At 40.5% G+C, this 144,179-nt stretch overlaps 2 protein-coding genes across 2 annotated transcripts in view; one reads left to right on the plus strand and one right to left on the minus strand.

Moving 5' to 3' along the window:
- Positions 1 to 6,471, plus strand: part of LOC124154733 (dynactin subunit 6) — a 10,990-nt gene extending 4,519 nt beyond the window's left edge. The window contains exon 5 of the mRNA XM_046528628.1: positions 5,787 to 6,471. Coding sequence (XP_046384584.1) covers positions 5,787 to 5,867 — 81 coding nt within the window. The 3' untranslated portion in view covers positions 5,868 to 6,471. The remainder of the gene's footprint in view (positions 1 to 5,786) is intronic.
- Positions 6,472 to 65,650: 59,179 nt separating this feature from the next.
- On the minus strand, positions 65,651 to 109,427 carry LOC124154734 (probable G-protein coupled receptor No9). The gene is made up of 3 exons (XM_046528629.1): positions 107,953 to 109,427; positions 78,800 to 79,044; positions 65,651 to 69,063 (listed from the first exon to the last, which is right to left on the minus strand). The coding sequence occupies exons 1-3, from the start codon at positions 109,327 to 109,329 to the stop codon at positions 68,781 to 68,783; spliced, it is 1,905 nt and encodes a 634-aa protein (XP_046384585.1). The 5' UTR covers positions 109,330 to 109,427; the 3' UTR covers positions 65,651 to 68,780.
- Between the last annotated feature and the right edge of the window lie 34,752 nt (positions 109,428 to 144,179).

Genomic DNA, 144,179 nt, shown 5'->3' on the forward strand with positions numbered 1-144,179 from the left:
TTTTGATGAATGCTTTCTTCAACTCTTCAGTTTGACACGGTGCATCGGCATATGATGCCGAAAACATTTCGTCTTCTCACAGCTCAGGCTCAATGCCTTCTTCTCTCTCGTTGGTTGCATCATTTAACACTGTCTCAAGAATATCTCTCATATCAACTCTTGCTACACGGTCAATAAATAAGAATCAATGCTCATAATCCAATATTTTTACCTCAATGTTTTATTGATTCATTCACGTAATTTTTTATTTTATTTTAATTCACCAAAGTTGTCTATTGTGTTAGAGTACGTAAAAAAAAGACGCTCTTACTCCTCTGGTTTTTGACTTGTCCCCCACTAATGGAACTGCGAACAAAGAAAAATCCTTCCCCTGGGCTCAACCCATTTGTAATTAAGTTTATGAAGTCATACAGAGGAAGCATATGCTGCGCCTCAGCCTTCTGCATCGGCTTTGCATGGTCTCTTTTTGTTCACAATCTTGTGAGTAATTCCTGTCTGTGGTGAAAAGTTTTCACATGAATGAGTTAATGAACCAGAAGTCTAATGAACTCAAAAATTCATGAATTGACAAATTTCACGTTTTGCTATTTTAAAGTTATGAAGTATTTTATATACTTTTTTGTTTATCAGTGAGCATTTTCACTACGGTAGTTTTCTTACTGCACCCTTGATTTTCTGTGCTGTGAATCCCCATAGCCAGTGCCATTCAGCTAGACTAGCGCTAAATTGTCAGTGATTACTTGAAGAAAAACAAATCCTTCATTGATGTGTTTGCATCAAATCATTCAAGATAAATAAGTGAATGTGAAGTAAGCAGGGTAAAATATGAGGTCTTCTGATAATTCTCTGCATGCTCCAATATCCGCCTCATGAGGCAGGTGATCAATTTGGTGTTCATCACAGAAAATCTTAACAACCTACAGCAATCAAAAGCAATTGATAAATTTTCAATAATCAGGTACATTCATGACCCTTAGTTACCAGTCTTAAACAATTATGCTAACACCGACGCTGGGTTTCTATGCATTCTTCACTGCCGTGTTACGGTTACCCTCTTTTGCAAATCTCTAGCCTTGAAAATCTACTAAGCATTCATAGATGCTATGCATCTAATCCTACCCAATTCCTAACTTTTATATGACTTATTATCGTTGAAAAAGTATATAATGCTGTTGCAGGGAGTTGACAGTGATTTGAAATCTATAGAGAAATAAAAGGCGAGTGAACGACTTGAAAAAAAATATGACCAATGTTTTCCGCATCAGGGGTTCGATCTCACAGCCTCTATGACCTAAGTCACACGTTTATTCCACTAGTCCTCCACAACTTCTGGCAGCGGAAGTAATTATAATATGCAAAATACGAATCTACATTGAAAACCAGGGCAAGTACGCAGTAAATGCATAATAAATAATCATTACATCCGACATAAATCCAAACAGAATGATCAATTTGCATGTAACTACTCCCTCTGAGTGCATTCATCTTCGTAGGCAAACGAAATATTTTCGGTGAGTGACCAAGGAAAACAAAAAGAGTAAGGGAAACTACAAGTCCTTGAGAAGCAGAAGTGGCACCACAAACTTTGTTCTAAAAGTTTTGAAAGTGACTGTACGTATTAACATGGCACCTTCATTGCTCAAGGCACCAGACACTAATTGTTATGCAAAGCGAATATAAGCAAACTTTGCAGTAGCCAGCAGTAAATGCCTGCAAGGTTTACTTATGAAACAAAATGAGGAATATATTGACCTTTAATTTCAGAGCCAGATCTTAAATATGTCTTCTATATTGCTATTGTTGAATGAGCTATTTAGAGAAAAATCTTCGGATCATTCTCCTCTTAGAATGGTGTACCATTTCTCTAGGAATTTGGTTCCCTTAGTGGTAATCACTGTCGCCTTAATGGCAGCGTCAGCAGGTCTTGGAATAAAAGTTTCAGCGTGAGGAGCCTGGCCCCAGGTGTGTGTTCCTGCTGGCCTTCTAAGAAGTCTGTTGCTTTTGCTGAATGAGTACCAAATATGTTGAGGCAAAAATTGTAGCATGGAAGGTTTATGTCCCAAAGTGTTTTTGCTGGGCTTTGCAAGCACTTCATTCATTTATATTGTAATTCTCATGTCGTCGACGTCTGCCAGCAAGGGATTAGAAAAGTCTCAAAGAATAAAGAGCAAATGTCGGGCAAACTCATGCTTTATTGTCTCACTTCATTAACGTATCCACGCCAACTGACTTGAGTGCCTTTGTCTCCCTCTCATCAGCTGTTTATCTCTTTCTTTCTGGCTTGGATGTGCAGCAAGATCATGTTCACAGCATGTCTTACCTTAGGTGGTCACTTCCTGCGGCCGAAGAAAGGGTGTAGGGTGGTGAGGAAATGGAAGGAGAGGAGAAAATGCTGAGCTTAGGTGGGAAAGGAAATGAGTGAAGGAATACATTGGCTGCCTCTTACAATATTTATGAGTTGATAATCACTTAAGAATATTAACCCTCGTATGGATTTACGAATTTAGTTACGTCATTGGATTTATGGCACTGCAGCGGTGCTAAGTTTTATTTTGTTAACATCTTTCAAACTTGTCCTGTATTGGTAGGTTTTGTTGGATTTCAGCTATTATTGCAGAAACTTTTGTGAAAAGTCTTGAACGCTGCATTCTTTACCATTTATTGCTGTAATACTCTCTATTTCTGTTCCCTTGGTCAGCTATTTTTCAAAGTCTAAAAATTAAGTCAGGTGGGTGTTGAAATATAAAGAATAGGCAATGATGAGTGGCGTGTTTTTGGAGGCTGGGGAAGGAGAGCAGGCATGGCATTGGCCTGCTGTGGAGCCCATTCCCTCACAGAGCACGCTTCCTTAGAGGTCGTAAATGTGATGCAGGGGAGTGCGGCAGATGAGGTTTTGCTTCTTGATGTACAATCCTAGTTTATTATTTCTGAGAAGTTTGGGTTATCGGTGGTAAGTAAGAAGGAGCAGGCATCTATTTTCTTCGTTCCGGCTGTGCATGACAGAATGGTGGAAAAAGAGCTGTTCTGGGGTGACAGAAATACCCTCATGCTGGGAGAACTTTGCTCACCTATTCTTTCTGTAGCTTCACACCGACCCAAACATTGAGACCATCCATACTTTCCCACCAAGCTTCCTTATTTGTCATTCTCTGCCTACTTCCTTCCCCCTGCAAAAAATGATTGAAGTTCTCCCCACCATTGACGACCCACCTGAGATAGACCTTGAAAATAAGGAGCGGAGAGCCACCCCAGGGCGTTTTGACAAGGCAAGTGTTCCCTGCCCCACCTGATGCAGCGAAAGGAAGGGCAGGCGGAACAGAGGAGGTACCCAAGCAAAACTATGTGGGTAGCCATGGAAGAAACATCCTCTGCTAGTCATGAGTTTCTAATAATAATTCATGCAAAGTAATGAAGTTATGACAATGAACATTATAATGAGGCAAACATTATGATTCTTAGCTAAAATACAAAAAAAATTGGTATGGTAATATTTTTCTTTTATTAAGAATTTCATTTTGTTTGTAAAGTTTGAAAAAATATTATTATAAATAGATTATAGCAATTCATACGAAACATAATAACTTTGAAATTAGTTATGAAAGTGCAGTCCTCGACATAGTGACAAGGAAATTCTGGGCGTCGTAAATCCAATGACGTAACTTTTTTCATTTGAGGCCAAAAAAGTGAAAACCATCCACACTATCCCAACAAACATATATTTGTGGACTAAGAAAGAAGGAAAAATGGAGTACTGAAAATTTCAAAATTATCCTTTGGAATGTGAAATTTATGGAGCATTTTGAAAACCACGACCGCCGCTCGCGTGCAGTTTATCCGTATGAGGGTTAAAGTAGCCTCAAATGTGATTGGCAACCTTGTCCATCATTTCTGGGGCCTAAATGTGAGTCCCACTGGAGTCTTAATCCATTCCATAGCTTAGGAATTACATACATATTTGTAACACGTGTTGGACGGACATTTGTAACACGTGTGTGACCCTGATAGTGTTGGGGCTTCGTGCTTGTTTTGGAGAGCAAAGGACAAATACTCATGCACTAACCTCATGAAACATGTAGTGAAATGTTCAACTGCATTTAAATAAGTGTAGCAATTTTGTGTTTCAATCATTAGTGGTATGAAGTTCATCAATGAAAAATTTAATCTATTTTAACTTACTAGCCATGTTGAGAGACAGAATTCACCACTGCCACGAAATCACTGGTGAAATGGCAGTGCTTTTAAGCAGAAAAGTTACAATTAAAGGATATATCTTGGTTTGTGTACCATTGTGCCGTTTACCATTGACATTAAAGTACTGAACTACTGTAAAGGAAATATTTGTACGTTGGCATGATTCTGCCTTAAAGTGCCCATCATTTTTAAGATGATTTTATTGTGGTTTCAATGTACATAAATTTTTGCACACATGATGCATTGAAAGTTCTAGATGAGACAACAAATTTATGGATCCTCCTAAAGTTGTCCGTTTTCACAACTTTGGGAGAATTTGGATGCTCTCATGCCATTTTTAGCAGGGAGTCAAAAATCTTGGGCATCACCAGAAGCTGAAAAAATTATGGAATTTATCTTAGTAAAATCAGAGCAATATTTTAGGTGATTTGTTGTAAATATACACGAATCATTGTACTGTATCTGGTGTATACATTGTTACTGACTAAAGCATTGGAGGTATGAGCATGTGTTTCTTCTTTCTTAGTTCTATGATTCATTTTATAAATATATACGTATTATTATTATTTTAGGATTTTATTGGAATAACTTAGTGAAGACTCTCTCTCACTTTTTTTTAATATATGCTGTTAAATTATTTATATGAAGTAAAAATGGTACATTTTCAGATTATTGGAAACGTGCAAATTTCAGCCATGTACACCAATTTCTATTTTCATGATTTTACCATTACTTTCATCTTTATGGATTATCCATTCAGCTTTTGGTGACGTTAATGCTCCTTGTTTCGGGTATGTTGCTAAAATGAGTTGTCAATTTTTGTTTAAATTTCTTAATAAATGGTGCGCATCAAATATATTAGAATCATTCCCAAATCATCTGTAAAATGATTTGCATATGCTGATAGAATTAAGCTGACTCACGAAAGTGAATGTTTCAATTAGAGGGACATCATTTGGATGGGGACAGTAGGCTCAGTCCGTGATGTCCCTTGGGTTGGGATTTTGGCAAATTGAAAATGATTTTTAAACCTTCAATAAATAAAGAACAAGTGAAGAATGAGCTGAAAAATGTCATGAATAAAGTTTTTGACGATGGGGACTAGATCTATCAGCATTTAATGTCACAGCAGTCACCCACCAGGCCATCGCAACTATTTACAATGCTAGTCTTATAATACTTAAAATGTAAACCAAAAGTGAAAACCAGGGCAAGTATGCAGCAAATGCAAGCTAAATAATCATTAAATCTAACATAAATTGAAACAATGACAAATTTGCGAGTAATTTTGCCCTTTTGAGTACATATATCTTCACATGCAAATGAAATATTTGCAGTGTATAGCCAATGAAAAAAAGTAAGGGAAACAAAATCTAAATTTCCTCGAGGAGCAGAAGTGGCACCGCAAAATTTGTCCTTAAACTTATCTTTAAATGGAGTGAGGACTTACTCCATTCATACTTATCTCAATTGTTTAAGTCGTAACTCTCTGGTCAGAAAATAAAATAATGTGGGTTTCTTACATGTGCTTTGTTTGTTAGGTCTAGCTTAATTTTTTCTTGGTGTACTAACTTGACTATTTTGTCTTTTTGCAGTCTCTAACGTCTCAGTTGGACTTCTTGATAAGGATCATTCCTAACTACCATCACCTGATAAAATCTGTCAAAAAAACATGAGCAATGCATAATGTCTTCCCTGGGTATACTATGTACTTCGAAATTCTTTAAATGGCAGTGTTTACATTCATTGAAAGTACTGTTGATAAGATCTTATTTAACTTTATATTAACATCAGAATTACTATGCCTCCCTTTCATGGTTCAAGTGAAGTTGCGGATAATCCTTGTTCGTTTGAATTTCTTAAATTTTAATCTTCATTATGTGTCAACTGCAGATTTATTTATGTATGACAGATTTTTTATTACTCTTTGTGATTCATAGTCTATGACCTTTAATGTTGGGAAACAGTGAAAGTGTCACCAGTGCCTTCAAGGAGATTAAGATTATATATTATTTTTCGTCCGAAAAACAAATCAAAAGTAAATCCCATGATGTCCTTATGATTTTAATGTACGCATTTTTTAGGAATGCATGGTACATGAGGCATCAGCATTAGGGAGAGTCTAATTTTTTCTCTGAATATGGTCATTTGCAGAGCACTCTTTAAATAATTTGTAATATATTATTTATTTAAAATCATCTTCCTTGTATGCTCTCTTATGTTATCATTTACAATGAGATCTGTGATGGCGAGAGAAATACATATATAATTTCTATCATTCTTTGTCATTTTTTATTCAAATGGAATTGTTGCCCTCTCATCTGTTGTAATTAGCTGAAACCATTTATTATTTAAACCAAAGCCTTCTATTTCCATATTTCCTCATCACCTTTGGTGTAAGACTAATTAAAGTACAATAAATGGCAAAGACCTCTAAGTAGCTATGAAGGTCAAAATTTTGGAAGGGTTTATGAAGCAAGACTTTTTTTTCTTTTCTTGACCTTATTTAATATATATTATATGGTATTTCCTGGAGTATAGGTCATTTATACAAAAGTTAGCAGCCAACATTTCGATTTTTTTTAGAATGCTGCAGTTGGAGGGGAGGAGACATTTCTTGGGTTCAGCTTTAGCTAAGTAAAATGAGTTGTTTGCTAGCTATTTAGAAAAACTACAGCCCCTCAGTTTGATGGGAACCATTTTTATGAGTTATTTGTACTTTTTGTAATACAAACCTCTGCCGGAGGAAATGCTTGTGCACTCGTATGACTGCTAGAGCAGCACTGGCGGAATTAATTCTACATTACTTCTGGTAGGTGCAACCCCATAGGTCAAAGGGTGGGAGCCAGACAAAAGGCAGTCCATGTGATGGTGTCACGTGAAAAACACAGTTGAAATGGAAGTGGGATACCCTACCAACTATCTCCTCCTTGAAAATATGGAGTACAATAAAATGAGTCGTGGTAACTCATCCACAAAGGGCGAGTGTCATTCACAGCAGCAAGGTCCTCAAAGGGGTGCACAATTCTAGCAGAGACTCATCATCATCTGCAGCGCTACAGTCATGAAAAAAGAAAAAATACCCAGAAGGTGGAGAAGAAAAAGGCAGCAATAAATGTAGGCACAAATGAGGGCAGGGAAGAGGGCAGGGAAGAGGGAAGGGAAGAGGGCAGGGAAGAGGGCAGGGAAGAGGGAAGGGAAGAGGGCAGTGAAGAGGGCAGGGAAGAGGGCAGTGAAGAGGGAAGGGAAGAGGGCAGTGAAGAGGGAAGGGAAGAGGGCAGGGAAGAGGGCAGGGAAGCCATCAAATACCAAAAGGGAAATGAAATATCTTAGGATTATGCAAAGTGATATGGAAGGGTACTGGGTACTAGTGGAGTGATGGGTGTAGATCTATATAGAGTGGTAGTGAGGAAAGTCAACCAGAGGTAGCTTTAATGTTAAATGGGAAGATGGTTAAGTGTGTGGTAAGTATGGACCACCTATAGAATTCTGGTGGTGGAAATTGAGGTGCGACCCTCCAGCTTTGTGCTGGTTCAAGTTTGCTTGTCCACTAGCAATTGTAGGGAGGAAAAAATAGGTGTTAGAGCAGCTGGATGAAATAATTAGAGAAACCTCAGGTAAGAAAAATCTAGTAGTGATGGGGGACTGGAACGCCTCAATCGGGGAAGGGAGGGACATGAAATAGGAGAATTTGGATTAGAAATGTGGAACAACAGTGGAGAGAATGCGGCAGAATTTTGCAGGAGATGCAAGTTATTCATAACAAGCACGTACAGTTCAATCTTCATTAAGGGCAAATGTGCACATGGAAATGCCAAGGGAGTATGGAGAGATATCAGATAGACTACATTATGCGTAGATAGAGTTTCAGGAATAGTGTGAAAAACTCACACAGCTTCCCTGCAGTGGATTCAGAGCCCAATCGGAATATTCAAAGTGGCTGAAAAGTCAATTGGCTAAGTTTACAGTAGGAGGATAAAGAAGACATGGATTACAGAGGCAATGGTAAAATGAATGGAAGAGAGGAGGAATTGGAAGGGCGTTGTACACAAAACTGGGCAAAAGAATGTACAGGGAAATAATTAAGCACGGCTTGAAACTAAGAGGGCAAGGGAGGAGGAGGAGGTGGAAAAGACAGTGTGAGTAAATGGAAAAGTTTTGGAGGAAGGAGAGGTAGGCACTAGGGTTATGACTTTTTTGTAACCCCATGTTCCTGAGCTATAAATTGATGAACTTTTGTTCAAAAGTAAAGAAATTGACATTATTTCTATTTTGTTTTTGAAAAAGGTCACCCTGAACCCAAAAAAACTACTTTTACTATTATAGCGTGTGAGGAGAAAAAGTAATTTTGTAGCAGCTTTTTATTTAGATTACAAATTAAATTATAATGATGCAATTTTATAACACTTATGTAGTAACACACATCTGTGAAGTGGCGTAGCGAGAGGGGGAATTTCGGGGGGTCAGGCCCAACCCCCACCTCCGAAATATAAAACACAATTACTTATCTGCGTAAAAGAAAACAAAATATTGAAAAATCAAGAATTTACAAAAGATTAATTTGACAAATGAAGGTATTTCGATTATAAAAAGTGTTAAAAGTAGTTTAAAACCCTCTGCTTTGTACCCTGTTTTTCAAAACTCCCCCTCCAAGCATTATTCATGGCTACCCTACTGTATCTGCCCAACTGTTGGAGATTAATCTACAAGTTTTGAGTAGCGAGGTCTTTTTTCTGGTAAAAGAATGAATGACAAAAGAGCTAGTATTGCTCCACCTGTCATAAACTTTACTTTAGCAAATCTGATAGTTTAAAAAAAAAAACGGAAAACTGTAGTTAAATGAAATAGAAATTTAATATCATCACGTCATCCTGCTGATTCAGTAATTTCTTCTTTATCGTTGTTGAAATTCATTTTTAGCTGTTCATAATTATTTATGAGTTCCGGAATAAATGGATACTCAATGTAGGAAGATGTCTCTTTTTCTCCTATTTCATTATCCACTAATAAGCGAAGAACTCGATCAAGAACATGATGCTGAAAGGCAATGAATTGTGATTTTTACAGTTTCTTTTCAGCAAACTCTGAATAACTAATAACAACTACATTCTTTCTTGCAGTATTCACATTTTTAGTGTTAGCAACAACCATCTTTACACTTTTCCATACATTTTTCTATTTGTTTCTTTTCAAATTTCCATAATTATTTTCAATTAAAAATTTTTCTAAATGTAGACTTTTCTTCATTTCTTCTTTTATTGTAACGGCTTCTTTAATAGTGGCTCAGTAAATACCCTATTGTGAAGTCATATCCACATTAATCCTATCTTGAAATAGCTGTTTACAAGCTGCTGATGCTTTGCTGGATGATAATTTTGTTACAGTTTTGGTTTTGCTGTACCTACTTCTTACCTGTGCTTGCGGGTTCTTCTTCTTTGGACTCTTGATATTCTCTCTCAGTATCGGATACACAAGTTGACATTAATGCTGCAGTTGCTGTTGATGAAGTAGATGCCAACGGCATTTTTCTTCTTTTGGATGGATGGATAGATTCATTACATGCTGGCTTTTCAGTAGTATACTCTACTTCTCCTTTACTCTCACTCTGTAGATGATATAACTTTCTGTCCTCACTTCACAGCCATTCACCATTTTCTTTTGCTATATCAAATGCTTCTCTCAATGAGTAGTATTTTCTTCGCTTATCAAATTCATCATAGGTTTTAGCACATGTTGTAGTTTTGATTTTACTACTTGATTTGATAAAGTTAGGAAATTTAATTTCTACTGCCATAAACTTGCAACTTCTTTCTTAAGCTCTTTCACTAGTTCCTTCCTTTCTTAGTTAGATGCTCCAAGGGTTAGATGGCAGCCAACAACTTGGATTTTCAGTGGTACCCTACTGTTCTTTTCCAGTGACAATTGTGGAACAGTTCTTCTTTTCCTATGTGAATCTTGAAATTGAATAAGATTCTTTTCTCAGATCTTCTTGTTCCTTTCAATTGTAGTTGCACTTATCTTATGAGACATTGTGATTTTAAATTGCAGTTGGAGACTTGAAACAAATTACTTTAAAAAATTAAGAATAAGAATTAATAAGAAGAGCACAAGCATATACAGTTATATGCTTAAAATAGGAGTATGTTCTAGAACTTTCTGGACACTTATACTAAGTAATATAAAATTCAATACTGTCATAGAAGACTTCAGAGAGTCTTATAAACATCCATCTATACTCTATAGAGACTACTCTGTAGAGTTCCATCATACAGATTGAGATCTTTGAAGAACGTTTGACAAGACTCTAGGAAAAACAGGGATGTACCTTGTGTATGACTCAAATTCTAATTAGCAATTTCTTGTTGAGGGTGAGCTTTTTTTTAAATTAGAACAAAACTAAGACATCATTTTTTGGGTGAAAGTTCATCCTTTTGTGGTACAGGAAAACTTTTTTTTTTTTTTTTTTTTTGAGTCAAAAAGTCATAACCCTAGTAGGCACGTTGTAATCCCAGGTTAAGTCACTATCGGGTGGCAAAAGAGGGCAAGCCATGCCAAAAGTTAAAGCTCAACACGTTGCGTATGGATGGCGAGAATTCTCGTCATTTAGGCGCCTCAACCTAAACAGTTTTAAAGTGTACATTATGTATTCGTTAGTACATTTTCAGTTGTTGTTCGTTATTCATAACAAATTGATGCATCATAGCGTTTGATTGGGTAAAGTTGTATTCTAAACATTAGCTTTTTAACCATGTTTAAATGAAAGGCATTACGCCCTAATTGGCACATATTTCCAATTGAAACACCTCCACCCAGAACCGGTGTTCCTCGGAATTTATATACCCCAGTACGCAACGTGTTAAAGATGGAAGGATACTGATCAAGTGAGACAAGGTTCAGAATGGATGGAAGGAATAGAATACTATGTGGAGGATCTTTATGACAGCACAAATGGACCGGAGAGACGGAATTTAGAGGAGGGAAGTGCTGTGGAAAGCAAGAGATACCTCCATGATATGAAGGCTTGGAAAGTTGTGGGCATGGACAATATCCCATGTTAGCTGTTGAAGAATTTAGAAAGGTATGCTAACAGAAGGTTTTTCAAACTAGTATGTAGGATCTATGAGGAGGAATGTTGGCCGGGGGATTTCATGAAGATGATTCTAATTCTCCTGTAGAAAAAAAGAAAGCTGTGGAATGCCTAAATTTTAGGATTATTGGCCTAATATCGCATGCGGCACAATTGGTACCAAAGATGTTAAACAGACAAATGGAGGGAAGGGCAAACAAGTATTTGGGCGAAGGTCAGTTTGGATTCAGGAAAGGAAAGGCAACTCATTACCCTTTGGCAATACTGAGGTCCCTAGGGGACAGGAACCTAGAATATGACCAGGACATGTATGCCTGCTTCATAGGTTTTGAAAAAGCATTTGATAAAGCAAACTAGGTTAAGTTAATGGATAAATATAATCAAGAAATACGTGTACATTGGTGGTACAGGCGACTCATTGGTATACAGTACAGACTGCTCAAGCGAGTGTAGTGGACAGAGAATCTGGTTGGGCAAGCATTGGCCTAGGAGTGAGGCAAGGCTGTCCTCCATTGCTCCTGGTTTTTAACGTGTATGCAGAGGAGATGGTAAGAAAATCATGGGATCAATTTGAAGCTGGAGTAAAAGTGGGAGGAGTGATGTTCATATCAGTGAAGTTTGCAGATGATCAGGTGTTGATTAGACAGTCTGCAAGAGGTCTGCAGGCTCTAGTGGATGAGTTGGAAAAGTGCTTTGAGGAGTATGGGATGAGGATTAATCACAAGAAGACCAAGACTATGCAGTTTTGTAAAGCATCATGAGCAAGGAATGTGAGGCTCAATAGGTGTGGAGAACTTACTCAGGTAAATTCAACTATTATATATTAGAGATAAAGTAGCAAGGATATCAGGAAGAGAATTGCCTTATCAAATTAAATTAAAAAAGAAGAACTTTGCCTTATCAAAGGTGTTCATGAGCAGGAAGAAGCTTATGAGAGAATCACAATATAAGAGTTTAAGGAAAAGGTTAGTGAAGAATCTGATCTGGAGTGTAGTGCTTTACGGTGCAGAAACATGGACACTAAGGAAGGAGGATGAGAGAAGATTGGAGGCAATTGAGATGTGGGTGTGGTGAAGAATGGAGAGGGTGAAATGGACGGAGAGGAGGGGGATGATGAAGTGCTGGACATGGTGGGTGAGGAGAGGCACCTTTTAGGTGAGATAGGGAGGAGACGGAAGATATGGATGAGGAGAGCACTGAATGGGAAGGGGATGTTGAAAACAGTGTTAGAGGGAAGAATGTTGGGTGAACGAGGGAGATGGAGGAGGAGGGTGGGATTTTGAGGCACTTATTAGACGAGGTAGCCAGGCGACGTCGCCAGTGATGAAACTGGCTGCTCAACATGTCATTAGGCATGGGTAGCCAGCAACGTAGCCACACTTTGGTGACTAACTGGCTACCGAGCCCCGTCGCCACTGGCATCCCATACTGGCAACGCTGCATTGTAGCATATGGAGCTTATTACACCAGATTGCCAGTGTCGCTTTGCCACTCAGTCAGTACACATCGCTGGGCACTGAGAAAAAAATGGGAAAAAATTCTGGCTACATATCTGGCTACTAGGTTTGGTAGCCAGGGCATTGCCAGCTACTGTCATTGGCGACATTGCCTGGCTAACTGGTCTAATAAGGGCCATAGATAGAAGGAAAGGGAGTGGACCTTATAGTGGTTTGAAGAGGGAAGTGCTTGAAGGAAGGGGAGGCTGCCAGAATGTTTCTTGAGTACTCCATGAAAACCTGCCTTAATTGATAGAGTACTTAAATAATAATTCACAATTATACAAATTGATATTTTTTAAAGATACTCTTAGCTTGGTTTTAAATCATAAATATGTAATTGATTAGCAATGATTTTTCTTTCAAGTAAACAGTCTAATTGGTCAATGCCTTTTTATAAGCTGCAGTAAAATCTTATTTATGTTGATGTTCATATGTAAAAGGATTCCTGTTCTTAAGGTATATAATTATTCAATTTGATGGTACGCTAATGTGTGTTGCATACAAAATTTATGTAGTTTTAAAAATTAAGGTAGTTCACTCATTATCTTTGATGCATTTGTGAGTGTTTATCAAGAGGGGTAGATATTCACTCCGCTTTATCATGTATGCATTGGTCATTTTGGCTATGATCATAGATTAATCTTTAGGCTTCATACACTTTTATTTCATTGTGGGCATAAAATCATGTGTTTGTTTTTTTAGTCTGCATCATTCTCTCCAATACTTCTTTCAAACATCACTGGGTTTTTGTTGGTTGAGTCTACACTTATCTTTCTCAATCCATAAGGTGTAGCCGGAATTGAAATTAATTGTACGACAAAATTCTATTTTCTGTGATATCTTTGTCCATTACTCAAGTGATGATAGCAATAATATTGAGTTTACTGCAAAAAACACCTAAATTAGCTGAGTGATCCTCTATTTCCAGTAGACATTCTGGTTTACTATGTGCTACCTCACTAATATTTCTTGTTCTAAATAAGGTAGATTGTCTTAATTGAATGGTTTGCGGCGTAACTTCGTGAAATTGCCCCATATTAGAAAGAAAAAACTTTGTAAATTTCACATTAATTTTAATAACACGACCAGTTTCATCGCTGCGCGACATCATCAGGTGCATATACAGGAAAGCATGGTCTTAAATACCCTGGGATACATGGGAACGGGTGCTGGACAAGACCCCCTCTTGTCCAGCACCCGTTCCCATGTATCACAGGGTATTTAAGACCGTGCTTTCCTGTATATGCACCTGATGATGTCGCGCAGCGATGAAACTGGTCGTGTTATTAAAATTAATGTGAAATTTACAAAGTTTTTTCTTTCTAATAGTAGATTGTCTTTCCAAATTTTAATTTTGAGGTTGTATACAAAAATTTTACCTTCAATATTGGAATTGAATATCATATCGCTTTATGTCTTATAACATCATGGATCACAATCATCACACAATATGTAGTGATTAAACCTTGAACCTTTGACTTTCTGGGACAATGCTTGGACCATCATCATCATAAGTCAGCAATCGTGAGATTGGTCTGATGCATCTCCCTATTCATTTATTATATCTGTTTGAATTTTCATGATGACATACATGTTTATTTACTTTTACCCCCTTTATAACCTGTCCTATGTAACTTATTCACGATCATCCTCTGCCCTTCTTCCTGTCCAGCCATCTTTCATCGATTGTCTTGTCAATCAGGCCTTCATGATGTGGCCATCCAAGTTTTCCCATCTTCTTCTTAGAAGACTTCTCTAAACTCCCTCTATCTTCTTTGAACATCCGTGTCACTTGCTCAGTCAATCCATTATATCCATGTTATCCTCGCTGCTACCACATTCTTAATGCTTCCACTCTCAATATTTTTGCCGCTGTTAACATCCAATCCTTGCTCCCATGTAGAAACATGCTCCACATGTTGCATTTGATGAATTATTTCCTTCCTTCTATGCTTGTATTCTCTTCTGTTAGTAGATTCTTCTACTTGTGGAATGCTCTCTTTGCCTGTGGTATTCCGTGGAGGATTTCTTTCTTGCTTTGCTCATCACTGGTTTTTCAACTTCGTGGATAGCAAAGTTCTTTCACCTCTTCAAACTGTCGTTTTCCTAGTTTAATGCTACTACCAGTCTCCTCTCTTTTTCTGCATGGTAATATACTATTAGTTTTCTTTTCATTGATTTTTGATTGATACCTAGCCAATGCCCTTTCCATATTTGTCAAGGACTTCTTGAAATCATTTTTTGTCTCCATTATGATTGCTACGTCATCAGAAAATCACTGCATACTATTTCTTTATCAGTGGTTATTGACTCCTGAAGTTCATATTGAAGACATCTCTTTGATTCCATTGATGGTAAAATGCTGGCTCCCTCGTCATCATTTTCTACCTCATTTTCATCTCTCATCATTTTTGCAATGAGTTCGATTCTGTATAATAACTTTTCCAGCTATTCTTTCCATCTCTTCACTTCGTTTTCTTTTTCAATCGAAATTTGTCTCTTATTGGATCTCTCTCTATTCCTCTCTTCTATCTTCTTGCGTTTACATTATGACATACATATTTCTTTACACATATTTTCTTCTTCATATTTCTTCTTTCACACCCTTAAAAATCTGTCCTATGTGAGTTACTCGGGACTATCTGTATTTGCTTTTTGCCATTAGTGTATGTGATTATGTTTCCCATGTTTACAATGCAAATTCTTATGAGTGCTCACATTTCATTCAAGAAAGTGGAAGAAGAAACCATCCGAAGAAATGTGCATGTGTAGAGAATAAAAGCAGCAGTGGTCTAGCATTTATCGAAGAATAAAAAAAACTTTAAAAAATCTGCATTCATTAGAATGCGAACTCGAATCGCGCTATTTCTTATCTATCGTCGTTGATTTTCACCCTGGCCAGTCACCTAGTCCACGGCGACAACTAGCCATCTTCGACGAAAGGAAGCCCCAAAATGGTATCTAGATAAAGAGAAAGCACGAGAGATGAAACTGCGCCACGCCCCATCTGTGGGGGCGCCTTAAATGGAGCAGTGCTGTTCAGCTCCCGTTATTCCAGCTCCACCGCCAACCGTCCTTATCGCGGACGCAAGGCAATTCCAAGATCATCTTTGTGTCAGGATCATACAACATATAAAAATATGATTGATCTTGATAATCCTCCATTATCATTTTCTTAGCCTTGGCTTCAAATTTCTTTTTATACGGATGGGGGATGAGCTTCTATGCTACAGCTCCAAAAGCTCTCAACGTTTTTAGTCTACATATCATGTAGGCTTATGCTGGCTTTGTTGACAGATGCACGGTTTCACCGCTGTTTACTTCCTCAGCCTGAAAAACAGAGGTAGATTTCTGTCAATCAACATCGATCTCTTCTATCTTTCGATTGACGCGATCGGTACATCCGTTTGGCTGTGGAGTGTAAGGCATAATAAGGTTCAATGTGGTAAAATGTATGTGGGGGAGACAGGCCGAACGATTGAGACGAGGCTAAAAGAACACCGAAGATTTTTCAGATTAGCGCAACCAGAAAAGTCACCCTGATAAAAATAAACTCCTCCATTAAGGAGAGGTTTACCCTCCATTGAGGGTACAGGAAGGATAGGTGTACCCTTCCTGTACCCTTCAGCAAGGGTACACGAAGGGTATTTTAGAACATTGGTGGGTACGCCCTCTCCTTCCTGGAGGGTACGGGAAGGGTTTGGCCAGCCTCAATGAAGGGTACAGGAAGGGTAGGATACAATAAAAACTAAAAATCCATAAATTAACATAAAAATTTAAAAAATCGCTAATAAACTAAATTAAACGAATGGGGATGAGTTGCAACAGTGATTTCTAAAGTTATAGGGCATAAAAAAAATTAGCCTTCATGTGGTCTTGAACCTAGGATGTACATTAGGGCGGATCGGAAATATCGATTTTTTTCAAATCCATCTGGCCCATTGAAAAAAAGTTGTGGGACCGATCAAAAATAAGGCCTGAAAAATTTGAGACCTGTAGGTGAACCCCTGACCCTCGCTCAAATGCAATTTAGGGGGGGAAGGTCGAAATTCGAAAAATATAGTATTTTATGGTCATTTCCTATAGATTTTGCCGAGTTACTGCCCTTCTAGGGCAAAAATTTCGTGCATTTTGACGTATCTGCCACCGTTTAGCCACAAAATGCCTAATTTGAGTCCGCGCCCGCGGAGATAATATTCCAACGCCCACGCAGCGTCGCGGATACAAGAGCCGCAGGCCGATCCCCTCCCCTCCCCGCTCACTTCTACCCCTCCCACGCCTCCAATACAGCAAAATGCATCCCGCGTATACTGCTAGGAGGTCATTTATATTTGATAATATAAATCGGAAGATGGTAGAAGGTAATAAAGGAAGCTTAGTGAGACGACTTGTCCCTTATTAGGCGCCTCGTCGGGGTTAAACAAATCGATGTTACCAACTTTTAGAGAAGTGACGAAATATTTTTAGATCCGAGAACGCAGGAAAGGAGCCTACGGTCCATGAAAAGGCCTCTCGAGAGGCTATAAAGGTGTGCTACCTTCGGATATGCGCTCCAATTTCGGTTTTGTCCGACAGATATGATTAAATGGATTTTGGGCGAAAGCCGCTCGCGTCCCCTCCCCGCAAGTTTCTCCCACGCGCCAAATGCACCAAAATTCACACCAAGTGCGTCTTACTTCGTTAGTCTAAATATTTAATGTTTCAGTATCGTCTGTGGATGAACAATCACGAAAGAATTTTTCAATTACCTGCTTTCCAATCTGTATTTCTTATATCAGTGTCATTCCTCGTCTTTTGCTGTTGTCAACAAAGTTTTTTCGAATATCTTCACGAATCTCTCGTCCGTATCTATAAAAAAAAGAAATATTTAACTTCAAATCTGAAATTTCATCAACAGATTTTTGAAAATCCACAGCCCTAAGGTCAGAATTAGCCGGAGGTACTGTGGTCTCTCTCCAATAAGTCATCAGCGAGTAGTCCTTAAAGTTGATATTAAAATCCAGCACTTTAAAAAATCTCGTATCGACCGCCAAATGCATACTTGCAACAACGCAAATTCGGTCCTTAGATTGCCCTCCCAATATTTATGCCGCAAATCTAAGTCAAATTAGTGCAATTAGCAAATAGACCTCTGTAAGGGATGAAATATGATTTGATACTTTCCCGGCGAATGATGTGGGTAAACTCTTCTCGGGATTCAACGAAATTTATCCCTGATGATGAGTCCCGAGTCGGAGCTTAAAACGTTTGCCATTATGGAAAAATTAACCCGGTGGGAATCCCGAGAAGAGTTTACTCACATAGAAAGGGATGTTGGAATTATGCTTGTAGCATAGGGATGATGCCTCCTTTTTGGGCGGTATTCACCATCGCATTCAAATCCTTTTTATTTTCGTGTATCTAATTTTCACTCGGAAAGGAATCGAGAATCGCAGATTTTATAACTTTTGCTAATCCTACGACTGGGGAGGCGAACCCAAAAGTGGGACCCTGTTTCTTCAACTAACATCACGCATTCCCCTCTAAACTTGGATTGATAAGTGCTCTTGCCTTTTTTCATCAGACAAAAGTATAGTCTTTCACTCCATAAAAAAGTAGCCCTTTGATGACACCCTTTGATACCTCTCTTTTCGTATTCACAATAATTAGCATCTTTTTCTGTCTACGTAAGTAATTCTTGCAAACTATCTTGGATGTTTCTTACGAAGTTATGATTTTTGCGTCAACTAAAGTTGCGGGGACGATCATTGCTGTTTCTTGGTTCTTATATATACCTCTATCACATTTGGCAGACGCATTTTCCTCGCAGAAGTTCCAGTTTGAGTTTAGTCCTGAATTTTTATTTGATGAGGAAAGTAGAGATAAAAATCGGATGATATCTCTTCAGTTTAATTTTCTTCGGATGAATTGATGAAGAAAATTTTTGATACTATTTTCCCATACAAGAATTGACGATGTTGACTCAACACTCTCCGGCGATTCTCTTTTTTTCCTCAGTTGTCGAGTTTCTTTAGGACTCAATTCTGCAGCCATAATCTTTAGTTTCGTCCGCTGGTCTCTCAACATACTTATTCATTGGGGGGAACATTATGCTCCTTCTTGCACTTACACGCAAAAATATCGCATAATTTCACATGTTCTTTCCAAAGTGCTTCAGGTTTGTACTTAAGCAAAAACCCTACGTTTGGCCTATTCGAATTTTCCGTAAGTTTTAGTACTTCCTTTTGTACCGCTAAATCATTTAGTCACACACATAATGGAAGGGAAGGGTCACCATAGTTCGCACACCTTTATAGCCACTCGAGAGGCCTTTTCACGGACCGTAGGCTCCTTTCCTGCGTTCTCGGATCTAAAAATATTTCGTCACTTCTCTAAAAGTTGGTAACATCGATTTGTTTAACCCCGACGAGGCGCCTAATAAGGGACAAGTCGTCTCACTAAGCTTCCTTTATTACCTTCTACCATCTTCCGATTTATATTATCAAATATAAATGACCTCCTAGCAGTATACGCGGGATGCATTTTGCTGTATTGGAGGCGTGGGAGGGGTAGAAGTGAGCGGGGAGGGGAGGGGATCGGCCTGCGGCTCTTGTATCCGCGACGCTGCGTGGGCGTTGGAATATTATCTCCGCGGGCGCGGACTCAAATTAGGCATTTTGTGGCTAAACGGTGGCAGATACGTCAAAATGCACGAAATTTTTGCCCTAGAAGGGCAGTAACTCGGCAAAATCTATAGGAAATGACCATAAAATACTATATTTTTCGAATTTCGACCTTCCCCCCCTAAATTGCATTTGAGCGAGGGTCAGGGGTTCACCTACAGGTCTCAAATTTTTCAGGCCTTATTTTTGATCGGTCCCACAACTTTTTTTCAATGGGCCAGATGGATTTGAAAAAAATCGATTTTTCCGATCCGCCCTAATGTACATATAACAGGATTACGAACTAGAGATTTAACAACCTCGGCTATCGAGGTACTTGACAAGAGAAATTTCTCAACGGAACTTATACTACAAAATCTTAAGATGAGAATCGCACCCGGGGCTATGTGGAAGAAAGCTGTGACTTTTTTCTACCACACCTATTTCGTTTCAGAAAATAAGATCGGCATCCTAATACTGAACATCACTCTAGCGATGTCTCATTGTCAGCCACACAAACAGGTTACATCCTAAAACGTGAATGGAAGAACTTCTAAATGAGCTTTTTTCACACAATTACAGAAACTATTGTGTACAGTGGCGTAAATTCAACTTATTCAAACACTTTTCATAATCGAAAAAACTTCAATAGTCAAAGAAATATTTTTTAAATTCATTATTTTTCAATATTTTGATTTCTATTATGAAGGAAAATGATTGTGTTTTTATACTTCGGGGGGGGGGGGCGGAGGGTCCGAACCCTCCGGACCCCACCCCTGGATACGCCACTGAATATGTATATTATTGTTTTCCTTAAGGAAATTTTAAATATTAGTTGTGTAGCCCGTCTATCTTTGCTTTCAAAGACTGCTTACGTTCTTGTACGGAACTCAATACTCTTTAGCAGGTGAAAGTAGCTAAGGAGAGTCTTACAGGATATGACGTTTTCTTCAGTTATAAATGCTAAGTCCCAAGGAAGGGTAAACGAAGGATTTTTCTCTCCTTCCCTTACCCTTAATGGTGGGTAGAGGAAGGGTTGACGGATGGTAAGGGAAGGAGTTCCAAGGAAGGGTAGGTACACGAAGGATTTTTCTCTCCTTCCCATACCCTTAATGGTGGGTAGAGGAAGGGTACACGGATGGTAAGGGAAGGAGTTCCAAGGAAGGGTACACGAAGGATTTTTCTCTCCTTCCCTTACCCTTAATGGTGGGTAGGGCGTGGGTTGTGCAAGGGTAACTACCCACCATGAAGGATGCCACCCTTCCTGTACCCACCATGGTGGAGTTTATTTTTGTCAGGGCAGCAGCGGTGGAACACAGCATTAATGAGGACCATGCTATTAGATGGGAAGATACAAAAATCCTTTGCCACGCACAACGTTACTGGGACCACATAATTAAGGAAGCAATAGACATCCGCCTCAATCCCAAAAATTTCAATCGGGACACCGGCTTTCATCTTATGTTAGCAATACACGGAGACCTGTAATCTGCTGTACAAAAACATAAGGGAAGAACATGAAGAATTCAAAAGACCTACTGCCAATTGGACGACACCTGAGCCGTATTGTTGTCATCAGTTAACGGTCGTATCGGTTCATTGTAGTGATGGGCAAAGTCGATCATTTTAGTGATTTAATCATTTTGACTCGAGTCACATAAGTGATTCAATTAATATGATCGAAAAGACTCAAATGAATCAAGATCGAAAAGACTCAAAGGAATCAAGATCGAAAAGACTCAAAGGAGTCATGATTGAAAAGACTCAAAAGGAATCATTATCGAAAAGACTCAAAAGGAATCATGATCGAAAAGACTCAATCAATGGATGTAATAAATCACTTTGAATAATCGAATAAATACTGCCTCATCTGCGAAGAGCATTGGTAACGCTGATTGCTATCCATATTATCATTTCATATATCTACTATTTTGATTGTGAATTCCTAGATGAGTAAATTAGATTGCAAAAATGAAGGAAGTAGTGTCATGAAAATATTTGGGAAGGCAAAACTGCCACAGTTTTTTAACACTAATAAAATAATTTCTAACTACATATCTCAAAATATAACACAAAATACACCACACACTATGCATGAATCTGATCTGCAGGATAATTTTATGAACGGCACAATAAAATGTAACCAGCTTTAACTTCTACTTCATTACGTTCTCCTACAGGAGTCATCTTAATATTTCCCTTTACGTGTATTGGTGTTATTTATACTGATAACTGCTGGAATAAAAGAAAAAGACTACACAAGTATTCAGTTCTTCATAACATAGTATTTAATTTTCTCACAACTATTTCTACCCTGACGAAAATAGATCAAGCATCAATCGTTCCAAATTTTGAAACAAACCGGAAACCGGGATGATTGATATGAAACCGGAAGTCGGAGTGATTGATGATCGACTTGTTTAACGAAATGAATCATGAGTCATTTTATTCACCTAGTGATTCAATCTTTTTGATCGAATCGTTCATGATCGACCCATCACTAGTTCATTGTGAAATTGGACTTCCATAAAGTAACAGGGCCTTGAGGATGGGAGACAAGTCGTCTCTCGAAACGTCGGCTTATATTAAAGCATTTACCTGGCTGAGAACCCGAGAAATATTCATCAATAGTATTCACCAGGAGAAATTTAAATCGTTTAAAATCAGTGGCGGCGCGTGCGTATACGCATGTTAGCAAGTGCACACCCAAAGATGAATAAATTACAAAAGAAAACTATTCCTTTGCAACGCGAAGGATAAAAGTACTGTCTGCATGTGCAAGAAACATGAGCCTCCGAACGCTACAGCTATCTCCTTTTCGAATTCACCGCTCTACAAGTGTGCGATCCCGTGGCATCATGCCGGGCGCATTTTCGGTCTGTGTGATCGCTTGAGGGAGCTCTGGCGGGACGAGTAAGGGGGGGTATGTGCTGTTCAAAGGGGCGATGGGAGCAGACTCAAAACCATGCATGTTTTTGGTGACTGACTAGCAGGTAGTGTAGTGGTGTAGCCGCCACCTACACTACCTGCGCCCAGGATCCTAGTCCGTCTACAGAGCCATCTGTATAGCCGTTTTCTAGACTACTTCCTCATAGGGTGTAAGGAAAAGGGAATGAATTTCAACTACCGTCACTTGTAGGTGTGTTGAGAATAATTATTTTCATACATGCTAATATTATTTCTGTTCATGCAATTTTAAGGGTAGAGTGTACCAGTGATATGTTTTGCTTGCTATGTATTCTATTACGACGAAATATGACGCTGATGGATTAGGATTAACATAATATAATTAAATCATCCTATATCTGCTCTAATGCACACCCTAGATAAATTACCACCAGCCGCCACTGTTTAAAATTCGTAATGCTTCTTCCTCGTACACCATCTACGTCCGTAGCAATGAATGCACTGACAGATTCGTTCCATTTTACCTACGCTTTTTCTACCTTTTGTTGCTGCAATTTATTACAAGATGTCGAGGTTTTCCACACTCATAACACGTGAAAATACCTGGATTTTGATTCTCTTTCTTCTGCTTGGGAACTCTCTCCTTCGTCTCCGCGACCAAAGCACTCGCACCTTCTTCCATTTCAGTGACTCTTCTTTCCGCAGCAAGGAGCCTTTATTGTAAGCTTTGAACCGTCCCACAGTGGGCTAGAATCGAAAAAAGCTGGCCAAAACCTCAAAATCGATTTAATTGAGCTAGGAAATTGAAACTTCGCATACACATTCTCAAATAAATTGTACGTGACTACCCAGGTTATTTTGGTCCTGTGTTTTCACTTTAACAATATATGTGAGGTCAAAGTTGAGCAAATTTAGCGAAAAACGACCACCCTCGATTTTTTCTGAAAATTGCCGACTTTATCCTCGTGCAGTGGTTTTATAAATAGTTTTATCGACAAAACTGTTATACCATCTTAATTGAAACTTCATATTCTTTCATTTGAAGGGTTTTTAAAGATTTTGTCTCATCAATATCCATAGATACATAACAAAATGGCGGAGCCTGTTTTCAACCAATTTTTTCACATAAACGTAGAAAAAAAGTAGACATTATCACCGGCTTACACGAAGTAACTTATATCATGTCGTTTTTTGAAGCTTCTATATTGTGAATCTAAAGTCAAACCTTGCACCAATTTGCAACCCCGAATTTTAAATAGTTTTTTCGAACGCACGGACGACACCGGTTCTGGCCGGCGGCGGCGGAGAGTACGGCGACGTGGCAAGCGGGTGGATGCAATATGGTCTCATTCACTTTTATGTGTGGATAACAGATATATTAGTGACAGAAAATAATCACCAGAAAGTAAAATTTATAAATATTGCTACGAATGACTCTCATTATGCAATCGCTGGGCACTGCAAGAGGTGCACTGTAAGGTTTCCTTCTTTGAGTGCATTCCATAGGGAATGGACTTAAATCGCGTGTTTAAAGTGTGGAAACGGACTCTTTTACTAACTAATAAACTTTTTAACAATAACAGATAATATGTTCCTTAAACGTGATGGAAAATGGCTCAATAAAGTACTTTATTTTGCCGAAATCTTCCAAATCAAGTACTGTCTTGGTGCTTGAAGAGTTCATTATTCTTATCCAGTAAGGTTATTTAATTTATATTCTTGATTTAAAGCAATTAATAACTATTCCTTATGCAGGGCAATTTTCATGTTGCTCTATTTTAGCCAGTGCAGATGGACGTCAATTCATGTTTTCAGGGTTGTATCGAGAGAACGACTAGGAGGAAAACGAATGCAAAAGGAAGATACAGTGACCATCCTCGGAGGCAAGAACTCTTGCCAAGTGGATAAAATGCAACCCCGAGTATTATGTTATGTCAGATTAAGAGGCCCTCTCACTAACTAAGTAATTGTGTCCATGCAGCTCACAAAATTTCGGTGCAAGGGTCTTCGAAAATCTGAAATGCCAGGGAAATAATATTAACCCCAGTTATGAGAGAGTGAGGTGAGCATAGGATTCCATTTACGCGAGTGAAATTATTGTAGCAGAGACTAAATAAGAAGTTTCCAAAAATGGTTCTGCATCTTACTGCGACTCGAATCTTAACGTACATTTCCACAGATCCAAGTTTCGCGTCGCATATAAAGTGCACTTAAATTTGCAAACACGGCTTTGACAGCAGTTAGGACATGCGCAATATAATCACACGTGGGAACGAGGGCCGATGTCTCATGAATTATTGCTCGTGAGCACCTTTGTGCCTTCTTGTTTAGGTAAAAAATGCTGTTCCTTAGGCCAAGCATGAAACAGGCACGAGTATTCAAAAGTCATCACAATCATTCTAGATTTCCTCTCCAAATAATTTAATTTTCTCTCTCTCACACTGACGCTTTTAATACAATTATGGTATGCCACCAACCGTGCATAAGGTCTTCATTCAAGGAGATGACATTGCAAAAGAGTCCATTCTTAATTGCGATAACTGACAGGGGAAGCGATATAGGCACGGTATAAGGACGTGAGAAAGTTCCGTGAACGGTTGACTAGAAAAATGGCACGAGTGGCCACAAATAGGGATTTATTCCGAAGACAACTCCTAATGTCATAACTGATAATTACGCCAATGACAAAAATTACGCCAATTAAACTGGAGGAAACACACAGCTTGCCGAAAAATGTAATGGATCTGTTTTTGAAAAAGGAAAACAATGCTGTAGCTCAGACAGCGAAAGTGATAAAAACTCGTCAGATAGGGAATGAAAAACAGTAACCTTTTATTGCTGACAGTGATAATTGCAGTATGTTAGTTGGGAAAAGTGTAAATTGTGTTGCTTTTGTTTATGTTATGTTTGTATGGTAAAATATGTCTGAAAAATAACCATTTTGTCAGCAGCGCAGTTTAATAAGAATAATGACGTTGATATATAGATAAGAGATTTAAATCAATACTTTAAATTGAGCATAAGGCATACATTAAAATAAACTGTATTTCTTAGGAAGAATACATTATTTGATGTGAGTAATATGCCTTCCGAAACTTTTAAAGCTAGCAGGAGTTCAAACCAAAAACAAGTTCGAAGGGCTCGGCACTACAACAATACTGTAAAACGACCGTGGTCAGAAGGCCTTTAAATATGTATGGCAGGTTAGGAATGGGAGGCCATGGATAATCGAGGGCTCTTGCCTAGAAATAGAGCTTGTTTGTTAATAAAAGAGTCCGTTTCCCCACTTTAAGCACGCGATTTAAGTCCATTTTCCATGGAATGCACTCAAAGAAAGAAACCTTTCAGTGCACCTCTTGCAGTGCCCAGCGATTGCATAATGAGAGTCATTCGTAGCAATATTTATAAATTTTACTTTCTGGTGATTATTTTCTGTCACTAATATATCTATTATCCACACATAAAAGTGAATGAGACCATATTGCATCCACACGCTTGCCGCGTCGCCGTACTCTCCGCCGCCACCAGCCAGAACCGGAGTCGTCCGTGCGTTCGAAAAAACTATTTAAAATTCGGGGTTGCACATTGGTGCAAGGTTTGACCTTAGATTCACAATATAAAAGCTTCAAAGAAAGACATGATATAAGTTACTTAGTGTAAGCCGGTGATAATGTCTACTTTTTTTCTACGTTTATTTGAAAAAATTGGTTGAAAACAGGCTCCGCCATTTTGTTATGTATCTATGGATATTGATGAGACAAAATCTTTAAAAACCCTTCAAATGAAAGAATATGAAGTTTCAATTAAGATGGTATAACAGTTTTGTCGATAAAACTATTTATAAAACCACTGCACGAGGATAAAGTCGGCAATTTTCAGAAAAAATCGAGGGTGGTCGTTTTTCGCTAAATTTGCTCAACTTTGACCTCACATATATTGTTAAAGTGAAAACACAGGACCAAAATAACCTGGGTAGTCACGTACAATTTATTTGAAAATGTGTATGCGAAGTTTCAATTTCCTAGCTCAATTAAATCGACTTTGAGGTTTTGGCCAGCTTTTTTCGATTCTAGCCCACTGTGTGTCCGCTCCTTTGTGGAAACCTTGTCCCACGCTGTCACAAAAAAATTGAATTTGGAGGGTAGACTTCCCCGGAATTTCGCCACCAATCGCCGCCATCTCGGAAAGCTGCTCCTCGACGTCCTTGAGTTGACTCGCGATGATCTGCAATCTCTTCGTTTATCATATATATTCATAAAACTGTTTCACGAGAAAAAACTGATTAACCTCTGACTTCTGCTCGTGCACTTAGCAAAACTTTTCCCACACATGATGCGCGGTGGTGTACGTGACTGAGCACTCCAGTTGTGATAATTCTCCCCGATAGAAAGAAATCCCCTCCGGCTTTACTGCTGCTCCGGTCACCACGGCTACCAAGCCGCACGCGTTAAACAAAGCTCCGATTTGGAATTTTCATATTAGAAACTTCTTTACATCGAATTTAACTATGTTCTTCGTCAGGCTTCCGTCAACAATGGCGAGAAACGAGCACGTGTTCGCTATCTTCAATACTTAACTAACTCGCGAATTTCGCAAAAACCGCATCTGGGTCCATAACCTCTTGGGAAAGGTATGGCTCGGGAGTAATAAAAGAAACAGTTCAGGTAACGATCGCCTTTAATTTACGAAAGAAAATTGCCTTGTACAACCGTCAAGATCACCGCGATCTTTCAACAAGCTCACTCAACACTGGCTAGTGAGTGTCTGACTTACCTCACAACAACAAAGAGCATGCGTACAGAACACACCAGATAGCGCTGATATCCCGCATTATTATTACAATATTATTCATACCTATCTCATTTACAAATTCTTAAAGAAAGAACAGAGGAATCAGGGAAGCAATCCTCTGCTTGAGAGTAATGATAGAGAAAAAATACACGTGAAGAAGCCACTGCACGTGGCATTCGTGGACGAAAAGAAAGCCTTCGGCGCTGTAGAATGAAACAAGATGTTCGTACCACTAGAAAATTGGATTGTAGCGATGATCCACCAGGTATTTGAGAAGCAATCAGTTACAATGCCAATGAAGGATGGGAACCAAAATCAACGAAGGAGTCAGCCAAGGATGATACCTCTCAGCAGGATATACCTTCGTGGAAGAATCATTCAGAGGAGTGCAAGAAATCGGAATTGATGGAATTCAAATCGATAGGGAGGAAATGAAAATATTCCGCTTCGCAGACGATATCGTTGCCTTAGTAGGAAACTGAGATGACCTTCAAAGGTCGCTAAATGCCACGGATCATGCTATCCAGGAGTACAAAATGAACGTAAAGAAGGCAGAGAGGAAAACATTAGATGGAAGCTGAATGTAGTCGTCACATGAGAGGCAAGAAATTAGAGCAAGTGGATCATTCACCTATCTAGGAAGTACCATCACGTGGAATTGAAGCACTATGGACATAAAGCGAAGAATTGACCTAGCTAAGAAAACATTCACCATGAAAAGATAACTCCGGTGCGATAGAACCACGGATGAGAAAGCGATGCAAAAAACATGTGCGTGGAACATGACACTCTATGGTTCAGAAAGATGGACCATGGCAGATGCCGACAAAAAAAGGCTTGAATCTTTCTAAACGTAGACTTGGAGGAGGTTGCGGAAGATCAAATGTACGGTTACAATAAGAAACGAGCCAGTGTGCACGAGAATAGAAGATGAAAGGAACGCTTTTGAGAAAAGAAATACCAGATGGATTGCTCACATTCTAAGACGCAATGGATTCGTGAGGAATGCAATTGAAGGAAATCTGGAGGGTAAAGGCGAAGGCACACGGGCGAAGTGTATACCACATGTTAACAGTAGGTATACGCTACAGCCTGGAGAAGCTGGAATAGAGGACTGCAGTGAACCGTCCTCGGGATTAAGCGACCATTGAATGGTTTTGAGGACATGCTTATCTTCTCCGTGGTAGCTGACGTTTCGGGCCACGAGTCGTGCTCCATCTTGAGGGCTGCAGCTGTGGAGGAGATTACCCGGTGGAGCGGCACACACCGGGAAAGCGGCAGATATTATTTCAAAGACCGATGAATGAATATACACAATTTAATTATTTTTCTGCAGAACTATTGCAGCAAACAAGTGCAGTGGCGCAGCGAGGGGGGGGGGTTTTGGGGGATAAACCCCCCCCCCCCCCAGAGCTCACAGAAATTTTTAAGTTAAATCTATTTTACCTATTTGTATTAATATTGCTTATAAAATAGTGTGAGGTTTAATAAAATATCCCCCAGAAGGCCGTAAAAAATCACCATTTTGAACCATTTATCTTAATTTTTTTGCGGCGGAAGGCTTCCGCACCTCCCGCAAACCCTGGCGGGTATGCAACACCCCAAGCACCCCAGTATAAGTTGCGCCTGAAACCCCCCCTATCCTTAATTCCAAGCTGCGTCCCTGAACAAGTGTGTCTTTGAATTATCTTCTATGCACCTGTTAGGCTTCTTGAAAGGCGTCGATGCGAAATATTTTCATTCGATACGAACATACGAGGGCCGTTTTTTTTCAACCTCCGATAGGCTATAAATAAAAGACAATTTAATCTAAAACAATAATTTTATTACCAAAAGATTGGTACACTTATGGTTATTTTTAGACATAATCGCCGAAGAGATTGAGACATTTGTCATATTTGTGGACAAGCTTTTCAATACCCTCTTCAAAGAAAGTTGCCGCCAATGAATTCATGTAGTCCTTGACGTTGGTTTTAAGGTCCTCATTGGTTTGAAAGCGCTTCCCACCAAGCCACGTCTTCAGTTCAGGAAAAAGATGAAAGTCACTGGGTGCTAAGTCAGGACTGTATGGCGGATGATCGAAAATGTCCCATCCAAATTGATCGAGAACCCGTTGAGTTTCTCCGGCAGTGTGTGGACGGGCATTGTCATGGATCAGAACAACTCCAGCGGTCAGCTTTCCTCTCGTTTGTTCTGAATGGCTCTACGTAAACATCGTAAAGTTTCACAATAAACAGCTGCAGTGATTGTGGTTCCGGGCTCCATAAACTCTACAAGCAACACACCTTGTTGGTCCACACGGACGGAAAGCGAACGACTCATTTAACTCCCGCACGCAAGTCCCTCACCTCGTTCCCCTTAAATGTCCCGTGCGCATCCCTAGCTGTGTGACTTCCCCACTCTCACCCTAAAAGTATTATCCCTCTCTTCTCTCCTCATTCATTGAACTGACGATGCCTCGGCTGTCAGGAAGCAAAGCCACCCGGACAAAACATCGTTCACACGATTTTCCCCTTTGCGTTCCCTCTGACTTCATAAGTACACATTACTTTTGTATTTAGATTTTAATGCTGTATTTCTGTTGTGTGTGCGTTTTATGAATATTTTTGTTAATTCTTTACTCTTTTGCTGTAAAATGGCAGAACTGCTGAATTCGGGCAATTAAAGAAATGAATGTTTCTTCTGTCTCACATTCTTCATCGCCAGATCCGTAATTTTAATCCACCCTGGCATTCCTCTGCCATACTTCCTTTCCACTTGTCCTTCGACGATGGTATTCAACATTGCATCGTGTCTCGTAATGTCGCCGATTAAGTTGTCTCATCTTCTTCCCAAGATTTTCAAAATACTCTTTCTTCGTCCGTGCTTCACTACCGCAAAGAGGATTGCTCCAAATATGTATTGCTCCCATTGACAGCGTCCTTCCGCCGGCGCTATTCTTCCCACCTGTTGAGAGAGCGCTTCGCATGAGTACTATCGCTCTCTCTCTCTCTCTCTGTCCCTTCGATTTCTGTCCCTCGACGTATCTTGCCTCGTCCATCGCTGCTCACCACTCCTTCTCTTCCTCAATTCTATCGTTTTTGTATTATAGCCTTGGTCTAAGCCTTGCTATTCTGCTTCAAACCAATATCTTAGTTTTCTTCCTATTGATTTTCATCCTGCCTATTTATTTTGATGCTTATAGCCATTTTTGTAAAAAAAAATTCTCCATATTCGTGGCTTCGTGAGCTTCACACCATACCCTCCTTCCATCTCTCGCAATGTGTGCATTTACTTCGGAGGGAAAGTGTATTCCATAATTCCGGTATGTGCCTCCACTGTCGCTCTCCTTGGAAATTGGTTTCTTCTCTCACGTACTGTCACCCTTAGAGATGAGACGACGCGCATTCAAATACGGTCTAAGCAACCAACGTTGTCGAGGAATATCGCCAGAAACTCGCATTTTCCATCACTCAGGTGATGCCTTCTCCATATCACCCTCCATAGAATACACATCGCTCTCCAAATCCTGGAATGCGCCCAACACCTCTCCTTTGCTCTCTCGTGTTTGACAATTTGAGGACAGCGGTCTCCGTACAGAAGGCAGCGATAGCGCCTTTGAGAATTAGAGATTAGGAAGACCTCTGGAAGCATAGCCATATTCCTATCATCAATTTAGTTTGTGAATCGCGTATGAAAATGTGTTCTCAACACTCAATTAAATCATTGCGACAAAGAACGCTAAAATATTTTCTGTAAATTTTAGTAAATCATTCTTTTAATATCGTAATGCTCGTTCATGGTATTTTGGAAGGTATTTTTTACATCATTATCGGAAAAACATTAAACTGATAAATCATTTACTAATGAGCAATCGTGTCTCAGTTGTAAATTCATAGTTGCAGCCATCTTCCTTAAAGAGTAAGAGTTAGTCATTCGGTGGTTGCTGGGGTTTGTCCACAGGGCAAACACTCAATCACCTCGGTCACATTAGGTATCAATCGCTATTATTTTACGCAAGCACTCATATCCCTATTATAAATTACCCTGTAAACCATAATGGTTGCCACAACGTTGCAGCAACGTCTCACGGCAACCAACTGGGAGTTCCATGCAACGTTGTGACAACGTCTTATTTACTGCCAAACGTCCTCCGTACTACGTTTTCACAACGTCTTCACAACATCTTTGCAACGTGACACGTAACATGATTGCAACCTGCCTGCAACCTTCTGTAAACCATATAGGTTGCCACAACGTTGCAGCTACGTCTCACGTCAACCAATTTACTGCCAAAATTTAATCCTTACTACATTTTCACAAATCTTCACCACCAGAAGCGTAACGTGATGCAACCTTTAATAAATAATACTTTAAATTGTGTCGTTTCAAAGGAAATTTTTTTATTATTCCTTATTTACAATTTGTTTTCCTTTCCTCCACCCTCTGATGCCTTGACTCAGCGTGCCTGAACCAGTCAATTGCCTTCTCCTTTATGTGCTTATGGCCATATTCCTTTAATGTGGGCTTGCAACGGAAAGCATCTGAAATTAAATTTTAGTAAGGATTTTAGACACAAGTAGTTTTATTGAACAGTTCCCATTTTGAAATAATTTTATAAGCACAACATACCAATAATACAGGCACACGTTCTGGTGGCACAGAACTGGATTTTTTTAGTGTTCATTTTGGAATGGCCGAAAAATGAAAATCTCCGACCAAGGTTATTGGTAAATAGGTGGTATAACATGCCGAAAACACCCTCAGTAATGTTATTCCGACCTCGTCTGCATAACTCTACAGTCTGAAAAATCAGAGGAATTTTTACAACACAAAAAAACTCACAAATAGCTACTTATAAAAGCCCATCAAACAAATGACACTCAAAAGTTTTATTTTACCAGAGCTGCGTGGAATGGCTTTTTGAGGAGTTCCACCTCCAGGGCATCAAATTCTTCCATTGTATCCATGGGGAATTTCCAGGTCAATAATAAGTCGTTGTCACTTTCATCTGGCATCTGGCAGTTCGACTTAGCTCTTTTCAAAGCCCGAATTTCCTTTAAAATTTCCAGCTGCGTCTTCTCAATTCTCTTTAAATACTGAAGAAGGTCTTCAGAAATAACTATGGGACCAGAAAAAGTTTACATTACTAAAAAATATGTATAATGTACTTTTCATCTTATTATAAAGGTGAGAAGTAAATTGACTATAATATAATTAAGACAGTAGTTTTTATAGGGCCATTTTTAAATAGATGCACATAACCAATAAGATGTGATGGTCAGCTGATGAAATCAGCAGGATTAGTATTGCACTTGCCACCTAGGTCAGAGCCCACAAATTTGGACTTTCTATGAGGCAAGAGTTGGCAAATTACTTCATATGAAATGACAAACAAGGGTTTGAGACACGAGCTTGGCTGCATATACTTAGTCATTTTCTTGAGCGATTCTATTATCATTACTGTCATTACATGAGATCTTGAAATGACCTCGATAATTAAGGCGTAAGCAGTTAATTTTCCCACAAAATCCACCTGATAAATTTAAGGCTGGAGAGTGGTTTCTTTACTTTAGAGAAATAAAAGTTTAGTCCAAATGTTAATGAAATAAGCACGCACAACAATAATTGAATGTCATTCAAAGAAAACAGAAATTATCTCATGATATTTTTTAGAACAGCCAATCTTGAAAATCATAGGAATGGTAATAAAAATAATCGAATGCTAGGGTTGTATTGAAAGGGAGAGTACTAACTTTGAATACAACCCAAGAGACTAGAGAGCATAATTCAATTCTGGGCGCTGGACAGCACAAAATAACAAAAGTAATGTCCTTGCAAGAATTTCAACAAAATGCAAGGATGGATTGCTGATAGCTCTCAAGGAAAATACCTAAGCTACTGACATATGTTGGTCTCATTGAAGTATTTAATTAATAGAAATTTGAAAACTTTACTTACAGCTTAGAGCCAAATGAATGTGTGTCTGTCCAAACTTTATGTTCCCTTTAAGGCCTTCCAATAAATAATATTTTGCAATATCATCTAAGAATGATGCTCTCAACCCACGCCTTGTTGCATCTGGTGGAGTAGAACCCCCAACTCTTTTCAAAAAATGAATCTGAAATAAAAATTATTATATTAGGGATAATTCATTGAACCAAAGGCTGTACACATCCACTATGACAATTTTACATGAAGAATACTGGATGTCCCATTTATCTTGATCACCCGAAATAACTTTTTGTCCAGATGGAAATTCAAAAATGTGTCAAGCAAATGTTCATTAGCCGTCAGGGGGACATTAATTAGCATGATTGACTTCCTTGTAGCTTTATTATTTACAAAGATATGAACAGCGGTATGTCTTTTTAAAATGGCACCCTATATTTTTTATTTGGCAGTTCATTTCCTCTCCTAAAGACTTATTCAAAAATGTAGCACAGTGGACCATTAACATAAACACAGTGTTATGAAAAATGTCTGACTCAATAGCACTTAGTGCAGGAAGGCGGGTATTGGAACTACTCCACCAGTCATTCATAAAAAATATAGGGTGTCATTTAAAAAAGACATACCACTCTTCAAATCTTTGTAGAAACAAAGATACAAGGAAGGCAGTCATGCTGATTAATGTCCCCCTGAGGGCTTATGAACATTTGCTTGACACATTTTTGAACTTCCATCTGAACAAAAAGTTATTTCGGGTGGTCAAGATAAATGGGATACCCTGCATAATTGGAATCAAGATCAAACAGTCTGCTTGCTTAGAAGAAAACAATATTAGGGAGCCAACGCATCTCAAAGTCTTTGATCACTCTATTGAAAAGTGCTTCAAGCAAACATAAAGGAAGATGAATCTAAACCATTTCCTATACTGGGCTGGGTATTAATAATATTACCACAGATAAACTGATATTCACTTTATCATTATGGCCCAATGGTTTTATCCCTGAGTAATGTGCACAAATAGACTTGCCTCCAACAAATCAAATCCCATTACTTATCCCCTCTTTAACAAAATCACAGTGACATCTTTAACTACAAAAAATTATCAAAAATGAGACACAAAATTGATTGAAATGTTTTCTTTTAATAACAATTACCTGATTGGAACTTTGATCCAAAACTTTTTACATCATCATGAAGATGTTTTTGACATGAAGCTACACTTAAACCCACTACACCTAAATGAAAAATAAACACTATAAAAAATGTAAATAACTTTAAATGACTCAATAAATAGTAAAGCCGAGAAGTTTTTCTTCATAATCCTCCCACACTACGGTGATGCAATGCGTCAAGCATTAAAATAAATTTAAGTTTATGCATATGTAATGTTTTTCAATCCACAGAAGATGGATTGACTGAGCTGTCTCAGGAAGTGTGAGAAGGTTGAAAATATTAAGAATATGCTTCATTTAAAATAAAAAATGTTGCAATAAGCAACACTTCTACTTACCCAGATTCTGATGAAGGAAGCAAAAGTAGAACTTCAGCGGTTGATAAACTTTTGTTGGAGAAGTTTCGCAAACATAACACTACAAAATTACGTAGTAACAGTAGATGATTGCCTAGGTGCTGGTGAAACAAGTAAAAGAAGAACTTAGGAGGCTGATATGCTTCGGCAGGATCAATTCCGCTCACGAAGAACACAACACAGTTCACGTAACATTATTAATGTGCACATGAATACGACAACGGCCATGGCCGTTGGCATGTTGTTTTTCTCTCGATGGAAATCGACTATTGGTGGAATCGACCATCGATGGTATCCACAATCGATAGCTCGACATCGCGGGCGGGAGTCTAAATCTTGGTAGGCAAAAAATTAAGTTTCGCCTTATGACTTGAGGAATAAATCCCACTGGGAAATATATCTTTTTTGTATCATCGCCTTAGTAGATTAAAAAGCACGAGTGAAATCACATTTCGAAGAACATTCTTCTTTATGAAACGAGGAAAACTTATCATGGCAGGATTTTTTTTTACATCTTAAGGGAATTGATTGATTTTTAATTAATCTGCATTTCGTAGCACCCCAGGTGGACGGCGTTCTTGGGTGTTCCGAAAAGAAATGATGAAACACACTGTAACAACTGTGACTCAGTTATTACATACACAAAAGCCTACTGTCAAAATATATACCGCGAATATCCCACAATGGTTCGCAATGTCTCTGGGACGAAATAGGAATATAACGGATCAAAATAGGATATTCCAGGAATATCCTCTGCTGTGTGGGTACCTATTCTTTTAGCTCAATATTTTCATATTTTAATGAATGAGGGAAAATTGTTGTAAGGACGTTGCAAAGCAACCTGTCTGCAACGTTTCAAGAGACCTAAGTAGCTCTGCAACCTCGTGCAACCTGTCTGCAACGTTGCCAGGACGTTGCAAAGAGACCTCAACAGCCCTGCAACCTCTGCAACCTCGTGCAACCTGACTGCAACGTTGCTGCAACTCATTGTGTTTACAGGGTAGTAGCATATGGATTACATAGACGCCAATGGCGAAACTCTGCGACGCCTACGTTCTGTTTCCCCCTCATTTTACAAAATTGTTAATCGCTCTTTTTCATATAAGACAGATATTTGAAGCTTGAATTAAAATACCTGTATCAAAAATGTGTATTAGCTAACACTAAGGCTTGGTTACAGTAAGAAATCAATCAATAAGACTTTTTCCAGAATTAGGGGTTACCAAAGTTGGTGCTTCGCTTGACGCTCTGAAAACGGATACTTTTTTCGTTGCAACCGTGATTCTCTTCCAATGTAGTCATGAAGTGGACACCCAAAAACCACGCAGGATGAAAACCGGAAAGGAGAGCAAGCAAGTGTTTCTGTGCCACTATTTTGTTATTTAGCTAGTCACATCGAAACTCGGTGATGCATAATTCCCGCTCTAAAGGTAGTTATTCTCTTCTGCTTCAATTTTTAAACCGGCTCCTACCATTAGCGCACGCCACTTCTATTTAAATTAATTCCCCGGGTATTTCAGCTGCTGCGATCCTGCCCGCCTCTACCTCTGCCTATTCTCCCTCTTTTGCTTGGAGTCAACTGCATCTCAAAGGAGGGACTAGCTTCCTCCTCATCGTCAGCGCTAATAAATAAGTGTTCTCGCTAGAGCTCGTCAGTCCGCCAAGTAAATCAAATGTGCCCTAAAATCAAATGCGACACCCATAGAATCTTCTGGAAGACTCTCAGAAGAAATCTCACCGCGGTCTTTCGCACGTTGATTTGGGAGTGAAATCGCTGTCGTTAATTGAAGACACGAGAGGAGGAATTCAAGGGAATGCTTCCGATCTGCATCTGTTGCGCATACCGCGATCCATTCTCGCGGTTACCCGTCGCCCATTTGGACGACGAAAACAATCCAGATGGTTTGCCTAGCTGCCGTTTTCCTCGCAACGGAAGCGTATTTATCCGCTGGTTGGCGGCACAGATTTCGCAGGTCCCCAAGTCCGTCTTAGGCGATCGTTGCAACATTGGTCGGGGGGGAGAATGTCGGGTGTCTGTGGGGATTGGCTGCAGCGCTGCAGCGAAAGTGAGTGACGCAACAGGTGGATCGATAGCGCCACCGGTGGTTCCCCGCGCAGAACATAGGTGGGGTTGCGGGCGGCGGGAGGGTGCTTGAGCGAGTGGGCTGGCTTACTTTGTTTGCACGAATCGAGACGCTTCTCCCTTTCTTTTGTTTCTCCCTCATTTCATCTGCTTCGTGCTTAGACGTGGAAACGGCTGCATGCCTGTTCTAGTGTACGCCTTTCATCCGATTGCCATTAAAGCAGGGATGCCGACTTACAAAAAATATTTGAGGGGGGGCCCAAACCGGGGATCTTGCCCCGGGAAAGTAGTGAGTTTTAAGTTTTTTTAAGCATTTTAGAAGAGTCATATGATCACATTAGAACCCTGATAACTATAATCTTGATATCTGGACACCCCGGGGACAATCGACAAGCCTGACACATTTTTTCCTCACACCCATAACGGATTTTTGAGGGGGCTCGGGCCCCCTCAGGCCCCATGGAGTCGGCGCCACTGCATTAAAGTCGACATTTCCATGTGGCTTTTCAAGGCAAAGGGTCATTTATGTGCCATATGATCCGTTGTAATTGGCCGCGTGGTTCATAAGCATTGATTTCAGCACGGCGGTATCAGCATTTGCTTTTCGAAAGTACTTTCGTTCAAGGTGGGCATGTTTTTTTTTGACTGCTGAATATATGAAATTTATAACTCCTTCAATATGTAGACGATTTATTTTTCATAAAAATCTTGTTTTTCGCTGAAAATCTCCCGTTTTCCTTTGAAATTAACAATAATATTTTCCCTTAACTACCCATTGTAATTTTATTTATCTTACATAGCAATTGTGACCGCAACGCCAAATCATTTGAAACGCAAAACCATTTGCAGTCGCACTGCAGCTGGAGTTAGAGGGAACGTTTACATAGAGCTTTTATATTTCAATATGGGCTGATAAGTAATTGCTTTGAATTAAGGATATAAAGTCGATAGAAAGTGCACATTTTACAAGCATTATTAATTTAAAGATTTTTGAATTGAAAACGACTAATGCAAGTTTATCAAAATCCGCGTTCTCTGAGCATTGCCTTAGTTTGGATGCTGAATTATATGTTAAACATCGAAACAGTTTCTCGAGGGTAACGCCGAAATCACGGTTTAAAGCCAATTCTACTCGGGAAAAAGTTTCATTCGGTTTTGGATTCGAGTACTAAGCGGAGGAATTTTGGCGAGCCTCGAAGGAAGAGGAAATAATAATGGCATACTCCGAATATAATCAATCTTCCACTCGCATTTCAATTAAAGTTGTGACAATGTTGTTCAACATAAGTAGGGAAGTGCACTAGTGTTTCAAATGCACCAAACACATTTTTTAAATTAGAGTTCAGAATAACATAATGTCGTAAAACCACAGTTTAAATCCTAATAGTGAATACTTTATTCGAGATGACCGTCTGAAATATGGAAAAATTCAAAGGCCGCGAAAACGGGTGTCCATGTTGAATATTGGCCGTGACGTCACAAGGCAGTAGCAGAAGGCAGCTTCTACACCGTTTAGTTCTACCACTATTATTGCATAGAAAAATTACAGAATTTGAGGGTATCCGTTTTTTGCTGTCATAAAATATCTTCAGAATATATATGTGGCTGCTTCTCTTTTGAGTAAACGACTTCATCATTGCGTAATATATTAATATTCATTTACGTGTCAACTTCAAGTTTGGAAAGAGTAGTACGAATAGCACATTGAATCTTTAATAAGTGCATGATGGCATTTATTTTTCGCTGGGTATATTTTGACACAATGCCGTTTATCATGCCAAAACTTTTTTTGTAAGAACCGAGTCAAACTAATAAACCTATTTCAGACGTTTGCTGCAAGACTTATTCGTTGCGTATGTATTCACGCCGGCCGGAACGTTCGCCCTTCGCAACTAGAATCATGGGATGTTAGCCTTATTTCCGAGCTGGCTGGTTGTTGCAATGGTTCGCTGTCCAGGATGGGTTCAAGAAAAGATAATCTTGGTTGGGAGAAGGAAAATTCCAACGATTTATAAATGGTATACCAAACTTTGATGTATTTATGGTTACTGAATTTTTGAATAAGGAGGACAGGTTCAACGCTCCATAGAAATGCGAGACGTTAAGGCTAACAAGGGTAGACCGCGTACCTTGCTGCATCTTTTTCAATTAGGGCGTTAGTTAGGCTGTAATTAATTAATTTTCATGCGTTACTTTTTACAAGTTATATATATAAATCCAAAATGTCCACTTTTACTCAATGGTTAGGTTGGGGTAGTGGTAGCGTACACGACTCTAAGGATAGATTTCACCCGAGGGACCGTGGTTCAAGACTGCGTGATGGCATTATTTTTTGTTGTCTTCATTGTGATTATACGGCATCAAGTTTATCATTAATTATAATTGCAGCAATCATTGACGTGAGACAATTTTTTTATCATCATTATGGCGTTTAGGTATTTTAGCAGTGTCATTACAAACGCAGAGATACGATGACTACAAGGGTTGGTGTGCGCTAAAATGTTTATATTTTCTTTGCTTATACTGACCAACTTCCACATTAAAAATGAAAACCACTCTTGCAAGAGCACATACCATTAAAGGCTCGCGGCAAGCAACAATATGCGTACAGGCATAATTAATAAGAACACAAAGCGAATATAAAATGCCATATATCTCGAACACTTGTAATTCACATTACTCCAAAGGGAGTTTACTTACTCAGTACATACCTCAGTACCTTGTACTCAGTACCAACCAGTTTACCTCAGTAGCAGTGCTAAAAGAACCATTCTGAAATATAATTTCAACTAACAAATAGGATGAAATAAAAGTTGATAACCCTGGACCGAGCGCGCTGGCGTATAAAATACGTCAATCTTTGAAAACCAAGGATTTCGACATTGTACGTACATTCTGGGCTATAATGGTCTCGTGTATTCTTACAATGTACTTTGACTGCCTATATTGCGAGTTTTCAAAGTTCGAGGTATTGTAGCTAATTTTTTGGATCAGCAAGATGAACCCGTCACCAGTGGAGTACAAATTACGCCGCGCGACCTGCCGTGTACCTTTATATCTGTATCACCTATAAATGTACTAATTTCAACAAATAAAGATTAACTTTAACAAAAATCGTTTGTTATCATATATGCACGTATCATGGGCAAAGTACGCATTTTGCCCGGTCGTGTAAAAAAACAGTCGCGCCATAATTCTTTAACCAAACTACTTTCAGTTTATAAATTACGTAGGTCTACGCGGAAGATGCTATATTTTGACTCAACACACTTTCTGATGTGACTGAGGTACCTATTAAGTAAATTATTATAATATAAATATCAATTTGATCTTACAATACCCTCAAATGATCTTCAAAACAGAATATCATCGATAGGTAAGAGTCAGGAGCAGCCTTGAACCATTTATTCCGTATAGCTTGTGCTTAAGGCACGGGAATGAATATCTTCTCCAGGCTTTTGTTTCGACGTCGAGATGAAATTTGAAACAAAAAATCATTTATAATTCTATTTTGAATTCATGTTTTCGGTACTAGACGACATTTTTAGGAAGCAAACGCCACCGATTCCCGGAAACTCTCGCCGCGCTAAAGAAGGCGACGGAATTCAGTGATACTCCACTGGTGACTACTGCCTTGTGACGTCACATCTCAATCAAGATGGAGGCACTGTGTTTCAGCGCAACATGAAATTTTCCGACTTTCAAAACGTTTTAAAGTGCGTACCCCAGATGCAGAAAATAAAAGTGACTATACTAATGTTTCTTTTTTAGGCTAAACTTTCAAATTCAGCAATAAAAAAAAATTAGTGCACTTCCCTGTTGTGACGAATAAAATACCTCCTCCCCATTCAATCGTTATCTCGTGAGTTAAAAAGAAGAAATTACGTGTTCGCCGCATCCAATTCATAAGTTGGTGACGTCTCACAGAGGGCGCATGTAATACTAGAGGTTTTACAGTTGGAGTAGTACCTCTAGTATTACATGCCTACCACGGTGCATGAGTCCTCCTTCGTGGAAGTGAGATTTCAAAGAAGGCGATACTCCAGTTGGTTGGGCTTTCGGAAGAGGCACTGGAGGGCAGACATAAAAACAGTAGAAAATTCCACGATCGATTTCCCAGAATGCATTGCAGAGTGTCCGCACCGACGAGGACCATTTCAAGTGACTTATGCAAACATCCGACTCACTACTTTCATCCTTTGAAAATTTATCTGTGAAGAAAGAATGAGATTGCCGCAAGAAATGTAAGCATTATTAATAGTGGATGATGTGCACAATGAAATATTCCATTCAAAAAACAGTAGTGATTCATCGGAAGACTACGAAAAAATTATTCTTTATTTTTCGCAAAGAAACGTTCTAGGAAATTTGTGCCATCAACTTCTTAAGCCATAAATGTTTCGTATCGTTTTATGTTATCTTTTACCTCCTTAAAACAACTCCCTGTAAGCATCATAATGTTTACTTCATTTAAAGTTTATTATCTAAATGGCATTATTGTAATCTCTTTTTTACATTCCACCATTGGATAATATATTCATTTTTATCTAATCCTACGATGATGTGTTTCATTGTTACAGTCAAATTGTGTATCTAATATTAATTTTTTTCTAAAGCCATTACTTTGTTTCACTAAGTACTTTAACGTCCTAGTTTTTCATCCTAGTAGTAACATGAATTGTGTAAAAAAATTTAGCTTCTACTCCGTCAGCCGAAGTGTAGGCAATTGTATCGTGGAACCTTAAGGTGGACGGAAATATCCGGCTAAAAACCGTCAAAGGGTATGCTCCGCAGTGTCAAAGAACGGCTTTTTTCGCATTAGAATCGTGGGAGTTTGGGATCGCGGAGTAAATGGGGCATACAGATCTCAGCTGATACATCTGTAAGAGGTCTTTGTTAATGAGTCTCATGAAAATGAATCACTTTCTCGAGGTTTTAACACTTAAAATAAAGCATGGTCCCCGATCGTATCCAAAGAAAACTAGATTAACTCCAATGGAACGTGCTCTTACCTCCGCTGAAATTCTTCACCATACACCCTTTGAGGATCGATGTGCTGAAGTACAGCTTTAAAACGATGAATGCTGAGCGTTAAAACCCTTCCAGTTCCAATAACCTTACCGCGCCGCGGCTAATCCAGCTCCCGACGCGCGAAGACCAACCCTGCCGCACGATCGAAAAATCAATTTAATATCCGGCGTCGCAAACTTATTTCGAAGTTAACTGCATATACACCTCGATAAATCTTTTAATAATGCTCTTTTTCTATGTTGCTTCGCGTTACTTGGCCGAAAACCCATTTGAAACTCTTACTAAATGTAATTTTTTTTCGTAAACAGTGTCCGCCATTTTGCAACTTATTGGTAAGAATTTTTTAAAGTTATTCGTTAAGATTACGGAAATGAAAACAAAAATACAATTCTAATAGATTTTATAGTTTTTTGTTCCGTAAGAATACAACTTCACCATCTACTTCATTTGCAAGATTTTCAGATAAAATTGAAGACGGGCATTTTTATGGAAATTTGCTCATGTTTGAGCCTCTGCGTCTCGATAACGAGTAAGAATCATGTCAAATCGGGTACTTTTCCATAAAGTTAAATTAAATTTGAGTAAACATGCGAAAGTTCAAATTTCCAAACTCAAAAAATCATTTTGTAAATAATTGTGTCCAGCTTTTTCCGATTTCCGCCCACTTTCCGATTTTACGTTTTTGGTCCAATTACTCGTTCTCGGAGAACAATTAACTGTGAATCGCTCTCATGAGTGTGGATAACAGCATACCTTGGTTAACAGATACGCGGCTCGGTGACTGGATAGGCTGCGGTCTTGACGTCATCAACTTATCTGCGAAAAGGTTTAGGCCGCCGATTTTACGCGTCGAATAATCTCGAGATGTCGGCGACCGACGGAGAAAAGAAAATGTTGGGGTCTCTTTATTTTTAAATCTCAACCAACTCTAAAGTGAAATATGTGAAAATGGATGAGTGAATATAGCAATTGAAGAAGTGAAGTGGGAGCAATGATTCGCTCGCTCACCGGTCGTCGTCGGTGGAATTCCTTTGGGTAATAGTGAAGTGTTTGCATGTTCCTTCGGTCGGGTTCAAGAGCCTACCGCTGTTCGATAGGCGCCCAATCATCTCGTGAAGGGGCAAGTATCGGAAAACTGCGGCTTTCAGTGTTGGTGGCGCACACATATTCCAAAGGAGCGATGAGTTATTTTCGTGTCCGTCCGACGAATCGATGCGCGGCGTCCGATGAAAGAGGATGCCGTGCTTCGCCGAGAGCGGCGCTGCCGTCGCTCCCCCCCCCTGGCGCAGCGCCACTCGGCAGAATGTGGAACCAAAGTTTCGTAAACGCATGCCGAGTCCTTCAGCCGTGCACTCCGAATTGCGGAGCATGATTGTGCGAGTGACGTAGTGATGACGTTTGCAGCGAACAGCCTTGAAGGATTATCGGACTTAAAACACATTCATCCGTCTTCGTTTTAGCAGCAAATGCTGTTATTGATAAACTATGCGTATTTTCGGTTGCCTGAAGAAGTTTTAAAGCTCTTTCCACTATTTCATTTGTAAGGAGTTTTTGGGTGACGTAGCACAAGGAGTAGAGTTAGGGCCCCCGCGCACTGGCAACTTTTACAAAGCAACTATTTAGTTGCTCTGAGGAAGTCCCTATGGAACACACGGCAGTTGCGGCAACTAAAAAGTTGCCCGTGCGCGGGGCCACAGTCAATTTCGTGTGTTTCATTTGAACATCCACAAAGCAACTAAATAGTTGCTTTGTAAAAGTTGCCAGTGCGCGGGGGCCCTTACTCGCATCGATTTTTTTATTCATTTAGAATGCCCGCGCCAAAATTTCTTGTGAATCCAATTTTGTCTTGCAGAGCTGTGAAGTCTACACGTGAACAGAGCTCAGACATTCGAGGGACATTCTGATAGGACCGTTGGATGCGATCGGGTGAATTTGACCCATTTGATCCCTTACACGTAACTTTTGTTGTGCGGGTTTTCTATGGTGACGTCATGGGGTCAATCACTCGAAGGAGAAACTGCAATTTATCAAAAGGATTCGGAAGAAATCGAACGGAAAGATATTTTGCGGAAATAATCAATCAATGGATCATCATTCAACCAATCTCTCGTAATTTTGAAAAAAAAGCACAAAAGCTTTGGCCCTTTTTTCTTGATTTGTTGACGTCAATACAGTCTTAGGTCATTTTATTAAGCTTAGAGATTCGGTCGTTGAGGGAGGTAATTCCTCAATAAGAGCAAAACCAACCACGCGAACCTCTTTGAGTTGGTAGGAAGAGATGATCCTTCTACTCGGCATGGTTTCGTGACTTCATCCATTTCTCGGAGGGCTGTCGATGTTTCGCCGCGAGTAAATCGAGGAGCAGGCGAAGCATCGAAAATCGAAAAATTTATTTTTATAATTGTATCACGATGTAAGTGAATCTTAATTGTTAAACTCCTCCATTTCTAGCCACTTCATTCCCTCCATAACCAATCGAATCTCTCGAATTGACCTTTAATTTTCTGCGCACGGTGGAAGATGTCATTCTGAGTATTTGCATTTATTGCTCATTAATCGGGAAACGTCCAAAGTGCTCACGGGTTTCCTACCGGGTGAGAGAGCCCATTATGCCCCACGTTCCGAGGTTCCTACGTCATCAGGGAGTGAAGTTGATGTTCAAATGTTTCCCTGTTGGCCCCAGTCTCCCGCACGCTTGGTTGCGCCTCGCCCTCGCTTTTGTTTCCGCGAGCCTTCCGCTCCGCGTTCCGCTTTTGTCTTCCCCGCTCTCGCGTCTGTCAAACGCACTCACGTGGGCGGGGAGTGCGTCGCGGGCGTCATCAACGAACGAGCTCAAATGAACGGGTCCAAACAGTTTTTCTCCGAGGTGCGGAGCGGCGCCACGTGCAATGGTGGACGTCGGGCTCACGTCTTAACTCATTGACACATTTTTTTACTTTTCATTCGGAGAGCATACTTACGGAGAACACGCCTGTATATTTACTGCGCTTGATCGCACTATGAACAGGAAATTTTGTAGCAATGGACGTTCTTCGTTGATATGTAGGCAAGGGCGTACCCGTGGGAATCAAAACTAGAGCGGGGGGTGGGGGGGAAGCCGTGGTTGTTGAAGTTGTAACAAAGGAAAGGTTATGGAAACCAAAATTTCTAAAAATTATAACAGCACTTTATTAGTTTTTAAAACTATTCCTTGGAAAAAATATTTTTATTTTAATTTCATGTTATGTATCTACATATACATTGCTAATACATGTTTAAAGAAAATTTGTGGAAAACTTTCGTTTTTAGCTTAATTTACTTTAGCTTTAGGCAACTGCGGTACGTAGGCATTCAATTAGGGTGATTAAATATGCCTCGAAGTGCGAGCAGCTGAATAAGAGGTAGAAAGTGGCATTTGGTGAAAGCGCTTTCGGGTAGAGCTCCTCCATTACCTGTGGGAGATATCAGCATCACAGAGAACAGGACCCATTCCCGAGAGCCGCTTTCAACCTGGGCGTTTCAAACTTTTCAAGTTATGCGCGCTCTTGAAATATCCTTGTGTTTGAATCGAAAAATCTACATATAATCTCACTGAGAGGACTTACGGCATAAATCAAATGGGCACCATTGCTCAATGGACATAAGGATGGTCGAGTTAATACCTGTAAGTTATATTTAGGCAATCAGAGCGCGTCGTGAGAAACACTGCAACTCAGTGCATTGTCTTTACTAACCGGAAGTGGGAGATAAGTTTATTCAATAAACCACAGCCGCATGTCTGAAATAATGATAGTCACGGGAAAAGGATGGCACATGTTACGTTGGTAAACAGACATTTAAGCGAAAATTATTTTGGTTTCCCTTTTTTATTGTTACATTTCAAATTGGTGACTTAAGTAGCTTAATGTTAATAAGTAATAGGTATAAAGAAAAAAACTATGAGAAACCGACAGAACTTATCTCATTTCCCTCGAATCCTCAGAAAGCATTGAAACATAGGAATAAAACGCGACCAAAGCTCTATTGTGGATGCATTGCAACACATCCGCAACTTCACTCGGCATGCATTCTCTAAATTCATTCGACCCCAATGCAGGCCCTTATTTTTCAAAAGTCAGAAAAAATATGTTTTCCTTGCCTCAAAATGATCCAAATGAGGTTCATGTGTTCAAATTTGGTTACTTTAAAATAACGGCAACCCGTGCCCCAAGGGCCGTAAGTACTGAGGACCCTCAATTGAGTATTTTTGGGGCCAAAAAAGTGTTGTTTCTATGTAAAACTCAAAAGTAAAGTTCTTCAGGGTCGATTTTCTGTTTGTTTTTGACCTTTGTTTGTTTGTAAGCATTTACGAGATATCGTCCGTCGTAATGCAATCCACCCGCCTCCCCAGGGCGCCGCCCCACACCGCGGCGCCGATGACGTACGGCCCGCACCACTTACTAGAGACTTCCCCTCCCTCAGCAATGTCTTTGCTCCTACTGGCAAGATTTACATGCTAGTGATACAGAATTAAACAGTTTGTTACTCTTGTGCAATGATTAATGTTGTTAAAGCCTACAATGTCAATTTTAACCCTTCAACGCCGTCCTATGTACCGGGTACCGACTCCTTAAATCTTAATTTGTTGCCGCCATACGGCCGCGCACCTCTCTTACAATATGTTATTCCAAAGTGCTCTTTATGAACTAAATACTATAAGCATGCGATATAATTGTATTTGTGAATTATAGAAGAGTGAAGGAAATGAGAGGGCTTCCAGGGCTCCAACAGCAGATAGAAATAGCATTCAAGGAAGAAGAAATGAGGCAGTCAGTTCACGGATGTGGTTCAATGCGAAGATATAGTTAGTTCTTGTGTATAGTGTGCAAAGGATAGGAAGGGATAAGTGTTTTATGATATAAGGAGAAAAGTGGTGAAATAACTAGTTTATCATGAATACCTACACGTGGCGTTCGTTTTAAAAAATAGGCCAATAAGTAAAAGCATGAAATCAAGACTAATTTCAGACATTGAACGGGTTGGAAAAGAAAGTGAAGAAATACTTTGGCTCTAAGCTACTTACAGTGAGAAAAGTGCTGTGTGTTTTTTCTATCACCTGATGGGTTCGAAATATTTTACTTGATGCGAGAAAAACCGGAAGAAATGCGTTTCATCCATGGAACAAAACGAGAATTCCTGTTATTACGGAAAATGAGGCAATTGAAAAGTTATAGAAAGTACACAAGGAATGGATGAACAAGCGAGGACATAAGAAGAAAGCGCGAACTACCGTGGAGATGAAGGGATACTAATCTTTCGTTAAAAAATTTGATGATTTGTTTAACATTGCAAGGAGCAATTGAATTTTTGACGCACGAGGGGGAAAGTGCAGTTAATCTTTCGGATAAATGTGCTTGGGCTGAAGAAGTAAAATTCTTACGCAATCAAAGAGGAGCACGAAATGCAGTCATTGATGGAATACATTTCGAAATGTTCAAGAAGAAAGAAAAAGATGAGGTTCTCCGCTCCTTGTGCTGCATCTGCTCCCAACAGTTACCTGCAGTTCCTAAAAAGACTTGTCACGTAGAAGGTAGAGAGCTTTCAAAATGTATTACTAAGAGTGAATTGAAAATGTATTTTATTTTGGTTAATGTACCGAAATTCATGGACAGAGTGAAAATGAATTGATCAATTGGATTGGAAATATTGTCATGACAATTAATTTCTTTCTAAACGTAAGCACATTACTTCAGAGGGTAGATTTTTCCAGTTGGAGGGTATAATGTGCAAAGGCGAGATTCTTATCACTTCCATGAGTAAGTGCACGTGTGTTTTGACTCTCTCGAGGAAAAACATGAATTTGGCTCTTTGAAATCACTTCCACGGACGACATTGGGTAAACTTCAGCAACGGAAATGGAAAATGAAAAAAAATCAAATTCATCTTTCATTAATGCAAACATACAGTTCCTTCGACAAGTGTTTATGCGATGAGAGAACGAGTTTCATTCGTTCAGCACGCTTTTATCGATTATAAACGGTATTCGCGTCAGCAGTGTTCGAAAAAAATTCGGATTCACCTACTAATTTGAATGTTGTGAGATAATCATCCTAAGACATTCTTAAAAGGGTTACTTGTCAATATTCACGACTTTTTTACTTATAATAAAAGAGCAAATGGATCAAATTTGTTTGTAATATCAGTATGCATAGTTCTCAGCTGTGTCGTTCCTCAATTAATCCATCAAGACTAATTACTGATTTGGCAAAATGTTCGGAGGTAAGGGTGATTATCAAAGGGAGGAAAATGCCATCAACAAATATACGGTAGTGGAGCTTGAACTCCCAGAGGCGATCCACGTTAGGAAAATCCCTTTTGATTCGATTTCATCAAACTTAGATGATCCAAATAGGTGTGTAGAAGAGGCCTTTGACTCATTTAAGAATATGAACTGACGTCAATTTTATCGCTCAAGCTTTATCAATTAAAAATTTATTTCAAGTCACACCGCTTTTAGCTATGTTCAAGGTAAAATATGGTGCGAGAAAACCGTTCTACATAGAATCACAATGCAGACTAGATTGGAAAGGTTCTGAAATGATCAAAATAGCCCCAGGGTCTTATGGTTGGAGTGGGAGAGAAGCAATTGGATCGTATTTATGCAAATCTGAATGGCGTCGCACCATATATCAAAATATAAACCGAATATTAATAAAGGCCAGTTTAAGGGTTGATGGTTGAGATCCTCAATGAGTACCCTAAGGGCCAGTTTGTGAATTCTATAGAGTAGTTCCATGATGCAGCTACGAACCATTTATCCAAGCATACGTTTGAAGATCAGAAGAAGCTGTTCATTTCTGTGTTAATAGGAGAAAGGCCCATTCAAATTGAATTTTTCAGTGTTGCGACATATATTTATGACTCTGCTGTTGCTTTAACTTCCAATACACAGCCACGGTTTACAGGAGCGAACTGATTGGATCCTAATTTTGGCATTCACTTTTCAACCACTGCTTACCTCTCCACATTTTCCTTTGCTGGACTCAATATCGCCGGGATGATATCCGCGCCAGCCAAATGGAGCGAAAGCTTGTGGCTTATAATGATATATATAAACGCAATGCTCCAGTGTGCGTAATACAAGAGGGAAACTTCATGAAATGTTATTTCAAAGTTTTCTTTGTTCGAGTTTAAAGTTTTTAATTTGCGTTGAAAACAACTGACGATAATTTTTTATCTTTCATAATTGTAAGCTTTCCATTTTTTTCTCGCATTTTTTCCCCTTCTTCAAAATATTGAACCATAAAAGGACGAAGCAAACCCTTGCTGCGTCCATTTGCTCGGTAGGAATGGACATCTTTGATGACACAGTGATTTGCCTGAGAAACATCGTTTTTATGTTCTGATCCTCTTTCTTTCTTTTCATGAGATAGTAAGTTTGTAATGTTTACTTCACAATTGAGCAAGGACTGAGGTTTGTGATTATATTTAGCTTACCAGTCGCCACGATCCACAAGCCCCCATTGGCTTTTAGGCATAAGTCTCCTCTCTGCTAAACATTTGAGCCATGGAAACAGAGTAATCCTTTGCTGTTGCCATGTTATCATTCCGCAGGCCAGGTTAAGTTGTGAAATCATTGGTTAAAAAATTGATTCACAGCGAAAGAAGTAGTAATTGTCCGTTTTTGTCCCCCGACTTTTAAAATCCGACTCGGACATAGAGCAAGGCTGAGATTCCAGAATGACTGAGGGCGGGACAAAGACGTTTCCGCTCTTCTCCGAGACGAGCGATGAGTGAGTCGCCTCAAGTCGTGTCGAATTCTCACATTGGTCTCGCACGAGGAAAGGATAACACGTTATCTGTCAAAGTGAGTTAAATTTGTGTTTAACTCTTGGAAACTAAGTGTAAGCTAATAATATTTGGACAGGGATAAACAAATATATGAACACTAGCGAAATTTTTCCTTTTTTGAGAACTAAACTTGTGTGAACAGAAATATTACGAATTTTCATTGTACGTTAAAAATAAATGGCGACGGGGCACGTTTACACGAGCCCCTGAATCTTGTTTCTTCCGCACTTGCTAAAAGTTTTAATATTTTCAGAATATTTAGTTTTGTAAATCGTCTTTGAATGTTGAATGGAGGTACCAAGAAAAAGAAGAAACTATGGCTCAAACGAGTGCAAGTTTACTAGTTACCATGGAAGCAGAGCAAGAAGAATGCAAAGGAAAAGTATGAAACCAAAAACTGGAAAAGAAAAAAAAGGTGGTTGAAAAAAAGAAAATTGTGAATGACTTCGATGACGAAGATGAAAACTGGCCGTGGATTCATTGTTTTAAAGCACTCAACCAATCCAAGAAAAGGGCAAGACTGGGTTCAATGCGTCAGAAGCAAAAGATGGCACCATGACAAGTGTGCAGAAGGAAATGCTTTACTTTTTGTCTCTATAAAATCTGTATCAGTGATTATGAATTAGTTTTAGTGTTTAATTAATCATAAGCCCTATATTTCTATTTAGTCAATGAAATACCCTTTAATCAATTATTTTTATTTTTAAACAGTGTATAAATATAAAAATGAATCATTTCCATTTGATTAAATATTTATTTCACATACTCCGGGAACGAGACTTTACGCCTCATTTAGTCTTGGACCTAAAAAAACGTTGTAATGAAGCCTGAAAACACAAATACCTTAGCAACTGAATACACAGATATTGACTTTGTTCACTACTTCTCAAGAGCACAACCTCTCAAATTTCCTCAGCTAAAGCCTAAAAAATATATAATTCATTGAAATAAATCTCCGTAAGCTTGACCGGTCTACCCTGTGGTGCAAATCAATGAAAGAATGATAATCCGTTGAAAAGGCATGCTCAGAAATTAAAAACACGGGAAGACTTATTATTTTCTTGCTTCGATGATTATTCAATGTATCATTATTTACTTTAATCGCCTCTACTGATAATCAGCGCCTAATCCCCTCGTACAGTGCATATTAATGGAAAAAAGACCTAAAATTTGCTAAAAAATCTGGGATAAATTTACTCCGGCACCATTTCGCCGGCCAGCGTGAAATTTTTCTCATTTACGAAAAAAATGATGGTTTGCTGCGTCACTTAGTGAATTGCTTCTTCATGTGGAATAAAAAAAAACAAAACTTTTTAAATTTCACCTGTGATTTTAGTTAATACAGCTAGTTTCTCACTCGGTATACTGTATCTCCCTGTATCCTATATTTAAACCTGACGAAGCGACGAAACTAGTTGTCACTAAAATCAAATGTGAAATTCGTAAAGTTTTTTATCTAAAATTTATGAAAAATTTGAAGGTTAAATGTGCCATCTAATTTGTTATGAATGGCCCTTAGGGCCCGCACGGGTCCATTTTCTCTGGAGGGCCATAAGCGAAGCTTTGGTTTCATTGCAGATGTTCCATGTTTTGCTGCTTGAAAGTACTTTCAATCAAGTTAGAGGGCTTGCCTTTTTAGCGAATGGCTGAATGTATGAAGTATCTTTCAATTTTCGTTTACGATTTGTATTATTCTGAAATTCTCGTTTTTAGCTGACAGAACTCGCAATTTTTTTGCAATCAACAATACTAGATTTGAAGTTGGTGCGAAGGCTTCCGCGGTGCGCTGGTAATGTAGGCTGCGTTTTCCGGGTTTCACCGCGTCGTGGTTGCGTTGGTGACAACAGTTTCTCCTGCATTCCAGCAGGCGTCTTCAGGTCGAAGTGATTATGGTCGGCGGCCAAAACACGCCCAAAACACGGTAGGCCAAAACACGGCATAATCACTTCGACCTGAAGACGCCTGCTGGAATGCAGGAGAAACTGTTGTCCCCAACGCAACCACGACGCGGTGAAACCCTTCAAATGCAGCCTACAATACAAGATTTGCATGGAAATTGGTTATGCATTGTTAATAATAAAAAATAGTTATGCTGGCTTTATTAGTAAGTGTTGAGTGTGTTTAAAAGTTAGTGTCTAAAGAATTTAGCTGATGCTTTTTGACGTGATTCTCTCATGAAAAAGTGATCTCAATTCAATATTTAATTGAAAATAATTGGACATTTTTTGTCGGAAAAGCTTTTGAATTCGATCAGAGGCTTCGGTGCTCATAATAATTCGGTCGGGTCTCGGAACAGGAATCGACGTTGCTTCATATATTTTCTTCAAGTAGTGTCATGGAGTATTAAGAATATTAGGAATCAGATTTTTTATTACGGAAGGCATCCTTGAAATTTCTTAAGTGGGTCTTATGCCTATGAAAAAGACGAAAATATGCTGCATTATTGGAGATTTGTTCCGTATATAACTATTCGTAGATGACAGACTGCTCTAGCAATAAATGAGGATGAGACTCAGTGAGGAATATCCTGCAAAGTGTGACTTTTCCTTAGCATACCGTAATTACCAAGGAAGGGTGAACTATAACGGATTTATTCGAACTACTTTCAGTATACCTAATAGGCGGGGAATTTAATAATTTGCTACTATGGAACAGTGGCAATGGAAGAAACTAGCCGATAGAGGGGAAATTTCCGCTTCGAAATCAGTTGTGATTACAAAAGGCTGTTCATTGTTTTGTTTCCGTTGTGTGCCGTATCTTGCTTTTCAAGCTCCGTTGAGATGAGAGAGCGTCCTCTGCAGACATGAAGAAATCCGCCAATGAGCCAGAGGAGTGGGATTTGTGATTGGTCGCCATCGCATTCCAGCCTGCGGATTCTCCAGCATTCCTCCCTTCCGCTGTGGTGTTCAGGCGACGGCCCTGGAATTCTCGTTGGAATGTCTCCTGCATTCCTTTCGTCGTGCCCTCAAACTGACGTCTCGACGACCCAACGTACGGAAAATGTTTTCTGGCGTGGCTAACTTCCGCGGGAAAATTCGATTGCTACTGCAAACATCACAAAAACTGAATCTTCGTCTCTCGTCATCTTCGGTGCTTTCTCGTCGGTCAATTCGCTTGTCCACTGCTCTCGTGCGCCGCATCGCAAAGCCCTTCACTTCCCTTCTGCAACCTCAGTACAAACGGAACTGTTGATGCAATGCTGTCGCACGGATATTTGCTCTATCTTTTAGATGTTTGCAAACTTATTTTTACCGTGCGAGCAAATTATTTCACGATTAAAACGATCGATAAAAGTCAAGTATATTTCTGTGAAATGACCTATCGTATCAAGCTGCATTGTTTCTCCAAAAGCTATGTGAAATTTCCCTGGAGGATTAGGGAAGTATTGGGACTCCCTTCGTGAATAGCCCAAATATATTTATGCATTATTCAAATGTATTGATTTTCGAATTTCGTTCTGTCACAGTGATTTAGGAAGGATGGAATCGTATGGGGTCGCATTCATCGAACGAGGCGCTTGCTTCTCAAATTGATTGAATATTTCAAAGCGCTGTCGACTATTGTCCATGCAAAACGTGTTTGAAGGACTATGCCTAATGAATTAACGGCTTTTCAATTGATATCAAAGTTATTTACCACGAAGTGAAGCTTATTTCATTATGCTATGAGTTCTGGTGGGAAACGTGTGGTGGTAAAAAGTTTTCTTAAGACGTTTTTGTGCCCCGAGAAAGAAAACTGTTTTCCAACACTAGCTAATCACTTTTCGGGCGCTGTTCGCGCAATTATGGGTTGTTCACCCAACAGAATACCTAAGTCAATAGCCCTTCAATCTACTCTATTACAACATTTCACTACTAGGATTTCAGCTGTTAAATGTAGTTGCTACGCTAGGAATGATCAATTTTGTGGAGTTATATTTTGCGGTAGTCAGAGTTCGACATAGGCCAAGTGTTGCGTGGGTTTACTTCATTTGATACCAATTGAGATCAGTTCGGATTGCTTGGACTCTGCCGGCTGCGTCATAGCTAATCGCGCCGATGCACAGTGGGCGGAAATCGGAAAAAGCCGGACAAAATTACAAAATGGCTTTTTTTGAGTTATAAACTTGAAACTTCGCAGGTATACTCAAAAATGATTGAAATTTATTAATATGTACTTAATTTGACATAGATCCTACCCGTTACTGAGATACAGAGGCTCAAACGTGAGCAAATTTCCATAAAAACGCCCGTCTTCAATTTTCTCTGAAAATCTTCCAAAGTAAGTGAATGGTGAAGTTATGGGTGGATTCTTGCCGAATAAAAAACCACATAATCTGTTAGCATGGTGTTTTTTCTTTAATTTTCCGTAATCTTAAAGAATACAGCCCATAAATTCTTACCGTGCAGTAACAAAATGGCGGATACTGTTTTTAGACAAAGTTTTACATTTAGGTAGAGTTTCAAATAGGTTTTCGGCAAGGTCGCGCAGAGTAACTTATATGAGAGCATTGCTTGAAGATTTTTTGAGGTCTTTATGCAGTTTTCTATGAAATAAGTTTGCGTCGCCGGAAATTACATTGATTTTTCGATCGCGCGGCAGGGTTCTTCTCCGCGCGTCGGGAGTTGGATTAGCCGCGCCGCGGTAAGGTTATTGAAGCCGTATGGGTTTTAACACTCAAAATTCACCGTTTTTACGTTTTGCTTCAAGACACCGATTCTCAAATGGTCTATGGTGAAAACAGTGGAGGTTGTTCATGCGATGTACTTGCACGTTTCATCGAAGTTCATTTCGTTATCTTTGGATACGATCGAAGACCATGCTTCTATTAAAAGCGTTCAAACCTCGACAAAGTGAGTTGTTTTCCTGGGACTCATACAAAAAGACCTACCAGAAAGATACCAGCTGAGACCCTTATACCTTCTTCAATCACCGATCCCTGACCCTCAGGATTCTAATTTCGAAAACGGTCGTTTTATGACACCCTGGAGCGGAGCCCTGGACAGTAAGCACTAGAAAGTTGTTGAAGCAGATACGATGAAGACAGGGTAGTTTAGGTAGACAATTCCACGGGAACTTCTAGATTTTTTAAAACGTGTATCATACCCTCAGTTCTACTTTGACTGTGGTGAAGGAAAGTTAAGTTCTCTTGAGTGCGCAGAATTTGTTAAAGTGATTTTAATTTGCTTGTGGAGCGTAGAAATTTCAAACTTCCACTTGCCTGTAAGTACGTTTTTGAATAAATCCCCGAACATCTTTTTCGAAATAGTTATTTTAATTTATATTATCAATTTTAGCTGAAACTTTTCTTAGCATTCCTTTCCTAACTAAAATAAATCAAAATTATCAAATGCTACTGTTTAAATTCCAATCGATACGACATATCCAATGTGCATTCAGAAAATCATATGTGGCAGGGATCGGTGATTGAAGAAGGTATAAGGGTCTCAGCTGGTATCTTTCTGGTAGGTCTTTTTGTATGAGTCCCAGGAAAACAACTCACTTTGTCGAGGTTTGAACGCTTTTAATAGAAGCATGGTCTTCGATCGTATCCAAAGATAACGAAATGAACTTCGATGAAACGTGCAAGTACATCGCATGAACAACCTCCACTGTCTTCACCATAGACCATTTGAGAATCGGTGTCTTGAAGCAAAACGTAAAAACGGTGAATTTTGAGTGTTAAAACCCATACGGCTTCAATAACCTTACCGCGGCGCGGCTAATCCAACTCCCGACGCGCGGAGAAGAACCCTGCCGCGCGATCGAAAAATCAATGTAATTTCCGGCGACGCAAACTTATTTCATAGAAAACTGCATAAAGACCTCAAAAAATCTTCAAGCAATGCTCTCATATAAGTTACTCTGCGCGACCTTGCCGAAAACCTATTTGAAACTCTACCTAAATGTAAAACTTTGTCTAAAAACAGTATCCGCCATTTTGTTACTGCACGGTAAGAATTTATGGGCTGTATTCTTTAAGATTACGGAAAATTAAAGAAAAAACACCATGCTAACAGATTATGTGGTTTTTTATTCGGCAAGAATCCACCCATAACTTCACCATTCACTTACTTTGGAAGATTTTCAGAGAAAATTGAAGACGGGCGTTTTTATGGAAATTTGCTCACGTTTGAGCCTCTGTATCTCAGTAACGGGTAGGATCTATGTCAAATTAAGTACATATTAATAAATTTCAATCATTTTTGAGTATACCTGCGAAGTTTCAAGTTTATAACTCAAAAAAAGCCATTTTGTAATTTTGTCCGGCTTTTTCCGATTTCCGCCCACTGTGCGATGTCGCTTTTTTTGGCAGCATTGCTCAGCAGACGCGGAATTCGGGGAACTAATCTTCAAAGCCGTCTGAGGAATTTTCACTTATTCTTATAGTACACTTCTGCCCGTTTTTAGTGAAGATAAGCCAAGGGGCTTAGCATTGCAATTGAATTATATTTCTCATTAATAACATTTTTGTTTTTCAATTGTTTTGAAATAGTTTTGCACCGTAGGGTGGCTTTTCTTGAAACCCCTTCATTTTTGTGTTACTGACTTGTTGAGTCAATTGAGTTACGAGTTACCTGTTGTAATTGAAGACATACGGAGGATGACTGAATTTTCTGACATGCTTTCATAGTTTATCATGTGTCATTAGAGTCACCGCAATTGCGTATTACGATTACGCATTACGATAAATACTGCACTTGATTAAATTAGTTGTCAAATTATTATTCGTCAGCCCAAAATAGGAACGTACATAGTCTATCTTTTGGGTGTGTACATATGTGTTTTTTTGTGAATAATATTTGCACCCAAATGGATGCGTAGATTTCCATGAGTAAACAATCGTTTGAACCTCGGCATGAGCGATAGTGGCGCATGGAGTCTATATTTTATTTATGTGTCACGAAACGATTGAATTGAACGATCTTTGGTTCGATCTTTTTTTGTCTATTTTATGATTTATAGTCCTGCCGAAATATGACTTCCAGTTAAATTTAGAAGTGGAAAGTATCAGCTCAATCATTGCAAAAACTTCACGAGTAGGGTATAATTGAAGTGGTAATGTTTCTGGGTGTTGCAACGGCTGTCGACAACTTGTAATTCATTTCCTGAGTAATCGGAAGTGGCCTCGAGCAGGTCAAGCACTAAACTGAAATTTGTAAACAAGCTTTCATTTGACTCGCATAAATGTGCCATTTACATGGGTTGAACATAGCTGGAAACTGCAGCGAGTTGTGCTGTTGCACGAATGAGCTAGGTGGCTGCAGCGATCTCAACGAAGAACATGTGTAGGCCTATATCGTAACTATATGAGACTTGCGATGACTAAATGCCGCCAGAAACTCGCTTCCCGTTTGGACAGGAGACGATAAACATCAGATCAGACAATCCACCGATTTATGTGCACAAACCATCTCTTGACTAGTTACATACAACTCTGAGAGTGATAGTGGCTGCAGATTTAACCAGATATGGCAAGGATAATCTTAAAATCTAATTGGTTAAAAATAACCTCGGACTCATAATGTTTATGAAATTGCCTCATGATGCAAATATAATCTTTGTTTGATTTTTTATCTACTCTGACCACTTATATTTTGTTTTAATATCATTTAAACTACAAATTCTATTATAGGTTTCAATTATATTATCATTTAGGCCGTCTTACTCGGGGCACGGAATTGCGCAGGTTAGAGCTGAATTTATTTCTAAAATGGCGTGGAATTGCGCGAATGCATGAACGAAATTAGACCAGGGGCTATTTTGCCATCTCACGTCCACGCATTCTCGCATTTGTTCCAGCAATTCACCGCTTTACACGACGCAATTTTGATTGCACCTTCGCATGTACGTCAAATTGCGCGATTCCGTGTACCGTGTAAAACGGCCTTTTTAGGTTTCTAAATTGCTGAATGGATTTTTAATTATTAAGTATCGTCACGTTCATCTTACTGTCTCGGGATGCGTGATTTTCTGGAAAGTTCTTTCCATCTGCTAGTGGCAGGTTTTCATGTATGAAATGATAATTATTGACTCTGTTACTAGGTTATGATTGTGATACGCATATAAGAATGCTCAATGTTGATCTACGTGTGTATTACGCTCTCTCAACATGCCTAGCAATAAGTTTAGGTATCTTTGGCAGAAATAAATTCACAATCTAAGTCGGAAAGAGATTAAATTTCTTCATTTTCATTAGCTCTAGCTTAAAACTAAGAATGCATTTGCCTGAAGTAAACTGATGATCATTATGACCATGCAGGTAATCCCGCCGAAGTGAATTCAGGGTATTATTTAGGAATAAATCATCGCCAGACGTATACGTCATCACCCTGTAGGAAATAATAATTTAAACCTCTGTATGCGATCTTGTGATGTTTGACCCAAGCCATTTGAAGAGGATTTTTCTCTACCTTAAGTTTCGGACGTTGAATGCGGGTGTTTGCGCTAAACTTATGAAGAGAAAACGCCATGATACCTTCACATTACTCCTCGATGTATAACGGACATCATCTGCGCTCTACGCAAGACTTAATTTCAATCTACGCAGCATATCTTTAATTGAATTCGTTTTATCCTGTCATTAAAATATGATATCTTTAAAGGCAATCATGGAAGTCGTAAAAACTGCTTTTACTGCTATTTTAGGCCTTGTATTCGTAAAGAAATTCTTTGTGGAGTTCTCTTCGCTGATTCTCTGATCGGTGTTCACAGAGTTTTAATATGCGCCTGCACGATTGTTGCTATCTATTTTGAAATCAGTGACGTGCAACTTGTTACAAATTGCTCAGTGGCGTGCATTGCCGATCATTGTGATGGCTCAAAATTCTACCTCAGTCGTTCCAAAAATACTCTTGCTGACAAACTTAGCGCTTTCGAACAATGTTACTTTAAATTCTCTGTCTTCTTTTTAGGCGTGGCAATGAGCATTTCCACATAACTATTTTTCATTTCTGCTAATTTTTTGAGTCAGCCGTATTCCTACGGAGAGAGAGAGAGATTTCGTTGCTGCTCGCCAGGCGGCGCAGCGAGCAGCAACGAAATCCCTGCTGCTATTCAGCGCTTGCTCGGCGTTCAATCATGGAGATAAGAAGTGTGAAGTGCGATGGCTCAGACGGCGGCGTGATCCAAAATACTTGGTTTAAATCACAGCGAAAGAGGTTGGTTTGGCCTAGAGTCGCCGGTGTGGACCGATGCTTGCTTGTTCTGGACGGGAGATTGCTTCACCGGAGGGGCGGTGTATGAGCGGAAAGAACGGAGCAAGGGCAACTCGCCAAGTGGCGTGGAGGGCAAACCCAGCGGGGAGCAGGAGGGGGCAGCTGCCCCACCTCCACTAGGAGCGAAAATTAATTTAGTTTAAAACAAAATTTTTGTACAACTTTTCTTTTAAAGAAATATGATATTAGCATCGGACATGGTGCTAAAATTAAATTCATTATTTTTTCAAGGAAATAATTCTATTGGCTAATTAAGCATATCTGTCATAATTTTCTTAAAATTTTGGTTTCATTAACATTTTCTCCGCTAAATGTTACAGCCTGAACGACCGCGGGTTAGCATTGAAGTTTTGGTAAATTTATACTATTCTAGGTATTTAGTGTTGAAAAGTTTGAATTTTTATTTACAAAATCTCATTCCAATTGGTTTGGTTTCAGGGAAAAAGTATGTCTAAATGTATCATTCATCGTTAAAACGGCACTTTAAAATTGATAAAGGTACTAATCGAGTAGGTACGGCCTGTGCTCGATAGGGGTAATGCTCTTTGTCAATTTGATGTCTAACTGCTGCCATCATAGGATCTACCGATTCGATCGATAGATTTTTCTTCCTCATAAGAAAATCTACTAGAATTGGTAGAATATTAATAGCGTATGCTTGGTTTCGCTGATGGTAGGACCTGCCCGCCTTGTGACGGTGCAGGATTCCTCGTCCTCTCCCTTCCTTCCCCGTCCTTCCCCTGGAGGCGTCGTCGGGCTCTCATCGCGGCGGCGCCTCCTTTCCTTGCTCCTTCCCGTCCTTCCCCTTCTGGTGGTAGAGGAGAAAAGCTAACGCTTACAGTCCCTGCCCCAGGAGTGTACCCCGCGAGCTCGTCCTAAGGGTTTCGTTCCACCTGCTGCCATCATAGGCACTCTATAATTTTCGGGTGTTTCATTGTGTTTCTGATTCAACCTTAGTTGACCACTGTTCAATGAAAATGACTCACTAAAACATTATATAAACATTATAAATCAAATACCTACATTAAATCGAACTAACGTGACATATATCCTTGGTTTGCAGTGCATGGGATGGAGCGGATGTTAAAATAATCCAAATGTGATAAATACACCTTTTTCGTCGGTAATCCTTATCTGCGAGATCTAAACGATTTCAGATGCATCTTCCAGTAGCTATCAGAAGAGGTAAGTTGATTACTTACACATATATGACATACAAGGTTTTATGTCCGCATTGACGTCGAATGTTTCACAGTGTAACACTTGTCATTCTTCCTTACACCCTCATTTTCAAAGCAATATTGTTGAGTGTGTTTTACAGATGTGATTCATGAAATTCATTTTTCAGAGCAAAGGTGATATTTCAGTGAATTACTTCGACATCCTCGCGCTTAGCAACACAGAAAAACCAAAAGGTAGTTTTATTATCACTATGCGTGCAAACTGTATAAATGGAGACGTGATGAAGGCCTGATTGGCGCCCATGCGATGCCTCTCCACGTGACGTCACAGGGACCTAGTTTCTATACGAGTAGATAGGAGTTTCACATCGTCTGAGGTTACCAATGCATGCATGAGGCACAGAGCTCAGGGAAACATGTCTTAATAATCACCTATTAAAACAGGCTAAGGTCGGAAAGTTTTCTTCGTTTGATAAGGTATTAATAATCCTTATTTAAGCCAAGCGGTACCAGCTAGCATGGCACTCTGCTACCTGCTAGCATCCTGCGTCGTATCAGCGCTCAGAGCCTCACCTCAAGGTCACCTCACTTGCGGCAGCGGAAACCAGAACGACGTCACACGGGAGTTTTCCCGGCATTCATACTTACCCGTCGCGTTTTCGCGCGCTTGAAAATTTTCACTCTTCATTTTTATCGCGAAAAATAGATATCGTCATTTACAAATCTAAAAGCGTGAAACACGTACTCCAGGAGTAATAATCTTTCGATTTAGGCACTAAAAAAATAAAAGGAAACCACCCTATTATTGGCTATTACCTCATTGAGGGCGTGGGTATTCCCTCCGGACGTTTGTGATTTTTATCAGCTGCAGGTGTTTGGTTATTCCATCTCGTTGAATTGTAGTTTCTTTCGTCGTTTCGTTGTTTTTTAAGTAACACACAGTGTCGTCCGTATTTTACTAAAATACGAAATGGGTGTTTGACCTTTGTTAATATTTTCGGTGGTAATCCCTCGCTCTCCTTACACAAACCATCGATCTCTGAATTGAAGAGTGTGAGAACGTTTAATGATGAATTGACTCCGGCTCCATTTCGCCGACCAGCTTGCAATTTTCCACATTAATGAAAAATTTGAAGGTTAAATGTGCCATCTAATTTGTTGTGAATGGTTCTTAGGGCCCGCACGGGTCCATTTTCTTTGGAGGGCCATAAGCGAAGCTTTGGTTTCATTGCAGATTTTCCATGTTTTGCTGCTTGAAAGTACTTTCAATCAAGTTAGAGGGCTTGCCTTTTTAGCGAATGGCTGAATGTATGAAGTATCTTTCAATTTTCGTTTACGATTTGTATTATTCTGAAATTCTCGTTTTTAGCTGACAGAACTCGCAATTTTTTTGCAATCAACAATACTAGATTTGAAGTTGGTGCGAAGGCTTCCGCAGTGCGCTGGTAATGTAGGCTGCATTTGAAGGGTTTCACCGCGTCGTGGTTGCATTGGGGACAACAGTTTCTCCTGCATTCCAGCAGGCGTCTTCAGGTCGAAGTGATTATGGTCGGCGGCCAAAACACGCCCAAAACACGGTAGGCCAAAACACGGCATAATCACTTCGACCTGAAGACGCCTGCTGGAATGCAGGAGAAACTGTTGTCCCCAACGCAACCACGACGCGGTGAAACCCTTCAAATGCAGCCTACAATACAAGATTTGCATGGAAATTGGTTATGCATTGTTAATAATAAAAAATAGTTATGCTGGCTTTATTAGTAAGTGTTGAGTACGTTTAAAAGTTAACGTCCAAAGAATTTAGCTGACGCTTTTTGACACTCGGGTCCATTTTCTCTGGAGGGCCGTAAGCGAAGCGTTGGTTTCATTGCAGTGGTTGCTGCTTGAAAGTACTTTCACTCAAGATGCATACGACTTTCTTTTTTAGCGTATGGCTGAATATAAGAAATATCTTTCAATTTTTGTTAACGATTTGTATTATTCTGAAATTCACATTTTTTGCTGACAAATCTCTAATTTTTTTAAGCCAAGAATAACCTCTTTCCTGGGTAACAAATTGTACGATATGTCTAAACTATAATACGTCGTCGTTGACATGGCGTGGACTCTACACAATGTCAAGAGATGCACGCACTGTGGAGACTTGCGGATATGCAGCAAGACTTCCATCGGCTTCCGCTACCATTTTGATGAATAAAGTGATCGGCGATGACTTGAGAGTGTTATATAGTCGTGTATCGATTGATGTGAATGAAGGAATAAATGAATGATGAGTTCGAGGAATGAAGAGCGAAGCCCACTTAACAGCTACTAACTTCACGTGACTTAAAGAGTCGAGAAGTCGGCAAGATGACTTACAGGTTCACAGCAACATGAGGTCGGTTAACGCTTGATTTTTTGAGTAGCCAACGTGAAGTAAGATTGCAATACCTTTGTAATAAATAGTCCTAAAGCAGTTGGAAGTCTCCAATGATCGCTTCGAGGGAATAATTCTGGTATTAGTGTGAGAGCCAAGTTGAGCCGTGCTTTTAGCTGCCTTCTCCTTCTCTCTCATCGGCAGTTGAGCATTCAGCTAAAGCAATTTCATGTAGCATTCTTTGGGCCCCTCGAACTGTCCATTCTTCCAACTTATTATGCTCAATTCGGTAGCAGCGGCCCTTGCGTGCCACGCCTGCAGTCTCCACGTTCAATCGACATCGATTCTTGAGACTGTGTTTTATAAGAATCGCTCGCATGAAAGCTTTTCACTGTCCGATTCGGCATAGAATGTCTCTTTGCATAAACCTTCTTCACTTGTAAGCTTCCTGCATGATAGCTCAAATATTTTGGAACTTATCGCATTCATTTACAAAATTTTACACCTTAACTATTAAATTAAAACAGTGAGGTGTGATGTGTTTTGAAATCGAGCAGAGCTTTGCGTTTATATTTCCATTTACCAACTTATAACTAACTCGGCATATCCTGTGAGAAATTTTACAGCACTTAGATTAAAAAGCTATTATCTGTCCAAAGATCAAAACACCATTTATGAGCTCTAATTTAATGTACACAGTGTTACAACGCTGGGTGTTAGTTTAAACGGTTAATGTACGATTTTGGTCATTTTTGACTTTTTTCTATTCAATGAAATGACGGTTTTAGCAAAGAAACATTTACATCTCTGAAAATCCCCATTCTTCTCTGAAGAAATACCTTTTTGAACAACTGTTATCCAGGAAAAAATCGTTGTACTGTTCAGTCATAAATGAAGGCTTTTTGAAAACGACTGTTAATCTGCTGCTAATTGACTGCTCTTCCCTCTTTCTGCGTATTAGAATGAGACGACGACCGACCCCACTATCTCGGGGTGCGCTCCCGGGCGACGAACCCGGCCCTGATGGCCAATGACTTCTTTTTTGGGGGTGTACAACAGTGAATGACACATTCTATGAATTTATTTCGTCGCCTCGAAATTTACAGTTTTTAATATTAGTTTTTGTATTTATTCAAGTTTCCAGGTCATTCGAAAAAATAGAAAAAGACAAAAATGATAAGTTGAGGCTTAATCGTGTGAAGCATTCCATTTTGGAATTTAAAATATTTTTTTTCGTTTTAATTTCAGTAAATATTTATGTTTTGTGGCTTTTACAAATACTATTTTTATTCCGTATTTAGACTTGTTAATTTGGCATGACTGTGTGTGTGTGTAGGTGCCTGGGGATGGGCATGTGTCCATCACAATGTTGGTGGGCATATTCCATATCTCTTACCATTTTGTTGACCAGCAATCAAGGGAATGTACACGCATTCATAGGGAATGAACGCAAATGGGTGAGGATGCGATGGGCAGACGTTTTCTGCCAACAAATCATTTGCCTTGAATTAGGGATTCGAACCCGGATTTCCATGCTCGCGGTCTACCAGGTATGCCACCATTTAACATGGCCAGCCGAAGCGAACTTGCAATCGAGAAATTGAAGCATCGCGTCAACACACCGAATTGTCGGTGTGCTTGCAGCGGTTCAAGTTGGACGCGCATAGAGGAGTGAGTTCATTGCCGAGTTGGAAGGTCATTTTGGGCCGTCACTTCACTTCACGCGCGTGCATGGACTCTCGCGCTAGGAGAGCAGTCATTTGGCCCTGCGACCCTCCTTCCATGCTGAGCAACTGCTCCGTTCCATCCCGTTCTACCCGCCGTTGCGCTCTTGCTCATCGCTCTCACGCGACAACATCCTCTCCGAAATTCAACTTCTCCGTCAGGTCTCCGTTTCCCAATGGTTGCTTTTAAAAACTCCCTATCGATGCATTGGACGAGCGAAAAACCTTCGCCGTTGGCAGTCTCCTTAATTCCACGAGCAAGGGGCGTTCATGGGGCCGAGTAGTTGAGCCGCCTCTCGTCTCCACCCCTTCCTTCACATCCCGTGACGTCACTGCGCAACGCTCTCTCAAATAGTAGTAAACATTCACATTAACTCAACTTCTGATTCTTCAATCTACTCCATTATCTCCTTTCGTTTGCCGCATATTGGGCTAGGCTCATGGCTAAGGTGAATGCCCACGTTACAGAATGCTCACACTAAAATCAAAATGCACTGCCAGAGTAAATCACTCGTCAGTCATTGCTGTATCTTTCAGACCTTGTGACCCTTCTGTTTTCATTCGATGATGAAGAAAAGATTTTTCAAATGTTCGATGACAAAATCAAAACAAATGCAAAAAAGTGAAGAGAAAAATAAGGAATTGTGTGCTTAAGGGAAATTAAAATTTTAAAAAATTACTACAAAAATAATAAATAATTAACAATCAAAAGAGAGAAAATATTCAACCCTCCATGAAGTTATATCTTATATTATAGTGATCTGCTAAAAATGTTTTCGGGTAGGATTTCTTGTTTCAAGCAAGCAAAAAAATTGCAATAATAAATGAATAAACATGCCCAGAACATTTTTGCAATTCTTATTTCGAATGCGTGTTTTGGGTGAGTTTAGAACAGTGAGAATATGCACGATATGTAAGCGATTGGGGAATTGAGAAGCCATTAACGGGGAGAAGAAAACTGTGGCTCACAGTGAGTCTGGACGTATTCTCAGCGTGGAATGGAGACCCTTTATTGAAGAAGGCGACGGAGGAAAGAGAGCGGCCTTCGCCAAACATTAGAGACGCGAGAGAGGGGAAGAGAGAGAGGTGCGCGCATTGATGCGATGCAGGCGGACGAGCACGCACTTGCGAGTATGATAACTGTGAGTTGGTCGCTGGTGCATGGCGTCTTCTGATTGGTCGAGAGCATCTGCTGCAGTTGTCTCTTATGATCTAAAGACTTCCCGTTGAGCAATGGCGTGCCCGGGAGCGGTCGACATGCAGCGTGGCCCCACCCGCCTGCTCTCTCGAACGTTTCTCTCGCTCCAATCATGTGCAGTGAGAAAATATGAGGGCAGGAAAAGTGAATGTTGAGGTGCAACAATCATATGAGATCCGAGCAATTGTTTTTCCGAGTTAAAATCTCAGCTGCATCGTATGAGCCGATGGAAGAGTCAAAGTTGCGTGCGTTTTAGTGGAGCGCAATGCTAGACGTCTTTGCCAAGATGGCCAGAGGCGCAATTTCTGGGATTCCCCTGGGGTAGCAACTTGACTTTTGATTTGTGAGCGTCTCCATGGCGAGTGTTTTGCGCAGCATTTTTCATCTGTAATTCTATGTCGCAAGATCCCAGTACTTGCAGAGGATTCATTCTTCAGGTGGAGATCTTCAGAGGATGATACAAGCTAGCCGAAAGTGTTAAAATAAAATAAGAGCATCAGTTTCATATCGTGTTATGGGTAATGGGTTACAAGTTTGACAGACATCGTTATACTCTTACACACTGTCGGAAAAATAAATTTACAAATCAGAGAAAATTGTAAGGAACAACTAATGTTAATACCCGTCTTTTGTTTCATTAAAAATTAACATCAACTTTATGTATGTACATCAATTTTATACACTCAATGCATAACGCTCAACTTTTAAGGACACATCCACATCGCATTAGGGAGAATGCACATCGATTAGCAATCAAAACATTTGTTTTTCGTATTTACAGGTCCGAGATCCAAAGAGGCAGCCTTGGCCTTATTATTTATTTTGTCTCGACATCCTACTTCTAAAAATGACACTTCTGCTGGTTTTGGATCGAAAGCTCGAATCCAGCCGTTAGTTATGTTTATGGAAAAAATTGCAGCAAACGGAACCGCTTGGAGAACGCGTTTAGCGTGAGATTAATCTGGTAGCCTTGCGTCGCATGACAGCGGCATTCATTGAAATATTAGCGCATTAGTTATAATGATTACATTAGGGATGTGGGAGTAGCTCTTTTTGACCTCGTTGAGTCGAGTTGAAAACTACTCGCGAGTATCGAGTCGAGTACGGTAACTCTTGAACTAGGCAAAACCGCAAAGCATGATCCAACATATTCTCATTTTTTCAATCCCCTTACGAATTTTCTATTTTGAACGCTTAGCTTTGTGCAAAAAGGGGAAGTATAATGAGTAGCGTTGATGGTAATTGAGTCACAATTGGGAGATGAATGAAAATCAATGTGTCTTAAACAGTTACATAAGCACAATTGTAATGAATTAATCTCTAGTAATATGTCGTCAATGTATGTATCCAAACTCCTCAGTAGAACCCGGACTTACTTAGAGCTCAGAAAGGCTAAGAGATGGCACTACTTGTGATGTCAAACGCCGGGAAAAACCGGCATTGCCCGCTGAAACGTTACCTAACAATTTTTACGCATTCAGTCCGCATTTGAGTGAAGAAAGTATGTTTGAGTATAAAAGAATCGCATAAGAAAGTATGAGCGATGCTGTGGCCCACTCCGATTATATCGAAAACGCCGCTAGGGCGGAAGGTGGTCGGACTGACGAAAAGGTATACGGCACCCACGGCGACTACTATGGTGGTTGAATGCTACGAATACAAAAGCTGAATCTACCTAGGCCTAAGGAATCAGAACGACTTCATAAACGATATTACTACGCGAGTTTAATGGTAGCGCCTTATATCGGCAGATTTCTGAACTTACTGGCCTCGACAGCTCTGTAACCGAAACTAATCGACTCGACATTCGTAATATTACTCCAATCACTCAAATCTAGTACCAACTACTCTACTCGACTCGAATTTTCGAGTACTCGCACATCCCTAGAATAAATTAACGGTAAAATTAGCGTTGGTGTGGTCAATTTTGAGTTCACGTGAACTTTTTGTAAAAAATCTCACAGAAAAGTGGCGTCACGGCTGTGTGTAGAAAAGGATGTTTTCAATAAATAATATTTTGAACGCGGAATACAGTAGTCAATTGTTTTACGCGTATTAATCCGAAAGAAACATCGAAGCAGATGAGAAAGAGCTCTACTGAACTTCATTGCGTGCGGATCATAGCTGTTAGTTCCTCCGAGAAACGATAGATGACGTCCAGTACGCGTTAATAGTTTTTTTATTTGCGCCCGAGATCCAATGAAACAACTTTTCTTCGAGTATCCGATAGACACTCGGAAGGTCAAGGCAGTAGCTGCGCAGAGGGAAGGTTCATTTGTAGGACTAGCAAGCGACAGACGCAATCCCAATTCACGATCCGCGAACCCTTCCCTGGAAACACTTCTAGTCCAGCCATTTCGTGTGCCACTCTCCCATTAGATGTCTCCCAAAATATAGTGATCGCTCATATTCGGAAGACGCGAATGAATGATTGTTTGGCGTTTGGAAGGGCGGGCGGAGGCGGTCTTTCTTATTGGTCGCGTTGTCGCCGCTCGGTGATGGAGCTCTTTCAGCCAGAGTTACCGCATTTTTGGGTCAAATGAAATAAATTAGGGCGAGTAAACCTCTATGTCCAAGTCTATGGCCATTTCTTGTCAACTCGGTGAATTCGTGGCTCACCATTGCAATCGGTGACGGGCAGTCATATTTTTTTCACTTCGTCAGCTTTGAATATCCATTCGTTTTATAATATTGGGAAAATTATCACAAAACTTTACCAGAGATAGACTGTCAGGGAGGCTCTTAATTGCTCATTCGCTAATTTAATGGTCACGTTCAATTTTCTTTTAATTCATGACTATGATTGAGCAACTTTCGATTATTCTTGAAGGATACCGAATATTTTTTTCCATAGCACACATTGATGACGCACGGGTTCAACGTTTTTTTCTTTAATCGATTTAAATGATACTTTTGATAAAAGCTGATACTTTTTGGCTAAAGTCATAATGTACTTTACTTTTCATTTTGTCACCCAAATATACGGTCACTCTCTCGAGAAATGATAAATAACAAAATGACAACGCCACTGCTATTGGTCGATAATTTGGAAACTTGACGTAAAAATTCATAAAAAGGATATGAATCCTTTTGGTATAAATCGCATTCATAATATATTACTGCTGGCTGTTATAATTTCCCACAGATGTCCCATTCCGTTTTCCGTGGCGTTTAAAGTGGCGAATTACACCGCAGACAAGAAATCGTAACGCCAAACAAAGTTGGAAGGTAAATATATTCGAAAACGGTTTTTCAATGGCCTCTGGCAATCATGAGCGGGGAGGAGAACAGTTGCTTATTTGGGCCTGATTTGGGCTATGCTCACGTGAGGGGGCGAGGTGCCCATTCATGACTGCTCGTGACAGCAGAAAAACCGTTTTCGAAGACACATTCCCTCCAATTCTCAGTGTCATTGGCATTTCCCGCCTTCGGACCTCGTAATCGCCAAACCAATCGCATCGCCCGCGTCACCCCAGGGGCGATTGGTCAAAGAGTCCGCTGTTCGGGCCGCAGTGGTACAGCCTTCGCGCATCGTGGTGCGGAGGCCCGAGGCGTGGGCCCCACAGAGGTCGGATGGGCCCGTGGAGGAAGAGGCGCTTGAGGCTGTCCGCTCCGCGTTGGCGCCGTCACCTGGAATCCGAGGTGACGATGACCTCGACGTGGCCGTTGTGGTGAGGGGGGTTGGCGGGGGCGGTGGGCTGGGGGGGGTCCTCGCTGTCATCGGGCGAGGGGCCCCCGAGCGAGGGCCCGCCGCCGAAGGAGGGGCGGCGGGCCCAGGAGGTGGCCAGCAGCCACGCGGGCGGCCGGCGCCTCTTGGCGCCTGCCCCTCGCGCCCTCCCGCTCCGCCCCCGGAAGCTGCCGGCCCCCCAGCTTCCTCCATCGGCCTCGCCCCGCCCGGCGCAGAAGCACCTGCAACAACAGAGAGAGACAACACACTCAGTGCTCGGAACATCCCGCCTCCGTTATTTGCGACTGCTCTCACGCCATTCATTCGAAGCAGGAATGAGCGCTTTATAGATCGTACGGAAACAGCGAATTAACTGTTTCATGTGCCCAAAACTTTGTTGAGTTTATATTATCAATTAAACTGTGAGGCTAAATAATATTTTCACACTTTCCTTCTTTGCATTGCCTTTGTAAAACCTCAACATCTCTTTTTCATATTTTGTAAAATATGGATGCTCTTGGTGTCGGTCTAAAATTGAGTTCCTAAGTGGACGAGGTTAAGGAAAGGAGGTTCCTTCATTCAAATGCTCAATTTAGTGCCTGAGAATCAATCGGGAGTCATTCTGCTGCCCGTCATCCCCCCACGCATCTCTTCCAGTCCCCCCACATTCTTTGTCTCACGACTCCCTCTTCAATGAATGCTTCAAAGTATCAGTCCTTACCTCCCTCTCCCCCCCTGACTCCGCCCTCAATCTCCACACCCTCGAATTGGCGTGCATTTGGCAACTTTTTATGTGTCCATGTTTGCATGGTAGTGACTTGAACCATTTTATTTTTTGCTGCGTGCATCTCATTTCTACAACATTTTGTCGCATATTTTGAATGGAAATTTCTAAGAAGAACATGTATTAGTACTTCGAATCCCCATTATTCCGATATATGTGCCAATAGAATTCAAACGGGTTCATTTACAATTAGAATGGCATTCGCAATGACAGTCATTAAGTCTCAAGGCCAAACGATGTTTGTTTGCGGCTTAGATTTGGGTCCACCGTGTTTTTCACGCGGATAATTGTACGTAGCAAATTCGCGCGTGGGTAAACCATCCAATTCGTTTGTTTTTAACTAAAAATATCGGACACTCCATTGCACTAAGAGACTGATAATGTTTATTTATTTTAATTGTCATAATTTGTTAAAGAGAATTTGAAATTTATTGATTAAGATAATAAAATGGCAATTGATTCCAAAAATGAATGCTTGGTGTTTGGTTATTTTTACAGGTGGTAATTCATTGGTCTGTCTGGTGAAGTGATTCGGCGATAGCAGGTGACGGTGATTGCATCGAATAGAAACAATATTCGGGGACTGGTTTTCTTCCCATCCTTTTTTTCGCTTCTGTTCGATGTGCACGTACGTATGTGTGGGTCGATGGGGATGGCCCAATGAATGAAGACTGCTTCCTTCCTTCCTTTCTCCCTTTGGCACGCTCCTCTCCCCAACGCATTGATTTTTCGTCGTCCTTCCCTCGCGTCGATCCTTGCTCTGCAATCGCCAGTCGTGGAAATGTAATCGATTTGCGTGACTTACTTTTTCAGAGGTAATAGGAGGCAATTATGGATTACTTGATGTAATCCAGATACCGAAAGGTTTGGATTTTTAGGAAATCTTGAAGAAATCGTCCCTGTTGTATTCGTTTTCTCACACATTTTCGTTCATTTAAATCATTATTACTAAAATATTGTCAAATTGATATCGCAAAACATTAATCAATGAAAATCTGGTCATACTGCCAGTCAGGAAAAATGAAAGCCTTACTTCACAAGAGTTCTGCAGTCCACTAGAGAGTTCACTGGATTCACTAATGCAAAGGACAGCGCACGGTTTTCCTGTGCGGCGCGCGACAGCCAGCGCTGTCAGAGCCGACAATGCTAGGGCAATAACTTTATTTCATTCTAGTGATTTATTTTTCTGGTTCATCATTATATCAATGGAAGGATACAAAGGTACTTTTTCAGGTTTGAAAATCAACTTCCACGTAGTCAAGGGCGAAATAAAAGCGCTGCAGCGCAATACTGTGTATACAGTATTGTGCTGCAGCGAGTCTGACAGGCGGGGAGAAGGGAGGGGTAAGGGATGAGGGGCAGACACGACGGCTTCTAAACACATGAATTTGAAAATGCTCAATATGAATGGTATATTCACCACTTTATCGCAGGATAAAATGATATCAGGACATTCATATGATTTGTAGTTCCAAACACGGACCCGTAAAATCACAAATGCCTTCAAATTCTCGAAAATATTGGCCTAAAAGCGAAATAATTATATATTTAAGCCATCGATTGATTTAAATTAATTATTAACATAAGAAGAAATAAAATCTTGAACAAATATTACTATTTGGCGTATAGACAAGCAAAATACATTAGGGAGTCAAAATGACTCCCTTTGGTAGTCGAAGGTAAATTTTGAAAAATGTGTACTATTTTACTTTCTAGAACTATTTTGATCGCAAAGCCTTATTTTGTGTCAAAAATGAATAAAAGTCACGGCCGGAATACGGAAAATTTGAGTCAGGGCAGAGAAATAAAATTCGCGAGGAGTCAGAATGACTCCATCGGTAGTTCTAGTGTAAATGACCTATGCTCCCGAATAAGCAGTAAAATACGTTTATTTGCTGACAACGCTGTCATCTATCGTGTAATTAGTGATGACTCTGACTATGAAATTCTATCATCGGATTTGAGCAATGTTCATTTGTGGAGCCAAGAGTGGGGACTCGAACTTAATCTGAGCAAATGCATGACGGTACATTTTGTGCCGAGTCTTCCAACTATAACCATATTTATGCAGTGGATGGTATTAACAGAAAGGCAACAAACGAAGTGGAGTACCTGGGAGTTACGACTTGTTACTCCCATTTTAAAATCCGACATAAAAGATGATGTAAGTAACTATCGCCCTGTATCTCTCCTTATTCTTTCTATTTTATTCGAACGTGTTATTCATGACCAACTTCTATCATTTACTATCGCTTACATCTCACCCCAGCAGCATGGCTTCCTTCCAGCTAGCTCCACTGTTACGAACCTATCTATCCTACATCAGCATATCACCGCTGCTTTCGAAGCCTCTTCTCAATTGGGCGTTTGCTATATTGCCTTTGCGAAAGCTTTCGACTCCGTCAATCACACCCTTATTATCTACAAACTGTCTCATCGCTACAATATCCACGGCTCTTTCCTATCTATACTATCGAATTTTCTAACCGACCGCACTCAGCGAGTTGTTCTTGACGGAGCGTCTTCTCCAAGCATCCCCATCCTTTCAGGCGTCCCCCAAGGCAGCGTTCTCGGACTTCTTCTCTTTTCCCTTTTCATTGATGATATTACGAGCTATGCACTTTCTAAGGTATGCGGAATTATCCTATTTGGAGACGACTGCAAAATATTCAAAAGAGTTGAGAATACTTCTGACTCTCAGTCTTTGCAGTCCCTCGAGGCCTGTTGCCTTTAGTGGCAACTCAAAATTAATTCAAGCAAATCAAAATACATACCTTTTTCTTTAAAACGCATCGTCACTCCTCATAAATACACTATTTTTAATGAAATTGTTCCGATAGATTCCTCCATCAATGACCTGGGTGTTACTTTCGACCCCAAACAAACTTTTCTTCCGCACATCAACAAAATTAAATCCAAGGCCATGTCAGTCGTGGGAGTTCTTTATCGACTGACCATTGTTACCGATACAATCGCCATGAGAGAGAGCTATTTTCACCGGTAGCGTTCTCCCAATCCTCGAGTACTGCTCCGTTATTTCTGTGTTGTTTGTGCATAATGTGTTAAGTCCAAAAACCCCAAAAATGGGACTATCTCACCTAACCATCATATGAATCATATAGAATCGTTTTTGCATAGTGTGGTATGTCTAAACCTAATAACGACATGTGTTTTCATTCACCACACTATGCACAAACGATTCTATATAATTCATTTGATGGTTAGGTGAGATAGTCCCATTTTTGGGGTTTTTGGACTTTACACATTATGCACAAGCAACACAGTTACTCCACTGACTGTCCCTCAAACCTTAAAATTCTTGAACCTTTTCTTGTCAATTTCTTTATTTCAGTAGTCCAACATCGTGTTCCCCACCTCCGTAATTCTTCTCGCTCTGAAGTAATTTCTGCCCTATCATTGGTCCCACTATTCTCCCGTATGAATTTTCATGATCTTTCCTTCATTTACAATGCCTTAAATGGCAAGTTCCGATCCTCAGAAATACTGCCTTTCTTTTCACTCCACATTCCCACCCGCGCCTTTCGTAATAATCACCTACTACACCAACCGAAATTCCGTCTTTCTCTCTCTCAGAAATCACTTTTTTTTACAGACTCCCTACCTCTTTCAATATCATTTCGACTACTCACCCCTCCCTGGATCTTTCAGTGCCCACCAAATCATTCAAGAGGCAGCTTCGAAAAGCTACCTCATGAATTTTTTCTGTTATATCCTTTTTATAGTTTTTTTTTATAGTTTATATTTGCTAAAGCTGCAGATTTTAAGTTGTCTATTCAATGTAAAGGCCGTTTTGGCTGTTTTCGAATGAATCAATAAATAAATAACCTCAAACCTATCGTGGGGAACACATATAAGGAATATTTTTGGCGTAGCCCTGAAGAAATTAGGATTCGTTAAGCGTGTTGTGGGATGAGTAAGTAAAAGAAAGGTGCTATTTCAGAAGACCGGTGCAGAAAGACTTAATCTGCGAACTAAACAAAATACAAAGGAAGGCTGGGTGGTTCGTCAAAAACCGCTACTGGCGTACAGACAGTCTGATACTGCAGTATGGTGATATTTTGGAATCCTATCTTTGGGTTTCGGAACTATTTGACATATTTTTGTCACGCAGTTGAATCTTGAGACAATATCCCACTTCTTGAGGACCCTTGATATCTTGTCACTCATGTCGGCCGCATAGGGATGGTGGCTTAGGTTCCTGGCTTTTCAGTTTGGCTTTTCTCCTTGTCAATTGTCTGTTTGCGTTTCTCTACTTGGGCGCTTCTTTTCAGGATCATTTCTTTCTTGTATCCGTTGCTCTTCAGGGTCGTCGTCAGGTGTTCCTTTTCTTTGGCCAATCCGAGTTTGTACTCACGAGTGTCGCCACCAGAGAATCCTCCTGAGATGGGTGATGCTATGAGTAGGCGTTAAGGCAGTGGTCAGTGTGGGTGGCCTTCCTGTATACTTCGTGGCCGAGACTCCCATGGATAATCTTCTTCTCCATCACGTCCAAAAAAGAGATTTTGTAGTCTTTTTCCGTCTCCATTGTGAACTGTATATCCGGACGCTGGGAGTTGAGGTGTTTAAGGAACCTCTAGTTCTTCGGGTCCATGTCGCCAAATCTATCATTCACGTACCTTAGCCATAACTTCGGTTTCTTTTTGTGGCATTCAATCTCCATTTGCCCCAATATTCCCATATCTGCTATCACCGGAGAGAAGGGTTAGCCAATTTCCGCTCCTTCACATTGTCCAAATGAATATAGTTTCACAGGCAGTGCTCTATCAGTTGGGGACAATCCCATGGAATTTCAGATTTTGTAAGCTCTTTTATGATATCCACCTATTCTTGAATTGGGACGTTGGTGAATAGAGATGCAACGCCGAAGGTGACTACGATGTCGTTGGGGCTGATGGTAATCTTCTTCAATATTTCCCTTTTTCACGCAAACAACGCATACCAAAGCCAACGACAAACATGTGCCATTGTTTTTAATTATCATCACGTTAACTGGCTGCTTATGTTTGTGAGTTTTGACAGCCTCTGCACGCGCGCCTTCGTTGCTGCCATTTCCTGCTTGATTTCAGGTCTTGTCCCGAAAAAATCTTCCTCGCGGCTGTAATTTAAAATTTTACCGACATTTAACCGGCATTCATTTCTCCGTTAGGTATGGAATTCATTTTCTTTATTACCGCTGATGCTTTTTTCCTCAGTAAAAAAATTTATGATCACGCGTTCATATATATCTATCATATCCATGATTTTTTAAATTAATATTAATGCATTTTTAAAAAGTTCCGGCGGTCAGTATTTGATAAGATTTCTCATACACTTTCATTTTTTCCTTTTCGTTGTTAATTTCATTTCTTTTATATCCGATCCGAAATATTGGTTTATCCATTGCATAAAGATCCTGTCATGAGTTTCAATAATCTGTGGTGTTTCAAAAATATTTTCGATGCCTCGTTTAATCGATCAGATTGTCTCGATTCGATTATTTATTACCTCATGAAATGCTTGCGTCGCAATACAAATCTCTCGAAATGAATTGAGCCATCAGCTTGCCGTTTTACACTACGCAGCCATTTCGGAATTTGACGGTGTGATTGATAGCGAGAGTGGATTTGAAGATGGCGTGACGCGTCCTGGCGCACACGAAAGACCACTCGATCCCACAATTCCAGATTACGTGCGTGGCGTTACGAAAGAGCTCAATGAAATCTGTCCGATCACCTGTAGATTTTCCATTCCTAAGTTCAAGGTCCGTTTTGTGCAAATCCCGACATCCCATGTCCCACAACAGTACATTTCTTGGCATGCAAATAAATATGTGAAAATAGAAATCGGGAAAGTTATTCACACCAGCACTCAAAACAACCCGAAAGAAAGTGGAATTAAATTTCGAAGTAAGCGTCAAAATTACGACTGTTATAACTGCCATTCAAAGAGATATGTTTTTTGAGATCGGAGGAGAATGAGTAATTTCTCAGTTGATCCTGATGTAAAAATGCCTTGGGTGAACGAAGTGAGTTTGAAGAGATACCCCGCGCCGGCATTAGTCCGCTTTTGGCAAATGGCGAAGGCAAAGAGACCACTGATTAACGTCCCATCCACCGGACGGATCCATTGGGCATTACTGGGATTTGAACCGGCCAGTTCAAATCACGTCAGGGGCACAGATATTTCGCAAAATCCATGATGGAGTTCGTTCTCCGTTCCGTTGATGAGTCGTTCAGCCGTGGTCCCCTTGGCGCCTTTCGTTAAGAGCAGGCTAATGCCGTCGCCGAGTTTCTCTCCATGCTGCGTCCCACCATGGCGCAAATGACCTCAGCTGTCGGACGCCCCGTCCAAATACCGCACCATGCAAATCCAGGCCATTTGCTTTCTCTTCCAATCCTTAAACTCACGTGGGAGCATTGCATTCTGGGAATTTCGTGCTCATTTGCATGGCGATGCCTCTCAGTATTTACTTCTATTTGCAATGGTATGGTGCTCTTCACAGAACTGGAGTGCCTGTTCTATTGTGGAATTCTCCGTAATTTTATTGAATTTTAAGCGCGAAAATATACGATAGAGTTCTATAAATGTTGATCGGGGAATATTCGTTGAATTATGGTCTTTAATATGAATAGCTCTTCAGATTCGTCCAGCCAATACTTAACTTCTCCTCGATTAGTTATAAATACCGCTCTAGTGTATCCAAATATTGTAGCTAATCGAAAATACTACGAAATAGGACAAGGAAAGACTGCAGCCTTACAAAATTCGGCGATGGATATGGGTGAAAGGATGGCAAAGAAAGTGAACGAAGAAGTGCAAGACATTGTGGACGAGGCGAGGAAGGGAACTTGCGATTATGAGTGGAGGTTGTGTTCACTTCATTGTAGGGCTGGACCGGCGCGCCGCCGCGGCGGGGACGCTGGTTGTTAGTGGAATCGATTCCTCCGGAACTTGGAAGAAAACACTTCGAAATCGTCACCGTGTGAGGATGGTATTCTCGTCAACATTTTTTTTGGCCTTAAAAATGGAATTTGTGTCTCAGTATTTTCTCGGAGTTACTGATTCCGGCTGTATATTCCTGTTATAAACTATGTAATCTGTGATGAAGTCAGCAAGCAAATGTTTTTAAGTAACGCGGGGGATTTGGTGAGGAGGGGGGAATACTTGTGGACTAACCATCATCTCTGCCAGTTACAATTTCACCCTGACAGTGGGTCCTATTCCGTGGGCATAGCGCATCCTCAAGTAAATTGAAGTTGGAATCCCTGGAATCGGATTTCCCATCGTCTTCTCAAAGCGATCTCTGCTACATCACTCAAACTTACTTGGTTGACAATCAAAAAAATGGTTTCCCAAATATTGTCCTTCCAATTTTAATTGGCATTCGGATTTCCTATCTTTGGACATACTCACATAGCAAATTGGCAACTCGACCATTTTATTCCACCTTTGCTGTAGAAGAAGACGACCCTTGGCACACCGTAAGTGGACCAGCCGCTGTGAATCAACGCGTGACGGCGACTCGTTTGTGCACGGCCTCCAACGACTGGACGATGCAGGAGCAAACACAAGGGCTGTCGAACTGTCTCTATTTTCACTAAAATTTTGCGTATCTTGCACAAAAAATCAATGGAGGATTTTTAGCCGTAATTGTTTAAGGGCAGTGGTCTCCATCCCAAAAAATAATCGGCAATGACGTACGCCATAGACTATGTATCTCTAAACCAGGAAATATGGGATATTTGAACAAAGTTTCCATTCATACAATTATTTATAACTAAAAGTGTCACCTACCGGTAGTGAAATTATGGAGTAAATGTGCACTTCAAATTTTTGGGGGTACATTATTAGTTATAATCATAAAGAGGGGTGTGGGCGGAAAAAGGTTGATACTCGCTGTTTTAGGGAATATCTAATATGCCGTTGAGAACTGCTCTGGCAAATAGGCTATTCGCAGTGGATTATGGGATTGCTTTGTGGTTTCGATGTAATCAACATCAATGGAAGTAATGCGACTTTTTCGGCTGAAGTCAAATTGCTCTAGTGCATTCCTGTAATCACTGGAAGTGTTTAGTCTATGTTTCCTGCATTAGAACAACTAAGGTTATTCCACCTTCATAGTGGTAGTAGCCCAAAAGTTATCCCAGCCATGCCATCTACGAACAAATACTTTACATGTCTTTCTCGAACATAATGTTAATTTGTTTAAACGAAGCTTTCTTTCTTGGAACTAATAATTTACAACAGATTTTCAAAAGCAGTCGAAGAAAATAACAACACACATAATTTCCTGAATCATATAAAACTTCGGATATTTAGCAACCAAAATATTATAGGGGATGCCTCATAGAAGTATTTTCAAATCGTTGCGCGATAATTCCACAGAAAAAATCATTTACCTTGATCGGGATTTGAACCCGTATTCTCCGATTTCCGGTCGACTGCTTTAGCCATGTGAGCTACCTTGGATATTTGTGGACTGCATCGGACAAGATGGAGTGCACTGCTTAGCATTTTCTGCGACTTCGTGCGCACAGCGGCGCCACAGTCGGAGAGCAAAGCGCGAACTTCGAACGCTAAGAGATGTTCGCCCTTGACTAATTTAAGTATACTGGAACTGACCACGGTGAAATTATTTTTCCTCTCTGGAATTTTCACCCATTTTGTGAATTCGGGATGACTCCTTAAAGTTTTCAGCGTGTAATACTTAAAAAAAAGTATTTTTAAACCATTTTCTTTTTTTAGTTTTGTTTATTCGATTTAAATTCAATTGTATTTTCTTTATTTTATATGAACTATGCATCAAACGGAAGATTGGTTTTTTATCTATGATAATTAAATGTTTGAGGTATTTCTAGGAGCAATAAATAGTATTATTTTATTTTTCCCGTCGGTCATTGCGTTTAAAGTCAAAGAAAGCGTCATTTGGCGAGGTCCATGGCATCCCTCATCACTCGGACCATTTGGCGTATTATTTATTATTATTATTATTTATATAAGTTTAACATTTTTTCTTTATTTTTGTTGGGTTTCTTTCCATATGTAAATCTAAAAAATAAAGGTTATGTTTATTCCATAACATCATACAAAGCAATGTACATATAACAAAAATTCATGGCCTCCGAGAAACCATGATTCTGAGACGCGCATGGCAAATGCCTTCCTCGTGTTTGTGAGTTGCGATTGGTACATACCTGCAGATGATGCGCTTGAAGGCGAAGCGGAAGTCTTTCGAGAAGAGTGCGTAGATGCAGGGATTAATGGCGGAGTTGCAGTATCCCAGCCAGAAGAGGATGGAGAAGAGCAGTGGAGGCGTGCAGTGCTCGCAGAAGGCTCGAACCACGTACGCCGTGAAGAAAGGCAGCCAGCAGAAGACGAAGCCTCCGACTATGACGCCCAGCGTCTTTGCCGCCTTCGTCTCCATGCGGAATCGCTTCACCTGAAACGAAGAACACGCCATGAGGGCAAACTAGGGTGTTGCTTATTTTTTATTTTTCTTGGATTTTTTATTTCTATCTCTCAAAATATGGGGTGCAGAATGGATATCCTAAGCAAATCAACCCAATTGAGTCACACTTAGAGGTCGCTCAAAGAGATTAAACACAATAACATTCAATTTTCCCGGTTTCGTTCCATTTTTACGTGCACTCAACAATTTTTCAGGAACGCAATACTTTTCCGCGAGTTACAGCCGTACGTCACACCCCGAAGTGCAATCGCAACGGTCGCATTCACGGCCATCTGATATACCCTGCGCCCTTAATCACTCAACTATAGGAAGGTTTGCGACGTGTTTGTAGTGCCATACAGGTTAAATGAGTGAATGACTCGTTGATTCATCTCGAGGGTACTTTCCATGAACATACATATTAATATATGTTCATGGTACAATCCATTACATATTCGAGAGGAATAAGAGTCACCGTAAACGTAAATGTTACAATATTATAGAGGATTCCATTAATATGATAAATATTAAAAGAATAGAGATATGGCACTTTTCCGCAGGTTTATATAGAGTACGACGCGTTTCGACCGTTAGGTCATTATCAAGTACGTACAATGAGGATTGGTTGGTCACGGAGCTGTATTTATGCAGAACGGATGGGAGGCAGGTGGAAAGGGAAGTTTAGGAATGAGGGGTATGCATCATTAGGTGGTGCGCTTTGGGAAAGGTATGGCAAGGAGTGGGGAATGTCCAAAAAATATTCGTTCGTCCATTAGAGAAATGGCTCCTTCTTTCACAATATCCAGTTCTTCCAAAGTGTCCAGTCTACGGCCTTTCCTCTCCACGTGGTCGATCTTCTGGTCAAAATCACTAGAATGTTTATCTTCGAGGAGATGTTTCGCCAGGAGGGAGGTGGTATCTTGGGGAGATCTCAAGATTTTCTAGGCTCGCTCCTCACGACTGGCGTCTAATTCAGGAGAAACTCAAAACTTTTGACCTTCAAATAAAACTCATTCAGTATCCCAAATCTATTGAGTGCACAAATGAAATGTTACTTTTACTAAAAAGGTTCGGTGTTTGCAATTATTTAATCAAGAAGGTTAGAAACCAACGTGCATTTTGAAGGAAATAATTGGGAAATTTCATGGGTCGTCGATGTAAATAGTGTTGCCGCGAGACACGACTCGAGACGAGACCTTTGGGTAGAATGGAAAAATAAGAAGTATACGAGAAATATGTGGCTTTTGGTAAGGTAAACTAATGTAAGTATTCGCTGCTGTGATGCCCATAAAGGTCGCTGCATTTCAACGCAAAATCTAAAATTTCGTCTCGTTTACGCAGTGGGTTTCTGTTTAAAAACAGGGAATTGAGTAAGTACAGCGTAAATAGTATTTGGAACTTATTTCTGTGTCTATCAAATACTTTTATTTTACCTTTTCACGATCATCAGGATCTCAACTCCGGCGGATAAGGGAAAACTATCTAAGTTCCGCATGGTAGGTAACTAAGTTAATACACGAGATAGATTTTCAGCAAGCAATGGGTGCATTAAATCTTGATGGGTAAGAAATAAATATTTAAAAACTTTCGTAAAATAATTTTCATTAATCGCATAATTACTTACCTGCCTTATTTTACTCCCGCATCGCGCTAGTGACGAAATAATCACTGTCTTTTCAGAAAATCAGCCGCCATAAGGAAGTCGACCAAAAGTAAACCGAGGTATTGTGATTTCTTAAATCCCTCTTAAGTCAATTTGTTCTTTGAGGAATTACAACAAAGCACGCAGATGATTTTTACTTCGATATTTTGCATTAAGGCTCTACCACTCTTCTCTGTGGTAGCGAAGGAATGGTGTACGGTGCGATGACGTCAGAAGGCGCTTCGGGTCACGTGACTTCAAGCGATATTCGAGCATTTTTAATTAGCGTTTATTAATTTTTTCGGAGTATTAGGAAAGTTTTTGCTTGTATATTTGGACTCAAGAGAAAATTTCCTATTCAATGATACTAACTTGCATGATGAACAAATTTCATGCATGTTCCCCATTCTCGTCGGGTGTACCTCCTGTGCGTGGTTATTTTATAATTGGGTATCCGTGCTATGGCTTTAACAAGAAGGAAAAAGATTACAGCTTCCAATTGACGAAATATTGAAGAATTTCTGGCAAGTGAGCCAGACGAGAGCGTGAGTTCGGCGAGTGATGGGGAAAATCAATTATTATATCAACGAACACTCTGAAATTGACGAAATACGGCTGAAACACTGGGCTATCGAGGACGTGCGTTTGAATGGACAATATTTATAGCTCTCCTGCTCTTGCAAGGCTACTGAAAAGCAAATGCAAGACTAACTGTGTTGAGACGTTGAGTTTGAACCGAAAGTATGTAATAGCAAAATAGGTGAAGGCGATGAAACTGCAGAGGGACGAAATATGTGAAAAACATTCTGAGCCTGTTTTTGTTCTCAAATGGAGGGAAAAAATTGTATTCATGATCTCCGCATTCCACTGAGAGAAAACGGTAATAGTGTATACAGGCCAAAAAGAGACTCGGAAGTCTGTGTGTTCGTTTGATTGCAATAAATTCATGGGTGGGGTAGATCTCGAGGGCCTGTTATTGAATGCGTTCCTATTGGAAAGAAAACGCCATACCAAGTGGTCTAAGAAGATATTTAATTGCATATTAATGCCGCAGTCCTAAATTCATGCATTATTTACTGGGTAAACATGCATAAAAAGTTGGTCATCTTATCATTTTGTGTGCAGCTGGTCGCGGTAATATTTTTGAAATATGCAGCTCCATACGGACAGTCTGTACAAGGCCGTCACTCCTCAGACAATTTAGAACCAACACTCACAGAAAGACATTTGCTATGGAGAATTCCTGCAGCTGGGAAATAATGAAAGTACCAAAGGAGGTGCGCAGTTTTTACCAGACCTTGGAAAAAAAACAGCGTGTACTGGTAAATGAAAATGAAAAACTTAGTGTATGTTCACAGTCTTTATTATCGCGCGACGCGTTTCAACGAATCACCTTTTCCATCATCTCTCGGGAGGCACTTGGAGACCGATTCAAATTCTGTTTTTATTCCCCAGAGATCGCTAAAAGCATTATTTGACAAATCGTTAGATAAATTGGACCCTCTTTTAAGACCCGGCATTTATGAAATCAGCTGTGAAGTCAAAGAAATGTGTAATTATTTTAAATTAATGCATGGCATGCTAAAGATCTCGCTGGTCAATGGAAATAAAGTTTAAAATTTTGAAAACTGAAAATTTATCCACTGTGTTCAGAGGTGGAGATAGATAATACACTGAATATTATTTCCAGTTATTTGAAAAATTACCATGCAGGAACACATTGTTTTACACAAGTTTACAAAAAATTTCAACGATACTGATGGTGTATCATGAAATTTATAAATTATAGTAAGATGACATGCCAAAAACGCGAAGTCATTTAAATCTCATCCAGCCGCTGGGATGAGATTTAATTAAACGCCTGTCGCGTTTGAGAGGTTAAACTTGTTTCTATGTAATGCCTTGGAAAATTTATCCAGCAAAAATTGAACTATTTTCTAAAATGGTAATTTTTAGTACTTACATCTACAACAAAAATATCTTGAGTTATACTTGAATATATGTAAAGTATCACCAAACGGCACTTGCAATCGTGCTTATAATTTGCACTCTAGGAGAAAATGATGGTGATGATGAAAAGAAAATGCTATTTCGAATTTTGCAGAGCATATCACCTCGGAAGAAAGACGAATGATAATAGAATAATAATTGAATTTACTATTTACCTATTCCTGCGTGATATATCTTTCGAGGTTAGTGAGGGTGTTCAGCATAATGGCGCTAAATTGTGCTGAGGATGTTACAATAAAAAAGCATAAATACTATTGGCTTTCCTTTGACTTTAATTTCGTTCATTTGCCTTTATTTTGCTAACCAAAAATTCATTTCATCAAAAACTCCATTACTAGAGTCTCTGACCTACATATAATCATCAGCCACTCATTTTAACTCCATTAATCATATTTTCTCCAGAAACACATGTTAGTGACAGGTAACCTTATTTCAGAAGCATGTAGCCCATTCTACCAGGGGCCAGAAACTTCTCGAAAAATCTATTCGCTGGCTAGTGAAAAATTCCTGAGAGGAAAAATCATTCGCCCTGAACGGGTTTCTAAACCGGATACCTCGATTTCCTAGTTCTTTAGCTTAAATGGCTAAAGTCAAATAAAAAATTATGCCAATTAAACTTCTTTAAATCTGAAAATTATTTTAACTACGATATTAAAGCGAAAATTATCTCTTATACCAATCGTATTATCTTCGCGATTATTTTCTTAAACCCACTATGGATTTCTCTAGAGTTAATTTCTGTATACATTCCCTTTTTTAAAATCTTTATTTTATGCTACTAGGTACATAAATGAGTATTAATAAAATCATTGATTTTAGCTGCAGTTTGTTGTAATTAGTGTTCAAATCAATATATATTTAAATTTTTATATGATTGACTTTTCTATTTCGAGTGTACCGATTCAGCCATAAGTACGCAAAGGAAACGGCTATATATGATGCTAAATTTATTTTCGGGGTAACGAGACGAGGCGAGACTCGAGACCGAGACGAGACTGGGGTTCACGAGACGAGACTCGAGGCGATACCCGAGTTCGGAAAACGAGGCTGGCTCAAGTCTCGTCTCGTCTCGCGGCAACACTAGATATAAACTATTTGGAAAAGCTGTAAACAGAAATATTAGCACAGAAAAATACCTCAATTTTCTCCATTAATCATCAAATTAAATAAAAAGTTGCCTTTAAAAATGAGCATAATTTCTGAAAAACGGAGCGCATACTGGAAAAATCGTTTTGAGGAAAGACTTAGCCGCTCATCGTCACTTGTTTATGTGCTGATATTCTGGGATAATTTTTTCTAATGCTTGTTAGCCACGTCGATTCCTTTGGATATCAAAAGTTTTGGGATGATGAAGTACAGGCTTTTTACCACTTATATATCAGTAATCAGAAAAATGGATGATAAAGTTGTCGCTAGCTCGGTTATTATGCCTGAAATTGATGTCACGACCCTCTTGGAATTTGTATTGAATAATGATTTCTATACGTCGCACAGTGGTCCAAATTCGGAAAAAGCCGGACAAAAGTCTAAAATAGCGTTATTTGAGGTAGAGACTTGAAACTTGACGTATATGCTCATAAATAATTAATGATTATGAAAAAATAAGTCATTTTTCATAGATCCCATCCGTTGCTAAGATACAGAGGGCCAAATACAACCAAATATCCAAAAACACGCCCGATCTCATTTTTCTTCGAAAAACTTAGAAGTTAAGCTACTGGTAGAGTTTTTGAAGAAAGAAGTAAAAAACATTATATTCCAGTAATATGGTACTTATTAAGAAAGGTGGAAATACACTCATGAGATGCATGCATGAATTGATCAGAGACATTTGGAGACAGGAAATAATGCCTGTAAAATGGAGAACTGGCATTATATGTCCCATACACAAGAAAGGTGACAAAACGCTCTGCAACAATTACAGAGGAATTACGCTGTTGAACATTGCATATAAAGTGCTCTCAGGAATTATACAAATGAGAGTTAGCAAAAGAGCTGAAAGCATCATTACCGAATATCAGGGTGGATTTCGACAAGATAGGGACACAACAGACCAAATATTTACTTTGCGTCAAATAATGGAGAAGCACTTCGAGCACAACCAAGACTTACACTTACTGTTTGTAGATTTTAAGCAAGCGTTTGATAGTGTGAAGAGAAGCACACTGTATGCAGCACTAAACGAATTAGGCTTGCCTAAGAAGTTAATCAGACTGGTAAGAATGACAATGCAGGAAACCATAGCTAAGGTCAAAGTCGGCAATGAAATTGGTAGTGCTTTTCCATTTAATATGGGAGTAAAGCAAGGAGATGGTTTGTCTGCAACATTGTTCATATTGGCCTTGCACTGGGCAGTAAGGGGAGTTGACACTGGTGGAACAATATTCTATCGGAGCAGTCAAATACTGGCGTATGCAGATGATATAGTCATTGTAGCCAGATCTGCAAGGAAGTTGAAAGAAATATTTGGCTCACTAAAGGAAAGCGCAGTAAGAATTGGACTGAAAGTTAACTGTGGCAAAACAAAATACATGTGTATGTCCATATCTGAAACTCGCAGACGACCTCAGACATTAGATATCGACGGAGATAAATTTGAGGGTGTCTCATCCTTTAAATATCTTGGGGCATTGGTGACATCGGATAACTCAATAAGTGCTTGCATAAAAGACAGAATCACCGCTGGTAACAGTGCGTACTTCGCAAATCATAAATTGTTGAAAAGTAGACTGATAAGAAGAAATACTAAATATAAAATATATAAAACTTTAATAAGACCTGTTGTCACTTATGGATGTGAATGCTGGACGTTATCAACAGCAGAGGCGCACGCACTTAGATGTTTCGAGAGAAGGATCCTAAGGAAAATTTATGGACCCATACAAGAAAATGGAGTTTTTCGAAGACGATGGAATGAAGAACTTGACGACCTCATAGAGGGCCGAGACATTGTGAGATTTGTCAAGTCACAGAGACTCAGATGGATGGGACATTAGATAAGAATGTCAGAGGAGAGAGTGGCCAAAAGAGTTTGGGAGGGAAAATTATTCAGCGTAAAAAGAAGAGGACGTCCACGCCTAAAATGGCAAGATGGAGTGGAAGCAGACCTGGCTGCTTTGGGGATAAGAGGATGGAGAAATAAGGCCATTAAGAGGGAGGATTGGAGGACGATTGTATTGAAGGCCAGAGCTGACAAAAAGCTGTAGCGCCAAGGAAGAAGAAGAATATGGTACTTTATCTACGTTTTCCATTATTTTGAAATACTTTGGTTGATATCGATGTGGTATAATGTCGCAAAATGGCAGATCCATTTTTATAGCAAAACCTGGCTTAAAGTAGACATTATCTTTAGTTGGAGAAATAATAGTTCCACAATTTTTACTGAGAATATTTTTAGAAGAGATAGGTTAAGAATATAAAGCAAACTCCTCAGAAAAAAGTTTGCGGCAAAAATGAACGCAATTTTTCGATCGTGCTTCACGTCCCGACTCCGCGACGCAAAGGATAAGAGACTCGGTGATACAGATGAATATTTCATGTTGTTTGAAGCTGAATTACTTAAAATCGTCTCTTTGGAATAATTCAAGTAAAAGTTTTAGTTTTACAACTGACACTACATCAATTATTAGCGTTGTAGAAATCACTCTGTGATCACTTATACCGCCAATAATATCGATTTGTTTTATCAACTTAGATCGATGGCTTACTGTCAAAAGGTTTAATATATTATTTCCTCTCGTAGGCTTGTCAACTACTTGAGCGAGAGAGTGATGTGCAAGTACGTTGATTAAGATATCGCTGATGTCGACTTCGGAGTGCGGAGGTCTATAAAAAGAGCAAACATGAATACTCCATTGGTTTCGTTGTTTAATTGTACACCATACGCTTTCTATTTCGTTGTCAATTATTTCGTGGGCGGCTCTCTGTACATGTGATTTAACTGCTACGAAAACTCCGCCACCTATTCTATTGCGTCGATCGCATCTGTAAATTTTATATCCTGGAGGGCAAATTTTGTTATTGCTTATATCTTCCGCAATCCAGCTCTCTGTCCCCATGACCATATCTGCGTCCTGAAATATATTCTCGATTTCGGCGCGCTTGTTTCCTATGCTACAGCAATTGACTACAACAAGGTTAATGTCGTATTTTGTAGTTTGAGTTTCGGTTGGTTCTTTAACAAGCTTTTGTGCACTGGGTGGGTGAATTTTATTGGCAGTACTAATAATATTTGATATGTTTTCTTTCTCTGGACCTCGCGTTTAAGGAATATTGACGCTATTGTCCGGCGTTACCGCTCCTAAGCTTATTTTCTTGTGAATACTTTCGTAATGCGAATTTCCTCGGAGGCTACGTTTAATTAAATAATTAATAATCCCGCTGGATGACCTACTCTCTAGTCTAAAAAATATCTACGAGCCTCTACCTAGTTCAGACGCCTCTTTGCAATAATGCACCCCAACCGAATTGAGTGGAGCACCGGCCGAAGACCCACGAACTCTGCCCCGACGCTCACATGCATGCAATCCCACAGTGTCTTGTTGATCCAGGCAATCCTGTCTCTAACTCGAGGGCCGTCCGAGGGACAATGCTGCAGATTAGAAGCGGGTTAGACTGTTCATTTTGATGAACCGTTCACTTTGAACCTGTTCAGTGAAAAGAACATTTCGCAGTATCTGCTCATGGCGAACAGTCAGAATCATTAAGTTAGAAAATACCGTTTATCGGACATTTAGAGTAAGTGAAAGCTTAGAGTAATATCATATGGTTTGTGCAGCTTGCGATTATAATTCCAAACATATTCTGTCTCGGGCCTTTACTCGGTTATCTGTGTGCAGTACAATATCTGCTGTCCACTTGTAGAATAAGCCAGAATTAATATTTATCAACCCAACGTCCGATGTTATTCGCGTATTTATCACCATAAAAGTGTTTAAATGCTGCTCTAATGAGCAATTTAGATTTCATACATATCTAACTGTTCTTTATAAATATTTTTAGTATAACCGTCATTTGTGAATCTCTCTCTTAGACTCCTCGGTAAGGTATCGATTTTTTTCTCCTCGTTACAGCCTGTGTCAAGTATTGGTCCACTCTAGCAATGCAATTAGCTGTCAATATTAGCATGCGTAAGACGGTGAGAAATGATCAGTTTTATTGCTAAATTAGTACTTTTGGTAGAATGTAAAAAATAGTAAAATATGTTACACCCATGGAATTCCGTAACATATTTAAATATTCAACATGGAAAGCAAAGTGGGTATTAGCTCTTTTGAGGTGTATTTATGTGCAATTAAGCTAAGTGGTCACAATAAAATACAAAAAATGTGGCGGCGTGAAAAACCTAATGTCATCAAATAAAATCGCCGTAGGCAACATATTGTTTTCATTCCTTCGAAAATTATGTATATATGCCACCGTAGACTTTCTCCAGAAGAGTACCTAGTCCTTTCCTTCGATGTCTAATTATACTACAAACAAGTAATTTGAGGAATGTTGAAACCAAATTTTTTTCCCCAAAATCATCAGTTCGGACCTCTTAAAGCAACGCACGGTAAAATATAGATTAACCCAGTTAAAATTTAATTCCATTACGAATAATTTAATTGCAAAATATAAAGTGGATATTATATAGTTAATCAATTTATGTTTAACTTTTCCGTTTGTTGAAATAGATTTTTGAATTAGTATCATTTTATAATTGGTATAATAACTATTGTTTTACAATTTCAAGAAGCAAAGTAAGCGCAACGAAGGAATAAACGAAAACGGACGAACGTAGAACTGAAAAAGGCTAACAGATGGCACCACTTGTGACGTCAAACACCGGGAAAAACCTGACTCGTACGCTAAAACCTAAAAGTTACCATATTTTTTCGAAGAAATCGTAATAATTTTTATGTAATCTCTCAGTGTTTGAGTAAAGAAACTAGGGTACGGTATTACAGTATCACGTAAGAAAGTATGAAGGATGGTCCCTCATGGGGACCCATGAGGACCCATGACAGGGCCCATGAGGTTCTGGAAGGGGCCTTAAATCAATCCCATAAGAATCACATGTAAAGTTCATTATTAATGCATGCAAACCTTTTATTTTTTTGCATATTTAAATTAGTGATAACCGTCACATGTAGTTGGAAATTATACTATTGCAAAAAAAAATAAATGCACATTGTTAATATTGCACTCGATTTTTCTTTTTCACGGCATTTAAGTTGAATTTGGAAAAAAGTATTGATGAAATTGCTAGAATTTTCGCATTTTTGGCTTACTGTCTCCTAGACGACCGCCAGTATTTTTTATGAGGTTTGATATCTCTTTACACGTTTATTCACAAAATAAATCCTTTGTTATAACTGTTAAACAGGTCACCTGCATTGTTTATTCTCAAATTAGTGAGCGAAAAGTTTCTTCATCTACTTAAGGTAATTTCGTTACTAACAAATTATTGTTAAACTTAAGGCAGTCCTAACACTATTTGCCGCTAAGTGCGCGAGAACTTTCTTGTCTTTCATTATTTTCAATTCCAAGGAGAAAAATGAGGTCTTCGAATTCAATCAAATGTGTGACGAGCTACCTTGCGTGTTAATGTAATGATGACCAGCTATAAACAGATAACAACAATTCTCATTGGTGCAGCAGCACTGCGTTATAGAGTGACTGAAAATGAAGCGGATTGTCTCAGAATGCAACGAGTTCGTGAACATACGTCAATATCTACATAATATCCTGCTAGCCACCTCTAGGGTGTTTGGCAGGGGTTGATCAAACACCAGCATGCAATTGGGCTCCCACATGCACACCACACAGTCCAAAAAATGTCACTCATACTAAGAAATTATAATACCATATGCTGTTAGAAACAATAATAAAATTAAGAAACATGCATTAAGTTTTACATAGGTTAGTAGGCTACACTACAAGTCATGCAATCTATTTATGAGTTCTATCGCTGCCGTTATAATCTCATATTGATCCTGGAAAAAAAGACATTCTGAATCTGTCTGTTCTACAGTCTATCTCTCTTATTTTATTTACATGATCTGATCTTCCGTAGTATATTGGCGTTCGTAAGATATTGTTAACTTCGTCAGAGAAGGCACTGCTCTTGAATCTATTTGAAAGGTTTAATCTATTTTTCAATCTACGGTCTGACAGAGATTCCCACCCGAGTTTATCAAACAGGTACCTGACGCAAAACAAGGCTATCGTAACGATTTTTCACGTACCTGGCAGCTCTTCTTTGCACGCGTTCTAACTCTGGCTTTAAGCCTTTTTCATGAGGGTCCCAAACACTGGCAGCACGATACAATCGACCATATTCTTAGTTTACTTAGTAAGCTACTAATGCCTAAGTAGCGTTATAAGTGGTAGGCACAATGGTCTTCACAGATCGCTACTAAGGGATACTAAGCTTAATATGCTACTACCTTAGTAGCCGGCTCTTAGTTGCCCTCGGGCCTTGTCTAAGGGAGCTACTAAATATGGCGGACCGTTGTGGGTGATTGACTCCTGCTCTATTTGTATACTCTTATAGATGTTTTACGCATGTGTGCCTAAATGGAACACGAAAATCAATTCTTCTAGCAAGGCAGGCAGCGTGTGTAGTGTAATTGTTGACAGGAATTGAAAGTTATTTTATAGCTGCAAGGAAAGTACGACGTGCAGTGAACTTGTGCTTTACTGTAAGTGTACACAATTTGTGCATTTAGTGACCCCTAAGTGAATTTATTGTTAAGAGTAAATTGATGAGAGTAAAGAGTGAAGCGATAAGTGCAGTAATTTGCGAGTGTATGAGCTTCTACAACATTATTTATTTCTTCCATACTGGTTTAATCAACCGTATACATTTCGATCAAAGGTATCAAACTTTTGAAAATGGGATATGATTCATATTTGAAGTAGTTTTTCGTTAGGGATACAGCGAACGCGTATTCATTTTCATTCGTTTGTAATCTCATAAGTTCTGTTTGATTCCATCAATTATTCTGGTCACTTCATCGTGAGCTTTCGTCAGTGTTTATATTCCACGAATTTCGTTGCGATTTTGTTTTTGTTTTGTTTACGGTACGAGTGATAGTGAAATTGGAAAAAAAAAACTTTACTTATCTTGACCTCGTTTAAATCAATTTAAAATAGTTTTTGGAGTGTAGGTCAATGTATGTTATGCAAAAAAGTTTTAGCCAATGTTTCTTGTTTATTTTAAACCAACCTCAGGGCTTCAATATGCCCTAAGTTTCCTTTTGTATTTCTTCTTAAAAAAAATAATTATCTAATCAACCAAGGAGGAAAGTTATTCATCACTTTCATTCACCGTCATCTCGTACTACAACATAGAAGCACAAGGAGTAGAATCCGAAGAAGTATCTGTATTACAACATCAAACCTTAACCCATTTTTGGACTTCGAAAATGGAAAATTTAAGAAGAAATACAAAAGGAAACTTAGAACATATTGAAGCCCTGATGATGGTTTAAAATGAACAGAAACGTTGGCTAAAACCTTTTTGCATAACATATATTGACCTTCGCTCCAAGAACTATTTTAACATAACGTGAAATTGGAAGTTTGTTGATGTTACAATAAGAGGTTTAGAAGTTCGTTTCAGCCTATCCATTTCACTGTCTACGTAATGGTAATGTGAAATGACATGAACCGATTCTAAATCGTAAGTAATTAGTGGTAAGCGAGATGTAAAGAATTCTTTCGAACTTCAGCAAGTGCAAATTCTTTTCTATGTGCAGAGTGATTGGAAAACTATCTATCATGATTTACTAGAGTTACGTTATAGTGTTTTAAATTTATTGTGAGCCAATTTTTTTATTGAATCAGTTGATTCGGAATGTACTGATTATAAGTATCATAAAGGCAGCTCGTGTAATTTTACGTGAAATTTTGTGTGCGTTGCAATGATATTATCAGCCATAAATGAGTAAAACACGTTAGGTTAATTTTGCTTTGTTTTTTATATGAACCTCTAGTAAACTGCCGCATTACTTTCCTGTCGATATTAGAAAAATTTTAATGTGGCGAGGTAGATTGTTGTGTTTCATTGACTAAAAATTTGAGGAGTTGCAAACATATGCTACGCACGGGCATAAAGTTCTCGCACATAGGTAATTGTAACGCAATAAATGTGTGTCGTTCACACATTTACCTTAACGTTATTTTCTTTACGATTCATTTCTGCATTGTAAATGTTTTGCTTTCCACCCCGACATTGAGGTGTATTTCTGCTTTTCGAATATAAATGTGTATAATACTGACGTTGCTAGTTATGTTTTTCCATATTCATAACGCATACACTTGTGAAAACAAATATCGGAAGTGCAAAAAATATGCAATATATATCATCAATGAATACACGGCCGTTTGTGCAAGAACAATTGCATCTCAAACATACAAATGCTTCGGTAGTACTTATAAATTTATCCTTTCCCAATGATATAGCATAATTTGTGTGTACAGCAATCAAAAAATATATCTGCGATGCGATATCACATCGAATTATCCATTATGAAGTAGACATTTCGATGCATTTTGCTGATTCAATTTGTTTTGCTCGATGGTTTTACGAATTTTCCGCGCCGCGGAGGAGTCGGATGCAGTGTTGCCAAGCGCAGCCTAATGGGTTGAACACAAATCGCTACCGATTATCGGCTGCCGAGCTGGCTAGTTGCGTACTAAGTTAGTAGTTTTAGTGGCTCACCATAGAATCCATGAATACCATGTCTTAGTACCCGCCTAAGTTAGTCGCCCTACTAGCGTGTTTTAGCGGAAATCTATGGATACGACCGAATGAAAGTGAGCGATTCGGCAGACTCACTGTTCATTAGATCCTGGAAAGAGTAGCTACTATTCAACTATAATCCGGTAGTAGATTATTGTGCCGATGAATCAGTAACAATTGGGGAAATGAAAATCATTTGCCAATATTGTCAGGCGTTAAAATACAGCGGTAAATGTATTGTATTTAGTTGTGTTGGTTAAGTTATTGCATTCAGTTGTGTTGGAAAAGTTAAATTGCCAAAATTGGTCCTCCGACCAGATCCATTACGCTCATTAGTTTCTGAGATGGGAAATGATTCGGGACAATTCTTAGCCAACATTCAAAGTGTGAGAGTTGTTTTCAAATTACTTCTGTAAGTATCGGTCTGTCCCAGTATAAAATGTGTGTATCTGTCTCTAGTACGGCGGGTGGATGGTATTTGTAATATGGTGGAGTATTTTTTAAAGTCCATAGGTGGATAATTTTGGCCAACTGGTTGTGCCTATTGAGATAGTCATTACCAGCAAGAGCTGAGCACCCCGAAGTTGTGTTTTCAATGGATTCACCCGTTTTCCCACATTTTATACATTTATCTGCAATTTTAAGTTTTAATATATATTTTTCATAGTTGTGAGTTCGTATAACTCTGTCTTGAATTGCCATCACAACCCCTCCCGTCTCCGGGTATAAATAGCCATTTTGGAGCCATTTCAGAGATGCGTTTCTGTCAACCCAATCCTCCTGTATGACTGTTGGGAACTTTCCATGCAAGATTTTAGACTTCCATTCCTGCTTTTGTTGGTTTGGGTCTGGTATTTTTTATTGGCTCCGATTTTGGTTCTCTCCAAAATTCAATGATGTGTACCCCACGTCAGCCTTTATTGCCTCTTTCATTAATGCATCTTTTGACGATTTTAAGGAGGATTTCATAGACTGTTCCTGAGATCGGCATTGTCGAAGAATATTTATTAGGCCTCTACCACCTTCCTTTCTTGGGATATATAACCTGATCACTGAAGCCTTATCATGTAAACATTGGAATTTATTTATTTATTTATATTATTATTAATATAATTTCTTTTTATGTTTTTTAATTTTCTTTAGTATTTAATTAGTTGTTTTTAGTGTAAAGAGCACGGGTGATCACCAAGGTAACTCTTTACTGTTGAATTGGGTTGAGAAATTTTCTCGTGATATGACAGGTTGAAATTATTATAGCCTTTTGCAATTTGATGTATGTATTTGGATGGAGGTTGAGCATTTTTAAACTATTTTGTGTATGTTTTGGGATGATACCGATAGCTGAGATGACAATTGGAGCTATATAAACCTGTCCCATATTCCATATTCTTTTTTTTTCTTATGCCAATTCTTGGTACTTATTTATTTTTCCGGCTATTGTCTTTTCGATGTTATGCGACAGTGGCACGGCAATATCAACTATGTAACAAGTTCTATATTTCTTGTCAATCAACATTATATCTGGTCTATTATAAACTATAGTTTTATCTGTTTGGGTAGGCATATCGTAGTAAATTTTAAATTCTGTTTTCAAGCACTGTTTCGGGGTGATATTCATAGTATGGGGTCTTGGTATCTATTAACTTGTGTTGGTAGGCCAGTTTTTGGTGGATAATTTTTGCAACTTGATTATGTCTACTTAAATATTCTGTATTAGCCAACATCTTACAGCCAGATATAATGTGCATTGTGCAGCATTGTTTCAGGCACTTGAAAACATCTTCTACATTTTTCTTCTTTATTATTATTGTTATTATTATAATATTATTATTACTATTATTATAGTATTCTACCGATTAAAGTAGGATTCCATGGAGTACACAAGAAGTGATCTGGGAGCCTCCCTTTCCTTCCAGCACTGCCTTCTTCAATTCACTGTAAAGCCTACTCCCTTTCAACCTGTCTAAAAATACTATTCTTTTCCTTCCCCTCCCTCGTTTACCTATCATTCTACCCTCTAACATTTTCAACATCTCCTCCCCGCTAAGTACTCCTCCCACTCATACCTTCTGTCTCCTCCGTATCTCATCTAAAAGCTGCCTCTCCTCGCCAACCATATCCAGCACTTCGTCGTTCCTTTTCCTCTCCGTCCATTTCACCCTCTCCATTCTTCCCCATACCTACATCTCGAATGCCTCCAATCTTCTCTCGTCCTTCTTCCAGAGTATCCATGTTCCTACACCGTAGAGAGCTACACTCCAGGCCAAACTCTTTTCTAACCTTTTATTTAAACTCTTACGTAACGATCCTTTCAGAAGCTCCTTCCTATTCATAAACGCCTCCAAAACCAAACATAGAGGATAAAATGTTCTGTAAATCCATGAGGCTGTATTTGGAGCAGCTGATAAATTTTGTAATTTTCTGTATTTCGAATATTTTTACCATTCCTGGCTTATATCTATTATTTAAACAACTCTACAGACTATGAGGAGTTATAGTGCTACTGAAATGCATCAAAAATAGTTATCTGGATTTTTCATGTGTGGTAATAGTACATATTTTCGACACTAGGCATTTTGACGCTGGATTTCAACGTTACCCCTCATTCCCTCCCTTGGGAGCCATGACCACGGGGAGGACCAATGACCGACTACCTTCACTGAAAAAACTCCGCGGTAAATTTAATTGAGCGCTTAAAAATAATCAGCTTATTTAATCTTGGGCGTTTGTATAAAAAATAACGCAAACTTCAAAGCCATCTATGATTATTTTGAAGAATGAGCTGCAAATTACACGCTGCGTTGAAATGCGGGCGATTCGAGTTTCTCAGTGGGTTCGACGACTTCTCTTTCTCGTGGCGTTTCCCTCTTCATTCCTTATTTCATCCATCATCTTTTTCCTTCCAATACGTCTTCTTCTTTGATTCGTGGGTCGAGTTAACAGAATACGAAAAGTGCATGAAACAAACGACTTGGACAAAAACTTCACGTGAAAGAAAAATCGACCAATAGCTCATTTCCCCAACCATTGAACTAAGTCCCTCGTGTTTGTGTACTCCTTGGGCGTATGAGCGCTGGAATCTAACGCTCGGTAATCGCGACAATTTAAGTACTTGTAGGTATTGCGTTTTCAATTAAGAGGGGAAAAGTGTATTCCATAATTCCGGTATGTGCCTCCACTGTCGCTCTCCTTGGAAATTGGTTTCTTCTCTCACGTTCTGTCACCCTTAGGGATGAGACGAGGCGCATTCAAATACGGTCTCAGCAACCAACGTTGTCGAGGAATATCGCCAGAAACAGGCGCTCGTGAGCGGAGTGGTCCTCCTCCTTCGAGCATTGACGTTCTGTTTCATTTCTTCTCCTATTACCCTCCTGCAATGCTACCGCACCAACTTGTGTACTCTTAAGTTTCTTCGAGATTAATTACTTTTAGCACTGGAAAGGATACATCATCGTGGTGAATAACGCTCAATGCTGCGTAAATCAACATTCTATCATAATCATATGTTAATTTTGATACTTATGAATGAAAATATTTTCTCAACACTCAGGCAAATCACTGCGAAACGTCGTGACACAATAAAATCTCTGCTCATAAAATATTCCAATAGTCGACGTCATAGCATAATATTGTCTAGCTCCTGAGATACTAGTCGAGAGGGTTAGTCTTAAATTTAGACGATTTTTGCACTGATAACAATAAAACGCCTTCATTGGGGCGAAACTGAGGTTAAGAATCTGTCATTTAACTCATTTACTCGATAGAAAATATATACAAATATTTGCAACGAAAATTGTTGTTATGTCATTATATTGTACTTTAGATTGTTACTAATACTGAAGTTATGACATTTATTTCTTTCTGAAATAAAATCGAGCATAAAACAAATGGAAATATTCTTAGAGTAATTTTTGCACGAAGATTCTCACAGCTTCTTTTATCAATGTTGGTGGTTGTTTTCGGGAATTGCTGCGTAGGTAACGTTTTCACACTCAACGTTTCACTCCTCCTACTGGGAGCGTTATCAAGAGAATGGGAGGGAAACCGTTCTCGTCCCGAGCTTATATAGGTTTCGTTAACCCATTGTTGACCCGATTTGAATTTTCACGGAAGGCGATAGCCGTTGGTCTTTAGATTGGGCCAGGAACCCTCTCCATATGCGGCTGAGGTTATATCCATCCTCCCTATTGCAGTTGCTTGGCCTTTTCGCTATCTCGACCGATTCACGTGTATAAGACGCGGATGATATTCTTCCGTCTTCGCCAATACCCATGTAGCGTTAAGCATTAATTAATTCCCAGGGCTGGAGGCGTTCAGCGACCGCTGATGCGTCCCACTAATGTAGTTTCATTCTCTTTAAGCCTTTGGGAGATAGATCGCTTGCTCTGTCCCACGTAGCTACTGCCGCAGTAGCAGGAATCCTCGTACAATCCCATGGATTGAAGAGGAGCATGGCTATCCTTCGGTGAAGGTAGGATATTTTTAATTTTCTTCACCGTGCAGAAGCGAGTCTTGATGTTGCCCTTTTGAAGGATTCTTGCGATTCTATCGGTGACTCCGGAGATATATGGAAGTTAAGCGTATGTTAATGGCTTCTTCCCCTTGCGCTCGTCATCTTGAGGCGGGTGTCTTTCTTTCATCGCTCTTCTTATGAAAGAAAGCATTACCTTTCAGTGCCCACATAAGGTGTCGCATTTCACTTCTGATATGCTCTGCTTCACACACGATTTTGGCTCGGTGGGTTAGCGTTTTTATAACGTAGGCCTTTTGTTGCGGATGGTGATGCGATGTTGAATTCAAATACCTGTCGGTGTAGGTCTCCTTTCTATACACTGAATGGCCTAGGCTTCCATACATTTTTCTTTTAACCAGGACATCTAGGAAAGGGAGACAACCTCCTTCAAGTTCTTTTGTGAATTTGATGTCTGGATGTATTGTATTTTGATGTTCGTGGAATGCCTCAAGTTTTTCTTTCCCATGTGGCCAGATCACAAAAGCATCATCCACATATCTTAACCAGCATGATGGTTTCTCTTCACTCGTCTCAAGTGCCTTCTCCTCAAAAACCCCATGTATAAATTTGCTATTACGGGGAAAGCGGAAAATCCATTGCCGCGCCACTTTTTTGTTCATATATTTCCCCGTTTTATAGGAAATAGTTGTTTTGAAGGCAGAATTCAACCAATTTTGAGTAGTCCTCGGGAAGTCCATCTGGATTTCATCGCTCCAACTTGCCACCTCGCGGCATATCTGTCCTTAATAGCTAAAGTGGAATTTAACATTATGTTAGGTGCGAGAAGAAGTGCTTTATTCCATTTAGGTATAATGATCACCAGTCAACAGCCATAAGTTTCGACACCAGCGTTAGCCTAACGTAAATCAAAATAGAAGGAATGTTGTTAGGCCGGCGCCTATATTGAAAAAATGATCCGATTGAAGAATTCGTACTCTCAAAATGTGCGAATTGGCGAGGAAAAAAATCAATTAAAAAAGCCCGCCAGGTTCGTGCGACGACGGATAGCCTGAGGCGCGTTCTCTGCTGTGAGTAATAAATGATAGAAGGGCTCTTCTTTTTTGGTCACACTTTTATTATAACCAGTGATAAGTTTCACTGCTCGCTCGGTATGATCATAAACCACCCCCAAATTCTTTACTTTCTCTTCCCTCTTCTTTCGAGGTTGTGCAGGAGCGTTACCTTGTGTTACTTCGGCGTTACTTTGTGGAACTGTTTCATGTTAAAAATAAAAGTACTTTGTTATGTATTTTTATTTTTAACTTGTACAAGAACAGCTACCTCTACATACTACCCCGCAAGCCTCCTAAAAAGGCGTGTGGCAGGGGGTGTTAGGACACCAGAACATTAAGGAAGGAAGTATTGATATCGAAGATGGAGAAGAAAATTCCTGAGTTTTTAGTGGGTAAACTCATAGTTTATGGAGCAAAAAATTAGGTCTAAAGGGGTTTCTGTCATTCCCTTTGGCGTGTTTATAAATAATGGTTGGTGCTGATAGTAAAAACTTTCTACTCTGTCGAGAGTCCTTAATCCCTGAAGGAGAGGCACCTTAGTTGACTGCCATCTGCGCCGATCGCTTGTATGGAGCCACGCCTCCTCCGTTAGAGGCAGAAAAGCACCTCGGGCGAGTGCGATGGAGCATGGCAGGACCTCTGTCCTGCCACGACGATTTCATTGTCTTCACGCAACTTTGACAACATTTTCACTGATTCAAAAGCTAACCTCACATTCACCTCAGAACAATAGTAACCACACCAGGGTCACATAGAGCGTGCGAACCCACATGTGGAGACGGGTTTAGTGAAAGGAGGCGAACGCAGCAAAAGCTCTCCCAATGACAAAAAGTGAACTTTAATGTTAGGCACGAAAAGTATCGAGATCTGAAACAGTTGCAGTGAAGATTTCTCGGGTACTGCACCGGGTAAGGTCCTCCATGTCGAAATGAAGCGTCTTACCCGAGAAATCTTCACTGCTATTGTTCGTCGGGAAATAGCCTGATATTCCATCATTCACACACTTGTTTAAACGTATTTACCTCGTGAAAATCCTAGTTTTTCTCCTCCTCTTCGTTTAAAGAGTACTTTTTATAAAATTGCATTGACAAATGAATCACATTGTCTGCAACTTGTCATTATCATTCACTCTAGATCCACTCTGCCAGCATGTAAGGAGGTCAGCAGGAAGGAAGGAGAGCGAGTGAGGAGCCAACTAAGCAATGCGCGGCTGACGGAAGGGAGACGCGCGGGGGCTGTAGAAGGTGCGCCTTTGACGCCGCGGCGTTTCCCCATGAGTACGGCAAAATACTTGACATTCCTGCTCTTACAGCTCTAAATCACTATTGATACATTTTTACATAAAATACAATAAGAAAGTAGGTGTGTGGCAGTCTTTCCCTTAAATATTTTCACTGGGTTTAGCCTGTTTCGGCAAATCATTCCACAGTTTTGAGGCTATAGCTCTAAATGATTTTTGGACTGTAGTTGTCCGGAACTGGGGGGCATACAAAAATCACGGGTCTGGTTTTCTTACAGCATTCGTGTGCTTGAAACTTGGGAGAAAAAGATCCATTCGTTCGGATTCCATATTTGAGGTGATTGAGCATAAAATAAGCCATGTTGTACTCTGTTCTTGAATTAAGATGAAGCCAGGAGAGCCTTTTATAATGCGGGGTAATGTGTTCATCTCGCCGCAGATTGAATATAAATCTCACATAGGAGTTCAAAAGACGCTGGAACTCAATATTGCTGAACTCCTCCCTTTAAATTGACATAAAAATACATTAATTTTGCTTTATGCCCTTATCGTGTGTTCTTTTCAGGAAATATACATATTTAGCCCTAAATTTTTCACACTGTTACTAAATGGTATGCTCACTTCCCCGACCACTGTCATTGGTAGTACTGTGAAACTTACGTTCGATGCTGTCTTGTTGTTATTGAGCGCTGCCACTAGTGCACTTTCTTCAATCGGACGGAGCAAGAGAGAGAGAACATCCGAGGATTTCATTGCAGAGTTCGAAGCCAGCGGCCGCGCACATTGTCAAATATGGCGCATTGTGCATTGATTTTGAGAAACATCCCAGAGGGAGCGAGAGGTGATTTATTCTGATTACGATGTCTTCCCTGAATTGATGAGGTCGCGTATTAGACGTGATTAGATATTGCAATACTCAGCTGTAATTAGCCGGATTGATCCATGTTTATTTATTTATAGACATATTGTTGGTAGCAGAACGAATAGTACCCTCCGATTTGAATGCATTATTTCGCGAATATCTCATCTTCCTTGTATGTCCGCACAAAGTAATGTTGGCAGTTGCCTGCATTTCCTTCCATACCTGAAAGCCGCAACACTCCCTCAGATCAACACAATCAGACGGCAGACTTTCCTGGTTTTCTAATATTTCATCCCATCTTTTCTCTTTGCATTCTATTACTGAAAAATATCGTTCCTCCTTCATCAACTTCTTCTACTCCAATCTCCCTTGTATATATTAATAGGTAGTAGCCCAGGCTGTTGGCACTTTTTAACAGAATTACTATGCACCACTACACAGGTAACACTGCCTAACAATTCTCTCTTCTATGAGTCTTTCGTATATCTTTTCCTTCTTCCATCAAGGCTTCTGATGTCATTTGTTCAGAACTATTCAAGTGCAATCAATGCTCCATTATTTAATTTGTAGAATCCATATTTTTTTTAATATACATAAAAAGATCACACAACAGATTTGTCTGGTGTGCTTATAAACACTTTTAAAAAACATAAAAGAATAATAAAAAAGAAAAATATAAAAAATAAATAATAATAATTACAATCAGCTTTGGAAATGTATCGCAATTCTGTTATGCAGCCAAATATTTTCTTTTAGAATGAAGTTTCCTGTTTCACGCAAACAACATTATACTCCGACAACGACACACATGCGCCAATACAATATGCTTTTGTCAACGGGCTGGTTGGGGTCAGATTGGCTCGCCAGTACAGCCCTGACATTCGGCGCGGTTACTACGTGAATGGTGTATTTTATACCATATTCGAAACAATAATTCAAATTACTTCTGAAGACTGAGGTGTCAATATGCTGAAGTGTGTGTCCCATTTCGTAGCAACGGTGCATGAACTCCTGATCCCAAGGAATGAGCTCTAAAAGTTTTCATTTAGCCACCTTGTTCCCACTTTCGTGATTTCTATTATCTCGATTTTTACAAATGCGAAGGCAATGCGGTGAATTCAGTGGCATATCCAACATAACTCCCATTGTATTGAGTGATTGGAAAAGCCGCATTTCCGTCGATTTTTATGTTTTGAAATTCTATAAAATACGTGCTCGAAAAGATTAAAAACCATATATGTATGTCCTATTACTTCTTCATAGGTAATGCAGAGGCATTGAGCGTTGTTTTTAATACCATGAGAAGAGGATTGCTATTCCCGCATATGTCGAGGAGATTATTCCTGAGTACAGCGACAGAGAACTTCTTATGCGTTTCAGGCTGAAGAAGGACACTGTTCGCCATTTGATAGCTAAATGTCAAGTAACTCGAGAATTTATGAATTTACTCGCAACCATCTCATATTTACTGTGTTAATATTAATTATACTCGTTCCTGATTGATGATTGTTGTCAATAGGCTCTGAGTTTTCACCGCAGGTCGTGGAGGTTTCGAGGAGAGGTTAAGAGGTTCTGGCAGCTCTACCATCTCAAAGGAAGGGACATTGTCAAGACCATTCATTCATGCTGCATCTTGCATAATATTGCAGATGTTAATGATTTGGATGGTTTTGACAAACCCCTGCCTGACAATCATCCAGTTAGGGACGCATAAGCCCTCGAGGACAGGCGAGATCCGGATGCAGTTGTAGATTGTATGGGAGATCAAATTGATGCTAAGGGTGGAAAATTCTGAGGGGCGAGATATGCCGACAACTGACAAAGAGACGAGGAAGTCATTCCTCATCCTCATTCCTTAATTCATTTGTTATTTGCCTGTCTCCAACATTTGAAAGCAGAGATTTCTCGGTCAATTCAATCTCATTGGCTTTTGCTTTTAACATGGTGCATCTGGAGACAAAATTCGACGACTTATTTATGCTATTTCTACTTTTTATTTGAGTTTCCGGTGATTTAAGATTGCTCGTATCATTTGTTAGGAGAAATTTATCGCATATGTAATATAATTCCTGTTTAAACTCAAGTTCCCGGTGGGAAAAGGGGAAGGGGGAATTCTGGACGGTGAACCATAGTGCGAAAAGACGCGTGTTTATGAGAATGCGAAACACACGAGCTGTTAGGTGTGATAGAATATGTACATGTAGGTTTCTCGTAAATGCTAAACCTATACCTGTTATTTGCAATGGAAAGAGTCAAGTGTAGAAATTTTAAAATTTTTCCTCCAACTTCGGTGGTTAATGCAATATTCTAGTGGAGGCTATTTAAAAGGGATAAAAACCGGTCAAGTTGTCACTTGTTGCTCGTTCACAAATAAATTATATCAACAACATATCTGTACCGAAATATATGCGTAATATTTCTATGACCGTGCGGTGTGCATGTGGCGGTCCTCTTGCATTGTGCATGTTGGTGATTGGTCACCCCCTGCCAAACACCCTAGAGGTATTATTGTACCAATGTATGTAGATTATATACCAAGATATTATTGTATTGTATGTAGATGTAACTATGAAACACATTCTTTAGTAACACGTCCTTAGAGTTAAAAAGGTTTCTTTCGCACGAGCATATCAGCTAGAAGAGTTGAAAGCGGACAGCCCACGCCCAATCATTCATTCAAACGGTGTAATTTATGGCCAATTGAAAAGTAATTTTGATTGGTGCAGAGTTGCTTGAGTTTTGGAATTTCGATGGCGGCTCCCGCATTGCATTCCGCCGCCTCTTTGAGGGCCTCGCGTGAACAAGTTCGAAACCTCATAAGAAACCAATGTTGAATCATTTGGAAGAGTAATGGAGTCTAAAGTTCTGAGAGCTCAAATGAGTTTTAAATGCCGATGTTCGGTGTTTATGATGACATGTGTCGAAAAATTTCGTTTTGTATGAAAGTTTGTGCTTTGGAGATGAGGACACATGTGATAAAACGGCTTTGACAGGAATATTAATAATTGGGTTCTCTCGGCCTTCAGATCCCGCTTTATCACGTTTATTGCGGACATGATGTATGATACCAATGCCCAACTCATCATTTTCTCTTATTATCAAGTAATTTTAATGATGCCATTCCCGAGTCACTCTCAATACACACTCCCCTCGATTTCTGATAATTTCAGTGGCTATATTATCCTCCACAGGGGTTTTCATATCCCTCAGCCTTTAAATCGCTTCCTTCTTCATGATTCCATGCCTTTCGTGCTCATCTGCTGATTCACCATTTTCATTTTCATTTACAATCACTCGCTTTGTAATCGTTTGTCTTTACGTGGTGATCATTCTCTTTGCCTCTCCAAAGTTGTCTTTCCTTCTCTCTCTCTCTCTCTCTCTCTCTCTCTCTCTCTCGCGATTTGTCAAGAAGATTGGCAAACGCTGTATACATTCGTATTCTCCTTTTCATTCGCTAACTATTTCGCCGGAAATTCTTCGTTTCGTGTATCTGGCGACGAAAAAGTTTTTCTCGTTCTTTCTGGTGAGTATATAGCGAACGTAAACATTTGCCAAGTGCGAATTTCGCTAGCGACGACAAACGAAATCCCTCTAGCGGCTTAGCGAAAGAATTGACGGGAGACAGACTCGTGATTTTACTACCGCTTTACGCCATTATTATCTTGTATTTTTGATCCAAATAAGTTTAATTGCTTTTAAGATGCTTGGCATACAACCTGTATGTTGTTTAACCCGTATTGTCGTTATGCGTAATTTAAATGGGATTAAAGGTGTGTTTTCATTTGAATGAACCGCGAAGTTTTCTTTGATAAGCGTATTGTGTTATCATGAGAGTGCTGTTATTTTGGGCATATAAATGTGTTGCATTGCCTGAGAAAACTTGTTGTTTCGGTTCCTATGCCGGGAACGTTTCATCGGAAACAAAAAGAAAGAGACTAACCGGAGTATTGTCATAAGAGAGCATATCATTTAGTAATTGAAGTTGTGGCGTAGTGAATAGCATGGCTATCTACTTATCTAAAGGACATATGGTCGATTTCTGCCATAGTTACTTTTTTTTCTTTCCCTCACAAGAAAAAGATTCGCATACAATGCTTTTCATCTTCACCATCAAGTCGCTTGAGGTTGTCAAAATATTCTCTATTTACAGGAGAATCTCTTAAAAAGACTCCCTTGATATCACTATTAGCCTTTACATTTATGTCCGGCAGAGCTCTAGGCAGCATACGATGTGTAGTACGCTGTTATGCCGCCTTTGGTGTTCATCCGACATCAGCAAAGTATGTTTATATGAGACTATTTGACTGCATTCCTTGCCTATTCTTCCCTAAAATCTTATTCTTGCCTTACATTCTTGAAGAATTAGCTTACGACAAGCTGCTTATCATTTTCCTCCGTGATAATACGAAGAGAGTCACATTACAATTTTTGTGCCATCTGGGTTAGGTTAAAAATGAAAATATTAACCCATAAGTTTCACCGGAGTGACTTTCGGTCTTATTGTTTACATCTACGAAAAAGGTGAAAAACAAAGAGAATGGTTTTATGTTCAACTACGGAAAACGACGAATGAATTAGCTATATTGTAAAGGAATACTAAATGTAGCAATTTGATAGTTTCACACAATAAACAAAATATGGGATTATATGTTTTATAAATATGATTCGACTTTACCAACGTGCTTCGCGCTGTTCAATTGTTTCGGATTGGGGATGCGTGACGAATGGGTGTCGATCGCAGAAATTATCTTGTGCCCATTAACTTAGGGTAATTCGTCATTTCATCACGTCACAGTATTTCGCCAATAGAACGAAGTTACCCGAACTGAAGCGATGTGCGGGGCGAAAAGATCGAGAATAATCGCGGATAAAATTTTCGCTTCGCTTCGAGTTACTTCGGCACTATTTTCAGACAGCCTGCGGATTTATGAGTTTCTAACTAAAACGAATGAGATATCTATAATTGGCCAATTGGCAGCCCGTCATCAAAGCATATTGGCAATCGGGTGAAAGGCGTCGAGAGACAAGAAAGCCTAAAGGCCCGATCGCTCTTAGTTTTTGGTTTGGACGGGTCACTCGCTTTCAACTGCCATCTATCAGGTTAGGTTAAGAAGAATCAATATTTGCCAAGTTTAGCTTAAAGTTGAAAATATTCCTCGCTATTTCCTCAGATGATTTTTAAAGCTTTACCTTATAAAGAGTCAACAAATTTTGACAAAGGTCCACTCTTTGTGATCTTTGATGAGTTTTGAGGGAGTCAGCGGGTCCGGTCGAAAGGGAGTCATTTTATAAAACAAATGACAAGCGGCATGCATGGCCTGGATGGGCGCGTGACACTTCGCCTTCCCCGACGACGTGTCTGCCGGAGACACTCTGTAGAGGCGTTCGGTTCGCACGTGCCTTGGTAACACCGTGACACCCTCTGCCAGACGCCAGCGGGAGGCACCGAGTCCATCTTTTATGCTTGATATTATTTAACACGTGGCCGGTGAATTGTGAGTGGCAATGATCATGCAATTCATTCTCTGCAAAGTGATGTGATATTTACTTCTACTGCGCCTGCTACTCTGTCGACGATATCAGTGTTACCAACGTTTGCATCAATGCACGTATCCAAAGCAACAACAACGAGTGCTTGTGGAACTAGTAATTTGCCTGTCAATGAAATTTATTGGTGGATATAGTGATCAAGAATCTCCGCGATACGTTTTGAAAAAATAACTATAACGAGCGTGCTGCGCCCGCTCCCAGCGGCCTTCCCCCGCTCTTTTCAATGCAGGTCCACAGAGGGATAGGCGCGTTTCTAATTTTCAAATGTAGAAAAAAAAGGCAGGGCCTTATGTACAAATTGAACTGGAATGTTCATGTACAAATTGAGGTCAGAGGACCTCTTTAAATACAACATTGGAAGTAATTACACTATCCTCTGTTAAACGCACATGATGACTCATACTTACGTATCAACAGGAGACTTGAATGTGGAATCAGCCGCATTTTCATAAAAGTTATTTAAAGAATGCGAGATATTGTTGCAAATGAACAAATGTATCAGTTTATGCGCCGTTAACGTCAGGAATATTTACCGGTTTCTGTTTTTTTTATTATTTAAAAACCAATTTTAGGAAACAATAGCAATATTTAGGAAGTACGATATGCCGTCGCATGTTCTCTGATAAATTCTGTGCATTTTGGTACCTAATTTGTAGAGTTTGGTTGCGTATAAGTCGAGAAAAAGGTATCTATACAGTAGAAATAATATAGAAGATTGAAAGCTGTAAATAAAAGTTCCCATTGTCCAATATGAAATTGCATTGAATGCCGTGGTTGCTATTGCAGAGGAATGGATTGAAATCTCGGGGCCAATGGACGACTCTGAAATGCCTCTGAATATGGGTTGCGTGGAGTCAATGAAGTTGCCAGACCACGATAATTTTAATTAGTTAAAAACAACTCCATAACGAAGGAAATCGTGGTACAGAATACAAGTTATTACCACAGTTTTTTAATTTTAGTATACACGTAATGGATTTCGCAATTCAAAGAAAATAGCATCTAAATAACAAAAGAACCTCAGAGTAATTGTTTATTAAAAATGACTTTTAAAATAAGCGTGCAGTTTTGTGCATAAATGCATTGAAGAAAATGCTTAAAAGTTACGGCAGATACTTTGCTTCGCGTACGTTCTAGTTGAATTATGCGTATCCGCCCCTGCTCGGGAATAAGCGAAGTGAAATTCTCCGGCAGCTGGTTTATTTCACGGGTGCTTCGCGTGCTTAATCTCGGCCAGGCAGCAAGACTCTGGCTTGAGAGCATGAATACAAAAAATCCGTAGGGGCGCTGATATCACTGAATACAGGACGCCAAAACCTCAAAAATACATAATACGGTGGTTGCGGTAAATACAAATTCTTAAACAGCACCTTTAGACGATACCAGGATATTGAATGGGAATATTATTTGAGAAATCTACATCTACATAATACACTGCGGGCCACCTCTAGGGTGTTCGGCGGGGGGTGATCAATCACCAGCATGCAGCATGCAACTGGATTCCCACATGCACACCACAAGGCCCAATAAAGGTTACGCATACTTAAAAATTATACTACCACAACCTGCTAGAAATAATAATAAAATTCGGAAGCATGCATTAAAGTATACGTAAGTTATGGCTAACTTCGTTAGGCACTGCTCTTGAATTTATCTAAAAGGTTTAGTCTATTTTTCAATCTACGGTATTAGAGAGATTCCTATGCGAGTTTATCTATGAGGTCAGTTACACTAACAACATTATCGTAACGACCTTTCGCGTACCTGGCAGCTCTTCTTTGCACGCGTTCTAACTCTGTTATTAAGCCTTTTTCATGAGGGCACCAAACATTGGCAGCGTATTCTAAATGTGGTCTAACGAGGGAAAAGTAGCTAATTTCTCTCACTTTGTCGTTGCACTTTCCAAATATTCTTCTAACAAAACTCATTTTACGATTAGCTTGACCAGTTATCTCCCGAATATGTTTATTCCACGATAGATCATTATTGAGTATATCCTAGATACATCACGGATTCAACAGTCTCTAATTGGGTTCTCCGAATGATCTGGCTATCACTCTATAAATATTCCACTGGGACCGTCATAGCAATACGCATTGGCAATGCATTATTATAACCACACGCAATAAGTATCCCATAGCCCATACAACCTCAGCAAGTGATTGATGGCTAACAACTCCCAATTTATGTTCTCGCAAAATGCTTTCTGGCACATTATGGGACGTTGTTTGCACTCAACTAAGTGATTGGAACTGGGATTCGCCGGCGCTCGATTGCTTTCTTTTGTTTCTCTGCGCGCCTCGTTGCTTTGGTTGGTCCCCGCTTTGCCTGCCACTCACCTGCGCTTTGATGTTCCTCTTCCCCATTCGGGACACGTGCTGTCCCCCGCTGCTGTTTCTCCGCTGCCTCTGCTTGCCTCCATTCACCGGCGAGCTTCCGCCCTCGCCCGCAGTGGCGCTGCTCACGCTCACGGACTCGTACGTGGTGGGCGAGGAGGCAGGCGACGCGCCGGGGACCGAGAGCTCCGCTTCGCAGCCGCTGCTCCGAGGGTGCCGAGCGCTCTGCGACCGCTGCAAAGCCGTTGCGCAGCCGCTGTTGGACGACGAAGCGGAAGAGACGCGCAGCAGGTGTGTGTGGCTGCCGTCGAACCTGGCCGACGACGGCCTCCGCTCCGAGGGCGGGGGCGAGGCCCGCCCCGGGGGCGGAGAAGACGAGGCCCGCCCCCCAGCCCCCCGCCCCACCGAGAAGAGCGCCGTGCCGGCGGCGGAGGACGCGGCCGACGCCAGCGCCGCTGCCGGAGACGCCCGGCAGGAGCCGCCGCGGCGCCCGCCCTCGGCACCCGGGATGCGGTCCTGGGTGCGGGAGCGCACGAGGCGCCGCGCCCGAGGCGGCGGCGACGCCTCCGGGGTGCAGCCGTGGTGCAGCACCGACCCGCGCCCCCTGTGTATCCGCAGCGTGAGTCTGTGGTCGTCGAAGCGACCGAAGGAAGTGCCGCTCCCGAAGGAGCCCAGCACCTTGGAGCCCTTGGTGGTGCGGAAGCCCTGGTTGATGGCCCTCGTGGTGCGGACCGCGGCGCGGTAAATGCGCCAGTAGAAGAACAGCATGACGAACATGGGCAGGAAGAAGGAGCCCAGGGCGGAGTAGAGCACGTAGCCGGCGTCGCTCGTCAGCTCACACACCCAGGGGCAGGCGACGCTGGCGGTGGCGTTGGTCGGCGTCGCGGCGCCGTCGTTCCAGCCCACGAGCGGCGGGAAACAGATGAGGAAGGAGAGCGCCCAGACGGCGCCGATGAGCGCCTTGGCCCTCTTGCTGGACATGATGCTGGGGTAGGCCACGGGCCGCGTCACGGCCACGTAGCGATCCAGGGAGATGGCGCACAGGTTGAGGATGGAGGCGGTGCACAGCCAGACGTCGACGGCGAGCCACACCGAGCACCACGCGTCCCCGAACAGCCACACCTCGTCGAAGACCTGCCACGTGGCCGAGAAGGGCAAGACCGCCACGCCGAGGAGCAGGTCCGCGGCGGCGAGCGACGCGATGAACAGGTTGGTGACGGCGCCGCGGAGCTTGCTGGACACGAAGACGGCGGCGATGACGAGCACGTTCCCGGCGACCACGAGGGCGTCGATGGCGCCGAGCAGTGCCAGCGACGCCATTTGCGCGGGCGAGTCCCATCGCACGCGCGACGCCAGCGCATCGCACGACGTCGCATTCATCGCGCGACGCGGAACGAAGTGACACCGGCCGACGGACAAGAGGACCTCATTTCATCGCATCATTCCTTTCCAAAGACCTCGTAAAATAAATTATCTGAGCTAAGTACATTATTTGTAAGAATATTTGTCACGTAAATATTCATTTGATTATTTTCACATTAATCGTTTTTTATTTCTGCTACAATATTTTTCATAATCATACGAGAAATAGGTCAATTTGCTTTTCAGTCTTTGTTCATTTATATATTTTTGTCATAATTTACGTGCGCGATACAAATTAAAGGGAATTATAGGCAGGAAATAGAACGTTTTAGATCCGTTTTCTCAAAAAATAAAAATATATTGCTTATTTAATGTATAAAACTATCAGGACCAGAAAAAAGCTCTGTTTCCGAGGGCTACATGATTCTCTTCGCATCTACCCTATAGAGGCGCTCGCGAACTCCCCCGAGGTCAAAATATGGTCTCTATAGAGAGGCAGATTGCCGCGTCTTCCCCTTTGTAAGCTCTTTCTCGCTTCGAGAGGAACCCTTTTTTCACACCATACCTGAGAAGACCTCCTGCTCGTCTCAACTTGAAATGTTTGTCAAGTCGGCTCGAAATACGAGTTGTTATGTTTGCGCGCTGCGTCGCCTGTTCAGTCAATTGATTGTGCAGCTCTTCCGAGGCGATCAGAGTGCGAGCGGACCGCCTTCGGTCATTGGAGAGGCCCTTGCCCCTCGACGGGCCTTCACCACCGATCGCCCGCCATCGCTTACTCCGCGCTCCTTGAACGAACGCGAACATCCCGACCTGCCTCCTCCTTCTCCCTCCGTGTTTTCAGTCCATTTCTTTGGCTCCGCGTAGCCATGACGACACAGCCAAGGCCAACCGATTCGCCTGATGCACCGTTTCCGTAGCATTTGTTTTTGCATTTCCTCTCCGCCTCCACCGCACACATCTTCACGACCGCGGTCGCCCCTCTTTATATCTTAGCACTCAATTGTCTTCTCCATCTGTGGTCCGACCTCTCCTTCTGCACTTTTATTGCACGAACGAACGCTGTGACGCAATGGTTGTCCGGAAATTGGCCAGACGCACGCTGACACACTCGGGCATGAACTTTTCTCGGCACCCACCGGCAATCGTTGTTAGTTCCCTATTGGCGGCGCGGCGGTCGTCTTCCCAGGAGTGGACAGGGGGCGGAGGACCCTAAGGCTGAGACTCCAGCAGCAGGGCCCTCCAGACGCGGGTTCCTCAAGTGCGGCGGCCCTTCCAGCCTCGCCTCATGCATGCCACCTGGTGGAAGGAATGGAGATTAGAGAAAGTTGATTAGGCCGCCGGAAACATTAGATGACAACTGTGTAATTCCACCGTCAGATAAACCTCCGATTTTTGGGATACCCCTCTACTATCTACCATACATTTGGGAAGATTCGGATTTTTAATCATGAAGTTTGCGAATTATGTAAAATCTCAGACACTTTCAACAAAAAATATTCATATTAACCTTGAAAAAACTTTTAACCCTTAATTTTCAACGTCGGTGCCGAAAAATTGGCAGATCGAGAAGAGGAAGTGACATCCATTTTAACCAGGTTAATATTCATTCTTGTCAATTGAAATGTGAGATTAATGCTTGCATTGTTGATTGCGTTCGTCATTCTGTGTTTCGTGGTTGACGAGGGACTTAGGAATCGTCGGTGAAAGTTCTGTAATGGAATGACTCCATAGGCTACCGCAACAACTCGTTTTATATGACGCCATTTGCTGCGGAAAAAAAGTTGAATGAATACTTACGGTGAAGATTGGCAGCACGGAGGTTCTCCTGGGGCATCGCAATGTGCCCTCAGTGAAATAATGCACACTTCTAAGGTGCACTATAATGCCATAATTAATATTGCTAATTCGTTTATAATTGGAAATTTGGCATCATTGGCCGAACAACAGTTGAAATGACTTTTAAAAATGGAAAATGAACCTGCTTCACTGAGATCTGGCTGTGATCCGCCAGTTGGCGTGTCACTGGCTACACACTAGATGGCACCTTGCACTGTTTGCACTGCTCACCGTCATGGCGAACAGTCGCATGAATGCCGAATCGCCTCAAGGACTAACAGACCACTTATTTTTAGACTCGGTGATTCAAACCGAAGGTTCGTGCGGATAGGATAGAGCTCGCCTCAAACTTGGCTGCGGAGTCACGAGAGAGTCCCGCATTCAGGTGCGCTCCACGTGCTCACTTACTGCGCAATTTGACCGCAACCTGCTGAGAAACTCGACCGGAGAGTCGGTGACGTCAGCCACTAATTTGCGAAAGGGCGGCGATTGATCTTCACTTTCCAGATTCTGTCGCGAGGTGCGCACAAGGAACAGAAATGCTGTGATCGAGGACAGAATGCGATTCTCCCGTGGAGAGAGAGAGAGAGAGAGAGAGAGATAGTGGCCATGCTAGAGAGTTCGAGGCCACCGCAGTGCCAGTCCTATTAACGCGCGACCATTGTTCTTTTTTTCGTCCCTTGTTCGCTTTTAAAATTTCGCGCTGAGCGAGTCGTTAGAGCATTTTATCGCCGCTTTTTATTATCCGTGACGTTGCGGCCACCCGCTCCGCATTCGCAGCAAGCCAACGCATAATAATCTAGGATAGTGCACTCTGTTCTCGCCTGTTTCCACTCCAATAGGGAGCGCTCTCCTTTGCATGCAGTCACGTGGCGCGCTGGCAAATCACTGCGAGTCTCTGCGCTCCAAAACAAACGGAGAGTCTATCCTAGGGCTCCGTTGTGCTCCACACACGCCAACCATCGCGATTTCTCACGAGAAGGGTCCATTGAGCTACTCCCCAATGGAAGAAACGCCATTGTAGGCGCCCGCTTTGCATGAGTGGGCGACGTCGTTGACTCGTTCATGAAGACCTGCTCCTTGGAGCAATGTTCTCGACAAACGCAATCCACGCGAGTCCGAGAAGATGTGGTGAACGATTCGCTATGGATCAGTCACGTCTTCAAATTATCTTCGGAAGGGCTTCTATCACTCTATGCGGCTAATAGCTCGACTTGGCACTAAGCGACTGATCTGCAAACCGAAATATGCGCATCTCTTCATTTCATTGCACGCTCTCAACGTAAGAGAAGGATTGGCGATAAAAATTTGCTCCGGGGGCGTGTGTGCATGTGAAAATGACTATCGTGGAGCGGTCGCCATCTATTATTATTCTTTGGAACCATAACTACCGCCTGAAATTGAGTGGAGATGTTTCGCTCGATCGATTTCTATTCCTATAATTAAATGCCTTTTCAGGACATTTCATTCCGAGGGGTCGTCTTCTAAGATTCACGCTTAGAAAGATCAAAACACGGTTTCAAAGCGCATGGAAAAAAATTAAACCGACACTGCCCGTTGTTAAGTTCTGCAGTAATTCTCTCGTTAATTCAAGATCGACAAAAGATTCCCCTGACCGCGAATACTCGTGTTCATTTCACGTAAGGTTTAGCGCCAATTTTTCCCATGCACGCACGCACGGATCTCACGCAAGGAGTGACCTGATGTCAAATGGTCAAAGGGTGTGCGTTTTGAGCATTGGCCTTTGGTGTCGACTGGCCTTCAAGGCTTTATCGAGGCAATCTTCCTTTGCTTTTTGAACTCTTTCTTGGATTATAATCTGCTAATCAGTTCCTAAGCTGGTCTACTCGACATCTATTCCTATTCTTCATTACCAGCCCATACCATCATAGAAAAAAACATTCGTCTATAAATAGGAAGGGTGCAAAATATGCAAAAGTAAATATACGCCTCATATACCAAAGTAAATATTTCAAACCAGGAAGGGATTGGTTATCCTTCTATTTCGTTTGCGGCTCACCACCCAATTAAGACGAAAAACTTTATCAATGCAATTACCTCCATTCCAACTTTTCAAAAATATTGTCCGTCATCATTTCCACCATTAAGAGCAGGCACTGGATTTGACGTGGTGCAATTAATTGAAGAACCTAATTGAAAATATGTATAAATCGATATCGAAACTTATCGACTCTCACAACAGATTTAGATTCCTGAAAAATGGATTCTCGGAAACGCAATATTTTGCTTTTGTAACCAATTCAAACGCTAATCAATGGTATGGTCCATACTTTCGCAGATATGCATCCAGCTGATGGGCACACGAGTGGGTGGCAAAGTCTGAGACCGCCGCGAAAGGATTGCCTCTCGCTTCTCATCTGGAGATTCAGCTGAAGTGAACAAAGAGAGAGAGAGGTACTTTGTGACTGCACAGTGACTTAAGCAGTATCAGCCTATCACGTACCTTTATCCACCGAGCCTCAAGCGGCTTCCATCCTAATTCGCATGAAAGTGGTCTGAGCACTTTTAACGAATTGTTTAGCTTTCCTTTGAATTTTATTTAACTCAAACCATTCGTCGCTGTATCTCATACGCTCCCTTCCTGTGGCCAGACGAGAGTACCTCTTTAATTTTTTCCTCTGACAATCTTCCCAAAACAGACTTTCCGAATCTCAGTTTTTTCGGGGCTTAGCAAAAAGCATTTCTTATTTGTGTTTCCCTCGATGGCTTCGAAGACATCGTAATCTCCCCATATGTTATCGCCTCTCTCACCTTCAAACACAATCCGCAACTTATTCACGGTGATAGTTGGACGCCCTGCGCAGGAATTGCACCGCCGCGCATTTGCTGAAATCAAGTGACGCGCCTCACTCTTGCGTTGTTTGCATCCGATGATAGAATTTCCAAGTCAGAGTATTCGCCATTTCACGATAGATGACAGCATCGTCTGCAAATAAACTTATTTACTGGTAGCTCGGGAGGAGACGTCATTTATACATATGGTAGCTGACCCGGCAAACTTCGTACCGTCTAGCAAGGAATGAACACTTTAGTTACGCCATTCATAAATCTAGAGTGGCCGTAGTGATTTTAGTAATTTTTTACTTGTAATAATAAAATAAGGAAATTTTTCAATAAATACTACAAAAATAAGTATTACAATGGCTAGTCAGATAGACATTTTCTACATAGGGTAGATCGGGGCACACATACGCAAATTTAAAAAAATGAATTATCTAATGTTTTAAGTTTTGGCATGGACATTTTAGACATAGTAGTTTTATAAAGTAGCAATCAAAGTCAAAATAAAAAAATCTGGAAAACCATGAAAAATTGAACTGTTCAAGCGTACACTGGTACACATTTGGGCTTTTCTATCGAGTCAAGCTCCTTCTAATATACTGAACAGTTTTGTTTTGTTATCAAGCGCAATAACAAATAAAGCGGATAATTTACCCACACGTGAATATGACATTAGAAAAACATGGTTTTTGGGATTCAGACCACAAGCACTGAGCGACTGACGCTGGGATTTGTTAATCGTCATCGCGAGTGCAGCATGAATTGATTATTGAATTAGTGAAAACTTATAGGGCGTATCAGTTGGAATCATGTGAATCTTCGGAGTGAGAACTTCCTCATCTGTCCATGGCTGTCAGCACGGAATCCGAAAAGGTATGTCATGCGAAACACAGCTCGTGCTCTTTATTCACAACGCTCTCCAATCTAATGAATCTAAAAGATAAGTTGACGCGTTATTTCTAGATTTTGAGAAAGCTTTCAACACGGAACCTCAAAGCAAACTTTTATACAAATTATGTGCCATGCGGATTAAACGAAACAGTGGTAAACTGGCTACGAGTCTTCCTGAATGATCGTAAACAAAAAGTAGTTCTTGACGAAATCAGCTCTGATGTAGTTAAAGTGACATAACACACTTCCACAAGGAAGCATAATCGGCCTCCTTTTTTGCATTACATACATTAATGACCTCTGCTCCCGAATAAGCAGTAAAATGCGTTCATTTGCTGGCGTCGCTGTCATCTATCGCGAAATTAGTGAGCACTCTCACTATGAAATTCTATCATCGGACTTAGACAACGTTCATTTGTGGGCCCAAGAGTGGCGACTCGAACTTAATCTAAGCAAATGCATGGCGGTACATTTCTTGCGGAATTCGTCCAACTCTAACCATGTTTATGCAGTAGATGGTGTTAACAGAAAGGCAACAAATGAAGTGAAGAACCTCACGAACTTAGAAGTAGTTACGATGATATCGAACTTTTCTTGGGGAACACATGTAAGGAATATTTGCGGCATAGCCCATAAGAAGTTAGGATTCGTCAAGCGTGCTGTGGGGAAATTTTCGGATGAGAAAGTAAAAGAAGGTGCTATTTCACACTCGTCCGACCGCACCTTGAATATGCAGCGAGCGTATGGGATCCGGTGCAGAAAGACTTAATCCGTAAACTGATTAAAATACTATGAAAGGTGTTGCAGTTCGTCAAAAACTGCTACGGGCGTACAGACCTAACTTACAGACTTACCCAGATGTTAAGCGAATTAAGCTGGGACAACTGGTGCAGAGGAAGAGGGGGCCGGATGGTGGCCTCATCTGGGCCAGGTAAAAGAAATAAATCAAATCAAACTCGAGACGGAGACTGCGCGCTAGGCTTACTTATATTGCTTGAACAATTGAGAATAGATATATTTAAGAGCGATACGTAGAACATGATATTAGAGCCCCTCTACATCTCCAGGTCCGACACAAGCGATAAATTAAGAGAGATGCTTCGCAGAACAGATAGATATGGGAACTCGTTTTACCCCGAACTATAAAGGACTTTAATACATTTTGAGTATCTTCCTTTTCTACAGCTTTACCAGTGTTACCGACTCATAAAAAAATACCTCTTAGATCAAGATTAATTTTTTCGTGAAATTTTACAATGATTATTTTTAATAATTAATGTTTATAATTCACTATTTATCTAGTTCAACTCGCATGACTTCAATTCGCATTAAATTTTTTTGTGGGATGATTTCTTCAAATTTATAAATGAGGCGTCAACTCGCCTTTACGATTCTCATGACTTAAGAATGCCGCGTAGGAAGAACGCCAGTTTTGCTTTGCTACATGTACCTACACCGAGCACGCGCAGGGAATTGAATTGATAGGTTTGTTTGACGCATGGAGCTAGTCGACTATTTTTTAGCTCAATGCCTCGCACTGCAGAGCATGAAGAGATCTGGCCGCCGCACTTCCGCGATGGAAAGAAGGGTTTTCTTCGTCTAGGGCGGCTCGAACTCGTGTGACTGCAATGGAATGCACGCAGTAGACCGCCCAGAACGCTCAGAACAGTTTTTGTAGCTGCGGTAGGAGACCACTTTAGAAACAGATTCCCTCGGCGAATGTACCGAAAGATTTGCTCCTCCTTTGTTCTGCTGTTCGAGAAGACCCGACATCGGGGGAGGATAAACAAAGCAGAGCGTCCGCTCCTTGGGTCAGCCGTCCCCTCCAAACCTCAGAGGAAAGTTGCTTATCTCGGTTTGGTGCCGTCGTGGGACTCGTATTATAAGGGAGGGATTGAAGAATTCGCTTACAACGAACAACGCGAAGACGATGCTTCGAGTAGCCGACAATGACATGAGTTCGTGACGTCATCACCTCATCGACGAAAGGGTTAAGAGCGTCGATTTTACGCTTTGAGTTGCTCTAGAAGTAGGCGACGCATAGGGAAACGGAAAAAATATGGGCCACTTAAAAAAAATAAACGCTGTTGCAATAAGCATTGTTTGAGCGTGGCTTGGGGGTGGAGTATCAGCGTGACGCTAGCGGCGACGATGATAAAGTCTTGGCGGAATGAGCACGGACTCACTCGCCACTCGACACGAGAGCAGCGCCGCCAAGTGGGGAAGGGCGAAGCAAAAACAATGGAGAAGCGAAAGTCCCTGGCGTCTTTCTTTAAAAAAATCACCTCGTCCATTTTAAAGCATGACGCGTCTCCTTGACGACGTTCGATCGAAGATGAGATGCATGGCCACGGCTCTATTAAACCTCGTCTTCTCTGCAGTCACTACATTGCATGCGTAGTATTCACCTACCGACTATAGTAAGCAGTAAGTACCTGTCGGTCCTAGCGACCGCTATAGGGGGCGAACCTTCTTTGAGGAGGATATTCGCTCTCCCTAACGGGTTGCTTTATAATAAAAATTTTGAATAAGATAAATATTAAATTGAAAGCATATATCCAAACCGACTGCTTCAGTACTGTGCGCTATACAAAAGCAACGAATCATATCACAGAACCCACAATTCGGAGATCCATCAGCCCGAAGCCACAAGTACTCAACGCGATCTAATTGAGCATAAGAATAAGATGCACGGTCAATCACGATTTAAGCTGCAAATCGATGTCGAGAACTGACGATAGGTCTAGTGTCTCTGGATCGATAAAACTGCGGTCACTTTCAAAAGTTTTAGGACGAAGTTTGTGGCGGCACTTCTGCTTCCCTTAAGTCTCCCCTCTCCTTTTGTTTTCCTTGGTTACTCACCGAAAACGTTTCTTTTGCGGGTTAAGATATATTCACTCGGAGGGAGATTTTACTTGCAAATTGATCATTATGTTTCGATTTCTGTCGGATGTAGTGATTATTTTATGTGCATATATTCCGTACTTGCCCCGATTTTCCTTGCCCGTTTATATTTTACGTTTCATAAAACTTATTTTGAAAGTAGTTGTGGTGACCTAGTGGAGTGAACATGTGACCGTGAGGGTGATTGTTACTAATTTGAGTCCTCGACGCGGAAACTTTGCGTATAGTTTTTATACTCGTTTACTTGTTTTGTATTTCTTAGTAAGTTTCAAATCATTTTAAATTCGCTGCATTAGCAGCATATATTTTTTTGCTATAATGAGCCACACAAAAGTTAAAAATAGGGCAAGTTTGGTGATATCCTTCTTAAGAATGGCTAAACTTAAAAGGCAAGGGATTCGTAAAAGAAGGTCAGCCGGTGGTTTAGGGTGGATAAAAACCCGTGGTTAGTGTTATTGAACAGTTCAAAGACTGGGGTCACACACTTCGTCTTATCGCTCTATTGATCTAAATTATTTGCTAAAATTAATTTACTTCGCACTCTTCTCGGTGTTTATGGCGGTGCTGTCATATTTAAAAACTTATTTCCACCTTTCAGGCGTATGTACATTTTTTGATCATCGATATTCGTTAGTTTACATTTTTGTGCGTCATTATGTGATATGTTAGTTGGATTATATAAAATAGCCTCCGTGATAATCATAAAGCCGAAAAATTGCTTTCATTATCATCACATATTACCTTACTACGGTTTTGCATTGAATGTGTTCTCTGGTTCTCAATTAACGCAACGATCTAACAAACGGATTCGTCCAATTAATCGGTGAGGTGAAAAAAACTTGTTGATTTTATACTCTATTGTGGATGAAAAACCAATTAGACCTAAAGATCTCACCACTTATTTTACTGAAACACTTTTATATCGTCATTGCGTTAGGTCGAGCGTAATTTAAGTAGGTATTTCAATCTTGTAGGAGTCCTGTATTGTTTTTAGTCATAGTTGCTAGCTTACGTTTTATAAAACAGTCTTAATTCTTCTTTCCAATAAGCAAATTAATGAGCGCCATTCTTATTATACTCTTTGGTAACATGAAATATTCTTCGCTTGAGGAATTTATTCCTTGAAAAAAATTGTACACCCTAGGATTAAAACCTGGATCCAGGCAGTACATCAACGCGCATACCATTTCAACACGTTACTTTTATTGAACGCTAATGCATGATTGGACGATAATTTTCAAGTGATAACCATGAAACGTGAATCGTGGCACTGTAACCCAGGGCAAAGCAAGCAAAAGAAAATCGTACGAAAAGGCATATTAAAATATTCATTTTCACCGGTCTTCCTTTAATTTGTATTCATATTTTGGTATGAAAACACATAAAAACTCTTTATGAAATAATAATTATGACAATAATCCATCGAGTTCCATGAGTAAAAAATTAAAAAAATCCTGAGACTTTATCACGGCATTCTAATGCTCTTACCACTTCTCCCTGTTACGAATTACTCGTATGTGAAAATTGAAGATTGCCGTTGTTTTGAAGCGGTAATCATGGGAAAGGGACCTTGGAATCATGAGAATGTAAATAGCGAACTAAAGGAAAATATGCCGTGGTTCACAAACAACTTCATCGATAATTCGGAACCAGACCTCTGAGCTATGGAAGATCAAAAGAGCACGCGGTTGAGTCCAGCCGTAAGCGGACAGATAACGGACATGGTGGAGGGCGGGAAAACAGCTGCCTGAATAGCTGGGCTGCTGAATTAGTAAAACTGTTTATGGGTGTGTAAGGCGTTTCAAGGAAGGCGACGAGCCACTGATAGAGAGGCGAAGGAGCGGCAGACTTCGAGCCACGCATAACTTTGAGTACATCAGGATTCGCCATTTGATCGAGGATGATTACTTGGGTTGGTGGAGTAGTTGCCTTATCCAGGGAGGCGAAATTTGGACGCAGCTACGCGAAAGTTAGAAGGCGGGTGATGGAGCTTAGAGTATTCAACTCCAGAAACCTGCTATCAAGCCATTCCTAATAGAACGACAAAAACATTCAGCGGGAAAAATTTAGTAAGAGAATTGGGACTTCACCATTTTCGCAGACGAGAACAAGTTTCGCAGCATGTAATAAAGAAGAATTCTTTGAAGTCGTGTATTGCGAAGAACTGTGTCCATTTTTTTGTCAATTATGATACAACGTGATTCATAGGTGAATTAGAGCGCGCTGGATAGGTATATCTTCTGTGAATGATAGCCGGTGAACGAATGCATAGGGAGTTTGAATTAAATTTTATATTTTAAATTTTCAAATAAGGTTATCACCTTTAATGTTAAATTACTACAGGTGTATGGTCACAATTTTAAGTTTTTATCGGCTTTGGAAGAATGTCCTATCCTTGACGATAGATACATCACATCCAGAAATACTCGCAGAGGTGGTAGCAGCGGATTATGTTTATTATTTTTTTATTTATGAAAGGAGGGGGACCGGGTTGGTGTAGTGGCTTCCCACCCAGCGGGCTCGGGTTCAAATCCTGGCGGTGGCAGAGAGTTTTCAGAGACTTCCCGGACCCTGCTTGAAAGTTGTGTCCTGCTGTAGCCTTCGGGTCGGCCAGGATGGCTGGAGAAACTGTCGTCACCGATGGACGACTCAACGCGGTGGAACGCCCGAAAGCTGAGACTAATTTAAAAATGTGTGGAGGACATTTCAAACGCAACACTCCGTCCGTCGGATGGGACGTTTAGCCGTAGCGCATTTCGATAAGAGCAGACTAATGCCGACGCTGGGTTTCTCTCCACCCTTCCTTACCTTACCTACCCTTCCCTCATGGCCCAAATGACCTCAGCTGTTAGTCGCCTCCTCCAAATACCATACAAGTTCACTAAGCAGCTAGTATACCGTAGTCTTGTAACTTGAAAATAACAATGAAATCGCCAAAAAATGCGAAGTGAGTTATAAAGCCGATCGCGGCGAATACAAACCTGATGAGAACCGCGTGCGAGTGAAGAGGTTCGTTTTCGTGGGACAACGAAAAAGACTCGAAAATGAGCGGAATGGAAAGGTTGGTGGTGGCCTTGTTTGCGATTTGCCCTCGAGAGCATCATTTCGTCGCCCTTTGGTCGGTGTCCATCCACAGAGCCACCCCGTCCCTATCAAGATCATCCGCCTGCCTTCAATTAACTCCAGCCTTTGAGTGCCCCCTCTTCTCTGCTCTCTATTATTCTCATCCCCCGTAATCTCTTGCACTCTCTCGTTGCCCCACCTGCTCGTCCACTTAGCTCCTACCTCACATCTCAAAGCCCTTGTTTATCTGAGAGTTTAGTTTCCCATTCCGCAGAGACCCAAGTTCCAAACTAAAGTGCGCTGTCGCTCATGCATGCGTGTTTTCTTCTTAGATGCCGGATAACAACTCTTTACAAGAATCTTTCTTGCTCTGGCCTGTTTTGGCTCCGACATCTTTACTTCTTTCTTCATCATCAGATCACACCAACTAGGGAAGGGAACCCTTAGTGCCTTGTGCATTTTAGGCTGTGTGCAGTCTGTGGCTGGTGCTTGGTGTGAAGCTGTCGTAATGAGAATGGGTTGGAATACGCGACGGGTGAATTGTTAGGCTGGTTGCTCACGGGACTGCGGTGGCTGGAGACGTGGCTACGCACCCCGTGGGTCCGGGTTCGAATCCCGGCGGTGGCAGCTTATTATCGCGAGGGTTCTTCGAGCACACCGTCGGTTCGATGAGATTTCGGTTTCTCTCTTTCCCATTGCCTCCCCCTCACGCTCCGCACAGCAGTGGATCGCGTTTTCATTCATTCCATCATTAAACATAACACCTAGGTCCTTCGATGTTGGCACACGTATGGGAGTGATTAAAAATAGCTTAGTTAACTTTTTAAGTGATCTTCTTAAGGGAGATACGTATCGCAATCCATTTATATATATATGTAAGGGTTTTATTTAAGTTCCCAGACATCTCACCAATTTGATGCCTGTCAATGATTAAAGCTGTCGTGACTGTAGGTCATGGCAATCGGAAGGATTTTGAATTTCCTTTTATAGTTTATAATCATCGGCTTGGATGAGAGTTTGAGCTTGGGAGGAAGGTAGAAAGGAGACAAGATCATCAATATATAAGTTAAAAGGGTGAGGGCGGAGGACACTCCCCTGAGGAACCCCAGATGTCAGAGGAGACAAGGGAGAAGGGAAACCACAAAGAATAACCCTTCGAGTTCGGTTGCAGAGGAAGCTAGACAGGAGACTTTTGAAATTACCTGAAATATTTAATCATTCACTGAGTTTGTGGAGGAGTAAAGAGTCAAAGGTTTGGGAAAAAATCCAGGAAAATGATGTCTAACTGAGCTACACTATCAATCAAGTTTGCGGTATTTGTTGAATAGCAGCTAAGTTGGAGTAGCTAATTTCGCCTACGAATTTCTAAAATAGCTCATTCATGCTCTTGTGCGGCCTCCTACGTCTGTTTAAAAATAGCATCTGGCAAATTTAAGTTTACATGCCGCGAATCTAAGATAGAGGAAATTGAATGCATTTTTTAAATCCGCCTACTCTTCCGCCAATGCAAAGCAATTTAGTTTTTGTATTACATATTTTTAACGCTGCATTATTGATACTAATGTAAGGAACTCATTCAATTTTATCATGGAAATAACGATTCATAATGTATGCAAAAAGTTACGTTGATAAATATTATAAACTAATGCATGAGTGAAATCCTCCAACCAAGTTCAATTTCTAATTATTGAGGTCTGTTGATTCACCATGGCAATCAAACAAACCTCCTCTCCTTCAATCGGAGAAACACTCGCAAGTGATATTCAATGGATCACAAATCCCGTTTCAAATAAATTTCACATTCTTCTACTGTAATATGTATATCCATTAACTTCAAGACAAACATCAAGTTATAAAAGGATCAATTCATCCATTGTCCGTTAATAATTCGCTCCTTACTCACGCCTAATTGTTTAAATCATGCGTGAGGAACGAAACAGCTTAGCCTCACTTTATATTAATTTCTTCGATGAAGGAATGAATCAAGGCGAAAAACTGGATTTGTATTTAAAAAATGCTTTTTAACGCTAAAGAACATTACTGATGGGATGTTTTCGTGAGATGCCATGATTCTCGCTAAACCTGTATTGAGGTCGTTAACAAATTTAACATCATCAAAAGAATTCAGTTGATCGAGTGGAAAGAGAAATTACAACGGAAGAATTCACTGCTCATGCGTGCAACGCCTGCCCACTTTTCGTGAGTTGATGACGTCATTTCCTCTTGCAGGGAGAAGCTCTCCTAGTTGCGAGTGGTCAGCACAAAAGCAGCGAACCACGCGAGGACAACGGGCGAGAGCGGGGCAAGCGGTGACCCGCTCGCCAGGAGCTCGTGACGTCAGCGACTTCGAAATGGTTAAGGGCGTCTGTTCTTCGTCGCGATTAGCTCGATAAGTTGGAAACGGATCAGAAATGCGGAAAAAAATACAGGCGTATTTGTTTTTGAGAGTGCATGGTGATTGGCGTTGGCAGGGGACGCCGCTACGAATGAAAGAAAGAAAGCCTCGATGGATTTGATCGCACTTCCGAAGAAATTGAGGAAGAAGAAAGTGTGGAGGGGGGCGGGGAATGTAGAAACAGAGGCACACGATGCGAAATGGACGCATTAGCCGTGATTAGGCGATTCAATTGGGCGAGAGGACTAGAGGGAGGACACAAGCATTTGCAAGAGGCGAGAGAATTTCGGTGCCTAGGAAGACGGGTAAGAGCGATGGATGGAGATAGTGCCAAGAGACTAGTATTCGACGTAAGGAAGAATCCATCTGAGAATACAAGCAAGGAGAAAATCACCAGCTGCTGAACGTGTTTCTCCATGAGAGCGAGGCGAAGTGCAGAGGAGAAGTCCAGAGTGGAAGCATTCGAAACGTAGAGATATCGAAGAATGGTGAAGATAAAATGGATCGACCGAATAAGCAATGAGGCAGTGCTGAAGAGGATGGGAAAAAGAGATGTCATCTAAAAATCCTGAGAAGAAGAAGGAACAACATTAGGAGGCCTGATGGAAACAATCGTAGAAAGACAGGTGGAAGGGAAGAAATGCTGAGGGAGACCCGGGATTAATTCCGTAGGACAAAGGGTTACAAAGAATTTAAAAGAGAAGGAATACGTTGCAGTGACAAGGCTAGCTGATAGGAGAGAGGAATGGAGACTGCGTCAAACCCATCTGAGGATCGTTGACTAATGATGATAATCATTTCATTTTTAGGACACTGGGAAAATTCGTCTGATTTTCCTTGAAAGCATCCGAAAGTCATTTAATGATTGGAAAACATAAAAAGACTTAGTCGCAGAGAAGGCTCCACAATGGCAGTCACATGATCAGAAATGTTTTACGAGCTACAAATCCAGGGTCTAGGACTTATGTGCGTCAACCAATCCCTAAAAATATGTCACTCCATTGAGAGGCGTTTGGAAAATTATCGACACAAGCATTCGAGGCCTAAATATAAAGTCAAGACCTTCGAAAATGATGATCATACCGTAACTGACGTTGTGTCAGGTCAGTCGCATGCAATATTTTTGGAAAACTGTTCTAATTTCGGGGGGGGGGGGGGGGGGTTCCATACGTACCTTTGCGTCCCCGGGCGGCGGATCTCGTGTCGAGAGAGGCGCCTGTCGCCCACGCACCGGCGCCACTTCCCCGATTCAAACACCCTGACAACGGGAACGAGGCTAGGGTCGAACCCTGGCCGATCGCGGAGGAACCACTGCGTGGGGCGACCTCTATCCTCGCCTCGGCGCGCGGAACCGACTGCCCCTTCCACGGGGGGGCGCTCAGCTCTGCAGTCGCTCGCGCCCCCCCCCCCCCTTCCACCCCCACGCCCCCCTCCCACCCCCACGCCCCCCTCCCGCGCATGCGCAGCTGCGGAGAGCGGGCGCCCCCTGACGTGAGCTCCCAGCACGACTCGACTTAAAGCGAACGCAACTTAAACGCAGCCACCCCCGACTCCATCTGGGCCGATGGCAGGGACTGCGAATTGCTCTGCCCGCAGACAGTCGCCGGAATCGGAGAGAGGAACCCTGGGCTCACCGCCTTTAAAGCTCTCCCGGGAGTCAGGGCCGCGGGTGGGTGGGGGCGTGCGACCTGTGGATCGTGTGACCCCCAGGGCACTCGCCATGAATGGAACAGGGCACTCGCCGCCAGGTGATCTCGATTGGGAGGGGAGGCAGGGGCCCTGCCCAGGCGGTCGGGGTTCGAGCCTTCAAGCAGCAAGGAACTGCATTAGTTTTTGCCCGGGTGTTTTCAATTGTGTCTTCATTTTGAACAGGATATCTATAGTGTGCAATCTATGCTAATAAAATGGAATTAACGCTGATCAGTTGAGGATAATGTAACCCTTAAATCATGTAGAGCGTTCTTTATCAGTCGCGGGAAGTCGGTCGATTTCGGAAAAGTTCATCTTTAAGAAGACAAACTATGGTCATCATATTTCACCAGAAAGTGTTTTTACTCACGAATATGCTTGCATCGAATTCACGAGCACTGAGGTCGTATGTACCACATGAATACTGAGTAGAAGGTGAAAGAAAGAGATGAGATCACATACTCACTTGCTGATAAATATGGCATGGGTATATATTTTAAGATACGAAGAAGGTCTGTCATTGAGGTAATCACGTGGTGGTGGTAGTCAAGTAATAAGTGATGCCAAGATTACGTAACGCGGCCACATCCCCGAGTTGCTATCGTAACTGGGCGCAGGCCAGCCAATAGAAAAGTGACAGGCTCTTATGCTCCGTATTCCTATTATTATTGATGCATATTTTTTCTAAATTTAATGAAACAACGTGGAATTCTCCATGACCCCTTTTAATGTCGATTCCGATGCAGTTTGAAAAAAAAGAGGCGCGATTTTGTGCAACATTTCTAGGCGCGCCGCGGGCTCTTTCTGCGGTTGAGTCGTAAACCAATGCTCATTCCAGCCACCCATTTGACATTGGCCAGTACACATTCATGGTCGCATTTGGTTGCACTTCGAGGGCAAAGAGTCGCTTGTAATGTCAGGAAACTTTCAATTTAACATTGATGAATTTGAACCAGTTCCTTCTTCTTCAACAAATGTGGATGGAGTTAAACTTACGCAAGTTACCTATGTCATTTTTCCTATTGTATTTTACTTCCTTGTTACATTATTTGCTTTCATATATTTATTTTCTTTGAAATTATAGCAATTTTTTTCTTTTTTTCTTTTCTGATTTCTCTTTGTGGTCCGTATTTTATTGACACCATTCGATTGATCACTACAACTCAAAGAAAATAAAAGGCATGGAGGAGAGGAGTGAGAGAGAAGACGAGGCATTTGTGTGTATTTGTGGTTCGGAACATCGATGCTCAGTTCCAATTGTCAGAGCGTAAATAGTTTCCCCGAGCCTAGACTTAAAATTATTGGCTGATGCATTGCTTTACCAAAGGGAATTTATTGGAGGATAGGACATCGAAAATACGGATTACTTTTGAAAATATAAGAAGCATTCGGAAGGATTTGTTTAGGCAAGTTTAATAAATTCTTTAGCGAATAGTTTTGTTCAGGAGTGTTTATCTGAATTTGTTTGTTTCGGAGTGTTTATCTGAATTAAGAGATATGTTATTCAAAGGAATTATGATTTTAACATTGGTTGAAATTGGGAAGGGAGGCGAACTGAATTTCACTCCTATGGAACGGCTTTATTTCTTGGAACAGCGTTCTTTTGGAAATATGGCTGTCGTACGAGTTGAATAAAATACAACGTCACCATCTCCGCATGAGTTTTCAGTTTTTACGATTTTGTTTCCTTGCAGAGAAACATTTTCAAGGTAAGAATTCAAGAAAATGAACAATATAAACAGTCAATTTTTCTACATTTTAAGCATGAATTTTTTATATATTTCAACCTCGCAGTAACGGGAACATAAGTCTGTTATATTTAAAATTATAAGAACTAAGTGGAAATAGCGAGGTAGAAATCTTTTCAGTTTTCACGCTAATTGGAAACTATTGTCATGCCAAATTTTACTTTTAAAAGGTTTTCAAAGTTAAAAATGTGACGTAAATGGGATTTCTTTTATTCTATGAAGCTGAAATCACTTTTAATCTGACACTTGCCTGCTGTCCTACTGATTCGTCCATTTTCGCCCACAGTTGTAACACATTTATAATTAGCTTTTGTGGCGTTCGTTCATTGATGCACGTCCGATCCGGGAAAAAGACATTTTCCGTCCCTAATTTGAGAGCCTCACGACATGAGAGATTCATCTGCTGAGTAATTGTTGCAACAGCCACGCTCAATCGATCTCCTTCCCTCGTATCTCGCGTGTCCCCCTTCTCGTACGCCCCCTCCCGACTCACCATTCGTGACTCTATCCCGACCAATCACGTAATAAAGCTACTACAGATTCTATCTAGATGACTTTCAAGCACTCTAATTAAAAAATAAACCCACCACTTATTTTTCTGTTCCTTTAAGAGAATGCCAAATGAATTTCGCGTTGATGTCGGGAGCAGTTGTTCATCTTTTTCGTTTCAGGCAAGGTTGGGGCTGCCCTCTCACCCTATGGATCCGGGTTCATATCCCGGCAGTGGTTGGCGTTAATCATGGATTGTTCGATCCGCGCTTGAGTGCTATGTGGAGGAGTTTCGTGTGTGTTATGTGCTGCCGTGGTGCCTATCGTCGAGGACAGTCTGATGCGTCGACGCCGGTCTCGATTCCGCCGTCCCTCCCACGATTTAGAAGTCATGTATTGTGTGGGGGGAAAACATATTTCCGTACCATTCGCTCAGCAAAATACCTCTCGTGTTTTATCGTTGTCTCGGACAGAGGAGCATTGTGTTCTTTGTGTGTGCGGTTCTTATTCTTGGGCTTCAAAGCACTAACAATCGAAGCCCAGGTCTCAGTCTTCGACTCCGATTTTGAATATCGGGGGAGAGGATGAAATTTTCCAGGGCCATTCATTCAGGCGACGACTTCTTGAATGACAACTTAGAGAACGGTAGGATTCATGATGGCGTCAACTCCCCATTGGGGTACGGTTGTGAGTATTATCTCCGGACGCGGAGATAATAACTTTAGCGGTGATGACAACGGCATTTCCCATCGATCGGTAAGCATGCAGAAAGATTCTTCAATTCACACAATGGAATGCAGTTAAAAAAACACCTCAATGAAGTAAATTCGCAAAGCATTCGTCGCGAACTTGGGGGATCCTAGGTCACGCGAGCACTGCTGCCAACTATCCATTAAATCCATTGTTTGCAGGATGACTCATGGAAAGATAGCTTTTCAGAATAAATTCAAAACGTTTTAAGAATGATCTTTCAAGTCTTCCCATATCGGTCACTTTGTGATAATACGCATGCATATTAATTTTAGTTGTTGTTTCAAGGCTTAATCAAGTGCTTTGGAATAAATCAAAAATCTTGACTCCACTCCAGATATAGGAATAAAATAAATTGCACGATTAACCTCATTAGTGCCATTTTGCGTAAAAAATGAGAAAACCCGATTTATGCCTCGATTACACAAGATTTTCTATCGAGGAACAATTAAAATTTGAGGTGAATTAAACCTCAACACACAAGTTAGGATAAACTTTGCGGCCTTTAAGGTGAATCGTCCGTTGATTTTTGGCGATCGAAGAGACTGGAAAGGAGAGAGGCTGTGAGAATAATTATACATTCATTGGAACAGAAAGACGTGGAATAAATGGCCCTGCCCCACCCTCCCCATTCCTCGTCTTCTTCATTGAAGCTGAATATTTCCTTTCCCTCAGCGTCAGCAAAATGACTTCAACGGAAGCAAAGAATCCAAAGCTTTTTCTGCGACGGTCAAAGAACATTATTCTTCACTTCAGTAAAAATGGCAAAAAATGGCCCTGAATTGCCAATACTTTTTATTTCGCTGTAAACTTCAAGGGGTGTTTTTGCTCTCCAACCTTTACATTGCGCTATCGGGCTTTCATGACAAACGAAACTCAAAAAGCTAGAACGAATCATTTTGCGGTAGGATTCATACTCGCTCGAGACTTACGCCACCATCTTGCATCATTCAGAGTATTTAGAGTGAATTTAGATAGGTTACATGTGTGCATTTAAAATTCGGGAATGAACCTCGGCATGTTCTCAGAGGATTTTTCTTTACTTTTGAAGGTGAAGATTTCTGCAAAGGCCAACTATGCATGCTCTGAGTCTGTCAAGTCGATGGAGTAACTTTTCAAGGAGAAATAAATGACCCTAAAAAGATAAAATGCGATCGTTTGCGAGTTGATGGAAGCCCTTTTGAATCGATTGCATGCATTTTCAGTTTCTTTGGACTCCATTGGGAAATGCTCACAAGCTAACCAGCAATAACTAAAGTGGAAAATTCTGAAAACAAATCCCAAAGACGCGAGCGCAATCAGCGCAAATAAGGCTGTTCCTCCTTGTACCGCATTGTTATTCAAGTTTCCTTGTGGGGAAGGATTGATTCGCTCGGCCGTCGCCGAGAGTGGAATAAAAAAAAGAGACGATCGGAGGCCGCTCTGCGTGCTCGGCCATTACTCAGCCCCCGCGTCCCGTGACTACTTCCCCCGACTCACCCGTGAGGCATAGGGGGGGGGAGACCCTCTCCCACAAGACGCTCCAAAAACGGAACTGCATGCAGCAGCAGCAGCATCGTGATAAGCGCGCTTTTTGCGTCGCCCGCTCCTCTTTTCTTCTTTTCAACGGACTGATACACCTGAGAAATGGGTCAATGTCGACGGGGGTCCGCGGCGTGACGCAGATCGATCGCCTGAGCATTGGCATTGGTCGGATCGCACCGCCGCACGCACCGCTCATTGGCTGTCTGCAGTGCATGCGTTGCGCCGGGACTGCGCGCGTTTAAAAACTCAAAGAAAGACGGCAACTCAACGTGAGAGCACGCCATTTCAAATATCACGCATCTGAGAGAGACATCAAATCCGCAAATGCAGTCCGTCAACATCTTCACTTTTTGCTGCATTCTTAGAGCGACTGTTGAAATTCTGAAGCCATCATCGCTCTTCATTGATTCATTTGATTGGATGTGATCCCTGGCAAATATCTCTTTAGAAAATAATCCCTTCATGAAGGCATTCCAAATTCGGCATGCTTGCATGCAAGGTATGTGAGTGCGCATTGACGGCTGTGGGGCGCTATCTCCATTCCTCGGTTTTCCAAGCCTTCTGCTCCCACGAGCGCCTCTCTCCACATCACCCTCTCAACCGCCGCCCACTCCTGTTTTCCCTTTTTCGATTCGCTTCTCTCCATTATGAGGTCAACCGATTCAGACGCTCTAATATGGTGGAAGTCGTCCGCATTGAATTAAAATGCAGTTGCACTTTTCCTCAGTTAAGTCATTCGTTTCGACTCACAGAGCCATCTCCTGGGACAAAACCAGGCCTGGATCCGTGCAAAAGTGCAACTACCTTTTATCTCAATGTTCAGCCATCATCTTGAAATTTTCAGATAGGATATAGAATAGATCTTTGCCAACATTTCCCTGTTTCTCAAGTATGACGTATGAGCAAATGATGGGGGAAGTTTTTCAAATCGAAGATGCGGGCAAATGGAAGCATGCTTTCACTTTAAATAATCATTATTGCGCAACAATCCGTAGGTAGGTTTGACGCAGCTATCTACTCCATTTTCCCGTCCGGTCATCTGTACAATCGCACGTATTTCTCCGCTATTTCATTCTCCTAACCTGTTCCGTATGTTCCATCCGCTTCTCCGCTCCTGCCTGTCCCTCGACGACTCTCCGTCATGTCTCGACATGTGGCTCACATCAATGGCTGTTTCATCCTCTCCTCACTTCCCCCGCACTCTCTTTAGCACATTTAGCCCATTTCTTTCGAACTCAGTCGATGCTCTTCATTCTCTCTCTTCAGTGGAACCGCATTCCATCCGCGATTCCTCCGTTGTTGCGATTGACGCCGTATCCTTGGAATATTTCAAGACGATTGCTTGAGTTGCGAATGATTGTTAGGAAAAGTTGTGAAAAGGGAATTGTCTGCCACCGACTAGTCGGGTCTCCTTCGATGCGGCCGACATTTCATTTAATTGCATCTCTTCCTTCCCCTCCGTAGCATTTAAACGATCGTCAATACAAAAAATCATCCTCACTTGCGTCATTTCCCCTTTGCTCTGATTAGATTCGAATGTTTCAATGCTTGGTAGGGCAGTGACCGAGGGAAAATCCAGTCGCAATGCGTTCATCGGCCATTAGTATAAAGAGTCAAAAAGTTAGAACGGGGTATGTTGGAGATGTCTGCGGGTGAGGCTCATTGCCCTGGAAAGCCCCGATGAGTGAGAGTCTAGAAACCGCATCTGTGAGTGAGTGAGAGTGTAATCTTGTGGCCAAACGGGAAAATAAGTGCACTTTGTCCGACTCAGCGTGGAGTGAAACTCAGACTTTATATTTGCACACATTTTGGTGAACGTTGACTTAAATGGAGCGCATTCTTCGTGACTCCATCAACTCCTAACACACTATCGGAGGCTAAGAGAGCGGGAAGAAAATTCAGGGGTTTACATACATCGCATCTGCATCTTCGAAGAATCTGCTGTTGTTGAGTCGTTTTAAAAAGATAACAATCTATCTTTGATAAGAGGAATGAGATCACAAATATATGATTAAGAACACAAGAGAATCACAAAAGACATCAACTTATTTCTTTAAATAAAAAAGTAAATAATTTAAAGTTTTAGATAATTACATGCATTGTATATAATTATATTCCCATTTTCCCTTTAGCTATGGAAGAGGTTACAACCTCGAAAGCTCCAAGTTTCATTTTTCCTGTGAGTGTTTCTTATTTTTTTGTGTCCATGTTTTTACATTAGTGACTTGATACGTGAATATTATGTGCATTCATCTCCACTCTATCTGCTCCTCCTACTTCCTTATTTGTACTTAACTTCCTTATTAGGACTTAAGGCAGCTGACGATCACGTGCGCATCTTCCGAAATATTTAATCCGTGTACTGATATTTTTCCAGCGGACAGCTGAAGAGATTAGTGTCAATATATGAACGCTAGACGGTATTCCCTAGTCTGTTAGTTGTTTGTCGACGGCGGCAGCCCCCGCCCATTGAAGCGGTTTGCGTAGTACGCATGTGGATGCACCCGAGATAATGCTCGCGATGCTGTTGTTGGGAGGGGAGGGGAGCAGTCGCCCGGGAGACCGCCCACCCCCGTCAGCAGCGGCAGCGGAGGGAGGCATCGTTCGATCGCGCTCTTTCCTATCCCTCTCATTACCACAATGGGCCTCTTGCTCACTCTCATTCACGTGTGCCAGCGAGAATCGATCACGAGGAGTGATGTGTGTTGAAAAGGATGAATGAGCGTGGATTAACCAGCATTTGACTAATTTTCAATCAATAGCGCCCATTTTATTTTCAGTTTGAAGATGTAAACGTTCCTTAATAGTTTCAATTATTTATCCAAATACTAATGTAATAATAACTAATTGAAGTTAAGTTTGGATGACATGAGCCTTCACGCAGCTCTTCACGGAAGAGCGGACACAAATAGTCAGGGGGTAACTATTCAATGGAAAGGAAATAATTATAGTATGATGCATTTCTGATACTGCTGATAACCTGCTCACATACAACTTTATAGCAAATGGCCACATTAGTTTTGATGATATAAAGTATTTCTTGAAAAACTCAACACAGGTGCCAAGCTAGATGTCTTTTGCAGAGAATGTTGCAAAGATATTCAGCTCAATTTAAATTCCGCGGCCGCTCTAGTTCCAAATGCCATGCATGAGGGCTGCACCGATCCCACCCTCACATCTATGTTCCCAATTTTGGCGGTATCAAATCTTGCAGAGATTTTCCCCCCTACCTCGTGGCGCACCAAGAAAAACAATTGCCCTGATCCGTATGCTTCGTAATTGTGTCTTACGCCACTCGTTGCTCAAAAGTCTTCTCCGAGCTTCCACATGACATTTCGCAGCATCACCATCATATTTTTTATCTCGTAAAGTCTTTATCTATTATCGATAGCATCGTATCTGCCACGTGTCGGTGATGGTGGCCCAAGCTGATTGAGGATTTCATTGTTCATCGACCCATTTTTCAATGAAATCAGTGCTTCATTAAAAATTTAGACACTTGAGATCATCCAGCCCAGAGTTGTGTTCGCGTGCTCGTTTCCACTCTTCTCGGCGTTTTCCCATTCGATATTTCCGATTGGAGGAGGCTAGTCGATATCATGGTGACCGAAGAAAATATCGGAAAGATAGAATTAATCGAGTTGGGGGCGGAGTTTTTATAGCTGTAAAGAATTCAATCGTCAGCCAAGCGATAACCGTAACTGAGACCAGCGTTGAATCTGTGTGGTGTTTAATTAAATGTCCAAAATTCAAAACTATTTTATTATGTTCGTATTACAGACCACCTAACTCAGATATAACGTCAATGTTGGATTTTCAAAATCAAATAAACAGCGTAGCATCCAAGTATCCTGAAAGAAACTTGATTGTAGGTGGAGATTTCAACGTACCTTCTATAAATTGGGAGACTTATAGCTTCATTCCTGGTGGGAGGGATAAAGTGATCTGCGAGGCTTTATTACACACATTTACATCTAATTCATTGTTTCAAATAGCATCCGCACCAAACAGAGGAGAAAATATTCTTGATTTATTAGCGACAAATATACCACATCAGGTAGTAAACGTTGGCACTGTCGAAGGAATTAGTGACCACAGGGTAGTAACTGCAAAGTTTTCTCTAAATACCGCTATAAACTTTAAAAAAGAGCGTAAAGTCTTCATTTTTAAAAGAGCTGATTTCGATGGGTTTAAGAGTCATCTGAAAAATGCTTTCCCCGAGTTTCAAGAATCAGTATTAAAGTTAAATGTAGAGAATACTTGGAAAGCTTTTCTTTCGCTCGTAACTTCGGGAATAAATAGCTACATCCCTAGTAAAACAGTAAAAGAAGGCAGCGAACCGAGATGGTACGACGCGGAAGTGAGAAGATCATTGAGGCGACAGAGAGCGTGTCATGCAAAAATGAAAAAAGTCAGCACGGATTTATCCGCTAATGAACGCGAGCTAATAATTAAAAAATATAGGATGACTAAAGCCGCCACGAAGGAAGCGTTCAGGAATGCGTTCACGAATTTTAAAAGAAAAACACTAGTAGAGCAGTTACAGGATAACCCAAAAGCATTTTGGTCATATGTTAGGGAAGTTCAAGGTAAACGATCTACCGTATGTTCGCTAAGAAACGACAATGGAGATGTGTTGACAAGCAGTTACGATAAAGCCAATTTATTAAATTCCTACTTCAAGAGCGTGTTCACGGAGCCTTCCGAAAACTCACCCGAGACCGATGACAATCCCTGCATACATAAGATACCAGCTATTGACATTAGTACGCTCGGAATAGAAAATATATTGAAATCGCTTAGTCCAAATAAATCACCTGGTCCAGACGAAATCCCTTCTCGCGTATATAGAGAACTAGCCTCAGAAATTGCCCCTTACTTGCAGTTAATATTCAGTAAATCCATTAAGCAACACGAAGTACCTAACGACTGGAAAATCGCTAATGTAACACCAATATTTAAAAGTGGAGACAAGGAACAGCCATCTAATTACAGGCCGATATCTTTAACGTCCATCTCTTGCAAAGTCCTTGAACACATCGTAGTCAGCTCGGTAATGAAACACCTAGACGCGCAAAACTTATTAATGGGAACTCAACATGGATTCAGGAAAAGCAGATCGTGCGAAACTCAGTTAGCGCTTTTCGCCCACGATATTTTAGTCTCCGGGGAAGACAACATTCCAGTAGACGCGATTTTTCTTGATTTCAAAAAGGCATTTGATAAAGTATCCCACGGAAAGTTAATAATAAAACTGAAATCTTATGATCTAGACGAAGATGTCATTTCCTGGATTAGAGAATTTTTGAGCGACCGCGTCCAAAGAGTAGTATTAGACGGTGCAGTCTCCAATGAGGGTAGAGTCACTTTTGGCGTTCCTCAGGGTAGTGTCATTGGCCCACTCCTATTCCTTCTTTTTATAAACGACATTGGCGAAGTAGTGCAGAGTAAGTTACGATTATTTGCAGACGACGCTGTAGTATACAGAGAAATCCGTTCCAGCAAAGATATAGATGAACTAACGAATGACCTTGCTGCTATCCAAGCTTGGTGCGATGCTTGGCAGTTAGAATTAAATTTGGAAAAATGCGTCGTAATGAATTTCTGGAAGAAGAATAACTCCCTACAGCGTAACTATATCATTCGGGGCACCCAGTTAAAGGCAGTTGAATCCGTGAAATATCTAGGGGTTAGACTCAATAATGATCTATCGTGGAATAAACATATTCGAGAAATGACCGGTCAAGCTAATCGTAAAATGGGTTTTGTTAAAAGAATATTGGGAAAGTGCGACGACAAAGTGAGAGAAATTAGCTACTTTTCCCTCGTTAGACCACATTTGGAATACGCTGCCAGTGTTTGGGACCCTCATGAAAAAGGCTTAATAACAGAGTTAGAACGCGTGCAAAGGAGAGCTGCCAGGTATGTGAAAGGTCGTTACGATAGTCTTGTTAGTGTGACTGACCTCTTAGATAAACTCGGATGGGAATCTCTGTCGGACCGTAGATTGAAAAATATACTAAACCTTTTAGATAAATTCAAGAGCAGTGTCTTTTCTGACGAAGTTAACCATATCTTGCGGACGCCAACGTACTACGGAAGATCAGATCATATAAATAAAATAAGAGAGATAGATTGCAGAACAGACAGATTCCGAATGTCATTTTTTCCTCGATCAATAAGAGATTATAACGGCAGCAATAGACCTTGTAAATAGATTGCATGACTTGTAGTGTAGCCTACTAACCTATGTAAAACTGAAAGCATGTTTCTGAATTTCTATTCTATATTCTATTTCTAACAGCATATAGTAGTATAGTTTGTTAGTATACGGGACGTTTTTTGGACGGTGTGGTGTGCATGTGGGAGTCCAAATGCATGCTGCATGCTGGTGATTGATCACCCCCTGCCAAACACCCTAGAGGTGGCTCGCAGGGTATTATGTAGATGTAGATGTAGATGAAGTGCACGGCGTTTTTCAGATATCAGTGAGGACATCACTGTGAGTATCGTTGTGTCCCTCCCTCATCGGAAACTATGTTGATCTCATCTAATCACTTCTTCTATTTGTAATTTAATTTGGTTACTTATTATCTATTCTTTCCTCCAGCTCTCTCTACAAACCAACCTTGTGTGGTAGAATACTTTCATAGCATTATTCCTTCCACTAAGTTTGCACATAGAAATTTTCAGACTAATACCACAATAACTTTTACAGTAATTTTTATGCAGTATGCTATATGCTATTAATCCTTTTAATAGTTTTCTCATTTTTCAAATACCTACAGAGTCTGAGCATTCCCATTGTTATCGTTGATTCCACTAGATCTGTTGAACTTCGTCCAATTCGGACACTCTATTGCAATTCATTTATTTGATTCTCATATCTAACGCATTCACTGATGCATTGGTAACATAGCTATTTCCATTTTTTCCTCTTTTTAGGTTGTAATATTTCTCATGACTTCATCTAATAAATGGATAATGTAGTAGGCCCAAAGCCATTTGCTATCTTTTGGCCGTTCCAAAACCGTTTCTCCATCTTGAGATTTAAATATTTCCTGCCATTTTAGTTCGTTCCCATTTGTTTAATGAGAATATTTGGTTAATGTCACTCTCGTGGGGACTACCGACGGTCAGTCCCTCTAATGAGGGTTAACCCTCGACTCCGAGTCTAATCCGACCCTTTCCCGAGGCCCCGAGCTCGCGAGGGACGGACACAAAACAATGGTAGGGGCCCCACCCATATGGGCCGCATGCAGTACATTTTGCATTTTACAATTCTTTTACTGCTATCAACAATGTATTGGCTTTATCGTCTTCTTCATCATACCAGAATTACAGGCGCTTTTTGATCGTCTTTCTAAGATTATTTTAAAGAATGTTGTCCAATCTGCGATAAAAGTCCCCTTCTGACTTGGTAACGCCGTAGCCATGGGGGTGTGAGGTGGGTAGTGAAAGTCCTCTCGGGCCCAAAGCGCTTGACGCCCAAGAATAACAAACCCTGTTCTGACCTGGAAATTGGAAAATGTTATGCATTCTAACTCATTATACTTCCACATTCATGCAAAGGAAAAACTTGCCAACTGGTCATGCAGGCATGACGAGAAGGCATAAGAAAAAAGTAAAATTTCTGAAACATAAACTAAGTAATGCATAAGTCAATAGGATACAACCTATCAAAGGTCAACAAACCTGTTAATAAGTTCTACATCTATGTAATACCAAGCGAGCCACCTCTATGATGTTTGGCAGGAGGTGACTAATCTTCAACATGCAGCATGCAAGATGACCGCCGCATTTCACACCGCAATATCATATAAATATTCTACACAAAGACATAACTTGCCAATGGTTAGTAATTCCTATAGCAAATTCATGCAAGTTTAGAACTAAAAAGAAAAACAAAACATGCAGTAAGTCGTGAATGGCGTTCTAAATCTCTCTGCTTTACAGTCTATTACTATATTAGTATTCTCTGCTTTACAGTCTATTATACTATATAGTTTCTTCTCGTGATCACGTCATAGTACGTCGGTAAACTTAAGATTTGTTACGCGTCGTCTGAGTAAACATTTTCTCCAAATTTACTTGGTAACATTTTGCAAATAGTTCGATCTACGGTCCTGCAAAGAATGATTAACCCTCTTAAGACTTGGGATTTTGCAGCTATTGGCAGCGATGAAGCACGGAAGAATTTCCCTTCTTTGAAGGAAAAACAAAATCATTCCATAGAACCTGCTCCCACATACGCATGAATTGAACAGTACAACACGTTAACAATACGGTGCTAATATTACTATAATAAGAGCAAAACCAGGAATAGTAAAGGACGCAAAGTAATGGGAAAAGGAATTAGAAAACATTAATTCATCGTCAGCGCAGGATTGGCCATAACTTTGTGGAATTCCGTATTTTTTGCCAATGATGCACTTGCAGGAGCAGCGATCATTTCAATGAAATTGCGCATCCTTTGCTAATTCTGATGGTATTTATCCTCGTTTCCAGCAACACTGCCTAGTTTTTGTGCTCACATCATCTACGTAAAGTTCTGCAGGCCCCCTTAAGAGTGTGTGTCAGGGGATGAGTGCTCATGCAGGTGCATTTCATAGAATGAAACACAAGAGTTGTTATGTGATCGTCAAGGCAAGGGTATGTTGGCGTTCACACAACAACTCTTGGGCTGTAATTAATTTTTTGTTCTTTGAGTTGTGAAAATAGATTTATATTTCTGTGGCCTTTGTGTGAATGCGATTATAAATTTTGAGTTGGTATTTATGGCGAAAAATTTCCAAGATTAATATTTTATTTCTTATGCCTACAATAACAGATGAAAATTTTCGTTTCACACTTTTTATTCAGCTATGATATTGACTCATATTGGTCCCACATTAAGCCTAAGATAATCCTAAATTCCCCACGGTTAACTACAGCAAAAAAGTCTACGACATAACGAGCCAATGCAAATAAAAATGGAATACATCTACATAATACCCTGCGAGCCACCTCTAGGGTGTTTGGCAGTGGGTGATCAATCACCAGCATGCAGCATGCATTTGGACTCCCTTGTCATTGGCGGCAACATCCTATGAAGAAAGTACTTATAGTAAAGCTTGTCCACAGGCACGACCAATTCCACAATCGCCGAGGCAATTATGTCGAAAGGACATCACATGTGTGCTTAATATTTACCTATGAATCAATTGCTAATCAATCGCTTCGTTTTATGTTCATGGCCCATCGGAGATTGAAAAAAAAACGTCCCTCGTAAACACCTTTATGCACATGCAATCCCTTCCCGCGTGTATAGAAAACTAGCCACAGAAATTGCCATCTACTTGCATTCAACATTCATTCAATCCAACAAGCAACGCGAAGTACCTAATGACTGAAAAATTGCCAATGTAACTCCAATATTAAAAAATGAAGACAAGGAAGAGCCATCTAATCACAAACCGTAATCTTTGAAGCCTATCTCACGCAAATAAATTGAACATATGGTTGTCAGCTCAGTTATGAAGCACCTACATGAGCAAAAGTTAAATTATGGGATCACAGGTTCCTTTTAAACAGCAGCATCGTGTTCAATACGTCAAAAAAGCCCTTGTGAAAATATTGATAGTACATCAGAAAAAATTAGGAACAGAGAAACTTATATTATAACAAAAGTTTACAAAACCGCCTACAAAAGAAGCTTTATCGATTGTAGTTGTAAATTGTTGGGATTTCAGTCGTAAATAATTTGCTCCATTTACAATGTACGTAAGGCTGTTAATTGCCTCGTAAAATAGGAAGTTAGAATACAGTTCGAGAACATCTGCTATAGAACAACTATTGCGTAGCAGGGCGGGTTACAGACTGAATAGAACACAGCAGGTCACATGAGAACATACAAAAGCAGTGCTGCCAACCCTTGGAAGTGTTTTGGTTACGACATCTTTGCAGGTTTACAACACAACATAAATTGCCATGTGATTAAGAGCAAAGTGGCTGATATCTAATTCCAAAAACAGAAGCTGATGTAATCGTCACAACCGAAAGTTGCGAATTAATAATAGTTTCATAATTGGCGGATATTTCTGTTTTCCATCGATAGATTGGGAAATTGCTTTGAAAATGTAGGTAAAGAAGAGGACCTATGCGAAACTAGTCATGTATCAAACATATCCGGTAGAAAATCTGCGTCGAAAAGAAGGGTCTATTTATTCCATAAGGCGGATTTTGAAGGGTTAAAGCAGTACTTTTCGAACTCATTCACTGTTTTCAAAAACACCACGTCATAGTGCGCAAATGACAGATTAATTATCGTTAATAGGTACGTGAATAGTTAGTAAAAAGGTTATTTTTGCATCTACTGGCAAATTTTAAGTTTTAACACAATTCAATTTCTTTTTTTTAGCAAATTTGGGAACATGTGCACGTTGACAAACTCATTGGGCACGTATAAAATATTATAAACTACATAATTATGAACATTTCTTAATTTGAAATTCCACTACTCAACCGAATTCCACTGGAAATCGAATTAAATTTCAATGGTTTGTTATTATTATCGCTGTTACCTAAGGAAATATGGCGTTCGATGTAGAACTTTAGTTTTTCCCGAGGTATAGTTTGAAGGAAAATTTCTCGGGTTTCCCACCATCAGTGGTTTTGGGTAATCGCTCCCAACGTCTCAACAGCCGAATCTTTAAGGTATTGTTTTTATTTATTCATTGTTTTATATTTAGGTGGGAAACCCGAGAAATTTTCCTTCAAATAAGACGCTGTTGATTTTAAATATAGATGCGTGATTGTTTTACGAAAATATGATTTTTAGAGAATTACGAAGAATCTAAATCTCGTTTGAAATTATTAAAAAATTCATTTCTTTATCCGTCCGGCAAAGAGAGCATCAGCCTCATCAGAAATAGTTTTAAAAAGCAGAAACGGCACCGCTGCGAGGCGGGAGCCCAATCACTTACAAATGGAGAGCGTGACGTGGGCCCTGACGGCCAGTTGAAAGAACAATCGACGCAACAAAAACCTTGTCCGGGGGCAAACAACACACGCGTGCATGCGTGCCAACTTTCACGATGATCGGTGGAGCGGCGCTTTCGGAGGCCAGCCATCTCTGACGAAAGCTCCTCTTTCATGTGTTTAGACTCTACTTGCGGATTGATCATCAACTGTGGTGAAAAAATCAAGAAAGAACGTTTTTATTGCTTCCTCAAAATAGAAAATAATTATTACTCCTGTTTACAATCTCATTATAGGTACCGAAAAAACGATCCCATACACTTTCTTTGCAATTTGTACATTTATCGTAGTGCTTGTCACGAATTTCGGCCTTGTTCTAAGTCAATAATTTTTAAACATTTTTAGCCTTTTAATGCAACCACAATTTAATATCGGTATTCCTAGGATTGTAAATTATTTTTCAAGTATTTCAATTAGTTCCCCGGTTTCCAGTATAAGAACATCTAATTAGTGGGACACATTGAAAACTTATTAAAGGGACTAAAATTAGCGGAGGAGCCTCATTGGAGGCTTTAAAATTAAGCAAACTGCTACTGCATCATCACAACTGAAAAAATAACGATCTCCCCCGTTTTCTTCTCAATATTCGCGATGCCCCTTTTTCAATTTAATATTCTCCTATTGGTAGACTATGCGTATGCTTGGTCACGAATATCGGCCTTGTTATCTGCTGAATTCAAGATAAACAGCTGATACTCACGGGCCACAAACGACTCTTAAAACTCAAATGGAAACTTACTCGCTATGTTTTCATCAAAGATTTCAATTCTGAACCCAGCCTACGAATATCACATGAGTAATTGATTTTCCGATTCCAGGATTCAGAGAAAGAGGGACAAGCGATTGATAACTGACGAGTGATGAATAATATTAGTGAGTCGCGGTCACCAAGCATTGGCGTGAGCAATGGAACTCAGCTCATCCTGGTAGATAAATTGCATTCTTTTTATTCGAAGAGCAAAAATTTACACTCGAGAATTAAATTTTCTTATTCAGTTGACTTCTATCTTTCGCACATTCGGCCACTCGCCCAGCACAACAGTCTAGCCACATTTCTAATCGGGAAAAGTCCCGAGTGGCTTGGCCAGAGTGGCTATTATCCCTGTTATCCATTGGTTTATATTTTAAGATGACAGTAAGGAACTTCTGCAATGAAGGGAGTAACGTACGAGGGTGGTTTAAAAAAATCTCGGAATGGAATAGAAAAATGTTATTACATCACAGAAACTTATTTCAATATAGTCTTCTTGTAGATTACTACATTTCGTCCATCGATATTCTAGTGCCTCTAGCCCATCTAGAAAATGAAATTTCTCTGGGCCTGCAAAATAGTTGTCAACTCCGGCAATCAGTTCTCCATTTGAAGTAAATAATTTTATCCACCAGGTCCACCATAAAAAAATGCAGATTTGGGAAGAGATGGAAGTCTGACGGAGGCACATCAGATGAATAAAACGGAAGTGGCAACAGTTAATACCATAGTTCGTGTTATTTTTCCATGGCGACAGCACATATGTGCAGGCGGGCATTGTATTGATGAAAGATGACTTTCTTCCTTGCTAAACCTGGCCTTATTTCACGTATATTTTGTTGCAATTACTTCAAGAGTAATTATTTGCCTAGTGGGGAGACAATCTTTAAACAGAATCTCCCTCACATCCCAGAACACTGATGTCATGACCTTTCCAGTCGAAAAAATTGTCTTTACTTTCTTTGGTGGTGGATAATCATCATGTTACCATAGTTTTGGCTGTTTTTTTGTCTCTGGGGATTAGTAATGGACCCAAGTTTCATCCTTGGTCACAAGCTGGTGCGAAAAAAAAACTAGTTCGTTTTCCCTAAAACGGGTCAAACATTGTTCCGATATATCCATTCTCATGCGTTTTTGATCCAGCTTCAAGAGTCGCGGCACTTATCTTGCAGATAATATTTTCATTTCTATTTTTTCCGTTAAATTATAATATATCCTTTTATATGACAAATGGCAAGCAAGATAAATTTCACCCACATCCAATCGGTGATCCTTTATTACCATTTTGTGAACTTTTGCAATTATTTCTGGAGTAATGACACTTCTTGGCCGACCTTTGCGCGGACCATCATCTAAGCTCCCCCGACCAAATTTAAATTCATTTGTCCTCTTGGCAACAGTTGACTACGAATGAGCAAAGTCCCCTAGTGTATTCTGGAAATCGGCATCCTTTGCTTTCATACCTATCTTTACGAAGTACTTAATCACTGCACGAATCTCGATTTTTTCCATCTTCGCAAATCACTATGCGGGAACAACAAAAAAGTCACGTCACCGACACCGTTCTTTTCCACGAGCATTGATATGGCAAGTGTTTGCAGGGAACTGTCGTATGGATATCACGTGAAAAGTTCGTTACACTAGCGCAGACAACTCGTGGTGATTCCTTTTTACTTTAGAACTTATCAAACCACCCTCGTATATTTCAGGCATAATCTTTACCTACGTGAATCGCGATCAACCCTGTCTCTTTCCCTGGGCAAATGCGCCTTGTAAAGGTTTGGCGAGTGTCTTAGGATCTGGTACAACTTCGCAAATATTAGTATCAGTATAGTCAGATTGCTTAACCACTTGTGTCATTCATCCATCAGATATGATACGCTACTTTTTTCATTAAAATATCATTTTATTGGCAGCAGCGTTGTAATAGTTTGCAAAATATGCACCACATGTTGGTATGAAAATTTCCTGGTGTGACTTGAGGAAGTGTCTAAACAGATGAAAACAGAATTCTGAAATATCAATATCACAGGGCACTTATGAACATGTACATGAACACTATTCTGATAATTTTTGTTTGAATTGGATTGATTTCGTCGCTTCAATTTGAAGATCCCTCGGTTGATAATGCACCACCAATCCATTTTATTTTGCGGTATTTTCCTCAGTGAGTGAAAATAAATATATGTGGTAACTCATCTGTCGAATAATTGTTTTTCTTTTCAATTGTTCCTCTGTTCTGTTTCAGTTCTTTTCCTTTGGATCTCTGTGTGTTGGCGTGTTCCAATGGCCCCTGGTGCTGTCTCGAGGGATTTATTCTCAATTGGCTGGGAGAACGTCCGAGCCAGGCAAAAGGTAGCCCACGTAATTGTATCACGATTAAACAACAAAAAAGAAGAGAGCTTTAAAATTCGGAGACCACTAGCCTAATATCGGATGTTCTCGGGTGCTTCGTGAATTTTGCAGAAGCATTCGGTATATTGAGTATGGTGAATTTCATTCTATAAAAGTAGACGCATATTGGAGAGAGAGGTGACTCATTTATAATCTTTTTATGGCCCAGTCTGTGCTAGTGAGGTTAGCGGGTTGGCTATAATTGGCAGAGGACTAGTAGAATTGGCAGAAGTAAGGTATTTCCGCCATTTATCTTTAAAGTGTACGTTGAGGATATGGTAAGAGAGGTATGGGTTGAATTAGAGGCAGGAGTGAACGTGATGATGGTGAAATGATGTGAGGCACGCGGATGATCAGACGTTAATAAGCGAGAGGTCTCTTTTGTCTGTGCGTCCGAATAGCGTCGTGAAGAATATGGCGTTATTGTTAATCACAAGAAACCAAGGTTGTGTGTTATTGCAAGGCATCGCGAGCTAGGAATTTGAGACTTAAGATAAATGCAAGCGGGAGAAAACTTGATCCATTCGCTCTATTCAAGCATTAGGTCAGCACATTATTGTAAAACGGATTTAGCAGTAAGGGCATCAAGTAAAGAATTGCGTTATCAAAGGAG

The sequence above is a fragment of the Ischnura elegans genome, chromosome 2 (assembly GCF_921293095.1).
Source record: "Ischnura elegans chromosome 2, ioIscEleg1.1, whole genome shotgun sequence".
Taxonomy (NCBI): Eukaryota; Metazoa; Arthropoda; class Insecta; order Odonata; family Coenagrionidae; genus Ischnura; species Ischnura elegans.

Excerpts from the sequence above, each read along its gene's own strand:
- LOC124154734 (XM_046528629.1), bottom strand. The coding sequence starts at position 109,329 with ATGAATGCGACGTCGTGCGATGCGCTGGCGTCGCGCGTGCGATGGGAC. Across the intron at positions 79,045-107,952 it reads AGAGGAACATCAAAGCGCAG|GTGAAGCGATTCCGCATGGA; the intron begins GTGAGTGGCAGG and ends TCTTCGTTTCAG. Across the intron at positions 69,064-78,799 it reads TTCAAGCGCATCATCTGCAG|GTGCTTCTGCGCCGGGCGGG; the intron begins GTATGTACCAAT and ends CTGTTGTTGCAG.